The sequence below is a fragment of the Erpetoichthys calabaricus genome, chromosome 12, assembly GCF_900747795.2.
Source record: "Erpetoichthys calabaricus chromosome 12, fErpCal1.3, whole genome shotgun sequence".
Taxonomy (NCBI): domain Eukaryota; kingdom Metazoa; phylum Chordata; class Cladistia; order Polypteriformes; family Polypteridae; genus Erpetoichthys; species Erpetoichthys calabaricus.
In genome coordinates, this window is record NC_041405.2 from 6533639 (window position 1) to 6677817 (window position 144179).

The window sequence follows — 144179 nt, forward strand, 5'->3', positions numbered from 1 at the left end:
GTGGTAGTGCTGCTGCTTCACAGTAAGGAGACCGAGGTTCACATCCAGGGTCCTTGATGTGTGAAGTTTAAATGTTCTCCCCATATGTTTCCTGTCATTGCAGTGTGGGCAGAGTTACTTTTGCAAATAATGCTAAAACACTAGCGTGGACGGAAATTGTTTTCCCTTAAAAACACTGTTTATAAGTGAAAACCTAGTAGTGGGACTCTGGAAGATGAACAGAACTTCATTAATGGTGCGGAAGTTGTGGTGGCTAGTTTTAGTGTAACTGTAATTTTTTGAGGTGTTTCTCATGTGCCATAACTGTGATTCTTTTGGAATTATGCTCTGGTTGGGGATCATTCGTTGTTAAATAAACGTGTCCGTTTTACGACTTTATTATCTTTTGGTGTGTGTGTGTCAGTCCATCCACCTCAGGGTTTGTTACAAAATGATTCATGATGTTTCAAACAATTATGTTCACCTTAGCCCAATATCGTACCTTATGTTTTCCTTCTTCTTCTTCTATTATTATTATTATTATTATAAATCTTTGTAGTGAAGCCTCAACATTAGTATCAGAAATCTACAAAATGTTATCATGAGCGTTAATTTGCAGCCATGCATGCCCATAAAGCCATGACGTCATTCATTCCCAACTGGGAGTTGGTGTAGGATGCTTCATGATTGTTTCTCATGGCCTACACTTAGGTAGGACAAGTTCTTATCCTGGTCAGACTTTTAGTGCAATCTGTAGGAGTAATGAGATGAGATGCTTGATAAATACGGGCACTGAGCTCAATCCACCTGAGAATTTGTGGACGGACTTGACAAGGGCTGTTTATCTGACTATCATGGCTGCCATTTACTAAATGCTGACTTGAAAGGGGATGGATACTTGTGTGATTAACTATTTTGTATTTTGTATTTGTCATTAATTTAGACCACTTGGCAGTGATGGTGGTGCAGTGGTAGCACTGCTGCTTCACAGTAAGGAGAACAAGGTTCATGTCCAGGGTCCAGGGAGTTCAAATGTTCTCCCTGTGGCTTCATGGGTTTCCTCTAGCTGTTCAAAGATGTGCAGGTTTGGTGAATTAGCGACACTAAATTGGCCCTAGTGGGTGTTTCGTGTGTGTGTTCACCCTCTCCAGGGATTTTTCTCGCCCTGCACCCTATGCTAGATGGGATGGGCCCCAGCCCCCCTAACCACATGATGCTGGTCTGGATTAAGCTGAGAAAATGACTTAACTTTGCAGAGACTTGTTGTAATTTTTTCATTAAAGAGTCTGTTTTGTCCAAAAAAAGCCAAATTCAATCTGGTGGGATTCAATATTCTATAACAAATGGGAAAATGTCCAACGAGTGAATGCTTTTTATAGTCCCAGGAAATAGATGCACTGTTGTGGTCCCTTTGGAAGTGACCTCAATGCTTTTTGACCTCCCTGCGTTTACCTTTGTTGTTGTCCTCCATGACCGTCCTCCACGCTAATAAAATGAAATGGACTTTGATTTCCTTCCCTTTTATGTCTCAGCTGTCTTCCTCCTAACCCGTTCATTAAGATCTTAAGTGTAGCTTGGATAAAAGGCTCTGGGTGGGAGGGTGGGGGGGGGGAGAGGTTTGGGGGTAGGGTCAGGTCAAGAAATGGTTAACTCCCTTTTAGGCTCCACTGTTCCAAAGTCCTTTGAGCATACAGCTGTCGCAAAGTCAAAAAGTCACGAAGGTATCAAGAGAGGACGTCAAATACGACGTGGACATCAAGCCTTGCTGAGAGGGAGCCGAGGATTTACTTTTTGTATTTTTAAACCAGAATGCATTCAATGGCAGCGGCAATTAGTCAAGTTGAGGGCGTTCAGCTGCCGCCTGTAATTTGTGCCCGTCTCTGGCTTCAGACAGGTTTATTTATAATTTGAGTAACACCATGTGTCTGCTGGGTTCTCATTTCTCTGCGAAGAAAATGTAATTACATAGTTCTCTGTTTTGGCAGCACTTGTAAGAAGTCGAAGAGTCTTCTCAAAAGGTTCAATGGGGACAAGTGGAATTCATTTAAGTTGGAATGTTGTAAACTCTTGCTAAACAGTACAGTACATCCATGTTATAAGTACGTCTGACTTTATATTGTAGATGTAGGGTGTGGGTGGACATCCTGATAACCCTCAGTGGCCTATCAGGCTTCTAAAGTGGAAAAAACATCAATGTATACACTCAGGGAGCAAATTCCTCGGATCACCTCGCTAAAACTGGGTAGATCCTCCATATTGCCCTCAGAACTACCTCAGATCTGGCACGGATTCCACAAGATGTCTAAAACGTTCCATTGACGTTTTGGTACATGTTGATTGGATTGCACCACATTATTTCTGCAGTTTTGTCAGCTGCACTTCCGTGCTTCATATCTCCTGTTCTACCACTTCCCAACCAGTGAAGAGCATTGTCATGTTCATGCAATCAGTTTGTGAGAACCTCTGCTTTGTGACATGGTGCATTGTCACACTAGAAGTAGCCACCATTGTGGCCATGAAGGGATGTAAATAGTCAAACAAGTTTCAAGCAATAGGTCCGAAGTGTGCCATGAAAGCATCCCCTACACTGTTACACCACCATGACCACCAGTCCGGCATCATGGTATGCACCATAGACTGAGAATTCAAAAAAACGTTTTGTAACAGCGCTGACTTGTAGCAGTGGAGGAAGGTAGGAAACAAGCAGCGCTGAGTCAGCAAATGTAAACTAGCATTCAGTTATTTGAACGAAGAGCTTCACTTCCATCCAACTGGGGTGGTGACCCTACAGAAAAGATGAATATGCCCCAGCCATGCGGTTCATCTTCCTAAACCTAGTCCTTCTAAGAACAGCAAGCTGATTAAAATAAAACAATACAATGATCAAAAGTCCATTGGGTCATCGCCGTCTAGCATGCTAAATATGAACTTGAAACTAGAAGGCAACAAGATCAGGAAAATGTGGACCAGGACCTGAGAAGTCAACAAGAGCCTGGAAAGTTGGACTGGATACCTGAACAAAAGACCAAGGTGTGGATATGAGATGATAAGATGTTTTCCACAATAACAGTTTACTGATTTCCAAACAACAAGCCTGCACTTACAGAGAACCGAAAAAGTCCCCTCAATGAGAAGAAGAAAAAAAGAAGTCTGGTGCCAACAAGGGTCTAACACAGGGGTTCTTAACCTGAGGTCTGTGGACCCCTAGGAGATCCATGGATGGGTTTTAGGGGGCCAGATAAAAATGAACATTTATATTAACTATACAGCCTGGTATAGAGCTATACAGCTGCTACATATCTTTGTGAATCAGGGTTTTCAGCCCTTGTTTCTATCAAAATGAAAAGTCGAAATAGATTGGATATCAAAGATAATATGTTTGTGAATTTCCCCTTGGGATTAATAAAGTATCTATCTATCTATCTATCTATCTATCTATCTATCTATCTATCTATCTATCTATCTATCTATCTATCTATCTATCTATCTATCTATCTATCTATCTATCTATCTATCTATCTATCTATCTATCTATCTATCTATCTATCTATCTATCTATCTATCTATCTATATGCATGTCACCTTGTCAAAGTCCACTCCACAGTTTATATATTCTTATTTGAAGCAAACAAGAATAATCTTCTCAGTGAAATACAGTAGATAACGAGAGAGTAGATGTAGTAGTAGTAGTAGTAGTAATGATAGTAGAAAATGTAGTATTAGTAGATCTGTTTAAATTTGCTCAAGATTATTGTATTTCATAATAACTAGCTGTGTAAGCCCGTATTGTAAAAAGAAACCATGGATTTTGGCATTTCAATCAATCAATCACATTGGTTGTGCATTAGCAGCTAAGCGAGGTTCTGTTTACTCGGCGGTTTTGTTTTGACGACATGCTCGCCTCGCTTGTGTGTTAGCGGCTAAGCAAGTTTCTCTCTCCTCAGAGGTTTCATTTTGCCGATGTCGTCGCCTCGCTTTTGTGTTAGCGGCTAAGCAAGTTTCTCTCTCCTCGGAGGTTTTGTTTTGTCGACGTGCTCGCCTCGCTTGTGTGTTAGCGGCTAAGCAAGTTTCTCTCTCCTCGGAGGTTTCATTTTGCCAAAGTCGTCGCCTCGCTTGTGTGTTAGCGGCTAAGCAAGTTTCTCTCTCCTCGGAGATTTCGTTTTGCCGACGTGCTCGCCTCGCTTGTGTATTAGCGACTAAGCAAGTTTCTCTCTCCTCGGAGGTTTCATTTTGCCGATGTGGTTGCCTTGCTTGTGTGTTAGCGGCTAAGCAAGTTTCTCTCTCCTCAGCGGTTTTGTTTTGCCGACATGCTCGCCTCGCTTGTGTGTTAGTGGCTAAGCAAGTTTCTCTCTCCTCGGCGGTTTTGTTTTGCCGACATGCTCGCCTCGCTTGTGTGTTAGTGGCTAAGCAAGTTTCTCTCTCCTTGGAGGTTTCATTTTGCCGATGTGGTTGCCTTGCTTGTGTGTTAGCGGCTAAGCAAGTTTCTCTCTCCTCAGCGGTTTTGTTTTGCCGACATGCTCGCCTCGCTTGTGTGTTAGTGGCTAAGCAAGTTTCTCTCTCCTCGGCGGTTTTGTTTTGCCGACATGCTCGCCTCGCTTGTGTGTTAGTGGCTAAGCAAGTTTCTCTCTCCTCGGAGGTTTCATTTTGCCAAAGTCGTCGCCTCGCTTGTGTGTTAGTGGCTAAGCAAGTTTCTCTCTCCTCGGAGGTTTCGTTTTGCCGATGTGGTCGCCTCGCTTGTGTGTTAGCGGCTAAGCAAGTTTCTCTCTCCTCGGAGGTTTCGTTTTGCCGACATGCTCACCTCGCTTGTGTGTTAGCGGCTAAGCGAGTTTCTCTCTCCTCGGCGGTTTTGTTTTGCCGATGTGCTCGCCTCGCTTGTGTATCAGTGGCTGAGCAATAGTTTCTCTTTTCTCGGCGGTTTCACTTTGGCGGCAGAATTGCTTTCTTTGAGCTTCATGCTGTAGCCTCACACTTCCGGGCCAGACAGACAGACACAAACACTTCCACGTGCTGAAGTTTATATATAAGATAATGAGTGACCATTACTTTTTGCATAAAAAAGGAGTATTTCTTTAGATTTTTTACTTTAAAGTTTAATAATACTTTGTGTATGTCATATATGTATGAGACCAACAAATCTCGATAAATAAAGTACATTATATTCATTGCTTGCAAAGTTGTGCTTATGTGATTATTTCTGGGGAAGGAGGTCCATAGCTTTCATTAGATTCTTAAAGGGGTCTGTGACTTGAAAAAGGTTATGAATTACTGTTGTAAATGGAATACATCAAGTGCTGAAGGACAAAGCTGAGGTGAAGGGAAGAAAAATAGAAAACAAAACTCACTCAAAATAACACAATTGATGTTGGGAATGAACCGGGCGTCATTAGTGGACTCAAGCAACCCGCGGCTCTGGAATTAGAAGGAAATGTGAAGAAGGCTAATACCCTGAACTAATTTTTTAATAGATGTTTAGCTTCTTTCTCCACCACCTTCTACCAACAACCAGTCCCTCCACACCATCCCTACTAGATCAACAACTCCTACCACTTCAACTGGTATGGCCAGTGATGAGGCCACCTCAGATCATTAGTATTAGCTGTTCATTGCTGATGAGCAAATGAGGAGTCAACTGAGGAGGCCACACACAGGACAAGCTGTGAGACCAGATGGAGTCAGTACTCGAGTTCTTATGGCCCTGTGCGGACCAACCTGAGTGTCCTCTGTCACCTGTTTAGATTGCCACTAAGGCTGCACAAAGTGCCACTGCGGTGGAAACCATCTTGTATTGTTCCAAAGAAGATGGGAGCCCCTTCACCTAATCACTACAGACCAGTGCCACTTACGTCTCACATCATGGTGATCTTTGAGAGACTGGTCTTGGACTATATGAGTCCTCTTGTGATAGACCACCTGGACCCACTTCAGTTTTCAGATTGGACAAAGAGTGGAGTGGAGGATACAATTATCTGTCTGCTCCCACAAGCCCTGAGGATGATGTACGTTTTTCCTGATTTCTCCAGTGCCTTAAGTGCCATCCAGCCATCCATGTTAAGGGTTAGGTTTATAGGATGAGTCCTATGGTTTCTTGGATAATGGACTATCTGTCAGACAGACTCCAATCCATGAGGCTCAAAGACTGTGACTTTGATGTGGGCGTGAGGAACACTGGCGAACCACAAAGAACTGTCCTGTCTCACTTTCTGTTCATTCTGTACACCTCAGGCTATAAATATAACAGCATCTCATGTGACATGCAGAAATGCTCCAATGATTCTCCACTAATGGGTTGTATTGATGAAAGGTGGGGTGGTGGGACAGAGGAGAAAAGTCAGATAGAGATGTTTGAGAATTGCCTGTAACACAACATCAGCAAGATCAAGGAAGTGCCTGTTTAGTTTCACCACTTCAAAGAGCCATTGTGTTTGTTCATCAGTCAGTGTGTGGATGTAGAGGTGCTTGGGGGTCCACAGCTATGACAGACTGGACTGGTCTTGTAATTCAGAGGAACTACAGTAGAGAAGTAAGGGCTGAGCAGACTCTTATTTCTTAGGTGGCTGAGCTCATTTAATGTGGGTCATGACGTTCTTCATATGTTCTTTTCAGCTTGTCTTTCCTTGTAGTCATCCTGGTGTGTATTTCAGAGAACTGGCTTGTTTGTCAAAGTATAATAATATTTATGAATTGGGCTTCTATAAAAAAGACAAGATTCCTCTTCAGGTGGATTATAAGTTATCTTTCTATAAAAGAAGAAAAGAAAATTTGAGCTCAGGATAAAAAAAAGGGTGCCATGATGTTGACAGAAGACCGTACAAATGAAGAAACATGCTGTATCAATACATGAACCTAAAAAGGTGCGACAGGAAGCTCATCAGGGTGTGGGACATACAACAATCTCACAGAGAGTATCAGGGTGTTTATATAAAGAAGAAGAACATCAAGAGGACTTACCTCAGGGAGAACTCAAGGTGGCCAAACAGAATGAAGGCTGCAAATAAAAGAGCACACCAAGGTACGGCCGGAGTCCTGAAAACCCAAGAAACATATCGAGTTTGGAGTTGGAATTAGACAATAATTAGAGCATGGGGATTTGGACCAGGGTGCAAAAAAACCAGAAGAACATGGAAATATTGACTAGATACCCAAAAAGGGACCAGACTACAGATTTGAGAAGATACGAACAGTATCAGGGCATGTATTTGAAATTAGTCAGTCATAAGAAGATGTGGGTCTGCAGCTGGTTGAAAGAACACAAGACAAATATCAGACTATGCATCCATCCATCCATCCATCTTCCAACCCGCTGAATCCTAACTACAGGGTCACGGGGGTCTGCTGGAGCCAATCCCAGCCAACACAGGGTGCAAGGCATGAACCAATCCCGTGCAGGGTGCCAACCCACCGCAGGACACACACACGCATACCCACACACCAAGCACACACTAGGGACAATTTAGAATCGCCAGTCCACCTAACCTGCATGTCTTTGGACTGTGGGAGGAAACTGGAACACCTGGAGGAAACCCACGCAGACACGATTGAGAACATGCAAACTCCACGCAGGGAGGACCTGGGAAGCGAATCCGGGTCTCCATACTATGAGGCAGCAGCACTATCACTGCGCCACCGTGCCACCCCTTCAGAACATACAATACAATTTATTTTTATATAGCCCAAAATCACACAACGAGTGCCGCAATGGGCTTTAACAGACCCTGCTTTTTGACAGCCCCCCAGCTTTGACTCTCTAAGAAGAAAATCCTTGTAGGGAAAAAATGGAAGAAACCTTGGGAAAGGCAGTTCAAAGACAGACCTCCATCCAGGTAGGTTGGGCGTGCAGTTGGTGTCAATAAAAAGGAGTAAATATAATACAACACACCAAACAGAACGCGACAGGACAATAGTGCAATAGAAATATTACAAGTACGGAGCAGAATTCAGCAGTAGATCAAATCACATATTACGATTTGGATTTGTTCAGATATGTGGATATGGATATATATGGATTGGATATGATGAAGAGCACCACTGTGTGCATCGGGACCCGAGAAAACAAGAAGACAGGGGCTTAAAAAGTGTTGGTGAATTCATCAGAGTGTGTGGCAAGATACTAAAATGCAAGCAGAGTATTTTCTGGTGTGGAACTGAGATTCTATATGAAGATGTGAATCATACCAGGTAGAATTTGTAGTAATAGCAACCAAAATCATATTGTCATGTGGAGTACAGTGAAATTCTTACATGCTTCTACAAGGGTCAGAAGAAATCAAGGAGACTTCCAGAATATGGAATCAATACCATAAAGAGCACCACAGTACATGAGAACGCAATTTGTGCAAACTTAACATTAGAAGAGGTCAGAAAAAGACAAGAAGAGTATCAGAGAAATGACCAAATGTGAAAAAGGAGAGCGGACTTTGAAGAGTTTTGACTAGAAGTTCATAATTGTTTGCAGTAAGATACAACAATCTAAGGGGAACATTAAGGTAGGAACTTGAAATGAGAAGGTGATACAAGCATATGAGTTGACAACACATCTCTATGTACAGTATATCAAATCCAATTTCTATCTGTCTGTCTGTCCGCTTTTCACAACAGAACTACTTAATGGATTTAGATCGGGTTTTTTTTCTAGAATTTGCTTGAACATTCCGGTTAATTTTGCGACTTCTCTCATTGCGCTATGTATCATAATTCGCTTGCAGTGCCAATTTATTTGTGCAAATCTGAGAGACACGCAGTGGGTCATAGGGAGGGGGGCCGGGACCCTCCTCACTCACACTCCAGCCTCGGGGTGTGTACCTTACCTCCGCTTAGCGAGTGAACAAGAGAACTACTTAATGGATTTAAATCAGGTTTTTCCTATAATTTGCTTGAACATATCCCGGATAAATTTGCGACTTCTGTCATTGCGTATGTATCATAATTTGTTTGCGGTATTCATTTATTTGCGTGAATCTGAGAAACACGCTACGGGCCGAGGGGCAGGGCTGTCCTCACTCATGCGCCAGACTCGGGGTGTTCCTTACCTCTGCTTATCTACCAAACAAGAGAACTACTTAACGGATTTAGATCAGGTTTTTTCTATAATTTGCTTGAACATTCTGGTTGATTTTGGGACTTCTCTCATTGCATTAATAATCATAGTTCACTTGCAGGAGCGATATATTCGTGGTAATCTGAGACTGAGACTGCGAGCTGAGGTGAGAAGGAAACATGATTTCAGGAGTGAGGAGCTGGGCAGGGCCCTCCTCATTGTCCTTTTTCAATAATACGCGGGTGGAGCCGCATGGCACAGCTAGTACTGTATTTAATAATATTATTTGCACAAACATTAGGACGTTTCACACAAACATCACAAAGTTTTTCTTCACACAAAGTTCCATAGATACATGTAATAAGGGACCAAGTAGTGTTTAGGACTTTAAGGACCTGATGTTATTTTGGAGGAATTAAGTGGATAGGATTGGCGAGCTTTGCTGGGCACAATGAGCAGTTCTCATTCTGATTGTTTTAATATTCTAATATTGACGTAATATAGTATGAGAAAGTCCACATCCTGATGTTCTAAGACTTGGGAAAATAACAAAAATATCAACTATAGGCTGGAAATGAGAAGGTGATAAGACCGTGAGGACCATGAGAAGTTCATTAGAGTGTTAAGCAAGACATAAGAGAATGTCAGAGAGAAACATCAAGTGTTTGTGTAGATAAAGTCAGTAGAATGTGAACCAAGACATGGTAAGCCAAGAAGAGCAGAAAGGACTGGGACAAAGAACCTGGAAAGACAAACATCAGCATATGGACTAAAGAAATGCAAAGATGAGAAGTGCATCAGAGTCGTAACAAAGTGAAGAATGAACGCTGATCAATGGTAGTATGAATATGAGGTCATGAGTGTGACACGAGGTGATTAAAAGAGATTCTCTTCCCATGGTCTTCACATGAGCAAATGAGTAATAAATGAGGGTGTGGAACAAGAGTTATGACTACAAGAGACGTGATGGGGAGTTAGTCTAAAATGAACAGGTGTGAACCACACATGAGTAGAAGAGATGAATAATAAGGCTCGGGACCAAGATCTGAAAGGGCAAGATAAATATTAGAATATCGACTTCAAGTTAACCATTTGAAAAGTTCATACATTTCTGAAGGAGGACACGTGAGGAAGCCATGAAGAATTTCAGGTTCAGCAACAATGGCACCAGGTGATTTGGAGCAGGCATTAGAAGATATCTTAGAATATCAGGTCATGGCAGGATGAGGAGAGTGCCAGGATGTACAACAGGACATGGGTAAATATGAAAACATGGGGGTATGGAAGAGTATCAAACTGTACAACAAGAATAAAGGAGATAAGCAGAAGGTCAGAATCTAGTCTTGGATCGGAGTTGACCTAATGGAGAATTTCACAAAAAGGCATGAAAACCATCAAAGTGCAGAGCAAGTCATGACCTGATATGAAGGTGTGCCATGACTACACATGAGAAGTTGTCATGCCACAAAAGAACCAATAATATAGGAAGCATGAAATGTAACCTGACCATGGCATTAGAAAAGAGAAAGGAGAAGACAGAGCAGCCAGGTGGGACATAGTCTAGTTAGCAGAACGCAGAAGGAGAAGAGTGAGGAGTAGGTCTGTATACCATATACAGTGCATACAGTGCAGAGATGTCCTCTTCAAGAAAAGACTAAAGATGATGTAAAGAAAATGTTGCCTTCAGTGTTGATGGAGAAGACATGTGTTCAAGCTCCACGGCAGGGACTTTACCTAATTTTCAATGTCTTTCAAAGTGACACCTATGGAGGACAAGTGAATCATTTTGAAAGATGTGGATTTCAATTCAGCTGCCGAATCAGCAGGATAGTCGTAAGCAGGCATGCTGCATTTACCAACCCGCCTCCAGTCATGACCACACCGTCTCCTGCTACAGTCGTTTCGCCAGCAGCCTCCAACGCAGCGGGAAGAAGACAGCGATATTGACAGCAACAAAAAAACAATTTGTAGAATATGCTGCCATTTGAGAGCTGAGAGGTGGCCTGGAGGGACAGCAAAACACTTCTGCAGGGCCATGTAATCAAACTCCTACCAAAACCACATCATTCGTTTCGAAGTTGCGTCGGAACATCTATGAACACCTTCAGAGGATGTGACACACAACTGAGAGCATAACGCAAGAAATCTGGATCTCTATTAGACGTGATGAGGAAACAGTTTCTATCTATCTATCTATCTATCTATCTATCTATCTATCTATCTATCTATCTATCTATCTATCTATCTATCTATCTATCTATCTATCTGTCTGTCTGTCTGTCTGTCTGTCTGTCTGTCTGTCTGTCTGTCTGTCTGTCTGTCTGTCTGTCTGTCGTTGACCCCAACCCATTGTATCACAGAGGAAGTCCAAATAAAGTGAGTATTTAAGCAAAAGTGAATACACAGGGAGAGGTTAACACACAGGGGGAAGGAATAACAAGACACACAATATTGATATAATAAAAAAAATTCTAGAACTTCTCTGGACCTACCAAACACAGTACATAAGATACATAAGAAATTTGAAAAACACGAGAAGAGCATTCAGTCAGTCTGTCTCTTGTTTGTTGGGCTAAGAGCTACGCATTCCCAATATCTCATCCAGATTCTTCTTAAAGGTTGTTAAGGTTTCTGCTTCAACTCCATGTCTTATTTTTTCATATTCCCACAACGCATTGAGTAAAGAAATACTTTCTTGTGTCCTTCATGTACACCTTTGTCCTCGAAAACATGATGCACCATTAATCTGAAAGAATTCCATTGGATCTACTTCATCGATGCCTTTGAGAATTTTGAAGATCTGGATTAGGTACCCACACCATCTCCTCTGCTTGGAACTAAACAGGTTTAATTCTCTGAGCCTGTCACAGAAGAACATGTTCTTAAGTCCTGGGAAGCACCTGGTTGTTCTCCTCGATACAGAATCAAGTGCTGATATGTCTTTCTTGACATAGTCTGGTTATGAGATTAGTGACTACTGTGAGCAAACATGACCTACCCTGCAACTAGAAGTCGTGTAATTTAACATCGAGTTAATTTGACATACTCTGCCATTTCCTGTCATGTAATCCGACATACTCTGGTGAAGAGATCAGTAACTTAGGTCATCAAGTTTGACAAGCCCTCAAACTTGAAGTCACATAATATGACACCAGCTTAAGGACATACTTAAAACTATATCATATTAACTGATTTTTCCATTGATTTTTAGTGTCAGACTTCATTTACAGATTTTTGGCAAGATGGAGGCAGTAATGGTGGGCTCCTGTGACCATCAGTCATGTAGTCAGCATACCCAGTGACTCAGTCCAACCAGGCTTCTATCACTCTGACACGGCAGAGAACAACAATAAATAGATAGATATGAAAGGCACTATATGATAGATAAATAGATACATATGAAAGGCACTATATAAAAGATAGATAGACAGATAAAACAGACTAATTGTAGCGTAGTTGGCAGGATTACAAAAAAGTACTGTATTGTAGAAACATACCAACTAAATTTTAATGTAGTTGGCAGGCCTAGATAGATAGATAGATAGATAGATAGATAGATAGATAGATAGATAGATAGATAGATAGATAGATAGATAGATAGATAGATAGATAGATAGATAGATAGATAGATAGATAGATAGATAGATAGATAGATAGATGTGTATTTGGCAGGATTAGATTGGTAGAATTAGACAAAAGTCATTAAGCTGTTCCTTGGTTTTGCTGATGTCAAGTTACAGACAATGCTCTTTGCACCAACTAACAAACTTCTCCCTCTGACTCCTCCCCTCTGTCTCATCTCCTTCGTCAATGCACCCCATAAGTGCAGAATCATCTGAGAATTTCCAAAAGTGACTTGACCTTCTGTTAAACTTATAGTCAGAGGTATACGGACTGAACAGGACAGGAGACAGGACTCTTCCTTGTGGTGCTCCAGCATTGCTCACACCGTCCTTGAGCCTCATAAGCTGTGGTCCTTTATCCAGCACAACACAGGCTCATCCACATGCACATCTATGAGCTGACTCCTAATTGTGCTCATCAGTTATGATCTGAGGTGGACTCATCACTGGCCATACCAGTTAAAGTGGTAGGAGTTGTTAATATGGTAGGGATGGTGAAATCAAAAAAGCTGACAGTTCTGTCCAGTTTTGTGGAGCAAACTGACAACCACATCTTCCACTGTAATGTTTGACTGACAGGCAAACTGCAGTGAGTCTAGGTGGTCTATCAATCACAAGATGACCCCTATTATTAAAGGTCTTCATGATTTTAGTACCACTGGTCTGTAGTCAATAAAACGTGAAAACCACCAAGGGGTGAATATTATTTGAAGATCCTGGACAATGTGATTCACACACACACGCACGCACACAGAGAAATCCTCGGTGTTCAAAAGTGGATGTGTAGCTCCATTTCCAGTCAATCCTCAGTTATTTTGAACTCCTACGAGCGGCAGGTGCATTGCACCTCCATACCCTAAAACTGCTATGCATCTTAATAGTAATGCCTGCTTTTCGAAAATTGAACAAATTCATTAAAGAGACCCAATTTATTTTAAAATGCAGAGTAATGAGTTCTATGTCTCATTATTTGTGGCTGCATTCACAACTCACATATCATGTTAGATCGTCCTTCCAAGTAAGAACTTCTCTGCCCTCTGACATTAATGGCGCTACAGTTCTTATAAAACCCACTGCCCTCCGCTTTATTCTGATCAAAAAAACGTGGAGAGGCAAAGTGCAAGGTGTGAGACATTCCTGAAGGGGGCGCCACAGCTCTTCTGTCTACATTCGGGTCAGCGCCCATCGCCCAGTCAGCCGAGCACCACGGTAATAAGTGAGTATCAAAAGCTTCCCCTCTCAATTTAGAATGATTAGCATTTAAATGGACATTTTCTCTTGGATGATTGCCCCCTGAAGCAAATTAAATGTTTAAAAGATCTCAATTCGACACAATAGAGATAGGAAAAGCGGCGACATTCTCAACAAAAGAGGGTTTACTTTAAAGAATAAACCGTGGGGCTCACATCACCATTCGTCTAGTGGGTCTTTGTGCCCCCATATATGACGCCAAATAGTCTATTTCATTCTGCTTTGAATGCCCACCGGTTTCGACGACAGGTGTTTCTCTTTAAGTCCTGAGGAATGCCAGGTATGTTTGGAATGGCTGCGTGGGCAGAGACCCTCGTCTAATCCCCCTCATCCTCTGCTGTTCCCATTGGCACATCTCGCAGCTAAGCCTGTGATTGGCTGCCCTGGTCTCCTCAGGGGATGAGTCACCGCGAGTCTCCTTTTATTAACAACAAAGCTTTACTTAGAAAGTGACTCAGCCGAGTGGCGAACCTGAACCGCCGTCTGTGACACGTCGACGCTGCCATCCCCTTGGAAAAATCCTCAGCATGGGAGGAAAGCAAGCGAGAAACAAACCGACTCTGAATTAAATCGGGTTTTATTTAGGTCGCGCTGTTCATAGCAACCAGCGTTGTTAGGTAGTGAACTTCACAGTGATTTTTGTGATAAACGCCCCGTCCAGGAATTGTCCTTACCTTACCTTACGTCTATCTATCTATCTATCTATCTATCTATCTATCTATCTATCTATCTATCTATCTATCTATCTATCTATCTATCTATCTATCATATAGTGCCTTTCATCGTATCTATCTATCTATCTATCTATCTATCTATCTATCTATCTATCTATCTATCTATCTATCTATCTATCTATCTATCTATCTATCATATAGTGCCTTTCATCGTATCTATCTATCTATCTATCTATCTATCTATCTATCTATCTATCTATCTATCTATCTATCTATCTATCTATCTATCTATAGTGCCTTTCATCTTATATAATATCTATCTATCTATCTATCTATCTATCTATCTATCTATCTATCTATCTATCTATCTATCTATCTATCTATCTATAGTGCCTTTCATCTTATATAATATCTATCTATCTATCTATCTATCTATCTATCTATCTATCTATCTATCTATCTATCTATCTATCTATCTATCTATCTATCTATCTGTCATATAGTGCCTTTCATCTTATATAATATCTATCTATCTATCTATCTATCTATCTATCTATCTATCTATCTATCTATCTATCTATCTATCTATCTATCTATCTATCATATAGTGCCTTTCATCTTATAATATCTATCTATCTATCTATCTATCTATCTATCTATCTATCTATCTATCTATCTATCTATCTATCTATCTATCTATCTATCTGTTATATAGTGCCTTTCATCTTATATAATATCTATCTATCTATCTATCTATCTATCTATCTATCTATCTATCTATCTATCTATCTATCTATCTATCTATCTATCTATCATATAGTGCCTTTCATCTTATAATATCTATCTATCTATCTATCTATCTATCTATCTATCTATCTATCTATCTATCTATCTATCTATCTATCTATCTATCTATCTATCTATCACAAAATAAGGATGGATTTTTTTTATAATTTTTTCACTTCTGTCAACTAGACAATCCCAATGGCATTTTCTTAGCTTTAAATTTCTTGTTCATTCATTCATTCATTCATTCATTCTCTTGTAACAGTCAAGACATAATTTGTTAATATTTAATATGTGTAAACTCTTGACACCTGTTTGAAAATGCTGGCTCCTTAATGCCACTTTATGGTTCTTTACTGGGTTGTGTGGTTGTTAATTGAACTGTTACTTGACAAAGAACCCCCAGTGGAACTGTCCAATTGTGCGTGTGTGTGTGTGAGAGAGAGAGAGAGTGTGCCCTGTCATAAACTGGCACACAGTCTTGGGTTAGCTCCTCCATTTTTCCCCAGTGTTGACCGGATTGGCTTCAGCTCCCAGCCAGCCTGACTCATGTTAAATGGGGTTAATATATAAACATGTGCTTTTTAAAGTATTCTAATATTGATGGAGATTTACATTCAGATTGCTGTTTTTAATTACACAGTGGAAATATGTCTTCTTTGACAACAATGAACAACATCAATTAATTAATTGAAAAATGCTGTTTAGAAAAGAAAACTATCTCCAAGCACACTTGAGTTTTTTTATATCTTTTGTAAAAGTTTCTCTGCCCACAGTAAACTAATTGAAAACACATACAGTATGGTGTATACACTCATCTGCACTCAGTATGTGAGCACCAGCAGGAAAAATCCATGAAGGGACAGTGACGCCACCAGCCACGAGATCCATCACAAAGCTGTAGCCTCCTGAAAGTGATTTGCTTTTTGCACATACATTACATTACATGTTATTTTTTTGTGTAGCACTCTTCACTGACTGCAGGCGCTAGGAGAAAATCTCAGTTAAAATGCAAGTACAGGTTACACTAATTACTAAATACAGAACACATGTATGCAGCATTCCGACCGAGATAGTCATTTTAAAATGAGTTCATCAAGAACATGGGGACACAGTTGGAAACTTAAGGGTAAATTTCACACAAACATTGGGAAGTTTTTCTTCACACAGAGATCCCCAGATACTTGGAATGAGTAACCAAGTAGGACTTTAGGGACCTTCAGAACTCGAAGAAATAAGTGGAGAGGACTGGTGAGCTTTGATTGGCTGAATGGCCTGCTCTCGTCCAGAGTGTTCTAATGTCCAGAACACAATTTAGATTCATAACACAACGAGTGCCATGGAAAGCAACTCCTCTATATCTGCTGTGAACAGGGTGAAGGGTGACCAATCAGGGAATGAGAGGTTGTAAGAGTTACGTCATGAGCACCAATCAGAGTCTGCATTTTTAAAACTCTTTGTTTTCACCTGTCCACACTGCAACACTGAGCCGATGTTTTCAGAAGTATACGGCTCTGGAGATTAATTTCAAAAGTCTCTGTTTCTAGGGATTGTGTTTACAAAAGGCGAAAACGGAGGCTAATATTTACATTTTTAAATGAAAATGTAGTAGTGTGGGTGTAGAGGATCAAATAAACGTTCAAATAAAGAGAAACCCTCAGTGCAGAACGCAATGGAAATAGCCAGGAGTAAGTACATGCGTACATTATTAAATACACATTACAGAAGTGTATTTGGGCCACAACGAAAGAAAAATTAGGGACTGGTGAGGAGAAAAGGGTCTATTTCATGATTAAAAGTCGAAATTTAATCTTTAAAATTTCCACTTTAATCTTGTAGTTTATTTTATGATTAAAGATTAAATTTCGACTTTAATCTCGAAATTTCCACTTTAACCTTGTCGTTCATTTTGCCATTAAAAGTAGAAAACCATAATGTTCGCCGTAAAATAAATGTTTAAGTAAAAATTTGTAATTTCGGCGTTTAAGTGGAAATTTCGAGATTAAAGTCAAAAAGTAGAACATCGTAATCTTCATTTTAAAATCGATGATTAAGTGGAAATTTCGAGATTAAAGTCAAAATTTCATTTTTAAGGACAAAATAAACTACAAGATTAAAGTGGAAATATTTGGATTAAACTCAAAAGTTTGTCTTTAATCATGAAATAATCTACAGAAATTGAAGTGAAAATTTTGAGATTAAATTTCGACTTTAATCATGAAATAAACCTTTTTAGATAGATAGATAGATAGATAGATAGATAGATAGATAGATAGATAGATAGATAGATAGATAGATAGATAGATAGATAGATAGATAGATAGATAGATAGATAGATAGATAGATAGATAGATAGATAGATAGATAGATAGATAGATACTTTATTAATCCCAAGGGGAAATTCACTTACTCCAGCAGCACCTTACTGATACAAAAAAACAATATTAAATTAAAGATTGATAATAATGCAGGTAAAAACAGACAATAACTTTGTATAATGTTAAATGTTAACGTTTACCCCCCCGGGTGGAATTGAAGAGTCGCATAGTGTGGTGGAGGAACGATCTCCTCAGTCTGTCAGTGGAGCAGGACGGTGACAGCAGTCTGTCGCTGAAGCTGCTCCTCTGTCTGGAGATGATCCTGTTCAGTGGATTCTCCATGATTGACAGGAGTCTGCTCAGCGCCCGTCGCTCTGCCACGGATGTCAAACTGTCCAGCTCCGTGCCTACAATAGAGCCTGCCTTCCTCACCAGTTTGTTCGGGCGTGAGGCGTCTCTCTTCTTAATGCTGCCTCCCCAGCACACCACCGCGTAGAAGAGGGCGCTCGCCACAACCGTCTGATAGAACATCTGCAGCATCTTATTACAGATGTTGAAAGACGCCAGCCTTCTAAGGAAGTATAACCGGCTCTGTCCTTTCTTACACAGAGCATCAGTATTAGCAGTATTTTATTACTTCACTGTGTCCCTAATTTTTTTTGCTTTGTGGCCCTGATACTCTTCCTGACCTGACCTGACCTGTACAAATATTCATAATAAATAAATAAACAAACAAACAAATAAATAAATCATGCCACTTTTCATAACTTTGCTGTTGTTAATGTGTTTGGGGCAGGTCTTTACTTTAAGCGGCCCTCTCGTTTTTTCTCTGGTAAGTCGCTCGGAGCTGAATGCAGCCTGGCTGTCCCCTCATCTTTCTCACTGAGGTGAATCGTTAAGGGGCAGTTTTAACTGGTTTTTCGTTTGGATTGTGGTAAGGAAGCTTCCATTTTATTTTGCATTTTTGATGTCTGTCGATGCTGCCAGGTCCCCTTTGGTGCACTGCGCTGTAATTGTGTTCCAGTAAATACGGTTGTGAAATGAGCGTGTGAACTTGTGAATGCTCCATCAGTCTCCGCTGAAGTTTTGTTAGACCAAACTCCTTTTGCCCTGGAGAAACAGAATAAACAACACAGAATATCTCAGCACTAGACCATTAGAACAATGTGGTCTGCCCAAACCACAGAATTACTGGAGGCCCACTCAGCCTCAAAGCGGTAGGATTACAAACAGTGCGCGAGTGTAGGGTGTTTGCATTTGGTGAGTAATTCAATCGCTTGTCCGTTTTCTGAACCCGATTCTTCCTATTCAGGGTCAGGACTGCGGTAGCTGGAGTTTATCTTAGCTTCTTCATGATCAAAATAGGAGGCAGTCTACAGGGCATCAGAAGCCATTTCAGCATTAGGCACGATGGCTCAGTCCTGTGAGGTCAGTTTGTTGACAGGTATACTAACATGCACGTATTTGGGTTGTGGCTGGGACATACTGACCCAAAGAAAACCCTTATGGACAATGAGGGGATTTCCCATAGGCCAAATACGTTGTTATTATGATGGGAACAGAAGTCAAGTGTTTGGAGCAGGGAGGCAACCAAGCTAACCACTGCAGTAGTGTGGCACCACCGTTATAACGCTGAGTAACTAGACGGACATGCAGCCACTGAGCAAATTATTAAGAACACCTGCCAATCCATGCAAGAATCTAATCAGCCAATCGTGGGAGCAATGCAAAGTATCAAACCCTGCAGGTACGGGTCAGGGGCTTCAGACACCAGAATGTGATCTCAGAGCACATGATTTTTGATGCCAGATGGGCTGGTTTGGGTTTTTCTGTAACTGCTGATCTCCTGAGATTTTCACGCACAACAGTCTCTAGTGTTTACTCAGAATGGTGCAAAAAAACATAAAAACATCCTGTGGGCGGCAGTTCTGTGGATGGAAACGCCTTATTGACGAGAGAGGTCATAGAATGGCCAAAGACTGGTTGGAGCTGACAGAAGAGCTGTGGTAACTTCAGACAACCATTCAATAAAACTGTGGTGAGCAGAAAAGCATCTCAGAATGCACAACACGTCACACCTTGAGGCGGTTTGGGCTTCCACAGCAGAAGAACACGTCGGGTTCCACTCCCGTCAGCCAAGAACAGAAAGCTGGGGCTGCAGAGGGCACAGACTTAACAGAACTGGACAGCTGAAGATTAGAAAGGTGTGGCCTGGTCTGATGATGGATTTCCGATGGTCGGGTCATGGAAGGTAGCACCAACAGCATGAATCCATGCACTCTATCTGCCTTCTGTCAATTGTCTAGGCTGATGGTGGTGGTGGCGTAATGATGTGAGGAATGTTTTCTTGGCACACTTGGGCCCTGTTAATACCAATCAGTCATCCCTTGAATGCCACAGCCTATTGGAGTGTTGTTACTGACCAGGTGCATACCTTCATGTCCACACATTTACCCATCTAGTAATGGCTACTTTCAGCATGATAATGCACCATGTGACAAAGTGATCTGATTTCATTAACATGACCTGGAGTTCAATGTTCTTCAGTGGCCTTCCCAGTCACCAGATCTGAATCCAACAGAACATCTTCGGGATGTGGCAGAACCAGAGCCAGCACCTCCAATAAGGTAAAGGAGGCATTCTTCTAGGGCGCAGATGATAAGGGGGGAAAATCCAGCGTCATGTGTTAGCTAAGAAACATTTGGTAGGCGTACTAATAAGCTTAGATAGATAGATAGATAGATAGATAGATAGATAGATAGATAGATAGATAGATAGATAGATAGATAGATAGATAGATAGATAGATAGATAGATAGATAGATAGATAGATAGATAGATAGATAGATAGATAGATAGATAGATAGATACTTTATTAATCCCAAAGGGAAATTCCCATACTCCAGCAGCAACATATTGATAAAAAACAATATTAAATTAAAGAGTGATAACAATGCAGGTATAACAGACAATAACTTTGTGTAATGTTAACGTTTACCCCCCCCGGGTGGAATTGAAGAGTCACATAGTGTGGTGGAGGAACGATCTCCTCAGTCTGTGGAGCAGGATGGTGACAGCAGTCTGTCGCTGAAGCTGCTCCTCTGTCTGGAGATGATCCTGTTCAGTGGATGCAGTGGATTCTCCATGATTGACAGGAGTCTGCTCAGCGCCCGTCGCTCCACCACGGATGTCAAACTGTCCAGCTCCGTGCCTACAATAGAGCCTGCCTTCCTCACCAGTTTGTCCAGGCATGAGGCGTCCCTCTTCTTTATGCTGCCTCCCCAGCACACCACCGCATAGAAGAGGGCGCTCGTCACAACCGTCTGATAGAACATCTGCAGCATCTTATTGCAGATGTTGAAGGACGCCAGCCTTCTAAGGAAGTATAGTCGGCTCTTTCCTCTCTTGGCCTAAGGTGCAAAATAACCTAGCACTTGCACTGGGGGATTCACAATATAAATGTGTATTAGAAATTGTGCGATTTAGTCATGTCCATATGGACCAGAACCTCAAAGGAGTGTTTCCAACATCTTGTGGTATCCATGTCACAAAGAATTAAGGCTGTTTTGTGAGCAATATGGACTCCCCATCCAGTTTTAGTGTAGTAGTCTGAAGAATCTTCTGCGTGAGTGTAAACACACCTTCAGTGGCCACTCTGGTAAGTCCCCCTGCTCCTTAGCACAAGTGACATTCTCCTCCCAACAGTCAATGATGTAACTGTGGCTCAATCTATTCAGTCGTGGCCAAAAGTTTTGAGAATGACCCAAGTATTGGTTTTCAAAAAGTGTGCTGCTTCAGTGTTTTTAGATCTTTTTGACAGATGCTTCTATGGTATACTGAAGTAGAACTACAAGCATTTCATAAATTTAAAAGGCCTTTATTGAAAATGACATGAAGTTTATGCAATGAGTCCACATTTGCAGTGTTGGCCCTTCTTTCTTTTTCAAGACCTCTTCAATTCACCCTGGCAGGCTGTCTGTCAATCAACTTCTGGGGCCAATCCTGACTGATGCTTGGAGTTTGTCAGAATTGGTGGGTTTTTGGTTGTCCACCTGCCTCCTAAGGATTGACCACAAGTTCACAATGGGATAAAGGTCTAGGGACTTTCCTAGCTATGGACCCCTAATGTTGATATTTTGTTCCCTGACTCACTTAGTTCTCACTTTTACCTTATGGCCTGGCGCTCCATCATACTGAAAAAGGCATTGTTGGTCACCAAACTGTTCTTGGATGGTTAGGAGAAGTTGCTCTCAGAGGATGTATTGGTTCCATTCTTTATTCAGGGCTGTGTTCTTAGGCAAAATTGTGAGTGAGCCAACTGCCTTGGCTGGGAAGCAACCCTACGTGAATGGTCTCAGGATGCTTTACTGTTGGGATGACACAGGACTGATGGTAGCGCTCACCTTTTCTTCTGCCCCAAACAATTGGAGAGAGGATTCATCAGAGAAAATGATTCCTCCCCCAGCAGTCCTCAGCAGTCCAATCCCTGTACCTTTAGCAGAATATAAGTCTGTTCCTGATGTTTTTCTTGGCATCTCTGCTGCCCTTCGTGACACCCACCAGGCCATCCTCCAAAAGTCTTTGCCTCACACCTTTCTGCTGCCATTCCTGAGCAAGCTTTGCCCAGGTGATGCCCACAGCTGAATCCACTTTAGGAGACGGTCCTGGCACTTGCTGGACTTTCTTGTGCACCCTGAGGCCTTCTTCATAACAATTGAACCTCTCCATTGTAACTCAATCAGCACGACAGAGTGATCTCCAGCCTTGTTCTCGTCAAGGCTGGGGGGCTGTCAAGAGGCAGGGCCTGTTAAAGCCCATTGCGGCACTTCCTGTGTGATTTTGGGCTATACAAAAATAACCTTTATTGTATTGTATTCTCGTCGACCCTCTCACCCGTGTGAACGAGAGGATCACTGAAATGATGTCAGCAGGTCCTTTTGTGGCAGGGCTGACATGCAGTGGAAATAGTGTTTTTGGAATTAAGTTCATTTTCATGGCAAAGAGGGACTTTGCAATTAATTGTAATTCATCTGATCCCCCTTCAGAACATTCTAGAGTAGATGCAAGTAGCCATCATAAAAAGTGAAGCAGCAAACTTTTATTTGTGTCATTCTCAAAACTTTTGGCCATGACTGTACAGCATGCAGGTACGATCAAGAGTTTGTCCAAACATGTGGATGGGCAGGATGTGTGGCTTATGTGATTCTGAGTTTTGTGATTCCCTCTGTCCTCCTGTAATTATGGGGCATGCAGAGAATGGAGCAACAAACGACGAGCAACCAGTGAGTGACTTCTTTTAACAAAGCAGGTCAAAAGAGAATAACAAGTCCCATCCAAACTAACAGATAGGCCGCAAATCCTCAAATCACAGGTCTTTGCAACAGTTGGTGTACAGAAGGACATTTTTGAATGCACAATGTGTCACATCTTGAAGCAGATGGGCTACAGCATCACCACACCACACCAGGGTCCACTCCCGTCAAGGAGGGAACAGCGGCCACCTCATTACCAGAATTGGACGCCTGAAGTTTGGAATGAAGTTGCTTAGCATTATGGACTTTGATTTCTACAGTGACCTGCTGAACGTAGGGTTAGGATTTGGCTGAAATAACACAAATCATTGAATCCAAGTCAAAGGTCCAAGCTAGTGCTGCTGGCGGTGCAATGCGGAAATGTCTTTTCTTGGCACACATTCGGCTTCTTAATTCCAACATGAGGTCATCTGAATTCCTAAGAACGAGCATCCCATTATGGCCACAGTCTAGCTGTTCCAAATTTCACAAAGCTCGCATCGTCTCAACCTCATTTCATTAGCACGACAGTGGCGTCACATCTGCACAGCCCCTCCAGATCTCATTCCAGCCTTTGGGATGAGGCAGAAAGGGAATGTAAGGATGATAAATCTTCACCAGCTGTGTGATTTATTTTACGTTAATTTTATTGTCATCCTGCACTCATTGAGTGGATTTGGAAAGTATCCAAAACCCCTTCAGTTTCTCTGCACTTTATTATGTTGTACATTTAATACTTAATGAATAAATATGCCCATCAGACTACATTTAGTAACCCATAATGTCAAAATAAAAGGATGCCTTCAGGAAGGTTTGCAAATTTATTAAAAATCAAAGAACTGAAATCTCTCCTTCCTTGAAGTATTCAGACCCTTTGCCGTGGCCCTCTAAATTGTGGTCAGGGGCCTCCTGTTTCCTTTAATTCTCATTTAGATGAGTTGAGAACTTTATTGGAGTCCACCTGGTGGCAAACTGAATTGACCGGACATTGTTTAGAATGGCACACATGTAACTGTTGTATAGAAGGTCCCACAATTCACACTATGTGTTAGTGGAAAAATAAAGCCATGAAGTCTGTGGTACTCTCTGTAGATCTCCGCCTTCAAATTGTGGTGAGGCTCAGTTGAGGACAAGGGGATACAACCTTTTGTGAAGCTTTGAATGTTCTCAGGAGCTCGGAGTCCTCTGTAATTGTGAAATGGAAGACGTTTGGAACCACCAGGATCCTTCCTAGAGTTAACCAGGCGTGAAGGTCTTTGAGGATGGAGGTCACTCTAACAGAGCTTCAGAAGTCCTCAGCTGGGATGAAAGGACCTGTCAGAAGGGCAACCATCTCAGCTTCACTCTGCCAATCAGGCACTTAGAGAAGAGTGGCTAGACAGAAGCAGCTCTTAGAGTAAAAGGCTTTTGATTGGTCGCATGAGGAAAACGATTCTTTGGTCTGATGAGAGACAAAAATTGAACTCTGTGGAGAGACCTCCAAGAACTACAGTATGTCCGGCAAAGTCCAGGCACTGCTCATCACCTACCTAATACCATCTCCTTGGTAAAGCATGGCAGTGGTAAGGGGGTGTTTCCCACCAGAAGGGACATAGAGATTGGTCACTAAGTTAAGGATGAGTGAAGCCCACTACAGAGAAGTCCTTGAAGGAAACCTGCTCCGGGGTGAACATGACCTCAGACTGGGGTGACTTTTCACTTTTCAGCATGACAATGGTACAAGGCATATGACCTTGACAACATAAGAGTGACTTTGGTACAAGTCTCTGACTGTCCTTTAGTGGCCCAGCTAAACCCCACAGAATATCTGTGGAGAGACCTGAAGACAGCTTACAGACGCTTCCCATCCAGCCTAACACAGCCTGAGAGGGTCTTCCAGAAAGAGTGGGATAAACAGCCCCAAACCATATGTGCATAGCTTGTGGAAACTTATCATGAAAGTTGGAATTACTGCCAAAGGGGATTCTACAAGGGGTCTGAATACCCCTATGAGTGAGAGATTTTAGTTTTCAATTTTTAAAATGCAGGTTTTCACTTTGTCATTATGGGTCTTTGAGCGTAGATCTAGGGGATAAAATGGTAAATTGTCCATTTAAAAATAAATTTACAACACAATAACGTGTGCAGAATGTGAAGGGGTCTGCACACTTTCCAAACCTACTTTAGGTTACTCAATCTTTTCAGTTGTGCAGGAGAATAAGAAAGTTGTGTTCCTCCAAGGTTATAATGCACAATACACTTAAGGAACGATGGGTCAGGGGTCAGCAGAAGACAACCACACACACATAGCACAAAGTTATGGAGACAGTCAGCACAGCACTGGGGGTCAGTCCATGTATCATCTAGAATTCAGTAATCTAGCAGCCTGAGGGAAGAGGTCAACCCTGAACCCGTAGGACCTTCTGGAAGTTAAGAGTAGCCGTGAAAGTGTGACAGGGGTGCCTTTCTTTCCTGACACAGTGCTTGCAGTAGATGTGCTGGACTGTGGGTAGTGAATTGCTGATGATGAACCAGGCTGTCTTCAGCACATAATGCAGGGCTCCTCGGTCAGAAGGCAGTGCAGCTCCCATAGCAGATGGCATTAGCCTGACAGAATGGTCTTAATAGCACATGTATACAGCGGGGAAAATTCCACTTTATTACACATAATTTATGGACTTATTTGTTTTGATTTCTTTGTATGTGTGGATTACTTGGGTTGTTACTGACATCTGCTGAAAATTTCACGTCAATAGCCCCATTAGAAATATATTTACTGAGAAAAACGTTGACACGTTCAATACTTATTTTCCCCACTGTAGAAGAGAATGGTGGGCAGAAATTCAGACGTTCTAGTCTCCTTCAAAAGTGAGGTCGCTGAACTGTTTCATTGTCATTTACAGGATGCCATTTCATTGAGCCGGAATTCCTATGAAGAGTTCTAAGAATCTTGTTGAGTTGTCGCTTTAAATACTTTTGGATTTTCTAAAGACAAAGTGGGGCCTGGCCTGAGCCTAAAGTGACCACTGAATGCACATACATATATGCATATACACAATATACCGTTTTTACTCATGTACCACGTGCACTTATGTAAGACGCACACCCTAATATTTACAAAGAAAATTGCGAAACCATTTTGCCCCGTGTACGTGTGATGGTATAGGAAGCGTTTAGGACACGTTTTCCGCGAAATGCCCTTCTGTTTTTGTTGCATGACAAAAGGTTTTCTTTCTTCCGTCGCCAATCTCGAGCACATGACTCTGGAACACCGTACTTGCGACCTGTTGTCTGATTTCCTATCTTCTCTGCTTCCAAAATCAGTTTTAGTTTCTCTCCCGCCGTGAAGGAGTGTAAATGCTTGCTACTACCCATGCTGAATGACGACGCCAAACTGATTCAAAAACAAGAGCGAGAGAGCGAGTGAGAGAGAGAGAGAGCAAGCGAGAGAGCGAGAGAGAGAGCAAGCGAGAGAGAGAGAGAGAGAGAGCAAGCGAGAGAGCGAGTGTGAGAGAGAGCGAGAGAGAGAGCGACCGAGAGAGAGAGCGAGAGAGAGAGAGAGAGAGAGAGAGAGAAAGAGAGAGAGCGAGTGAGAGAGAGAGAGAGAGCGAGCAAGAGAGAGAGCGACCGAGAGAGAGAGAGAGAGAGTGACCAAGAGACAGAGCCAAGCAGAAGAAGTAAACATTACAGAAAAAAATCTGCTTGTGTATGATGCGCACCTGATTATCTAATGCTAATTTTCGGGAAAAAATGTGCGCGTGGTACACGCGTAAATACGGTACTTACTGCAGGTTGTGACAGGCTGACTCTGGACTGGAAAAAACACCAAATATTTATTAACTCTAAGTGTGACGGTTAAATGGAAAGAACATAAAGGAAGAGGAAACAATAAAAAGGCAAACAATTGCCTTTCTGCCTCTCTAAGTCTTACTCAGATTAGACTATCAAGCCCATCTACACAACTTCCTTCTCACCTCCTGACCTTCTTAGTTCTTATAAAACTGAAATGGCCACTTCCCCTTCCTCTTCCTCCTTCTTCTTCTTGTCAGGCAATCCCTTGCCACTGATCTACTCTCGACTTCAAACACTTCTGATTTACAGGGGTCTTTGCAGCCTACCTACAGATATCCTTACAGAAACTACAACTCCCAGGATTCTTTGTAGCGCAAAAAACTTAAGAGCTTATGCTGTGTTCACATGCAATTAGAGTTTTTGGAACTGGACTTTAACTGGGTAGGTAAAAAAGTATGTCCGGTACCTGCGCATACACAATCACATACTACATACACTCTTATGCTACCTTACTTCTTCTTGGTTTGCATTATACATTTTGAAGATAAGAACATGAAAAATATCACCAATGAGAGGAGACCATTCAGTCCATCAAGTCCGTTTGTTTAGCTAATAGATAAGCTGTCCCAATATCTCATCCACATTCTTCATAAAGCTTGTCAGGGTTTCTGCTTCAATTCCAAGTCTCAGTAGTTTGTTCCAGAGTGTTGTGGGAAAAGCTTTCCTCTGTTTTAAAAGGAGTTATTCGTGGAGGCCAGATGAGAATGCAGAACAATTTTTTTATCTGCACATGGATATGCACAACTGTATTGGTCCATGGAGTGAGCGGTCAATAATACAATTCATTTGCTTTTATGTTTCTATACTGCCATTACCTCATCTAATACACCACAACTTCTGACTCTTAATATTCATAGCTTTATAATTTCATCCAATCATCTAGGTCCACCAGTATTTTCTGACTCCTTTCAACAGTCCCATTTACCTGAATGCAGCCTCGTAAATAGGGGTGATCTGTGGGTTCTGTTATTAATCTTGCCACCCATTTATAGGAATGATTGTTTGGGCATTCCCATTGCTTTATCCTCACTTTCTAGAGGGGTGTTTGTTACTCATATACCTCACTCTAACCTTGGAAAATCAGGCTGGTGGTTTCTCTGAGATGAGGCAGACCTCACATGCTCAGGATTTAAGCCATGTTTAGTTAACGCTTTATGTACCTTCAGTTGTTTTCCTTATGTTTTAACCTCCTTAGCATTACATTTTTTCTCGATAAAGCATGTAAAAAGTTTGCAGTTTTTGGCTTGAATACTGACATATTTATTAAATCTCATCTTTCTGCTTTAAAACGTGCAAACCACTAAAAAGGACAAAGTCAGAAGTGCAGGAAGTATAATGATGATTAAAATAATAATATAAATGAATAATAATAAATAATGCTAACACCATATAATGATGATTAAAATAATAATATAAATGAATAATAATAAATAATGCTAACACCATATATAATGTCAAAATGTGTCATTTGTGTGGTATATCTCAATGCACGATGAAATACACAATTCAGCGTCACAGTTGGGTCAGTAGTGCCATGATTCCAGATTTTCTTTCCAGACTGATCAGCTTTTTGAACAACACACTGCACATATGCGATTGCCACGAGTGTCACTTTCGGATTCATCAGAATCTGTCCATTTCAATTTCACTGCCTGAAGACAGATTCAGTTCATCATCACTGCTTGTATCACTGTCAAGAGCGTGCAAGACCTGGGATGCTGAAAAACATTTCTTACGAGACGCCATTATGAGGCTAGGAGAAGATGTGTCTGCACCATTAATACTCGGGTCTGTCGCTTTTATTCAAGACACTCTTATATCATTTCCCGAGCAACGCTTGGCACTAACGCTTTTAGCACTGTTTTTATAGCCTGAGTGATGCTTGGGTCTAACGCTAAGAAGGTCAATAATTCATTGTTTCAACTTCATTTGCGAGGGACCTTCAAAAAGTTTCTGTACTTTTATGATTTTCCGCGGCAGGAGTAGTCTGAGTGTCATGTGACTGGGAAAATTCAATTGCAAAGGAAGGTGACTATATGGAAAAGTGATGTAATTTGTTTTTGAAATTCTTAATAAATAGTGGAAACTTTCTGAATGTCCCTCGTAAGTATATAGTGTAATAATTTGTAAATGATTATTTACATTAACTAAAAATTCCATAAGAGCCCCACAACTCATGGCGTAAAGAAGTGCTTCCAGGCTTCAGTCCTAAATGCGCCTCCCCTTGGTTTCCATTGATGCCCTCATCTACAAGATTCACCCCTAGGCTGAAAGCCTTCTGCTGGATCTACTTTATCAATATGCCTTTGAGGATTTGAAATATCTGAATTAGGTCCCCACACAGTCTTATCTTCTCGAGACTAAACAGGTTTAAGTCTCGGAGTCTGTCATGGTAGGCCGTGTCCTTAAGTCCTGGGATGCACTTGGTTGCTCTTCTCTGCACAGCTTCAAGTGCTGTTATGTCTTTCTTTTGGTGTAGTGACCAGAAGTGCACACGGGACTCCAGATGTGGCCTCGCTAGTGTGTTACATAGTTTGAGCATAATGTCCCTTGTCTTAAATTCAAGTTTTTATGATATAACATTTAATTTGCTTATGTACATTGCTTAATTGATGAAAATGTGTCAATAAAAATACCCTAGATCTTTTTCAAAGGTTGCTTCCTGCAGCTCAGTGTGTCCCATCTTGTATTTTGAATTAATGTTCCTTTTGCCCACATGTGGCACTTTGCACTTTTCTACATTAAACTCCAGGTGTTCGGCCAGTTATGAAGGTTGTCCAGATCTTCTTGAATTCTTTTTGCTACCTTCTCAGTGTCTGCAAATCCTCCAGTTTTAATGTTATCTGTGAATTTGTCAAGTTTACTAACTATACCAGAATCAATGTTATTAACATAAATCATAAAAGGTAGCTGAGGGTCCAAGGACAGACTCCTGATGGACTCCACTGATGACCTTGCCCCATGTGGAACATTCTCCTCTTATCTGTACTCTTTGTCTCCTGAGGGTTATTACTAAGTAGATATCCAGTTCTGTACGTTACCTCTGATGCCTAAAGCTTTACATTGTGCATCATGTCTCAGTGTGCAAATTCTTATCACCCGAGCTCCAGACAAGACAGGCATGCATTGAAGTAAACATCAGCATGGAAAAATAAAAATGGCTGCTGTCGGCAATGAGTGCAGCTCACAATAGTCACTCAGTAGTCAGATGTACTCACACTACAACTATAGATTTTGTAAGAAGTGATTGTTTTTAGCAAAATAACACCACTGCTAATTTGAATCCTGGGTGATTTTTTTGTAATTAGCTGATGCCTCTGCAATTCATGACTCTAGAATTAGCACACATTATGCATCCTAGTGGCCTTACTAGTTCTACAGTAATAAGGGAGCTGGCAAATTAGCCCAATGCAAGAACAAAAAGCTTAATTTTATCAAAAGCTACACAAATGTGCCACCCAGCATCAGGGGATTTTCTACCGACCCCTTCAAGCTGGGCTCATCCGTTTGTACCTGTCCGACCCAGAGACTCTTGGCAGCTTCTCACATTTCGCCGGCCCGCATGAGTTGTGACACAGATCTCCACTCGAAACATCGCCAAGTTTGTTTAGCTCATTCCTTGCAATGGATGACTCACAGTCTCTGACAAAGTTCATCTGACTCACAGGCTTTACTGTCAGAGGGGGTTGAGGGGGGTCTGGCGTGGCGCCCAGAGAGGAAGCAGACAAAGCAGATTTGCAGAAAGGCTCCAGTCGGCATTGTGAGTGCAAGGCGCAGCCCTGACCTGCGCTTCCATGTTTGTCATTGGGCAGCAGCTGCTACTGTGAAAGAAAGAAAGAAAGAAAGAAAGAAAGAAAGAAAGAAAGAAAGAAAGAAAGAAAGAAAGAAAGAAAGAAAGAAAGAAAGAAAGAAAGAAAGAAAGAAAGAAAGAAAGAAAGAAAGGCATTATATTATATAGTATATAAATAGATATGAAAGACACTATATGTGGACAGATTGATCAACTGACTGACTGACTGACTGAAAGAAAGAAAGAAAGAAAGAAAGAAAGAAAGAAAGAAAGAAAGAAAGAAAGAGGCATTATATTATATAGTATATAAATAGATATGAAAGACACTATATGTGGACAGATTGATCGACTGACTGACTGACTGACTGAAAGAAAGAAAGAAAGAAAGAAAGAAAGAAAGAAAGAAAGAAAGAATTTGAAAGGCACTATATAGTAGATAAATAGATATGAAAGACAGTATATATGGACAGAAAGAAAGAAAGAAAGAAAGAAAGAAAGAAAGAAAGAAAGAAAGAAAGAATATGAAAAGCATTATATAGTAGATAAATAGATATGAAAGGCACTGTATGTGGACAGATTGAAAGAAAGAAAGAAAGAAAGAAAGAAAGAAAGAAAGAAAGAAAGAAAGGCATTATATTATATAGTATATAAATAGATATGAAAGACACTATATGTGGACAGATTGATCGACTGACTGACTGACTGACTGAAAGAAAGAAAGAAAGAAAGAAAGAAAGAAAGAAAGAAAGAAAGAAAGAAAGAAAGAAAGAATTTGAAAGGCATTATATTATATAGTATATAAATAGATATGGAAGACACTATATGTGAACAGATTGATCGACTGACTGACTGAAAGAAAGAAAGAAAGAAAGAAAGAAAGAAAGAAAGAAAGAAAGAAAGAAAGAAAGAAAGAAAGAAAGAAAGAAAGAAAGAAAGAAAGAAAGAATTTGAAAGGCATTATATTATATAGTATATAAATAGATATGGAAGACACTATATGTGAACAGATTGATCGACTGACTGACTGAAAGAAAGAAAGAAAGAAAGAAAGAATATGAAATGAACTATATAGTAGATAAATAGATATGAAAGGCACTATATGTGGACAGATTGATAATGCCATTTTCAGTAACAAGGGTATTGGATGAAAACATACAAAGCTGTCCTCGGTGGTCCATATTTGACCTTTTTCTTCCAGTGCAGCAATATAAAGCAATAATACTTTTTTCATTTGTGGAGACCCTTGTGGTGTTGCAACACAATCCACAGCTAAACACAAGAAGATAATAATAATAATAATAATAATAATAATAATATGTTAAATAGACAGCATTTAGGATATGCAGGTGACAAGAAGCATTGCATCAGTAATCCGCTTTACTGAATTTGGATGATCTCAAACTGATTACCATCAAAGCATTAAGTGATGACATCAGGATGGAGTCTGACTTGGAAGCTTCAAAGGTGGAACACCTGTCAAAAGCAGAAACATCCAGTGAGGCCACAGAAAAGGCTTTCAGTGCCAGGACCAGCAAGACCCTTCCATCCTCACTATGTTCTACAGAGGCACCATTGAGAGTGTTCTGACCAGCTGCATCACTGTCTGGTATGGCAACTGCAACATATCCGACCACAAGCGCCTGCAAAGGATAGTGAAGACAGCAGAGAACATTATTGGGGTGCCTCTCCCTTCACTACAGGACATATTTTACAAATGCAGTGTCCGCAAGGCCTGCAGTATTGTGCAGGACATCTTAAACATCTCACGTGGACTTTTCACACTTCTGCCATCCAAGAGAAGATACTGCAGCATCAAAACCAGATCTGCCAGGCTGAAGGAGAGTTTTTACCCCCAAGCTGTTAGACTCCTTAACACCATGCTGCCCCCACACTACATCAACCACCTCTAATAACAGAACTTTTAAACATGCGAGCCCCTGTCCTGTAAAGACGAGTGTGCATGTAGAGAAGAACTGAAAATCTCATAGTGACCTTTAAGGATTTTGACACTCTTGATATCCTTCTGCTGTGAAACATTCTGACCTGTCATTGTCTACACATGTCTTAAACAACTATTATCATACACTGATCAGTTCTGTATTACCTATTATTCATTATTTATTTATTATATTACATATCTGTTGACTATATTTATGTATCCAGATTGCAAATACCATACATTGCATCAATGTTTATATTGCTAACTACACGTCAATATTGCTGCTACTTCTTCGTCTTGTCTTTGCACAATGTCTTGTTTCGTTTGTGTTTTAATTTTACATTTTAATTTTAATTCTATTTTCAATTTATTATTTGCATGTCATGTTGTTAAACTGTGGACCATGAGCTTTGCAATTTCGTCTATCTGTATACTTGTATATGGTTGAGATGACAATAAAGTTCACTTTGACTTGACGCTTCTAATTACTTGGGTGTAGAAGAAGGAATGGTATTTAGTACACTAAGATGAAGGTGAAGGTAGCAAATGACTACTACCAAGGACTGCTCCTGGTTCTCAAGTCTGAGCTCAACTCGAAGTATAAAATCTCATTCATCAAGAGCCTGGTGATTGCAGTCCTAAAATATTCATCTTTGGGATCATTGCCTGGAAGAGATCTCAGATTTGGAGGAAGACCAGTAATTTCCTGACCATCAGTTGTATCATGGTTTAGACAGACCATTTGTGGACAAATGTGTAAGCATGGCATGGCTGAACAGCCGCTGGGCCCAAAACAGAAACTGAAATCCTAATCGTTGCAGATTAGGACCAGGCAGTCAACATCAGATACCACCAGCGGAACATCTTTAAGCAGCAGGTTGACAGCAGACTGTGCAGCAAGGCTAACAAGATGTTCAGTCACCTCATCAATGGGTGTACAATGATATAAGATATACATACAATGATTCCAGTCCCCATCTATATGTTTGAGATTATTGCCTGGAAGATGTCTGAGTTTGAGAGAGTGGCCATCAAGACCAGAAAGCTCCTGGACATGCATAGACTTCACCATCCAAAAGCAGAACGTTGAATGCCTCGATATCAAGAAGCTGGATGGTGTCAAATGACTCCTTGAACTTATGTCTAATTACAACAGTGTTATTGTCGGCTTGAGATACAACATTGGCTTTGGCAGAGATAAGTTCACCAAACTCATGCAGATCCACAAGGGCAGCAGTGCAAAATACTCCCTCATTGCAATGACAATGGGAATCAATAGGAAGTACTGGTCAGCTCAGCATGTTGAGCAATCTATGATGTGATTCTGTGACTCAAGGTCAAGCCAGTTCCATCCTTGTTTTGAGAGACCATTTGAGGACAAAAGTGCAAGGGTAGCATGGTTGAGCAGCCCCAGGCTCAAGGCAAAGACTGATTATTGCAGCGCAGGACCAGACAGTCAACTGCAGGTACCATCAGCGAAACATCTTGAAGTAGCAGGTCTACAACAGAATGTGCAGCAAGGCCGACGAGATGACCAGCCATATCATCACCTAGTGTACAATGCTGTCTTCTATAGAATACAAAAACTGTCACAACAACGTTGTCAGCTATCTGCATTGGTGGAAAAATTCCTGAGAAATGGTACCAGCATAGGCTGTTGTCAGCATCAGAGACATTACCGTCATGTGGGACCTGGATGTTCAATGAGATTGTCCTTTTCCAGCTAATGATCCTAATATGGTGGTCCATCACAAGAAGCAGAAGCAATGCCTGTTGATTAAGTTAGTGGTGACAGATGACAACAACATCATTCTCAAAGAATCTGCAAGCAGAGCAAATGTGAAGATCTGGAGACAAAGATCAGCAGGGTGTGGGACACCAAGAGTAGAGTGGTGGCCTGGGCTTTAGCTACTATCAACAAAGGATTGAACAAGACAGTGCAGGAGCTGCTAGGACACCACACGATGAGAACTGCTCACATTCCCCGTAAAGGGCTGCATTGGATCACTGGTCAGGACGTGGACCCCTCAGCAGTCCCCCACAAATTATTGTAATAAACAAACCATAGTGACAAAGTGAACAAAACAATAGCAAAATGTCAGAAGACAATGCTCAGCACCTGCTACTGCAACTGGAAATGATGTTCGAAGCCTCCTTTGATGTCACACATTTCACGTTACTCTATTTTTGTTCGTGTTTCTTACTTGACACCTTCCCCACCACCGTTTGAACAGAATGAGTCATGTCTTAAAATACATACATTTTGTTTCCATATGACATTGCAAACAGTCAGCAAAAGAGGTGCACAGGACAACCCCAGAACTCTCAGGCAGTTTCAAGCTTCCATAGCTTTGCTCTCCTCTGGATTTCATTGGGGCGGCACGGTGGCACAGTGGGTAGCGCTGCTGCCTCGCAGTTGGGAGACCTGGGGACCCGGGTTCGCTTCCCGGGTCATCCCTGCGTGGAGTTTGCATGTTCTCCCCGTGTCTGCATGGGTTTCCTCCGGGTGCACGGGTTTTCTCCCACAGTCCAAAGACATGAAGGTTAGGTGGATTGGCGATTCTAAATTGGCCCTAGTGTGTGCTTGGTGTGTGGATGTGTTTGTGTGTGTCCTGCGGTGGGTTGGCACCCTGCCCGGGATTGGTTCCTGCCTTGTGCCCTGTGTTGGCTGGGATTGGCTCCAGCAGACCCCCGTGACCCTGTGTTCGGATTCAGCGGGTTGGAAAATGGATGGATGGATGGATTTCATTGTGAACGCCTCCTTAATGTTTATGGTATGGTTCAAGGGAGTGGGCCTGGACCTCTGAATCTTGTATCACCTCTCCATACAGAATCACCACCTTCACATCGAAGGGTTGTGATAAAACTCAGGGCGTCAGCAAGTCCCAAACTCCAACACGAACACACCTGCACAGTCCCAGGTTCAAATAATGGAAAGTTTTATTATAACCACCTCCAAAAGTAACAAAAGCACACATCCAAACACAGGTCTTCTTCTCCACAATACTTTCCTTCTCCCTACCGCACTACCCTCCTCCTCTCAAGTGTTGTCCCACTACCTCCCAGCTCCGACTCGCCTGGATAAGGGAGTGTGGTCCCTTTTATTACAGACTCGGGAGTACTTCTGGTGCCAGGGCAATTGCCCGATGAAAGCACTTCCAGGTCCATTACAATAGGTAGCTTGTCTCCCTGCAGCTCCTTCTCGTGGCACCAAGTGAACCCAGCAGGGCTGCTCTGCTGGACTACATCTCCCAGCATGCCCTGCTGGTTTCCTATTGTGCACAAGCATCCAGAGCTGCTGCCATCTAGCATGCTGGGGGAATAAAAAACCTCCAGCAACATCTTTATTTTCCAGTGGGCTCTCCATCCATCTCTTTTGGTTCTTCCTTCAGGGTCTGATTTCTTCCTCCTCCCCGGTCTAGCTGCCTATATGCCTGTTGGGAGCCTCCCGTCCAGGTAAGGAACCAACCCCTCTTCTGGCCAGGATGCCCATCCAGTCCATGTGGCATTTACAGGTGTTATAAAATAATCTTGGCTCATGTACAATGTTGGTAATATTAGATGACGAGGTAATCTACTAAAATATAAGCCAAGAGTATGCCGGCCACATCCATAATTGTCAAAGGTTGTCCCTGTGACTAGGAGAACTTTTACAATGGATTTGAGGTTTTCAAGACAGTTGAGTGTTAATTCCCCACAGCTCCGGAGTCTTGAGCTGTGGATTAGATGTCATCATGTGAAAAATTAAGTGCACCCTTGTAGCTGCTGGTGAGTAAGCCAAGATCAAGCACGGGTCCAAAGCATGCCGAAAGAACTCTCTCAGTCCAAAAGCTTGTTTTTAAAGATTTAGTGAAAAGTCAAAGCAAACAGTCCACACAAGAATAAAGAAAAAAGGTTGGAAAATAAAAATCTGGAAAAAATAATCTTCTCTAAACTTAGCTTTTCTTGTCAAATTTCAGTTGTTTCTATACTTAAAGATGCTTTACTTCGCCTTCAGTACGCTCTAAACGTATGGCGCTTCACGTTCAATAGAGCATGTTAACTTTCATGCTATAGGACACGTTAAGGCCTGGTTTAAAACTGTGTGCCCTCCATGGCTTACACACGGCAAGGCAGGTCACTAAGTGAGACTAATCTGTAGTCAGGGGGACAGAAACAGTTAGAAAATACCAATTCAAATCAGCTTGTGGGGGTTATAAGAACCTCCCATAGACTATGCACTTCTATATAGGGAAACATTTAATAAAACTTAAATAACTAGCAAATGACTCTTCTTCTTCCTCTTTCGGCTGCTCCTGTTAGGGGTTGCCACAGCGGATCATCTTCTTCCATATCTTTCTGTCCTCTGTACTTTGTTCTTTAAAACCCGTCACCTGCATGTCCTCTCTCACCACATCCATAAACCTTCTCTTAGGCATTCCTCTTTTCCTCTTCCCTGGCAGCTCTATCCTTAGCACCCTTCTCCCAATATACCCAGCATCTCTCCTCTGCACATGTCCAAACCAACGCAATCTCGCTTCTCTGACTTTGTCTCCCAATCGTCCAACTTGAGCTGACCCTCTAATGTTCTTATTTCTAATCCTGTCCATCCTCGTCACACCCAATGCAAATCTTAGCATCTTTAACTCTGCCACCTCCAGCTCTGTCTCCTGCGCCACCATCTCCAACCCATATAACATAGCTGGTCTCACTACCGTCCTGTAGACCTTCCCTTTCACTCTTGCTGATATCCGTCTGTCACAAATCACTCCTGACACTCCTCTCCACCCATTCCACCCTGCCTGAACTCTCTTCTTCACTTCTCTTCCACACTCCCCATTACTCTGTACTGTTGATCCCAAGTATTTAAGCTCATCCACCTTCGCCAACTCTACTCATTGCATCCTCACCATTCCACTGATCTCTCTCTCATTCACACACATGTACCGTATTTTTCGCACCATAAGACGCACTTTTTTTTCCCCAAAAGAAGGTTGGAAATGTCTGTGCGTCTTATGGAGCGAATATTGCGTCATAGACCATGATGTGTATTACCTGACAAAAGTCGACATCCAGGGGTAGAGGGCGACAAAACTCACTGTTACGTTACAGGCATTCCCTCTGTGCTTGGAGGAATATTAGACTCATTAACTCGGCATCTAATCCTTGCGTGTGTGTGAGTTGTGAAATGTAAACAAAGGCAAGATGGCATCGACATCTCACGAGGGAGCGAAGCGAGTGCAGAAAACAAAATACTCAGCAGACAATGTTTCGCGCATTATCACTGAGTCGGACTGATTTTGTTGAGAGTGATCAGGAGATCGAACAAGAGAGTGAGGAACTGGCATCAGCTGATCGGGACACCAGCCGATGCTGCCCCAGCTGAGCATATTCGTGCAGCTGATGCACCTATGGCAAAGTTTGTGTGGGAGGAATAGCTAGACATTGATCCGTGGGAGCCAAACTGGCTACCGGACTTCACAAGACAGTATGGCTTGCTGTTGGACTCGACAGATTACCAGCCGCTGGACTACTTCAGGCTGTTCTTTCCTGAAGCTGCCTTTCAGCTACTGTCAGACGAGACAAACAGGTATGCAGAGCAATTTATTGAATCGAGGGCTGTGCTTGCACCACATTCTCGTTTTTCAAACTGGAAACCCACAACAAAACACGAGATGAAGGGCTTTGTGGCATTACAAATATAGATGGGACTAGACTGGCGATATAACTTCAGGGAGCATTGGTCCAAATGTGCTTTGTCCCCTGGTGGCTTTGGACAGGTTATGCCATGTGATGATAGGTACGTGATTCTGCAAAGTGATTGTGAGCAACTGAGTCTCTCCTTATTTGTTAATGACAGTGATGATGTTTCTTAATACCGCTGTTGAATTTACATGGTTGAAATATCATTCTGCTATATTTTATTAAACATATTAGTACACCATTTGGTTCAGAACATTATTTTTCTCGTTTTCCTCCTCTAAACCTAGGTCAGGTGCGTCTTATGGTGCAAAAAATATGGTATTCTGTCTTGTTCCTACTGACCTTCATTCCTCTCCTATCCAGAGCAGATCTCCACCTCTCCAGAGTCTCCTAAACCTGCTCCCTACTATCGCTATAGATCACAATGTCATCAGCAACATCACAGTCCACGGGGTCTCCTGTCTCATCTTGTCTGTCAACCTGTCCATCACCATTGCAAATAAGAAGCCCAATTTCTGCCAGCACCCTGTTGGCTAACAGTACTGGTGGCAGTTGTTGTTAACCCGGGGCTGGACCAATCTGGTATGGAAATTTGTATTGTTGTCCGCATATTGATTTCAAAAATATTACACCAGACACCCTTCCTGACGTAACCATCCCCATTTATCCGGGCTTGGGACCGGCATGAAAAAACACACTGGTTTGTGCATCCCCTGTGGCTGGGATAGCAAATGGCTGTTACACCCTGTGAAATTTTTTTTTTGTGGATATTTCAAGATTTGAACTTCATTTAAGCAGAATCCACAGATAAAGGTGATATAATAAACTGCTCAAAGAAAAACTAAAGGAACACTCTGAAAACACATCAGATCTCAAAGGGGAAAAAAATCCTTCTGGCTATCTCTACTGCTATGGACTGATATGGTAGTGTGTCAGGAACAAAAGGATGGCAGCCACATTGTTTGATGGAAATGAAAATGATCAACCAACAGAGGGCTGAATTCAAAGACACCCTGAAAATCAAAGTGAAAACATGATGTGGTAGGCAGGCTGATCCATTTTGCCGAAATTTCATCGCAGCAACTCCAAATCGTACTCAGTAGTTTGTATAACGTGCTTGTATGCATGCCTGACAACATCTTAATGAGACGACGGATGTTGTCTTGGGTGATCTCCTCCCAGATCTGGACCAGGGCATCACTGAGCTCCTGGACAGTCTGAGGTGCAACCTGGTGGAGTCGGACGGACCAAAAAATAATGTCCCACCCAGAGGTGTTCTGTTGGATTGAGGTCAGGTGAGTTTTAGGGCCAGTCAATGATATCAATTCTTTCATCCTCTTACCACAAGAGGCCAGACACCAGGAGGAACCCAGGAGCACCAGGAGCCACAGCACCAGCATAGGGTCTGACAGTGGGTCCAAGGATTTCATCCCGATACCTAATGGCAGTCAAGGTGCTGTTGTCTAGCCTGTAGAGGTCTGTGTGTCCCTCCATGGATATGCCTCCAAGGACCATCACTGTCCCACCACCAAACCGGTCACGCTGAACGATGTTACAGGCAGCATATCATTCTCCACGGCTTCCCCAGACCCTTTCACGTGTGTCACATGTGCTCAGGGTGAACCTGCTCTCATCTGTGAAAAGCACAGGGCACCAGTGGTGGACCTGCCAATTCGGGTATTCTATGGCAAATGCCAATCGAACTCCATAGGACCGACTAGAGGATGTCGGACCCTCAAGCCAACCTCATGAAGTCTGCTTCTGATTGTTTAGTCAGAGACATTCACACCAGTGGCTATAATGGGTCTGTGGAGCAGGGAGGTACAGTGAATGGCAATCTCTACCTGGGAGGAGTAGGGGAACGATAGAATAACATTGAGGGGGTGGAGAACCCTGTAAAACATCGACCAGGTTTAAAATGGAGAACGGTCACCCAAGAAACTTCAAGTATCATGATACAATAACATTGGATCAAAGAGTGGGTGGGGGATCCCGTATAAATTTGAGCACCGCGGGTATAGTGATCCGTAACAGGTACAACAGGTATTGGTACTCTAAGAAAAAATTACAAGAGGTGAGTACTGGCCAACATCAAGCACTGGGTTAGGGGCTGAATGGGAAAAATAGAACTGGTGGTATTCCTTGTTGTGCGTGATGAATAATGGAGGCCTGGGAGGGTGGGCCCAGAGGGTGGGCCCACTGGATGTCTGAAGGTGCATGGAGGTTGTGAGGGTTTGAAAGTGCATTGATGTCCAGTAACCACACTGGGGAGGTTTCCCTTGGCATTGTGAATGCTGGGTGAAGTGTTATTGTGCACCAGTACACACCGGTACTCATAAGGCAAGAATGGGGATGAGTCGTTCCAGAGTACCAGTGTGTCCCTGGCCACTATAACGGTGATCCAAAACAGCCCTTTCTGTGTGTGTTAGAGGGTCCTGTCATACAGCTGTTGATGTCTTGTATTCAGTTCAGCTGAGGTGGGCTCCAGCTCCCTTCTAATGGTGGATCTGATGACACTATATTATGTAGTATATGGTATGTATCAACTTGACATGGACGCTATAAGGGCATTAAAGGAGAGCTTATATGTTTATTTCCTCCAACAGGATGGTGATGCAGACCTCCATTGTATACGTATCAAGGCAAAACAACCCAACTAACCACCAAAAAAGGAATAAAAAGACAGCAGAAGGTTTTGTCATAGCCAGATGTGCTTAAGGTGTTTATTCAGCTTAAGTAACACCCCATGGATGTTTACACATTCATATCCAATAACTATATACAGAAATCACACAACAATAAATTAGTTTATACAATTCTCAGTTAAAGTAGTCACCCGCCCCGCGGATTCCCCGTTGGCCTCCTCTCCCTGGCTCTGCCTGACTTCGTCTAAAGCCTGGAAGTACGGTGGTGTCCGCCAGCCCGATTGCTATCTCACGAGGTCTTTCCTCAAGCGAGTGCTGCTATGACCGTCTGCTAAATATTCTAATAAGTGCTCTTTGCTCTCTGCAAGGTCACGTAGTTTCCTTAAATAATTCAAGAAGAATAAACAGATCGGGGGATTGCATGTTGGGTGAAGTGAAATTACAGACTTTAAAATGAAGACATTGGATGAGTGAACGGCAAAGAACAGTGAGCAGATGTACAAGCAAGTCTGTACCAAAGAGCGTGTCTGGTTTGAGAAGAAACACACCAGTTCACGAAGACAGAGAAATGAAGTTAAGTTGGACATCAGATGGTAAGAAAGGAAGAAAATGGAGCTAAAGATGAACCAAAGTTGTGGCATTCCATATAATGATAATAGGGTACGTTAAGGTTACCCTATTACCGTTAAAGTACCCGGTATCGTTTAAGGGTTAAGGGATAAGAGGGTACGTTTAGGTTGGGTGTACTACGGGTACATCGATTTTTCTCCCACTGAAACATAAGCACTTGTGTTTACTTAATTGGCAGCACTATGGTGGCATCATGTAAGTGTGATGGAGAACGTGTGCCAGACTGCATCTGCGATGAATCAGTGTCCCATCCAGTGATACCAGAGTAGTCTCTAGTCCCCCTTGACCATTAATCTGATTCAGAGCGTCTTAAAATGTAAAGCTACTTAAAATATTGTAACGTAATGTGTGTGATAAGACCATTACTACTCAAGATTACTGCTAAAAATGTTCTGCAAATGGCTTATTTAATACATTCACCCTCCTCATGCCAGCCCACTGGTATTGTTACAAAGGACATCTGGCTTCTTCAACGATCCCTCCGCTATGCCACTCAGGTCTTGTGTGGTACCACGCACCTCATCCCCTAGGCCTACACACCCGTCCTAGCCAACTTCCCCTCATTCCCCTCCGCTCACCAGAAGTAACCTGACTGTCCTCCGAGGCCACCCTCACAGTCTCATAGGCCCCAGAAGCAGGGAGAAATGGAATTAAGTGCCCTCTTATAGTTCTGTATCTGCATCCCTTCCTCCCACTCTCACAGGAGTGGCTCTGGACATCGGTGCCCCTTCTGATAGTCCATGACCTCCTGGGGAGCATGTCTCTCTCGGGTTCGGACACAGGGACTCTATAGTACCAAAGTCATTTACCGCCATTCTCGTTCACTTTGAGAAAGCAGGTACACCATTATCTAAAACTGGTATGCAGCAGATCTCGTTGAAAGTCGTTCATTCACCAGTCAAATTTGGGGCCCAAAAAAATCAAAGCAGTGCACCAGTTAGTATATAATGTTAATTACTACTTCATAATAATGAGGCACATATTCAATTTTTAGTCCATTTTCCAGAGTCGTATTTTCACTTACAGCTTCTGAGAATATTGCCCAAAGCACCGTGGATGAAGGCACTGTTTGTCCCTGTCACAAAATCATGTGTACGTATGCACAAGCACAGGCGATCATACGCACTCACCCACAAAAATAAGGGGCACGATTGAATGCACGGTTATTCAAACACACACATGATCGGGATTTAATTAGCGAAAGATTTAAATAATAATTTCAACGCGCTATTTTATTGCGGTGCATGCGCATCAGACGATCACCTTCCTGGCCCATCAGAGGTACGTAATACCACTTTGGTACAAGAGGGGCCGTTGTTGTTAACAGTATGATCTCTTTTATCATTCAGAGCACTTAGAAGACCCCCAACAAGTGCAATTGACCCCGGCCCTCTTGGTCAGAGTACTATAAAACCCTGGTGTCCCCAGATGGAGGTGTCTGTTTTTGGACCAAGACAGAGCCCCCCAAAGACTGACCATGTCTATCGACCTGCACGATTTGGAGAAGTCGACCTGTTTGTTTATGTAATTTGTGCACCATCGTTCACCTGTGTCGTTGGTTATTTATCTCACCAAATTAAACGGGGCCTCCTGGCAGGCACCCCAGCAGTTCTCTGGACTCCCCCAGTGTCTTACGTCGTCCGTAATGTTTATGGTATAACAACGAGATGTCACATAATTATGTCACACTATTTTGAATGACAGGTGGTGCACCACTGATGTCTCATCAATCTACTACTCTTGAGTTCAAATCTCGAAGTCCTTCATTGTGTGTGTGGAGTTTTCATGGTGGGACTCCCCCTCACATACGTTCATGTTTGACTGGTGAATCTAAACTGGTCCAGTGTTTGGGTCCTGAAGAGACTGGCAGCCCCGCCAGGTTCAGTTTCTGCCTTGCACCATCCCTGCACAAACCTGAATTGGTTTTTAGCGGATTTCAGAATACTGTTATTTTAAAATTAAAAGGAAAAATCTTTTTTTATTAGAATTTCCATTTAGATGACATAAATGTTCTTTTATATGTCTTTCCATTTATACTTTTTAAAGCATCATACCCACACATTAGTGTTGTTACTAAACTGCAGACTTTCCCATAATCTCCCCTCTGTCAAAAAATCCCATTTCCTCAATTTTTATGGGATTGAGAACAAAAGTCCAAGCTTTTCCTAGACTTCCTTCTCCTTTTACACTTCCTTCAGGTAATCATTAACAACCACAGTGGCCGGGCTTTTCTAGTCCCACAGTGACAGGAAGGACGCTGAGACTCCAAACTCTTCATTTCACAAAATGTCCCCTCAGAAATGGCCACTTTTTGTAAATTTCCATCTGGGCTACCAGGATGAGTGCACTTTGGCACCCTTGTTAATTTTTTTGTGTCACATAGTTTTAAATAAAACACAATGAAAAGCCAGCATGACACCCCGACCTTTAATTTAAGAAGACTTAAAAACAAACAATAAAATAAAATCCTAAAATAAATTAATATAGATTATCTCAGCTATAATAATGCTTTGAGCAAACAAGTGCTCAGTGTGCTCAGCCCAGCTTCTGTTTTACAGTAGTGTTCCCTCAAGGAACGAGCAGTTCTTCTACGTGACATAAGTGTGTCACCGGATTGGATGACTCAGTCAGATCGTCGGTCCCATCGCCCGCCTCCGGCACTGAAACCCGTTTTCGAGTTGTTGCCTTTTGTAGGCGGAGAAGCCCAATCTGGGCAGGATGAAAGTAGACCAGACATCTTCTCGTGGAGAGCAAAACCGAAGTGTCAGCAGTAATGTGTTAGATAAGCGTGCCTCCTCATCCAGCAGCGTGGAGTGCATCGTGGCTTCTTCCACTACTAGCCTGGGCGGGCAGCTTCAACACTGCCATAATATTCATAAACGTCATCTTGATCGATTGATCCTGAGCTGAAAGGTCCAGGTTCTCCTAAGGGACTTCACCTGAGGAGGCAAAGCAGGCAGCAGAACCCAGGGCCTCGTTTGAGGGGAGCTGAAGAGTTGCCTTTAAAGGACAAGTTAGGGGTATTCTGGTGAGAAGAGGGAATAAATAAGCTTACAAGGAAGACTACGACATGTTGTATGGTCTTGAAGGTCCAAACAGAGAGGTGAAAACACCTCCACAAGGGACTAACTGAGCTCCATACACTCCACCAGGGAGGAGAGTCCCTATTACGTGCATGCCACATTTAAAAAATATATAGAGTGACAAAATGGAATTGGGGTGCCAACATCTTCTCCCAAATTGTCTCTAGTGCCTGCATTTCAGATCAATGATGTCTAGATTTACCTGATCTGAATGACGAACCTCAATCTAGTCAGGTCATTGCAGGATGGACGATATCAGATTAAAAGAAGTCCAAAATAATTCCACAATCAGATTGATCTGAGCCGACTGGTTGTAAATCCACTGATTTTACGATAGCTGTATTCATGGCCCTGATGTTCTGGAACTCTCTGTCACATCCGTCACGATTCCAAGTTGGATTTGGCAAGCATTGTCCTTTTTTCGAAACTGAATTATCCCACTGGATTCAGCTTCCAATGAGCTCATTCGGAAAAAGAAAATGGGCTTCAGATTGGATTCAGATGGGTTGTGTTTCAGGAAGGTCAAATTGTCTGTTTAAAAGATGAAACCCTTTACTACTATATTGTCCTGGATACATAAGAGGTCAGTCTGGATACCTGAGGACCTTTTGTGCCATGTCAGATGGATAAATCTGGAACTGTCTCATTTTCATCTGGATGACTCTTCTCCCCGTTGGGTGATTTGGAACATTCCAACTGCTGGCCGAATGGGATTGCAGGAAAGGTCTGCTGTAATGTAATGTGTACCTAGTCAAGGTGAGCACCATAGAAAGATTGGCTGACCATCTTCACGCTGGATTATCTCAATTCAGTGACAGTCGAAGCCCATTTGGAGCCCTAGGTGGGATGGACAGATGTTCCTCTCGGTGTCCAGAGCGTATACCACTTAACTTTCAAAAATGGCGCCCCCCATTGATGACAGCACCTTAGGAGGCCACCTCTGTCGCCAAAAGCCTCTGACTCCATCATGATTTTGTTGTTTCCTGTCATACAGTATATGTTGACGTTCAAGATGGTTTTACACTTTCAGCCACAGTTCAGATCACAGGCGGATAGTTTAAGCATGTCCCAAATTATTCTGAAGTTCCAAGGTTTTTGGTTTTTGGATCCAAAACGGCCCCAATACAATCAAAGGCAAGTAAAAAAAGTTGATTTTGTAAGGCAGGATGATGACAGGAGGTAGTCCATAAAGTAACAAAAAAACAAAAACAAACGTATTTTCCGCTGGATGTGGATCACCCATAGACATTCTCCTTTGGCCCATTTCAAGATGATCTGGGGGAGGGGGGGCCTGAAAAGAACTTAACGGGACATTTGCTTTTCACGACTCCTCTTACCTCAGCAACTTAAAACAGCTGCCGCAAGTGGCTCCTCGGCAAAACACTCAGTTCTGAACAACTTGTGGGAGGGCTGCTCCAGATTTGAGTCTCTTTAAATAGCTCAGTTTGACGCTTCTTACTCCATTTTCAGCAATATCTGCACCTTTTTTGTTCACATTCACGTGGTCCACCACTTGAAGGTAAGCGGATGCTGTTAGGGAGAAAGGAAAGCGAAAGTAAAGCCTGCTGTCAAAGTGGGAGAAACATTTAAAGGTGACGGCGGCCTAAATGTTAACCAGGTTACCCAAGGTATGAACAGATTCAATCAGCCATGGAAAGAATGAGCGGACACCATTTCTAAGTATAGAAATGAAGCACAACGGGCAGCAGAGGTGTGACTCAGCTTCTATGGGTAGTGATGAGCCAAACAGGCGAGTTTCAATTCCCATACTGTCTCACAAAACTGGCACCAACATTTGTTTTCAAGGTGTTTTCACAATTGCAAAATGCGAAAGTCACTTAAAAGAGTTTTGGGAAGTTTGTTGGGGTGGACATAAAGGAATGTTGCTCCCTAATGACTTGTTCACACTTTCTTGTTTAATTAACTGTGTTCCTTTCTGCAGTGACGTAATGCAGGTAAATGCTGGCACACCAGAAAAATCAGTTCTATTTATGCTTCTCGTTCATATTTGTGGCTTCTGTTCCACACCAAAAAGCTCCATTGTTCAGACTATTGTGTTTTTTTATGGGAAATACACTAAACTGGAAGCTGCTGCTGCTGCCGCCACCACCACTACTGCCTCTCAGAGGCTCGTTGTGCCTGCTATGCCAGTGAACTGACAAAATATTGGTGAAAATAGGGAGATAAACAGAAAAGGGTCAAAACCGGCAGATCAACAGCATGAGCGTTAAAGCCAAAACGAGACACAAAAATCGAGGTAAGAAATATCAGGAAAGAAGTGGAAGACTTAGCAAGAGATGGACAACAAAAAGGGTTTTGTTATCTGTGGCTTGAATAAATCTGTTGCCCTGTTACCTTAAAGTCATGACCTCTGAGGATACCTGACGACGGGAACCCAAAATTGTGCTGATCGTAAAACGGTCAAAAATAATGGATGTGTTTAAAGTAAACAGGGAGTTCAAAAATAAACTTTGGAATGAAATTTTGTGACCCTTACAACCACAAAAACAATTGTCACTTATCTGAAATTAATGGAGAAAATCACATAAATAAATAAAAAAAGAATCCTAATCATAACACCAGCTTAACCCAACAAGTGTTTCTGGAGTCTGGCAGAAGAGACTGACGACCTGCACACTCCAAGTGGCATAAAGCTTCAGGTTTCTTTTCTGTCTCCGGGGCATCTTTAGGATTGCAATCACCCAGACTGTTATTATAATTGGAAAAGTGGGCATTGTACTACTGGAACACATCAGGCAGTTTTAACAAAATGGCCACATGGGATAGGAAGTGAGTCTGATTTTGTTTAAATACTAAATGACAGGCGCAATTAATGCATCAAAATGCTACCAGACAGTTTCTTCGTGTGTCAAAGATACTAACATTGCTAGAAGCAAAGCACAATTTATTTCACTAATGTTTTTCTGAAGTGAAATGCTGAATTTCACTGTGCATTCAGTTTTACAGGTGGCACGGTGGCGCAGTGGGTAGCGCTGCTGCCTCGCAGTTGGGATACCTGGGGAACTGGGTTCGCTTCCTGGGTCCTCCCTGTGTGGAGTTTGCATGTTCTCCCCATGTCTGCGTGGGTTTGCTCCGGGCGCTCCAGTTTCCTCCCACAGTCCAAAGACATGCAGGTTAGGTGGATTGGTGATTCTAAATTGGCCCTAGTTTGTGTGTGTTCTGAGGTGGGTTGGCACCCTGCCTGGGATTGGTTCCTGCCTTGTGCCCTGTGTTGGCTGGGATTGGCTCTAGCAGACCCCTGTGTTCGGATTCAGCAGGTTGGACAATGGATGGATGGATTCAGTTTTACACAAAAAGATTTCGCTCAGCACTATCTGTCGGTGTAGTAATACAAATATACCGATAAGGGCTGTTCTGTGAACATTAGGGATTGGTTTTACTTTACCGACAGTGATGAGTGTGACACTGAATGCACAGTGAAGTTTGGTGTTTCACTTCGCATTCCAAATTGTGTTCTGATTCCAGAAAAATGTGTGCCTTTGACATAAGAAGAAAAACATGTTTGGCCTGTCTGGTAGCATTTACATGCATTAATTTCACGCGTGTCTACCTGACATTTAGTATTTAAATAGAGATCTTTAATTTAAAAAAAATGAATAAAAACCACTAGACTCAATTCCTATCTCTTGTAGGCATTTTGTTGAACTGCTCAACTTGTTCTAGTAGTCCGATGCACACTTTTCCCATTATAACTCTTCTTCTTCTTTTGGCTGCTCCCGTTAGGGGTTTCCACAGCGGATCATCTTCTTCCATATCTTTCTGTCCTCGTCATCTTGTTCTGTTACCCCCATCACCTGCTTGTCTTCTCTCACCACATCCATAAACCTCCTCTTAGGCCTTCCTCTTTTTCTCTTCCCTGGCAGCTCTATCCTTAGCACCCTTCTCCCAATATACCCCTCATCTCTCCTCTGCACATGTCCAAACCAACGCAATCTCGCCTCTCTGACTTTGTCTCCCAACCATCTCACATGAGTTGACCCTCTAATGTCCTCATTTCTATTCCTGTCCATCCTCGTCACACCCAATGCAAATCTTAGCATCTTTAACTGTGCCACCTCCAGCTCTGTCTCCAGTGCTACCGTCTCCAACCCATATGACATAGCTGTATGTCCTGTAGACCTTCCCTTTCACTCTTGCTGATACCTGTCTGTCTCAGATCACTCCTGACACTCTTCTCCACCCATTCCACCCTGCCTGTACTCTCTTCTTCACTTCTCTTCCACAATCCCTGTTACTCTGTACTGTTGATCCCAAGTATTTAAACTCCTCCACCTTCACCAACTCTACTCCCTGCATCCTCACCATTCCTCTGACCTCCATCTCATTCACACACTAATACTACTAATAATATGGAGATGGTACCTCCAGCTCTGTCTCCTGCTTTCTGGTCAGTGCCACCATCTCCATAAACCCATATAACATAGCTTTTCCCACTATAACACTCCTGGCAATTACAATCCTAAAGATGTATTGGAGACAAAAGAAGAATCCTGAAGCTCGACAGCACTGGGAGAGTACATGGACTCGATTTCTTCAATGGGAATCAGGAAACAGGAAAGGGCAGTTGTGGTTCATTCCATGTAGTGAAACTTTTCTATGTAGAAAACCCAGCAATTTGCAGGATGAAGTGCTTTAGTGTGTCTTTGTTGTTGAAAAGTTGCTGTATGTACACTGCACTCTTCTGCGGTGAAGCAAATGAGAGGCAAAAACAGAATTGATTTTACTGGTTTGTGACAGATTACACACACATATATATATATATATCCACATTTCACAACCAAAATTTACTGTCAACTTTTTCCAAAACTGTATGCATATTGAAACTTGACTGTATTGCTCATGACTAAGTGTGAGGTTGGAGGTGCGTAAATCAAGCCACTGAGGTTAAGGGTGGAGGAGCTCAAGATCTGATAGAAGAAGACCACCCGCCATAGGTTAAGGGCTACGTGATCTTAACGTCTGCCAGCATGAAGCATTTCAAGGTCCCTTGAGCCTACAATCGATGAGGCACTACGGGGTTAAATACATTTCCGAAGTTGAAGCTCTCAAAGTGTCAGACGTCATGAGATTAAAGGCAGCTGTTTAGGAAAGTCTGATAAACTCAGACACCCAGAGGCAAAAGGGCTACAAGAGTCTAAAAATCTGACAGGATCGGGACACCAAGAGGTTAAAGGCACACAGGTGCCTTCAATATGATGGGGCCAAACCCACAAGTGAGACATACCAGCAAAACAACAAAAGGGCTTAAATGAGTCAGAATGAGACGCCTCCGATGGACAATCTGAAGAAGGTGACGACACCCGGAAGGAATGCCAGGGCTGGCGTGTGCTCGCACTCTTTGAATCTGCCACACAAGTAGAAATCAGCCGGGTGGGAGGGTTTGGGCTTAGGAAATGCATTATTTGACACTTAAAAGAGTTCGAAGTGGCACTTTGAAGGGTTTATAACCAGGGGGAGACAGCATTCTCTACAAATACCCTCTTAATTTGCTGTTTCCGCATTGTCAGACCCTTCAACTTGGCAAGGGCTATTTGAGCTAATGCTTGCACAATAGGAACAAGAAAGGAGCGCCATAAAGGCCTTTTTTTTTCCACAGAGCTTTCCAATTCAAAATGCCTCCAGATTTCCCAGCCCTCACTCATTGGATTTGGACGCTCATCCAGCGTGCAAAATTCTGTCTCCCTCTCTCTGTTTCTTTCATATCATTTGAGGGTGGTGAAGAAAGAGCAAAAAAAAAAAGGGTCAAGATTTTTGGACTGATGGGAAAACTTTACCTCTCAGTGAACATCTATGCTCCTTGATAGAGCGGACCTGCTGTTTCTTCAATTGGCTCTGTAGGGAAATAAAGAAAAAGTGTCACACAGAGTGGATTGAACGTCACCATATTGACTGAGATTCAGTTACTCATTTTCTGAAAGCCACTTAATTTGACACAGAGCCACTGTTTTGGGTAGTTCCCTTGATAACAGCGGGTGTAAGGCATTATTGGACACCCTCAAATTCTTCATTTACCGTTACAAATTGTCTAACATTCATGCCTTATGGAGTAGAAGGAAGTCCACAGGAATCTCTCACGAACAAAAAGGGAACAAACAAACTCCACACAGGTTGCTTGTTCAAATTCCTTAACTGTTAGAAGGAATCCTACTCCATTGGGTCCTTGAGCAAAGGTCCTTAACCTGAAAATTGCTCCAGGAGCACTGTACCATGGTTAACCCTGCACTCTGACCCCCAAAGTTCATCCGAGCAATCAATTTTCCCTCGGGGATTAACAAAGTATATCAAATTAAATTAAAAAAAATATATATACACTGATAGAACCAGGACTGAAAACCATCCATCCATTTTCCAACCCGCTGAATCCGAACACAGGGTCAGGGAGGTCTGCCAGAGCCAATCCCAGCCAACACAGGGCACAGAACCAATCCCAGGCAGGGCACCAACCACCGCAGAACACACACCCGGGCCAATTTAGAATCACCAATCAACCTAACCTGCATGTCTTTGGACTGTGGGAGGAAACTGGAGCACCCAGAAGAAACCCACGCAGACACATGGAGAACATGCATTGAGCATTGATCCCAGGTCTCCTAACTGCGAGGCAGCAGCACTACCACTGCACCACCATGCCGCCTGGATTGAAAACCAGAAGTCTGAAAATATGAAGCATGAGTGATTTAATCAATACCAATGCTCTGCCCATTACCTGACATGCCATCCCACGTCAGTAGCATCAGCATCATTATCATTTGTATAATGCCCATATCCTGACTTTAACCAGCATGTCCGGTTGCCCCTCAGATCTTTTACCTTCCACCCTCTGGAGCCCTGGGCATACTTTGGGGTGAAACATATCCACCCATCCATTTTCCAAACCCCCTCTTTGGCCGAGGCGTTTTTCACAGTGAATTGGCTTTGTTCATCAGTGACCTTGTTTGCCAAAATTTTTCCCTGAAAATTTACAATGCGTCTGGCTTAGACGAGCATTTTTGTCCCAGCACCCCATGATGCTTTATGAAGGAAGCATGACATCACAATGTTGGAGGAGGATGTCGCCATACGATTTGTGTCTCACACGTACAGAACGTTCTCCAACAGTACTCCATCTCACACTTCACGACACTGCCCGATCTAGTTTGTGAATAATTTATGCTGTATAAATGTATGCACGATTTACTTCAGCTGGCTTTGCACCTCACATATGTTTAAAAAATAAAACTTGCTGCATTTTGGGGTACATTAGTTGGTCGTAATAAGGGATGTAATGTTGTTCTGCTTAGATTTGTTGTATGTTGTGTCTTCACTATAGGATTAAGCATGTTATGTTGCTTGCTATGTAGTGCAGATTGGGTAGTGACAGGGAAAGACCACCGAGTATAAAATGCTGATCCCTTCCATCACAGGTTTTGTGGGTGTTGGTTAGTCGTACTGATAGGAGCCTGGTAAATTAAGGAGTCGTTAATTTTATCTCATTTTTCAATGGTCTGGAATCAGATTAATATTATTGGATTTCACTGATAAGCATTCATTCTTAATTGTGCTTAGACAGACTGAACTGTTAAGATTTCAACGGCAAGGAATGTTTCCCAAAAAAGACTAATTCTGTTCTAGGAAACTAAATAATTTTTTTGGATTTTAATGCAAGCAGTCATTCTCATACAGACTGATCCTGTTAGATTGAAGTGGTAAATAATTACAATTTGAGTAGACTGAATCTGCTACATTTCTGTGAATAGCAATCAGAATGACCAAATTGGAATTTGACGTCTAGGAATGAGAGTAATCTTCCTGGAATTCAAGTCGAGGCGGAGTGGTGGCTCTGAGGCTAGGGATCTGCACTGGCAATCGGAAGGTTGCCGGTTTGAATCCCTTAAATACCAATATGGACTCTGCTCTGTTGGGCCCTTGAGCAAGGCCCTTAACCTGCAATTTATATAGTGAGAAAAGCGCTATATAAATGCAAAAAATTATTATTATTAAAATAAAGGAGTCATTCTGAAACAGACTGATCCTGCTAGATTTCCGTGGCAGTTGCAGAAATTTAAAAGTCCTGTTAAGTTTCATGGAGAAAGAAAAAGATTGATTCTCTTGGAATACTGTGGTAAGGAATTAATCTCAGAGAGAGCTACAGTGTTAGATTTTGGTGTCAAACAATATTGTTAAATATAGTCTGACAGTCTCATGTAGGACTGATCCTGTTAAATTTCAGTAGCAATTAATTACTTTCATGGAGACTGTGAACATCAGCTTACATGACCAGTCCCACAAATTGCATGAGAAGGAAATGAATCTCTTAGTAGTAGATTCTCTTGAATTACATCTATAGATACTCACGATACAAGATCCCAGATATAGATGAATACATGGATGCTACCAAACCTCTGAGGGTCAGAATTGTATTTTTTTATTGAGAATCCTGCTAATTTAGATGGGCAGATAATCTAACATGTGCCTTTGTGCCTGATCCTGTTACTTCTCAAAATACAAAAAATCGCTATATGAAGACAGGTCCATTCGTAGTTCAAGGACAGAGAATCAATTAACTAATCCAGTTAGAACACCAATGTAAAGAATTACTGCAATGAAAGCAGGTCTTGATAGGAATCTGACCCGGAGAATGGAGACAGATCCTGCACAGATGTCACCACCAGGCAGAGCACTGCTTTAATGAGACAATGTTAGCCACATTTGAGTGGTCCAGATTTAGTCTCGTGGAGCCTGCCTGACCTTTAAGAAGTTAAAGGATAAGTTCTGCATTTTTCAAGGTGAAGTTATTTCTTCGCCAATATGGCATATTTGCTGTAATGATTTTCTAAAGGTGTTTTCTATAAATGTTAGAAAATACATAGTCAGTTTTAGTGTTTTATAACGGAACCTTAGGGGAATGGGAGGCTCATAAAAGATAAGCTAAAACATTCACCAAATTACGTCCATTTTTCAAGCCAAGACAGTAGTTGAGCATTGATCCGCACCTTGTGATTACACACAAATCGTAACATACTTATACATGTCATTTTTGAACAAAAAAAATTATGGGACGTAGCCATTTTAAAAGAGTGCGTGATACATTAGTGCTTATCCTGTTCCGAAATGACCTTTCACCTTCCAGGGCATGGCAACCTCTCCAAAGACTAAATCACACTAAACTGTTTGTGTGACGTGCTTGGTGTCATGTTGATTTATTTCTGTATTCATGTGAGAGCGCCTCCCAGGAAAACTGACCCCTTCTATCACACAAGTGAATAGAAAACGTATCCTAACCTCAAAAAAAAAAATTGTCAGGAATATACGATAAAACTATTCTTTCCAGATTCCTTTTGTTGTCTCAAACATGCGTCGAGAACACAGAAGGCATGTTTCTTATATCAAAACATTTACCACTTCTTTTTCATATTTTATTTTCCAGTGGCACACTGTGCCACAGAGGTTTTGTTACTGAACGACAGGGCTGGCTATGTATTTTAAAAAAATTATAGAAAACGCTAAACTTTAAAACAAAATTTTGTGTTGCAAATGCATATACAACATGTTTGTGAGGAAATAACTTCAACTCGAAAAATTTCGAACTTAACTCAGTTAAAAGACGGAGAAAATATCGAAAAATATCAAAGTTATCCTTTAAATGCTCAGTTAAAAGACGGAGAAAATATCGAAAAATATCAAACTTATCCTTTAAATGCTCAGTTAAAAGACGGAGAAAAGCTCAGTTAAAAGAAGGAGAAAATATCGAAAAATATCAAACTTATCCTTTAAATGCTCAGTTAAAAAGAGAGAAAATATCGAAAAATATCAAATTTATCCTTTAAATACTCAATTAAAAAACGGAGAAAATATCGAAAAATATCAAACTTATCCTTTAAATACTCAGTTAAAAGACGGAGAAAATATCGAAAAATATCAAACTTATTCTTTAAATGCTCAATTTAAAGACAGAGAAAATATCAAAAAATATCAAACTTATCCTTTAAATGCTCAGTTAAAAAATGGAGAAAATATAGAAAAATATCAAACTTATTCTTTAAATGCTCAGTTAAAAAGAGAGAAAATATCGAAAAATATCAAACTTATCCTTTAAATACTCAGATAAAAGATGGAGAAATCGCGCAAAAAGAATCTTAAAGGATAACTTTGGTATTTTTCAAGTCAAAGTTGTCACACACATGATATAAATGAATTTGCCAAACTGAAATTATGTTCAAAAGTTCACCATTTTCTATACATTTTTTAAAATTGGCCCACACTGGTGCTTTCCAATTGAGGCAATAGGGCACCACCAGAAAAATGAAAGCCTAAAACCAATGGAATGCGTCCTCTTTGAGCTTCAATAAAAGAGAACATGCTTCGGACACATGTTTGTGACAACAAAAGGGATCTGATAATAAATATTTTATCACGTATTCCTGGTATTAGTTTTCTCGAGGTAAAGATACACTTTCTATTCACCAGGTTTAACGTAAATATGGAAATAAATCAAATCAAAACCAACCACATGATCTGAAAAGTTTGCTGCGATTTGGTCTTTCGAGAGGAAACCACGCCCCCCAAGAGGTGAAAGGTTATTGCGGAACACTACAAATGCTGAAGTAGCCAGCTTTAGCCTTGTCATAATATTAGTGTTTTTAATTCAAAAAATGACATACATCAGCTCTTTTACGATGTGTGTGTAATTGCAAGACGTGGATCAATACTCAACAACGGTCTTAGCTTGAAAAAATGACATATTCGGTAAATTTTAAGACTTTGTTTTCTGGCTATACTTGTGTCCCGTTAATTCCGAATGTAAAATATTTACAGAAAATGCTAGACTTTCTAACACAATTTTGTGCGGCAAATACACACATACCAAGTTTGTGAAGAAATAATTTCGACTTGAAAAACACTGAACTCATCTTTTAAATAAGCTTATGATAAAAGAGTCCTTACCCTTTAATCGGATCATATTAGACCTTGATAACTGGTGCTAACTTCACTAACTTCCAGGTGATATTCAGTTGATAACAATTTATTGTTGTGTGGTGCTCCTCACCAAGTACCGGATTGGAGTGCTTGCACAACTTTCCACCTATCATGTGATGACAAATAACTCAACCCTAAATTCTTCACAGTGGGGCAGCACGGTGGGTGGCATGACTGCTTCACGGGCCCAATGTCTGTTCCACCATTGTCCGCATGGAGTTTCTACATTCTACACGTGTGGAGTCTTTGGGTTTTCTTCACACATCCACAAAGACATGCAGGTTAGGCTAACCGGTGACTGTAAAGAGGCCCGGGTGTATGAGTGGCCTCTGTGATGGTCTGTCAGCCCCTCCTGGGTCGTTATTACCCTCCCTTTTGCCCAGGTGGGCTGGAGTAAGCTCCTGTCCCCTGTGACCCTAAATTTGAGGAGATGAGATAATTTACCTCCATGAATATTCAAGCTGAAAATACAGCAAAGTGAAATAATATCAACAAATCATGGCAATGTATGCCCATATGCTATGCTGGGTTTGCTCCTACAAATTCATCTGCAGGCCTTATTTCCAGTTAGACCCAGTTAGCCCGTCTCAGAGTTCTCCTCAGTACTTACCACTCAGTGTGGTGCTGCGACTCCTACTCCGAAAATAGTGCAGCCATACGCCAAAGGAGATGAGGACGACGAGGAAGGTGAGACAGAAGCTGCAGATAGCCACAGTCATCCAGACGTTGGGACTGAGGTCCTCTTGCCTGCCTGTGGATTGAAGTCACACAGAAGCTGGTGTGAAATTCTGGACTAGACATTTGATTAAATCTCTTAAGCGGTAACTGTGAAGGTATGAACATTACGACATAAGAACAAAAGAAATTTGACAACCAAGAGGAAACCACTTAGTCCATCAAGCTTGTTTGTTTGGCCAATAGCTAAGCTGTCACAATATCTCCTCCAGATCCTTCTAAAAAGTTGTCAAGGTTTTCTGCTTCAACTCCATGACTCGGTAGGTTGTTCCAGATTCCCATGACTCTTTGAGTAAGGAAGTACTTCCCAACTTCAGTCTGGAATAGACTTTCCCTCAAATTCCACTGGTGTTCCTGAATTCGTGATTCCCCGTTTAGTCAAAAGAAGTTGGACGGATCAGCTTTATGTATGGATCCCTTTCAGAAGTTTGAAGACCTGGATCAGATCCCCATGCAGCCTTCTCTGCTCGAGACTAAAAAGGTTTAATTCTCTGAGCCTGTCATGTCCTCAAGTCCTGAGATGCACAGTTTCAAGTGCCGCTATGTCTTTTTTTGTGGTGTGGTGATCAGAGTGGCACGCAGTCCTTCAGATGTGATCTCAGTAGTAGTCGGAACACAACGGTCCATTATATATATTCTATAATGCTGCCAAATTATTTGAGATTACATAGAAATTGGCTTTTGATGTGTCACTCATGGGAGACAGCTTAAGGGCTCTGGTGAATGTAATGTCCTGTTGAACCAGGGGTTGGCGCTGTTGCCTAATGCCTTCTCTCTTCCTCCTCCTCCCTCTGCAGAATGGAAGATTAATTGCCATTCCACCACTGACGTCACTTCCGTTGTCCGCCCTCCTGGCCCCTCCCCTTCCTGCCTGGAATCCATAGAATCCCGAGCACAGCCATTTCTGTGTCAGTTCTGTATTGGACTTGCATCTGAAAAGATGTTGCTAATATATTTGTTAAATATATATAGTTTATTTTGTTTTATTTTTTTTTTTGCCTTACATTATACAGGCTCATGGTTGTGTCCCGAACCTTTTTTCTGTGCTAGTCTCGTCTCTTACAAATGGTATAATAGAAAATTAAGAATTTACCAGCATATTTAATGCCTTGTGCTTACTTATGAGATTACAATATAAAAAGGAATGTGTGGACAAAAACAATTTAAATAAGGAAGCCTGGGCTGAACAGTGCCAAAATCGGAAAGAAGGAGGGTGGGGTGCAGAGAAAGGCTTCCTGTGTGGATCTGAAACACCAGCACAACCCTGTAGTGCTGACAGATGGCCGACGCGCCGCACTTTCTCAATACACAAAGGCGTTTCTACAGGGCTGATGAGCGCCATTATTTACAGGGTCTGATTAAAGATCAGCCGCAACTAATGCCCATCTTAGAGGAATGGCATGTGTGTCTGTGTGTGTGTGTGTGTGTGTGTGTGTGTGTGTGTGTGCGTGCGTGCAACTCCGGCTCTGAGCGTTCCCCCTGCTCCCAGCCACATTGGCAGGCAATCTTCACTGGAGCTTGGCAAGAGCTAAAAAGGATTGGGAGGTCTGACCGGGGTCGGCATGCAAATCGGTGGCAAAAGATTGAGGAAATGACTCGACTCCAGTATTTTTTTTTTCTCTTTTCTTCTCTGCCATTTGTTCTATCAGCCCAAGCATCAAAACGTCACCCAGTTAAAAAAGATTAGTCCCCTTTCTCAGGGTCGACGAGTGTTACTCACCAGCTTGTCTGTTCACTTTGCAATTGTGTCCATGTTGTAAGCAGATAGCATCTCGTCTGCTAAGGCAGTGGAGCTCAGACTTAAGAATAGGGCTGTCCACCATAACACATGATTCAAAAAATTGAAATGGTATTGCTGTTACCTTCAGTCAGACCTCCATGGTCTCCTCAGACCTTTATGGAATTCTGCAGAGAATTACTATATATACAGTAGTACTAGTTCCCCCTGCTCACTTCGCTCGCCCACCCCCACCGGCCTGTACTATGTGATAGCCACTTCACATCTTTGCAGCTCGTGTTGTGAAGAGGGGGGCTGAATGCACCCCAAGTAGATGCAGCCGCTCCTCCGAAACCCCCTCTTAAACGGTGATACAATGGGTAACAAATACAGTTTTCATTTTACCTCCTCTTTGCTCGATCAGCTGCTGCTGCTGCTGCTGCCGTGCCGTGTGATCTGCATCTCTTGCGGTGCTTCGAACATTTAAAAGCCTGTACAGCAGCTGTCCTACTCTTTGTCTTTTATTTCCGGCCCCGGACCTGGTTAAATCTCTTGGCACAAAGTCTCGTCTAGCGAGATGTGAGTTCTTGATATTTTTTTAGTTTATAATTTAAAAATGGAATGAGAATCTGAAAATCTAACAACATCACATTAAAGTTCGATAAATTCTGAAAAGAATGATATCAAACACATATATGTAGGTTTTAAAATAAGCCAGATTTAAAGCGTGACAAGAAACGTCACATAAAATCGTTGCACAAAATCATTGGACGTTTAGGCTTAGGATTTTATATATATAGAGTAGATATATAGTGTGTGTATATATATATATATATATATATATATATATATATATATAGTGATAGACAATGGGACCTTGCCCATTGGGATGCCCTTTCGAGGAGAGGACCGGGGGAGTGGACATATCACCAGCAGTACCTTCCCCGGGTTCATGAGAGGGTAGCCCCCTGGTTTACATCGGGACCACGGGACTGGAGCTTAGAATCTCAACACTGCAGGGTCCCGTGATGACCACCAGGGGATGCCTGGAAAGTTCCGGAGCCATGGTCTGCAGCACTTCCGCCACACCCGGAAGTGCTGCTGGAATCTTGATCATGGATCACCTGGATCACTTGTGGGTGCGGTATAAAAGAGGCCTCCTCAATCACTCACTCAAGGAGCCGGAGTCGGGTGGAAGAGGATGGAGCTTGCAAGAGAGGTGTGGCGGCGGCAGAAGAAAAGGACAAGAAAAAGAGATAAGGATGGAGCATTTGTGGGGTTTGTGCACTGTGTACGTTGAGGTGGTGCAAAACTTTAATAAACATGTGTGTTTTGGGACGTTCTCCGTCCGTGCCTGTCTGTGTCCAGGCTAAAGTTCACAATATATACATATATATATATATATATATATATATATATATATATATATATATATATATATATATATATATATATAGTATATAATTCTTTACATTTATATAGCACTTTTCTCACTACTCAAAGTGCTCTCCACACAGGGAGGACCCGGGTAGCGAATCCATGATCTCTTTACTGCAAGGCAGCAGTGTCAGTGTGCAGGAGAAAGGACGGGCATCCTGGCGAGGATGGAGGAAGATTTTTTTGCCCGGCAGGGGAACCACAATGGAAAGACACTACCTGGCCGGGACGTCTTTTAATTCCCATCTTGGCTGGAAGGATGAGTAGACTGGTGAGAGCTGTAAGCCGGGGGCAGTACATCCCCCAAATTGATAGGTGCCAGTGTTCCTCACTAATAGTCCCAGTTTGGACATTTGCAGGGCTGCATGGGAATTAAGTCCAGAATCGCAGCCCTGTAGTGGTCCTTTGGTGCTGCTGGAGGCAGGACCTCCCTGGTTTTCATATGAGTTGGAATAAATTTAACAACATTCCTAAAATCCCATTTTCTCTTTGTCATTCTGGGATGTTGAGTATTGTGTTCTGAGAGAAATAATGAATGGAAATGAATTTAGACATGAGTGCAACCTAAAAAAAATGTTGTAACAAGTGAAAGGGTCTGAATTCTTTTTTTAAGGCACTGTATGTAAGTTTGTAAATGCAAATCTTTGATTCTAACAGTGACGCTATCTCTCTTTCTTTACGTGATTTTGTCTCTAACGGCTTCTCGCTCCCCTGTCCTGAAACGCTGCGGTTTTGCTTTTCCCCGGCTGCTCATATTTCCCCCCGTTTGAAGTCGCTCAGCCGCCGTCTGATGAGTGGATCTCACGCCAGCTGTTTTCTACTTTGCGGTGTACGGCATGTGGCCCCCAATTGCTCTTTTACCGCTGCTGCTGCGTTTGAAGCCGTCTTCCCTCTCCTGTACATTCCTCAGACAAGCAGACTAAAAGCCAGCTGCTGAACTCTTGAGGTTTTATTTCCGGGGGTAAGAATGCACTCACATGTGTTTCAGGAGACAGAAGAAGAAAGAAAGAATGAAAGACTTGTTTGCTTTTGACTTACATCTGTTGCAGTTTGGGGTGTTGGGGTGTTTCTGGCATATGGTGCAGCTCTCGCAGTCACCCAGGTCCTCGCTGTAGAAGGAGTTTGGGTCACATTTGCCATCTGTAAGCACAAAGAAAATTATAGATCGTCACAAGTGCGGCCAAAGCTTCTATGGTTTCAGTGAACTAAGTAATTAATGGGAACGTTCAACTCTTCTAAACACGGAGACCGAAGATGACTGACTGGGCCACCCCAAAAATTAAATTAGAGAGTATGCAGTGATCTGAATACACTCAACACAGTAGATACGGATAAAAGCAAAGCTAATTACAGGAGAGTGGCAAAACTCGCTGAACACAAATGAGAAGAGTGTCGACCTTGTTGAGAGGTTTATTAACCTCGGCAGTGGCATTCATGTCTCTGGTGGCTCTTCCTATGAAGTCAGTTGGCAGATTGGGATTACATTGGGGGGTCATGAGGTCGCTGGAAAAGGGGTGTGTGGCGCTCCCAATATCTCTGCCGTTTTGTGAGACATGGACGCTATCCAGTGACCTGAGATGAAGACTGGACTCCTTCAGTACTGTGTCTCTTCAGAGAACCCTTGGGCACTGCTGGTTTGACTTTGTGTTGCTCACGGGGTCCCAAATGTGGCACATGACCTACATTGTGAGGGAGCGTCAGTTACGGCACTTCGGCAATGTGGTACAATTCCCCGAGGTTGATCCAGGTCACAAGATCCTCATTGTTGAGGACTCGAGTGGCTGGACCAGGCCAAGGGGATGTCCACGTTAACATCCTGGCTGTGGCAGATAGAGGGTCGTTTCCGGGAAGTGGGACTGGACTGCCTTTCTGACAACCAGGATCTCGAGTTGTTTCGTCGTGTGGTGGGTGCGGCAACATGCTGTACCAGTGCATGCTCCCCAGCCTGGCTTGACTTGACCTGACCGAATAAGGGTAAGAACCATGATGGCCTGTAGAGGGCAGTGTTGAGTGGCATAAAAATGTCGTGATTTCTTCATAGTGAAGACTTCAGAGCTGAATGGTTGGAGGAAAAAGTAGCCCATGGGAAGAAAATGGACGAGATTGGTCATCTAGGACAGCTCAGCCATCGCACGTCATAAAGGAAGCAGCCACCAACCATAATGTGAGGATAGGTGCTCTAGAAATTCAGAGAATAGCCACCCATAATGAGGTTTACAGTTTTAAACGTTTGTTTTTTTTTTCATGACAGGGTCCTAAGGTGACCCTCGTCCCCTTCATTCTCCTTATGAGGCAGACCTGAACAGAATGCCTCAAATCCCCTACTCTTACCACACGGTCAGGTACTACAGTTCAGCATTTCCCCTCTACTTTTACATCTGTGACCCCAAGCAATTACACCGAGTACATGAGCCGGAAGCAGAAAAGTTACACATTTATTCACATATCATCGACGGATATTATAAATAGTAGGCTTTAATCTTCAAATATTATAGCTAGTGCCATAAACAAATGCAATTAGAATGTGGCTTTGCAAACTATACAACCTGATAGTGCCAGATGTGTCGTTTCAGGCGGCACATAAACTTATTGTTACGCTCAATGCTCCTCTTAGCCAGCTCATCGTCCGCATAGGGCCAAGCACACAGGTGGACTTCGAGAGTGAGACTTGGCCTTCTCTTCCATGGCAGAGAGAGTCTGCACTCCTTTGCAAGTCTCCTCTTATTGTCTTAGTCTAGCTTTCTTGATGTACCTCGCAGATAAATTGGAAAACAGCAACTCTCTATTTCATATCAATCCTATTCAACTCAGCCCTCCAAGGACCAATGGGATGAGCCGACTCCCTCCTTCATACCAGTTCTTATTTAGATAGATAGAAGATTGATAGATACTTTATTAATCTCAAGGGGAAATTCACATTAGGGTTAGGGTTAGGGTTATTTCAACACGACACAGTCCTACTCCATCCCCAGTTACATTGCCCTTTCATCTCCTCCTGCCTGTATTCCCCCAGGCTAGCTGACCAGTCAGTTTCTGAGATTTTATAATTTATTGTATTAACCTGCAGTAAATACAACAGTGGGCTGTCAAGTATTCTTTTTTCACAAGTAAATATTTTTTTATAAGAATAGCATTATGTCTTTATCATGACAGGATGGCACAATATCGAAATAGAGAATTAAATGAGAGGTGCCATGACATGAGTGGGAGCCACAGGATGACTCCATTGTAATTGTGTTGTCAGTATGGCACAATCAAGCACGTGCCAAGCATATTCAAGAAACGATAATAATAACACATTTCATTCATATAGTGCCACCTTTATGGGCATCTAAAATGAACGTGCTGTGATAGAAACACAGACCAGACATTGTGAAAAAAGTTTGGGGCAGCCACCCGTATAATATCCCTGGCTGCCAAAGGCTTCTGAAAAGAACAGAGTTGTTCACAAGACGTGTCCAAAACAGAACTGATTCATTGGTGGTAAGATGGCGGCTTTAACCCTTAAACCGCCGCAACCGGCTATAGTCGTTTCCCAGTGCCATTTGCCAGCACGCAGGAGCCGAGTATATTATATTCGGCGATGTACATTCATTGAATGCCTCAGCCGGCTATAGTCGGTTCCCAGTGCAATTTACTGATCAGTCAGTGTCGTATATTCGTTGAGCAGCCAGCTCATGATCACTGGCGCCCCCTGCAGCACTGCAGCCTCACTGTCGCTGGGATTCAGCCGCTGCACTAGACTAGCCTGCCAGCATCAGTGTTTACCTCTGTGGGCTTGCGTGCAGCCAGTCCAAGCGCATTTGGCTCGATGATTTACTGAATTTCATCAATGGCGTCAGTTGCACCTTCTATATATTGTTCCAGTAGTTTTTATTTTTTATTGTTTTTACAGTCCAAAGACATGCAGGTTAGGTGGATTGGCGATTCTAAATTGGCCCTAGTGTGTGTTTGTGTGTGTCCTGTGGTGGGTTGGCACCCTGCCCGGGATTGGTTCCTGCCTTGTGCCCTGTGTTGGCTGGGATTGGCTCCAGCAGACCCCCGTGACCCTGTGTTCGGATTCAGCGGGTTGGAAAATGGATGGATGGATGGATGTTTTTACAGTTCATTGGCAGTGTGTAAAATGATGAGTGTTGCAGTAATTGTGATGCCCTTTGCATGAAAAAAAATGTGTTCCATTAAAATTTCATTTTTTCTTTGTGAATTGTGACGTTTACTTAAAAAGTGCAGCAAAAAAGTATTTTGGAGTCCGGGGGTACATTAACCCCCAAGTATGTGTCAGTTTAAGGGTTAAAAGCCCGTATAGGAAGTGACATCATCAAAGGGGCCTGAACCATAAGTGACGTTGTCTGAACCGGAAGTGATGTCATCAAAGGGGTGGAACCAGAAGTGAGGTCTTCAGAGGCGCCAGAACCTGGCAGGATTTCTCGGGAAAGGTCTGCAGGGAACTGAATAAGACAGTCAGCGCACCCCGCCGCCCCCTGGTCAGATGTGGTATTACCGTTACTTGAGCCCTTTAGCTGCCTCCTACTCGCACATGTGTGGCAGTGCGTATTTCAAATTGAGATTGCATTCTTATTTACTGAGTACACATTGATGGACAAGGCCACGATTGATGTGGGAAACAACTGTCCACCATACTGGGGTATCCAGCTTGAAAGGCAGGTATTGAAAAACAAGGCAACATACAAAGCTCTTATCTGATTTTCTCTGCCTTATGTGTATAGCCTGACATACTTTTGGACAGGGGTGCCCAATACGTCGATCGCGATCGACCGGTAGATCGGAAAGGTAGTGCAGGTAGATCGCGTTGCATTCAAGAAAATTTTTTTTTATATGTTAGTCTATCATATATCCTCCCTATTGCATTTGCCACTTGACTGACATACAGGCCGGCCAGTCTGAGATCTCTTTTCTTCTAACACACTGGTCATCCCGCACGCACGATCAAACGCACGAGCTACTGCAAAACTCTGGCTATCTAAGTGATCAAGTTAGCCTTCCAATTTATATCGACTAAAGAAAGGATTAAAAAAAAAAATTGTTGTTTTAGGGTGGGAGGGTATGGGCTGGATGTGGAATTGGAAGCGGATTTTTTTCTCTCACAATGTCACAATCGAAGTGCGTTTGTCTGATCTGTCAATCTATCATTGCTATTCCAAAGAAGGAAAATGTGGAAAGGTACTTTCGAACTGTTCGTAAAAACTACGAAACTGACTTCCTTCGGAAAAGCGATCTGAGAAAGAGAAAGGAGAGGGAACTAAAATCGCAGTTAATCGGACAGCAAGTCATTTTTCACTCGGTTGAATTCAAAAGCAAAGGCAGACACACCGAAGCATCATTCCGGGTGAGTCACTCGATCATTAAGCATAAGAAGTCCTTCCAAGATGGAGAGATGATAAAAGAGGCCTTCGTTGAGGCAGATGGGTAGGGAGAAATTCCTGCTGAGATTTCGAGACCCCTGGCCGGAGAAAAAGGAGTTTCTCCTTGTCATTAAACATGCGGAATACAAGCAACTTAATAACGATCAATGGCCGCTAGACTTGGCATTTTTTTTTTTGATCTGACCAACATGTTGAATGAGCTTAATTTACAGCTGCAAGGAAAAGAGAACTCCATGGTCAATATGATTAGCTCAGTTAATGCTTTCAAACGAAAAATGTAACATCTGTCCTCAGAGCTGCAGCGCCTTGATTTGGGGAACATCCAAAACCTCGCGTCAGAACTGCAGACGCAATGGAAGGCGTGTGGGCAACTTGACAGAATACGCTACACAGAGCAGATTGAAAACTGTCTGTCAGACTTTGACAGATGGTTTCAAGACTCAGCTTTACTTGAGCCAATCGTTACATTTAAGTGCTATCCATTTAGGGAAGATGTTGAGGGGGATTCACTCGCATCAGAAATTGCAACACTGCTTCACCTAAAACTCCTCTACAGTGGAGGACAAGATTTTGACACCACAGGATGACATTCAGCTGAAGTCTGGGGCTCATGGACAGTTTTGGAACTCACAGAGGAAACGTACCCAAACATGAGGAGAAGCGCTGTTGTCATTATTCAGCTCTACTTATTTATGCGAGTCAGCCTTTTCCCACATGAAGATTATTAAATCTAAATACTGTAGTGACCATAAATGTATTGAATTGTTATTGTGCCATAAAGGTTATTCAGTTATGCAAGGTATGACAACATATACTGTATCATACATACTCAGTATATATATATATCCATCCATCATCCAACCCACTATATCCTAACTACATGGTCACGGGGGTCTTCTGGAGCCAATTTCAGCATATATATATATATATATATATATATATATATATATAGATATAGGGCAGCACAGTGGCGCAGTGGGTAGCGCTGTTGCCTCGCAGTTAGGAGACTTGGGTTCGCTTCCTGGGTCCTCCCTGAGTGGAGTTTGCATGTTCTCCCCGTGTCTGAGTGGGTTTCCTCCCACAGTCCACAGACATGTAGGTTAGGTGGATTGGCGATTCTAAATTGTCCCTAGTGTGTGTGTGTGCCCTGCAGTGGGCTGGCACCCTGCCCAGGGTTTGTTTCCTGCCTTGCGCCCTGTGTTGGCTGGGTTTGGCTCCAGCAGACCCCCATGACCCTGTAGTTAGGATATAGTAGGTTGGATGATGGATGGATGGATATATATATAGCATTTTTAAATGTAGGTAGATCATTTCGACCTGGCCATTTTAAAAGTAGCTTGCAAGCCGAAAAAGTGTGGGAACCCCTGCTTTAGGACAAAGGCACTATAAAAGATTAAGTATAAATGGTATGGTTACCCAAGAGATTGTTGCACCCCCATCATGAATGGCGTACACGGAGTTTAGCTGACATTGTCACAGCTCATTTAGCAACACTGATGTGTCCTGCAAAAAGTGAGTTGCTAAGTGTCTTTCCGCCATCCTTGTACCTACAGTTGGAAAGGTGCTCTATAAAAAGGTGACATTTGCTGTTTTCATTTGTCACTTGCTTCCCGATATTCTCTATCTGAAGGACTACAGGTAAGAGTCACCACACTAGGCCATGCCAATGTGAACAGCAGTATATAACAATCTATATAAAATAACATTTTCATTTGTCACTTGCTTTTTGACATTCCTTACCATAAGGACGACAGGAATGAATCACTACCCTGTGGTCTACAATGTGAAAGGTGCTAAAAAACATACAAAAGATAACATCTGCAAATTACCAAAAGAGTTACTTCTCATCCTTGGGTCAACACCATAAAGGTGCTTTACAAAATAAAAATAACATTTGCACTTTCTGTTCACCCCATGCATGCTAATATTCTTTGCCCGCTATGTGACACTCACCAGAGTGAAAGGTGCTACAGTAAATGAAGATGACATCCGCATTTCTCATTTTCTGATGGCCCCCTAAAATTCTCTGTCCTAGGACTTGCAGGAAACTTCCACCCATTGCATCCAACAGAGTCTGGCTGCAGACCACCAGGGGCAGACCCCTCAGAGTGATGTCATTCAGGGGCTGGAGGTGGGAGGTGATGTAGATTTGGGAGGTCTGCCATTTGTCTGATGTGGAAGTGCTGGAGCAGCCACCGAGGAGTCTGTTGCTGGGTGGGGTGGGGGTCTGCAGCCAGACCTTTCTCATTTTATCAGAGCCTGCTGTCAGACATGTTGCACCTTGGGGACAGTTGAAAGGCTCTGGTGGTGGCAATTCCTTCCCAATCCACCAGGTGGCACTGCATTCTAATGCCTCTTCTCTTCCTCCCTCTGCAGACCTATTGATTGATAACCTCACCACCTCAGTCTGCCACTTTCTGCCTGGTCTACACTGAAAGTGTTGCCATCTTGGATAGTCTAATCTGGGATCCTTAGAGACATTGTGTTTTGCTAAAAAGTTTAATTATATTTTGCCTTTACAATACACGGGTCGTGATGTTGCCCCAAATCTTTATCTTGTCCTCTTTTACAGTGCATATAAAAGGCACTATACAGTCACTACCCTGGGACCTACAGTGTGAAGGGACGTCTCATCTGAAAGATGGCACCATTTTTACAGCCCTCTTCACCGGGGTCTGCATACAGACCACAGGATAAGTGCCCTCTGCTGGCTTCACCAACACCCCTTCCAGCAGCCACCCAAGCTTCTCCTAGATGGTTTCCCATCCAAGTACTGGCCGGGCTCATACATGCTTAGCGTCTGGTCGATGACACTGTTCTGAAGTGCAGGTGGAATGCCTGCATCAGAAAAGACAAAGGAAGAAGACTCTCATCATATAGTGATTTAGAGTATGAAAGGCACTATATGCAATACACCAACCACTCACTTAATAAAGGAAACAGATACTCATAATAACAAGGAGATAAATATGGAAGACTTTAAGCAAAAAACAATCCCACTTAATCTTTTCATTTGTTTCTTCATCGTCTTAGCCCTTCATATGGCGAGCGGCCCATCAATGGCTCTCATTTTTGGTAAAATGAACTCAAATCAATTATAAATTGCTGTGAAGAACCAGGATGAGCAGGCTTCACACATAACGTCACGTCAAGAGCCACATCCATAATTAATCCGACTTTCACAAGGAGCACAGAATTTTCCGGTGGAACACTCAGGATCTCGACACAAATGGCAAATGTGACTTCAGCCGAAACAAAATAGCCTCTCTGAGAAAAGACACAAAGCCTCAGTCAGCCATAGATGAGATCAGATACCAGATCCTGGCTAGGCCCCTAACTAGGGGCATTAATACCACAGATTCCCTGGATGCCACCGGCCTCCGTGCAGGTCTGGGCGAAGCCCCTTTTGCCGCTGCTGTCCAGTGGGAGCCACATTCCTGTGAGCTGTTGCTCGATTCTCATGAAGGACATGTCTGTAAGCCCTGAACGTTGCTGCTGGATTTACTGCACCAGACAGGGGAAATTGAATAGTGGGCACCGAATTCCTTCAATGAATTTTTTTTTTCGATGGCAGTGTGCCCAGTGTGAAACTATCCAGGCTTAAGAGATGGAGCAAGCGGTCAGTCTTTATTTATTTATTTTTTTACAGAACCATTAACTTGTGTCCCAGAGGGTTCCAAGAGGGCAAAGCTTGTAGAGACTTACCCAAGAAGACTCAAAGCTGGAATTGCTGCCAAGGGGGCTTCTGCAAAGTACCAAATTAAGGGTTATGAACACTTTTATGAATGACAGATTTCAGCTTTCTGAAAACGTGTCTACACTCGGTCATTATGGATTATTGAGTGCAAACTGATGGGCACAAATGGCAAGTTTATCTGTTTTAGTTTACATCTACAATACAACAAAGCGTGGAGAGCATGAAGGGGTCCGATTTTTGTTCTCAAATCACTATGAATGGAAAAACCTGATTCTGAAGACCAAATGTCCCCACTTTGTCAGACACATATTAAACACACTGTGATTCAAAACGCAGGATAATCATTTAATGTGGCATCCCACTGCCCAGCCACTAACCCAGGAGGCCACTAAGTGTAAAAACCATGACCTTCATGAGCGGCACACTCTCTTTGACGTGGAACTCCTAATGGAATGCATTTTGGATGCCTGCGGAGATCGTCATGGCCAACCAGAAAAGACATGCCACACTGGAAACACATCACTGAGCCCAATACCACAGGCCATGCCCGCCTTGGCACACCACACACCTCCAGTCTGGTCTTCACAATGTGAGGAGGAGGATTTGTGGATGTGTTCAGGCACTCAGTGGCCGCAGATGAACACCAGCATCTTACGCCCACAGACAGAGAGTGAGGCAGCTGGGGTTTGTACGGTAAAAACAAGTGGCACCTGCCCCTTCACGAGCAAACGTCGAGAGAAGCACACCTGCTGGCAGGGGCCACCCCACCGACTTGTTTGGGTGTCAGTTCAATGGCTCTCCCTTTTCTCTCACTGTGTTTTTCTGTTTACTCCGCTCTCCCTTTTCTCTCTTTCACTGTGTTTTTCTGTTTATTCAAGCTCTCCATTGTCTTTGTGTTTATTCTTTCCATTTTCGAGAGTGGTTAGTAAGCAGAGCCGGCAGAAGCTGCTGCAGATTTAAGTTGTCCAGTTACTTCTCTTTAATGTTTCCCGTCTTTAAAGTTGCTACGTGTTTTTGAGGAAAACCTGAGACTGGCCGTAAAGCCCTCATTGGCGAGACTGTCTCCTTCTTCAAAGGACATTTTCCGCATTTCATTGGTGGCAGGGGGTAGAAGTGGCCCCTTAAACCTATGAATAGAAATGGGACGATGATAGGAGGCAGGTGTACAATTTAAATGCTCATTCAAATCTGAGTGCTTTGCATTTAGTTCACAAGAGCGTTTTCAAGAAGTGACTTATCCACCTTAATAAAAGGAGTCTGTGTCTTCTGTATCTGTGTGTCTATCCGGTTGCTACGTCTTTGTCATTCCAACAGATGGCACCTCGTTAATGACTGAGATTGCTCTTTTAAGTTTAAAGCTTACAAAAATATTTTGGACAGGATGACAGGCAGTATTTGTTTAATTCAAATCAAAATAGTGTTGTATTGAAGAATATTTCAGAAATACAGAAAAAATATGCAAATAAATATATTGAGAAATGTGACAATAAATAAATAAAAACACAATGATATGGTGAACATCCACCTTAATAAAAGGATAAGTGTCTTTGTGTTTGTCTTTCTGGTTGCTATGCCTTTGTCATTCCAACAGATGGCGCATCACAAACATTAACACGACTTTTACAAATCCCATAACAAATGGCATGTAACATAGACATATGCATTGCATTTGTCATTCCAACAGATGGCGCATCACGCACATTATCACTGCTTTTATGAATTCCATACCAAATGGCTTAAAACAGCAGCTTATGCATTAAATTTGTCATTCCAACAGATGGCACATCACAAACATTATCACTGCTTTTACAGATCCCATACCAAATGGAATATAATAGAAACACATGAATTACATTCATCATTCCAGCAGATGGTGCATTACCAGAATTATCACTGCTTTTATGAATCCCATACCAAATGGCAAATAATAGAGTCTTGTGCATTGCATTTGTCATTCCAACAGATGACGCATTACAAACATTATCACTGCTTTTAAAGAATCCACACCAAATGGCACATAACGGAAACATGTGTATTGCATTTGTCATTCCAAAACATAACAAGTTACAAACATTAACGCTACTTTAATAGATCCCATACTAAATGGCATATAACAGAGACATATGTATTGCATTTTTCAGTCTAACAAATGGTGCATTACCGGCATTATCACTGCTTTTAATAAATCCCATACCAAATTTTATATAGGACAGAGATATACATTTATTACTACAAATGTTTGTGATTTGTCATCTGTTGGAATTACAAATGCAATGCATTTTATTACTACATGCATTACAAAATACATTCCAATAGATGGTGCATTACAAACTTCATTTCATATAGTGCCATTAACAACAAGAACCATCTTGGCGCTCTTTATGGTGCAAACACGACTGCAGTACATCTATTTAAAGCAAAGGTGGCCAGAATAGTTCTTCAGGGGGATACCAGTATTGGTTTGCAGACAGCAATCCAAATGAAGGTTCTAGAAAGAACCTTTATTGACTTATTTAGATCCATAACCTGGTCCATAAATGGATGTTAACAGATTTGTGAAATCCCAATGGGTTCCTGGTTTTAAAAGGACATTTGCTGCATATACGGTAATAACCCGGGCTCATTTCAGGTTTGCTTACTCTGTCGTATCCTGCCAGGCAGCCCACCAGACATTAAAAATTGCTGTTCTGTCCGCACATTAGGAACCTTTCTAGAGCCCAAAGACCCAATTTCATGTTCAAAGATCCCTAAACGGAACAAAATGTATCTTTGTCAAGCAATGAGGAGCCACACAGCCCAGTAAAGTGCCATTCCAGATTTGTTATTTTTAAGAGTGTGGCTTACCACCTGCACTCGGGTCGTTGCACTAACACACACAAAACACAAAACGTGCAGACCTAAAGGAGCCCACTTATAAAATCCAACATTACTTAAAAGGTAGCAGAAGCATCCAAAAAAAGGATAGAAATACAGTTTATAAATGATGGGTAGAGCTTATTAAGCAGATCTCTCAAATCATAATTCTTTGTCTTCGTCCATCTTTCTTTTTTCCCTTCTATTCTCTTTAATCCTGTCTTTATTTTTCTATCCCCTATCATTGCCATCCTTTCAGTTTCTTTCTCTTTGATTCCCAGTTCTCGTTAGTAGAATCCTTCTCTCCCTCTGTCTCTTGTTTGTCTGTTGCTCTCCTCTCACTTCTGTTCCTCTTTCTTTTTATTCCTTTTCTTGTTTCTTCCTCAGTTGTTCTCTTTTATTTGTAGCTCTTTTCTTTTTTCTTCTTCCTTTAAGACAGAACAGACCCGACACCCCACCCAGTCCTCCATTTGAATCGACTTTGTCAGCTTTCTTTAGGGTCCTGAGGAGTTCAGCCAATCAGAGAGCTCTGCACAGGAAACCACCAAGTCACCCTGCTGTGAGAAGTGGAGCTCAGGCGGTCGACACGCAGAAAGCCACAGGATCGCTCTGAGGGACTCGCTTCCGTGGCCTCGTGTGACCTCCGGACTCATTTTTAAGTGAGAGGCGACTCCACTCAGGTCCACACGTACACCAAATTGCTCCTTCAGAGCAATACCATTGGGGAGCCATTTTTGGGTCCACCCACAGTGCCGTCTTAACGTATGGGCACAATGGGCACTGGCTGGGGGTCCCAAGAGCATAGTGGCCCACGATGTTTCTGATGTTTCTGTTTTGCTTATCAAAACAGGGGTCCCAGCGCACTACTTTGTCCAGGGATCTATGATGCTGTTAAGATGGCCCAGTACATGAACATTTCAGATAAAAAGCTTTGTTCATGAACAGTAGGTCGATAACAGGGTCTTATAAATAACCACAAATACGTGACGACAGATTTGTGAAATCCCAAGGGCTTCCTGGTTTTTTTTTTCTGTATAGCGCTCTTCACTGAGTGCAGGCACAGAGAACTGTGAACTATTCTCAGTTAAAATACAAGTACAGATAACACTAATTACTAAATACAGAAGTGGTACAAATATAATTGCAGATGGAAAGGAAACCGCTATAATAACAGGTACACCCCCCCAACTCCCGCCCCTCTCCCCCAAAAAATTATCAGAGGGCAGAGCTCCCTGATTCTCATTCGCTCACAAGAGGCGATTTATGCTTATTACTGCGCCATGGAGCGTCTGCTCAATTTGTTTGCCAAGCGATTGAAAGGGGCGCCCCAACACTTCCTTCCACCCGTTCGCACTGCGCGTTAATTAATTGATGAACTATGGCCAGTTTGTAGCAGCGCTACTTAAAATTGACTACTACTCCTAGCAGCCCCGACAGAATTATGTAATCGGGCAGATGCAGAGGGAGCAGGGGTTGCTGGGAAGCAGGTCAATCAAGCGGGATCTTTAAAAAAGAGCCAAAATGACGCAGAGAGGATCGTGATCAATGGTTTGCATTTTGTCTCTACGCATAAATTCAACCACTGTGAATTACAGTTTCTGTCTTTGTGTACTGTGTGTGCTGTCCAGCGCCTGCTTGTCTGTGTGATTTTGTCTTGGTTGGATTCGTCTTTGAATCATGTGAAATCATGCATGCTACCATGAGAACCTGGTAGGACAAAACTTCACATTTCCTTCAGAGTGCTGTTCACAAGGGGGTTTCATTCCACTTTCCATTGTCACCTGCTTCTGCAGTAGTGGACTGTGTTGGACGTTATTAGTGTTAATTGTTTACCGTGCAGTATATGTAAATAATCAACTGGGGAGGGCTGTTGTGTATGCGTTTTGTGTAATATTTTTTTTTTATCATTCATTCATCGTTTTGTTCATTATTTGATTAATATTTACTCTATCATTGATTGAGTTGCTTATCAGTGTCTCTGGGTGTGTTCCCAGGGTCACCGCAATAAATTAAACAAATCGTCATCTTCAGATGGTGTCAATCGTAGTGTCTCTGTGACCGCTACAAGTTGACAATGGAGAAGATTAAAATCATATAAGAAAAAGTCAAAAACAAAGTTGCAGCTCAGGAGACATCTCGGCCAAGTAGGCCGCCTACTCGCTCCTGGGTTTTCTAAAGTATCTATCTATCTATCTATCTATCTATCTATCTATCTATCTATCTATCTATCTATCTATCTATCTATCTATCTATCTATCTATCTATCTATCTATCTATCTATCTATCTATAGAGGAGTCCATGCTGGCCACCCAATCAGACGAGAGAATCTTTACATCCCTCCTCCGTTATCTGAGATGACTTTTCCGTACGCCCGGCACAACAGCAGTGGTGCCAAGTGCCACATCCAGGTTTGAAAAGGACTCTCGCTGCATATACTCGCACGGGTGAAACACCGAGTTATACCTCAGCGTCGGGCCTACATGCCATGGAGATGTGTGTCGGCTATGCCGTCGAAAGCAGTTTATACTTTACGTGCCTGAACGCTGGTCGGCGGTATTTGTGGCACGCAAGAACAGCGAATGACCCATCCATTAAGATGCAGGCAGTTTTTGCCCTCCAGGATTGCTGCTTTTCTTCCGTGGGCGAATGTGTTTGTTCCACTTTTTCATATAATCGCTGACTTCCAAAGCGGGAGACGAATGGAAAACATGTTTGAGGAAATATGTAGTTCCAAAACTGGCCAATCAGAGTTGGAGGGTTGGCATCGACACGACACGACACGTAGTCACATTTTCGAGGAGGCGCGTGTAAAGCACTTTGAGCTACTTTTTGTATGAAAATGTGCTATATAAATAAATGTTGTTGTTGTTGTTGTCACACTATGCTGTTGATACGTTGTAGGCGACGCGGATTACAGTGTAGGCTCGATGCAGAAGTATAAATCGGCCCTAAGCTGATCCTGACCTGCTGTATCTTACTACGTCCTCTACTAGATTTTGCAGATTTCTGTTTCGTCAATCAGCTTCAAAGCTCAACTAACCAATCCCATATGCAAAGACCCCTTCCCGGAATGAAATAGTTCTTGGTCATTAATGGTTCCACCACGCAGGCCATGTTCATGTTAATGGTTCCTTTCCTGGTGCCCCAGCAACACCTGCCACTAAGTCAGGGCGACTTTCATTTTTACCGCCACCGTCTTGCTTTAATTCCTACGTGTTTTATTAGACGACTTTATTTTGTGTATTTCCTAAGTGAAAAGCCACATCCCCTCGACCAACCCCCCCACCCTACACCAACCAACATATGGCAATGCACAACTCTGCAATTTCCTTTCTTCTCAGAAATGGACCGTCGCCCACAAACCCCTCCAATAATTTCAGTCAGAATCAAACCCCACCGAGAAAAACCACAAGACCAAAAAAAAAAGTTTAGCTTTAATGTCGAGTTTGTTTCACGTCGGGTCGGGGCTATGCCCAGCTCCCACTTCTTTTGGTTGTACAGTTTCCTCTGTAAAGGGCAAGTACGATTCGCAGAACCAGCTGGTGCCCCCAACTGTATAACCTGCGGAAGAGGTAGGGGGCAGCCAGTTTACTCTGCCGTCAAGACTTACAATTCAGTTTTCTTCTTGCTTCATTTCCTTTCTTTTTTCTCTCTGACTCTCTATCATTAAAACCTTTTTTTTCTCGTTTTGTCCTGCACGCTAACAGTTTAACTGTTAATCACGCAGCTATGGGATGAACCTTTCCGGAAACTTCCAGGGAGTGTCTGTGAAACGTGAATTCGGCAATCAGGCAGGCCTGCTGAGTTCCCAATTCCTCTAAAGTCAGACAGTGAAACAAAACCCAACAGCTCAAATGACGTCTGAGGAGCGTAGACAAAACCTTGAGGCCGCAGAGTGAGCTGGGAGTGACACGGGCCGCAGAAATCAGAAAAAACACGCATGGGTGTGAGGGAGCCGAGTGAATCAGCGCACTGCTTCCAAATGCTGCGGCCTCCTCGACCTTTTCATGCCATTTGTTACTTCTGTTCTACATGGCGTTTGACATTTCTAGTGTGGCAGGAATTAGCAATGTGGCTTTTTTGGTTCTTCTGATCTTTACCTTTACACAATTTCTGGAAAGGGCAAAATGAAAGCATTCGAGTTTAGGCACGCTCTTTTCAGGTATCGACGTGGATGCCTCTCGTGGTCATCGTGATAGTCAACATGCTGGTATAGGGAAGTGTGGATAATGGGAAAATCAGGACCACCTGAACGTGTCCTGCAGCCCACAGTGCAACACTTGACTGGCATGAGTTTGGCTTTCAGGATTTCCGATTGATGAAGCCAAGTATGTGTCACGGCTGCAAAGCTCTGGTTGTTAATTCTCGATCTACAAGGCTTATGAATGTTTAATCACCCCAGAGGAAAAACTGAAATGTAGAAACTGTAAACATTTTCAGATCAATGTCAGAGATAAGCCAAAGAGACAATCAATACTGTAGATCTGGACCTGATGATGAGGATGTGGACCTGAGATGGACATGCTGCTCAGCACTCCTCGTGTAATCCACACAGCACAGTATTAATATTGTTATGGGAACATGTGTAGCCTCTTCATCTCGTTCATTCATCTTGGATGAAGATGTTAGCCAACTGTAATAATTGTTCTGCAATAATAGATATATATACATGCAGGTAGCTCAACTCACAAATGTGATACCATTCCAGGACTAGAGGCGGCGCTATGACATCACAACACCCTATAAATTGCTCACACATGCCTAAAACTTTCTGGAGAAGCCTTTTGTAAAGAGTGGCACTTTTGCAAACACACCCCTTAGAGGGCACTTTGGATGGCTACTAAAATCCATTGGCCCTGATGTGTACACACTGGCGAGTCTCAGTGAGTTGGCTCATGGAGAAGGAGGAAAGAGTGACATATGGGTTGCCTCGGATCCCAGATGAGCACAGAGCCAGATTAGGGTTAGGGTTATGAATGGGCAGAGGATCGAAGCAGGTGGGAAACAGATGGACCCCCAGAACACCTGAACAGCATGACGGATGTAGCAGTTGAAGAAGCCAACAGCCCTCTTTAGGCCTACACACCAGGCATATCTCATGCATCCAAGGGTTGTTCTTTGACTCATCAGCAACTTTAAAACTTACAAACATTCTAACCAATCAGTCCGTTTATAGTGCCAACTATAATAGCGAGGAGAATGTAAATAGTAAGGTGGAAAGATTTAATACTAAAGTGAGGGCTGCTGTTGACTTAGTTGCACCTGAAAAGACAGTTAAAAAATCTTCTAGCATTGTTATACCTTGGAAGACCCAAAGAGTGTCTGATTTAAAGAGAAGATGCCGTAGAGCTGAGCGTAAATGGAGGAAGACTAAACTAACTATTGACTATGAGATATTAAAAGTTAAAATAACAGAATACAATAACACAGTCCGTCTTGAGAGGCGCTGCTATTTCTCTAAGATTATAAATAACAATGCTAGTAATCCCAGAGTCTTATTTTCGACAATTGATCATCTGTTAAACCCAGGTAACTCAAAGGAATGCCTCCTAAGTACTTCCAGTAAAACCTGTGAGGCTATCGCTGTATTTTTCAATCAAAAAATTAATGATATTAGAAATAACATAGTATATCTCCCCAACACTAAGGATCCCCCGAAACCCCAGTACTCCATAATAAATAAATTAGAGTCTTTCACTAGGATAGATTTACCTGATTTACATAAAATAATTTCTCAAATGAAACCATCCACCTGTGCCCTTGACCCAATACCAACAAATTTTTTCAAAGAAGTATCGGGTGTGCTTATTGATAATGTTCTTGACATAGTAAATTCGTCATTAGATACGGGGGTCTTCCCAGACTGTCTTAAGACTGCGGTAGTTAAACCCCTACTTAAGAAAAATAATCTCGACCCCTCTTCTCTTGAAAATTATAGACCCATCTCTAACCTGCCTTTCTTAAGTAAAATTCTAGAGAAGGCAGTCATTATGCAGTTAAATGAGCACCTCAATAAACATGCTATTCTTGATAAATTTCAGTCAGGTTTTAGAACAAATCACAGCACAGAAACTGCACTCGTTAAAGTAGTAAATGACTTGCGGGTAAATGCAGACAGAGGCCATTTATCTGTTCTCATCCTCTTAGATTTGAGTGCCGCATTTGACACTATTGATCATAATATTCTTAAGAATCGCCTTAGTCAATGGGTGGGCCTCTCTGGCAGTGTCTTAAACTGGTTTGAATCCTACCTGGCAGGGAGAAAATTCTTTGTTAGTTGTGGTAATTATAACTCAAAGACACATGATATTCTATATGGTGTTCCACAAGGCTCTATCCTGGGTCCGCTGCTCTTCTCAATCTACATGCTTCCATTAGGTCAGATTATCTCGGGACATAACGTGAGCTACCACAGCTATGCTGATGACACACAGCTGTATTTATCAATAGCACCTGATGACCCCAAATCTCTTGATTCGCTAACACAATGTCTAACTTGTATCTCAGAATGGATGAATAGTAACTTTCTCAAATTAAATAAAGAAAAAACCGAAATCTTAGTGATTGGCAATAATGGATACAATGAGGCTATTAGAAATAAACTGGATGCATTAGGATTAAAAGTCAAATCGGAGGTAAAAAGCTTAGGGGTAACCGTTGATTGTAATCTGAATTTTAAATCGCATATTAATAAAATCACTAGGACAGCATTTTTTCACCTAAGGAACATAGCAAAAGTTAGACCTCTTATATCATCGAAAGATGCAGAGAAATTAGTTCATGCGTTTGTCTTTAGTCGGCTAGATTACTGTAACGCACTCCTCTCAGGACTACCCAAAAAAGACATCAATCGTTTGCAGTTAGTGCAGAATGCAGCTGCTAGAATCCTTACCAGGAACAGAAAATCCGAACACATTTCTCCAGTTTTGATGTCACTACACTGGTTACCTGTGTCATTCAGAATTGACTTTAAAATTCTGCTTATGGTTTATAAAGCTTTAAATAATCTCGCCCCGTCTTATATATCGGAATGTCTGACACCTTATATTCCAAATCGCAACCTCAGATCCTCAACTGAGTGTCTCCTTAGAATTCCAAGAGCAAAACTTAAAAGAGGTGGTGAGGCGGCCTTCTGCTGTTATGCACCTAAAATCTGGAATAGCCTGCCAGTAGGAATTCGCCAGGCTAATACAGTGGAGCACTTTAAAAAACTACTGAAAACACATTACTTTAACATGGCCTTCTCATAACTTCACTGTAATTTAATCCTGACACTCTGTATATCCAATTCATTATAATAACTATTCATTCAAAATTTGTACTAACCCCTACTCTCTCTTCTGTTTTCTTTTCCGGTGTCCTATTGGTGGTGGCTTGTGCCACCACCATCTACCCAAAGCACCATGATGTTCCAACAATGATGGATGGATTAAAAGCCAGAAGTCTGTATAACCATCAGCATCAAGTGACTCCGTGAGAACCCTAACTACAAAGAGGACTATTTCATTTATGTTAGGTAGAATGCCCAAAGGGGACTGGGTGGTCTCGTGGCCTGGAACCCCTACAGATTTTATTTTTTTGTCCAGCCTTCTGGAGTTTTTTTTTTGTTTTTTCTGTCCACCCTGGCCATCGGACCTTACTCCTTTCTATGTTAACTAATGTCTTATTTTAATTTCTTATTTGTCTTTTATTCTTCTTTTCTTCATTATGTAAAGCACTTTGAGCTACTTTTTGTATGAAAATGTGCTATATAAATAAATGTTGTTGTTGTTGTTGTTGTTACAATGATGGCATGGTCCGGTAGAAAAACCGACTAATGACCCAAAGACGGAGAACTTGTTTAACACTGAAGCTGGTGGACTACTGGATCACGCTCATGGTGGTTTGCTTCAGGCAAAGCAGATCAGGTCACCTCACACCCCTTGAATGTCCGCATCCATGTCAAGGATGAGGGTTGTAAGAAATGGGGGAGTGTAGTGACATACACAGCGGGTGGTCAAGACCCTGGCATAAAAGCAGCTCCACAAAAGCAATTTGGATGCAGAAGCAGCACTTAGACAGCTCTCCCATCAGCTAAAGCCCACTGGTTCTTGGCTGTGACCCCCAGTTTCGGGTCGGCTCATGGAGTCAGAGGAAAGGTTGGTGTATTAGCTGACTACCTAGCACAAGCCTGGTTAGCTTCAGCTGGATGACCTGTGCTGAAAGGCAGGTGGTGCAGCTGCTGGCAATCAGTTACACACAGTCGTCAAGCCAAAATTCGAAACCCTAAATCGTTGCCGAAAATACGCAGAGCAGAAGTCGTTTACCAGAAACTCTAACTAAACAAACACACACTAATCTTTAGATAGATAGATAGATAGATAGATAGATAGATAGATAGATAGATAGATAGATAGATAGATAGATAGATAGATAGATAGATAGATAGATAGATAGATAGATAGATAGATAGATAGATAGATAGAAACTTTATTAATCCCAAGGGGAAATTCACATTTTGTTATTTATCTGTGAACTCAAATGAATAGGAATTGTTTGTCATGACCTTAATACCCTCTGACCCTAGCAACAAAGTGACAACCGCTCCACAAATTGGCGATACCTTTGAAAAAGCAAATGGCATCGCAGAAAGGATGGTAAAATAATTACATTTGTAGTAATATTGGGATTAATAAAGTATCTATCTATCTATCTATCTATCTATCTATCTATCTATCTATCTATCTATCTATCTATCTATCTATCTATCTATCTATCTATCTAATAAGATGCAGCGCAATCGTAATTCCAACAGATGGTGCATCACAAACATTAACCCTGCTTTTGTAAATCCCATACCACATGGCATATATCAGAGACATACTGTATATGGCCAGCGTTTCTCAACCTTTAAGTATTTGCGACCCAAGTTTTCATAACAGTTTTAATCGCGCCCCCCTAACGTTTTCTTGAAACCCTAATAAAATGTATTTCTATATTTTTTGATGCCGATACACCGCTACAAGTTTAAAATTTCCCTACGAATAGTGAAATTACGCCACATATGGCAACATTCGCGCCCCCTTTTATGTTACAGTTTGAGAACCGCTGGTATATGCATTGTGTTTGTCACTCCAACATTAAAACTGCTTTTATGAATCCCAAACCAAGTGGCATATAACAGAGACATAAATTTTATTGCAAACTTTAATGCTGAGGCCTAAGTTGATTATTTAGAGGAGTAACACAGCTAGTAAATAATGAAATGTTACATGAAAAATGTTTTTGTTTTCTTACTTCATGAGTTTATTTATTTCTTCATTTATATAATTCAGCTACACCACATGCAACATCAAATATGCAGTGAAATGAGTACGGTCATTTTCACCTGTGAAAGCTGAGAAGGCGGGCTCTAGGAAATACTGTGTTTTGATTGGTGAACATCATTCGTATTCTTCCCATATCTGAAGGTGGCTCTCAGTGTTCCTCCTATGCCTTTCCTTGGTGTCTTTCTGCATGTCAGCCTCGCTTGCCGGACATTTCCGCTGTCAATCATGTCATTACAAACCAAACTGACCAATCACAGCAAAATACAGACTGACCAGTGCTCGGAGAGACAGTCCCCCGACCCCAAACCACACACACTCAGTAGGTTATTATTGTATAAAAGATGTGGTAATCCAGGCGCCATTTCCAACCCCTACTTCTGTTTCTCGGTGTGTTTCATTTACTAAAAGATGTTTAATCCATTCCTAGTCTTGTAGTTTCCAGTCTTACTCATCATGAAAGGCACGACGTAAGATGATTCCTGATTATCCAATGTGCCCTGAGGGCCAAAGATTTCAAACTTGAACCCATCCGGCTGCCTACACAAATCTGAACTCATTCACGTGCGGAATGTTAAAATTATGCAAACTGATTACTCAGAGACGATTTTCACCATGAAAGGCTCCATTTAGAAATAACTACTGATTTCTTGATAAGGATGAGTCAAAACCAACATTTTTTACAGTAAATTAAAATTTCTAAGAACGCGTGTGCTGTAGTACATCATGCCTTGTTGGGTAAAGCACGAAACATTCTGAAATCTCTTTAATTCAGTGAAGGGGAGAGGATATCCCAGCATGCTTCAGGCAAAGTACTAGAACCGGCCCTGGATGGGTCGCCATTCCACCGCGGAGTTCAGCAAGGCCCGTTATACTGAGGTACTCGTATAATTCGCGTGTATATCTGCCATGTGAGAGGGACAACTGGGAAACCAGAGAATTCTGGGTAAATATCATACCGTTGCGTTCTCGTGTCAGTCAGGGCTATCCTGGCAGCACTGGGCACACGCGGGATTTAATTCCAATGAAACGAGATGCTTTTATATCGGTGTGTTTTCTGACTAAATTAGGTAATGCCTGCAACAGCCAAGAAGACGAGTAATTAGCACATCAGGTAAAGTGATCTGTACTTTCTATTAATTAAAATCAGATTACACATTTTCATGCATTCTTGATCCTTATGGTGCTCAAGAGTGACAACACATCACCTGTTTGTCAGATGTGTACTCTGTACCCACGACTATATTAATAAAGATCTGTGTGGATTGTAAATGCAGCATAGAGGTGTATGGATCAGTAGAAGAAGCGTCATAATAAGGAAAAGGCAAAGCCGATAAATGGGCAGTGGGCGGAGAAAATGGATAATGAATAAAAAATAGAATGAACCAACGAATGAATAAATGGGACAGTGTAACGTTGTTTTGGATTTGGCTCCCTTTAGTTTCTCGTATTATTGACTTTGACATTTACTCTGCTTTATTACGACGCCACTTCTCCAGATCAGTAAACTTCTACTCTGCACGTGCAGTCCACACAGCACAGTATTAATATCGTTATGGGATTGTTTGCAGTCTCTTCATCTCATTCAGTCATCTTGGATGAAGATGTTAGCCAACTGTAATACTTGTTCTGCAGTAACAGACCCACAGGATTTGCGCGAATGTGGCTCAGTCATGTATTCGATACCAGTCCGCGACCAGAGGGGGCGCAATGACATCACACACGCTGTGAATTGTTCACGCATACATAACCAGAAGATGAAGAAGACTTCACTCCGACATCCTTCCTCAGAGATTCCCTGTCTCTTCCCATCCCAGCATTCCCAGAACGTGACGTCTCAGCTCCATAGTTCAGACCTTAGTGAAGAGCCACCAGTGGACGCTACTTATTGCTTTGTCTTGTGCTTGAACCATCAAGCGCCTATTTATTTTGTTAAGAAAATCCTTTTTTTTTTTTGGAGTTATTATTAAATGAAGGGGCCAAACAAACAAAAAACTTTATGAGCTGAAGTGTCATTAAAGATTGGGGTTTGAAATATTAAAAAATAGCATAAGTCTCCCTAATTGGGGCGTTCATAAGAAATGTAATGATTTACTTAATAAGTCAGAAGCACATAATTAACAAGCTGTGTCAGATATATGAAATATTAAAATGTGTGATTCAATTTAAATGTCTAAAGTCTAAATCTCCTCAAATCTTCTCAATGGTAATAGAAATTTGTCATTTTTCACCCTTTGATAGAGGTCCATAGAGGCTAGACCCCTAAAGGATCAAAACTGAAAAAATAACCCCAAATTCATAATCACTGACCCTGAAATAATCTAACATGATACCCAACATGCGTATGTTTGACGGCTGTCATTTTTAATTTTCTGGGTGTCTTTCATAGATGCCTAGGACCACCGGTAAAGAATTAGATAGATAGATAGATAGATAGATAGATAGATAGATAGATAGATAGATAGATAGATAGATAGATAGATAGATAGATAGATAGATAGATAGATAGATAGATAGATAGAATTTGGTATAGTAGGCAGGATTAGATAGATAGATAGATAGATAGATAGATAGATAGATAGATAGATAGATAGATAGATAGATAGATAGATAGATAGATAGATAGATAGATAGATAGATAGATAGATAGATAGAATTTGGTATAGTAGGCAGGATTAGATAGATAGATAGATAGATAGATAGATAGATAGATAGATAGATAGATAGATAGATAGATAGATAGATAGATAGATAGATAGATAGATAGAATTTGGTATAGTAGGCAGGATTAGATAGATAGATAGATAGATAGATAGATAGATAGATAGATAGATAGATAGATAGATAGATAGATAGATAGATAGATAGATAGATAGATAGATAGAGTGCATCCGGACAGTATTCCCAGCGCTTCATCACTCTTTCCACATTTTGTTATGTTACAGCCTTGTTCCAAAATGGATTAAATTCATTTTTTTTCCTCAGAATTCTACACACAACACCCCATAATGACAACGTGAAAAAAGTTTACTTGAGATTTTTGCAAATTTATTAAAAATAAAAAATTGAGAAAGCACATGTACATAAGTATTCACAGCCTTTGCCATGAAGCTCACAATTGAGCTCCGGTGCATCCTGTTTCCCCTGATCATCCTTGAGATGTTTCTGCAGCTTCATTGGAGTCCACCTGTGGTAAATTCAGTTGACTGGACCTGATTTGGAAAGGCACACACCTGTCTATAGAAGGTCCCACAGTTGACAGTTCATCTCAGAGCACAAACCAAGCATGAAGTCAAAGGAATTGTCTGTAGACCTCCGAGACAAGATTGTCTCAAGGCAAAAATCTGGGGAAGGTTACAGAAAAATTTCTTCTGCTTTGAAGGTCCTAATGAGCACAGTGGCCTCCATCATCCGTAAGTGAAAGAAGTTCGAAACCACCAGGACTCTTCCTAGAGCTGGCCGGCCATCTAAACTGAGCAATTGGGGGAGAAGGGCCTTAGTCAGGGAGGTGACCAAGAACCCAATGGTCACTCTGTCAGAGCTCCAGAGGTCCTCTGTGGAGTGAGGAGAACCTTCCAGAAGGACAACCATCTCTGCAGCAATCCCCCAATCAGGCCTGTATGGTAGAGTCGCCAGACAAAAGCCACTCCTTAGTAAAAGGTACATGGCAGCCAGCCTGGAGTTTGCCAAAAGGCACCTGAAGGACTCTCAGACCATGAGAAAGAAAATTCTCTGGTCTGATGAGACAAAGATTGAACTCTTTGGTGTGAATAGCAGGCATCACGTTTGGAGGAAACCAGGCACCGCTCATCACCAGGCCAATACCATCCCTACAGTGAAGCATGGTGGTGGCAGCATCATGCTGTGGGGAACTGGGAGACTAGTCAGGATAAAGGGAAAAATGACTGCAGTAATGTACAGAGACATCCTGGATGAAAACCTGCTCCAGAGCGCTCTTGACCTCAGACTGGGGCGACGGTTCATCTTTCAGCAGGACAACGACCCTAAGCACACAGCCAAGATATCAAAGGAGTGGCTTCAGGACAACTCTGTGAATGTCCTTGAGTGGCCCAGCCAGAGCCCAGACTTGAATCCAATTGAACATCTCTGGAGAGATCTTAAAATGGCTGTGCACCGACGCTTCCCATCCAACCTGATGGAGCTTGAGAGGTGCTGCAAAGAGGAATGGGCCAAACTGGCCAAGGATAGGTGTGCCAAGCTTGTGGCATCATATTCAACAAGACTTGAGGCTGGAATTGCTGCCAAAGGTGCATCGACAAAGTATTGAGCAAAGGCTGTGAATACTTATGGACATGGGATTTCTCAGTTTTTTTATTTTTAATAACTTTGCAAAAACCTCAAGTAAACTTTTTTCATGTTGTCATTATGGGGTGTTGTGTGCAGAATTCTGAGGAAAAAAATGAATTTAATCCATTTTGGAACAAGGCTGTAACATAACAAAATGTGGAAAGAGTGATGAAGCGCTGGGAATACTGTCCGGATGCACTGTATATCATTAATTAAAAAAGAACAAATTGGTATTAGTGGGCTCCTTTAAAAAAAACATTAAAACTGTTATGAAAACTCGGGTCACAAGTACTTAAAGGTTGAGAAACGCTGGACTAATGGATCACAACTTCTGCTTTTGGTTCATTAACTCCATTCAGCAGTTCCATTTCTCTGAAACGTGGCCCCTGTATGCAAAGCACCTTGAGAGTCCTGCCGTGTTTGCTGAGCGGTGGACGGTGCTCAGGTAATGAATCACCAGAGGACCCCTTCACGGCTTTTATTATTATTTTTTTTAACTCTTTCCAGACATGCTGATCACTTTTTTTTTTCAGGTGGCTTGCTTGGGGGTGAAAGGGTCCTCCTATTCTGAAAACCATTTGGCATTCGCGTTGTACATGTTGCGCAAGAAGGCTTTAACATCTGGTTAGTAACCCGCGGCTTTTCTGAGAGGAGGCTGACAAAAAAAAAAAAATCTACACTCTCATCGTTTCCCTTTTTTTTATGAATGGGAACATCTCGGCCGGTCAGACCACACATTAAGTCACCGCCCACGGACACGTGACCGCATTGCTTTAGGAAATTCTTTGGCTTTTCAGGCGGTTTCGTTTCTTGGAAGCCAGCCCGGCGTCCAGAACTTCATTCAGCGACGCGAGCCGTCAGATACGAGCGCACCTGGACCGGCTTTGACGGGACACCGCTCGGGAGCGCGCACGCACGCACTTTGACACGACACGTGAGCCGGCGAGCGGCTGTCTTAACTTTCTGAGAACCCACCTGTAAGTTTTCTTTCCTTTCGAAGTATGGTCCAATTCACACGTTACACAAGAAAATACTCTTTATTTAAGATCTCACCCGATATGCACCAGCGATGAAAGCAAACATCTGTTCCAGTCACACAGGCGAGCAATCTTAAGGAGAGCTATCTGTGTCAAATAAATGGTGAAGTGGCTAAACTCGTTCACTTTTGGAATTGACTTGGGACAATTCACAGCACATGAATGGCTCACACCGCCCACTCCCAGCCTCTTTTGTTTCTAGCCTCCGGCTTCAGTCTTAAATTCCCCATTTGAACTGCTGCTAAAACCTCATGCTGGCAACTAGACGACATCTCAAGACACCCCAGACTTTACCAGACAAACTCTGTCAGGCCTTCATGTCTTCCAGCCGACGTTACTGCAGTTAGATTTCCTATTTATTAGTCTGGATCAGCACACACACACATGATGCTTCTCGAGACTAGACTTGCACCCCGTGTCATGACCACATAATCGTTCAGCTGGCAGCCTTCCACTGGTTTCCTGTCTGGTGCTGAATAATTTTCTGGATCCGACGATTGACTTACAAAGCCTCAGCTTCTAACACCAGACAATCCTGTCTACATTTCTTATAAGCAGCGTGACAGCTTATCACCCCGAGAAAATCTGTTGTTTCTAATTTACTGACCGACCTCCTTGACCCTCAGTGCCTTTACATACGCTTAAAAACTTTGCTACAGTATTCACAAAATCCTGGTTTCTAAAATTCCATGTATACACTAATTCCATCTTTTGGTGCTGGATTAAGAGTCTTTGAGGAACCTGGTTAACATGTAAACCCTTACATGTGGTCATGGAAACTCTTAACCGGGTTGCAATTAAGGGTTGTGTTGTCCGTGCACTTTGCTCACCTGCTTAACATCACCCATGCATTCAGCAGTCACAGGTAGAAGATACATTTCCATAGACAAATGCTTGGGCGATTGCACTATTCTGTCTCCTAGTTGAAATAATCTGTCTCAATATTTCAGAAATCGCTAAATTTATGTTGATGAGCGACTCAGCGGCACAATTTTGCGAGCAGTACTGTAAAGGCTGATTTATACTTCTGCATGGACACTGTATCATAGCCTGTGGCATCTACGGTGTAACTAAGGCCCTTGCTGAAGCGCATCTTCTCAAAAATGTGGCAACGCGTCGCATCGACACAAACCCTTACGCAGAGCCCTATGGCTCGGTTCTATTCAATAAAGGCGTGCACAAAAAGGCGACCTTCAAAAGGGCGACCTCAATTGGGCGCGGAGAATAAAAGCGCACATAAATAAAAGCGATCTTCAAAAGGACGACCTCAATTGAGCGCCGAATAAAGGCGCACGCAAATAAAGGAGCGCTTCAAAAGGATGACCTTCGGAGTGAATTAAATTAATTGTCCTTGATTATGCTAATAGACCGCATCTCGAATATCTACGTGGCATTGCACATAATCTACAGCTTCAAGTGTAACTTGCTTTCACCTTTTTATACATTCAGTCATTACCTTAATCGAATTTTCTGTAATTTTGAAAACAACGAAATATAGAGAGCTTTAGAAATAGTTCGTTACAAGTTCATGCATTAATTAATTGGATGTTTTAATATTCTTGCTTTCACCTTTTTATACGTTCAATCATTGCCTTTATCTAATAAATTTTCTGTAATTTTGTTGCGTTTGCCTTTATTCGCTGCGCCCAATTGACGTCACCCTTTTGAAGCGCTCCTTTATTTGCGTGCGCCTTTATTCGGCGCTCAATTGAGGTCGCCCTTTTGAAAATCGCTTTTATTTATGTGCGCTTTTATTCGCCGCGCCCAATTGAGGTCGCCCTTTTGAAGGTCGCCTTTATGTGCGCACCCTTATTGACGGATACCCTATGGCTCTGATTGGCCAGTTTGGTAACTACGTATTTTCTGAAATGCAATTTCGTTAATCTTCTGGTTTGGAAGTCAACGAATGTATGAAAAAGAGAAACAATGTGAGGGACAAATACGTTCTTCTACGGAAGAAAATGTGTAGCAAGAGGAGCGGTGCCTTGTAATGGATCATTCGCTTTTCTGGCGTGCTACAAACATGGCCAACTAACGTAAACTGCTTTGCACGGTGTTGCCTACGCACACAGCTACAGCGTATTCTTGATGTAGAATCATAAATCAGCCTTTACACATAAAAAGTAATACGTTTTAAGTAGTCTGATTACTTTTTTAAGTAACGAGTAGTCTAAGGCAATACTTATTTTATTGAAATAAAATTACATGTGCTGTTATCATTGCACTGTGGGAAAGAGGCCAAAAGCACCGTATCGGTGTGCCACTCCTTTTGCACAGCCAATCAGAAGCGCGTGTTGCATGCAATCCGGTAATAAAAACCTGTAATTGAAGTGCCGATTTATTTTTAAACTAGTGTCACGTACGCACGCTCAGTCGAGGTATGTAATAACCTACTGAGATGAGAGGGGGCGCTGCAGCTAACGGTGTCATCTCCTTCTTTCCCACAGAAGCCTCCCGGTGAAGTAATTTAACCCTTCCCCTTCTGGGTGCCAATTTCTGGTCAGTGCTACCTGCCGGACGGAGCGCCACTAATGGGACTGCAGCCTTTTGTTTATTTTGAGATCCCCACTAAATGGACGCACGCCTACAATTGTTATTTTTGTTCATTTCCGTTTATTTTGTTGTCTCTGGACAAAGAAAGGGACGACCCGGTGGGCGCCCAAAATTTCCGCGTTGCATTCTGAGCTGTCATTCCCACACCCGGCCGTACTTGCTATTTGCTACAGATGTGTTGAAACTGTGTGATTGGATGATGCAGTGACCAGTGGAAATCAATAGGGGCTCAGGTCGAGGATCTAAAACTCAGGAGTGGTCTCCTCTAGACTTTTTTGCTCTAGACGGGATGGATATTTGAGGAGTAAACCACAAGACAATGATTATATTTTTATATTATGTACATTAAAGAACCATCAATAACAAATGAAATCAAATTAATAATATATTGAAGGAATTATTATTAAAGTAAAGTTGAATAAATCAGACTCTGCAGCTGCATGTATAAAAAAGTACCACTTCCGGTTAACGGAAATAGCCGAAATATTGATATAAATCTACGTATTGTACCTAATACTTGTATGCAAAATTTGGCTGACCGAAGTGAAAGCGTACTCAAGTTATTGTGTTTACACACACACTCATAAACACAGACAGACATAATTTCAAAAATGGTATTTTCGGACTCACGGAGGTCTAAAACATCGAGATTCATCAAAATCTCAACATCAAATTTTTGGACAATTCCAATACTTTCCCTACGAGAAAGTAAATCGGACTCTACTCAAGTCAAGTCAGGGAGCATGCACTAGTACACTGTGTTGCCACACCCACTACACAACGAAACAACTCGGGATCCCCTCATTCAGTCTCTCGAGTGCCCCGATCAGATCCTCCATTGACTCTGCGAAGATCACAGCATCATCAGCAAAGTCAAGATCCGTGAACCTTTCTTCACCAACAGATGCCCCACAGCTGCTGGACCACATGACCTTGCCCAACACCCAGTCCATACACGCATTGAACAGAGTAGGAGCAGAACACACCACTGATGAACCTCAGAATCAACTGGGAAAAACACAGAGGTTCTGCCTCCACTCTGCACAGCACTCACAGTACCAGTGTACAGGCAGGCCATGGTATCCAGCAACCTCGAGGGGATCCCGCGAACACTCAGGAAGTCCCGCAGGACTCAGGGAGGTCTAAAATGTCAAGATTCATCAAAATCTCGAAACCAAATTTTTGAATGATTCCAATACTTTCTCTACACTTCGTATACGAGAAAGTAAAAAGAGATGGACGTCATTCATTTCCCAAGTAGGACTAAATGCGTCTAATAAAACAGAAGAGAATTATTATGGGTTTTATGCTTGTTTTTGGAGTCATGGTGACTTATGATGACGTTTAACTCTTTTTTGTGCAGTTTAATGACGTCAGAGAGTTTTGCCAAAGGAGAACTCCAGACAGTTACTCGCACCTTATCCCCGTTTTGCGTGTGCATGTAAACACAATGACTGCGATTTGTTCAGCTCACTGGTTGCACACGTTCTATAACTTAATTAAAATTCTTTTGGCCTCCCCCTCTGAGTCCATATGATAAAGGAGTCAATGAAATGTCAGATACAGAATGAAGCTTTTCTATTGACATACATGACTGTCAGATCTGTGACGTTTATCAGATAAGGTGTCCCTACGAAGCTCTCGGTGAACATTTATTTAAGTTTTTATGGCTCTTGCTTCATTATCTCAGTGTGGAGGCCCCATCAGCAGGAATATTTAAAGCTGCACACCTGCCTCTTCTTGTTTCCTGTGTAACTGACATGGACTTTGGTGTTATTACTGGGCTCCAGTTGCTTTCATTTCTATTGAATCCTTTGTTTCCATGCTGTAGTCTCATTTCTAGATATTCCTTCTGCACTCTTCAAAAAATATGGTCTTATAATGACACTTGACTAGACTGTGGGTTATGTTGGAACTTAACTGTTATGTACTTTGATAATCATGTAAGTATTATTTCAGAGCTGTTTGTTTTAATAAATAGTATCCATCCATCCATGTTCTACCACTTTTCAGGGTCTTGGTTGTGTGGGAAGCTGTCTAAGAAAAAGATGTCCAGACATCTCTTTTTGATGCCCAGATGTCTTTACTTATAAACCTCATGACCACAGATGAGGACAGGAAAGTATATCGACCTGTAAATCGACAGCTTTGCTTTTTACCTCAGCTCTCTCTTCACCATGACCGACCATTACAACGTCTGCATCATGGTGGACGCTGCTCCAATCCACCTGTCAATCACCTGCTCCCTTCTTCCATCACTCATGAACGAGACCCTGAGATACTCAAACAGCACCTCATCTCTGACCTGGAGAGGGCACTCCACCCTTTTCCGGCTGAGGACCATGACCTCGGGCTTGGAGGTGCTGATACTCATCCCGACCACTCCACAATCTGCCACAAACCACCCCAGTGCATTTCTGAGGTCGCAGCCTGATGAAGCCAACAGAACCACAACATCTGCAAAAACCAGAGTTGCAATCCTGAGGTCACCGAACTGGATGCTCTCAACTCGTAAAAATGTTGTCCTTTAAAAATTATGAATAGAATCGGTGACAAAGAGGTAGCCCTGGTGGAGCACGCATTGCACCAAGAGTTTATTACATTAAATTATTAATCTGTAGTACATTGAGTTAAGGTGCTCTGATTTGGTTAATTAACGATTGCTGCATAATAAAAAATAAAGGAAACCTCTTTGTATTTGGGGTGAATGGTATAGTCCTGTCGGTGGAGATACAAGGATATTCAGGCCTGTGAGCAACTCAGTTTGTGAATCTAGAGAGACAGGGAAATAAAAAGATATGTAAGACTGAAGTGACAACATATTTCACCATTATTGTGAGTAGGAAGGACAGTGTGTGGGTCGGTACAGAAACATATCTGGATGTTTATTATTTATTTTATAAATGTCACTTGCACTAAACCACCATTGCAGTTGTGTCATCCTTTATAGGGACTAACACTGCTTCACATATGGTGGCAGCGGTGGGATTGACCAGCCATATAAGACTTACTGTATAAACAATGGAGAGAAGAACATGAACCTTGCTCACAGACATAGAAACAAGAAGTAGAGAAAGAAGGGGATGAGATATGGGACACAGTCGAAGAAGACGAGTTTGAAAGGTCAGGGCCGCCCCCCAACTACTAGTTTTCCACAATCTCAGTCAACGGTACTTGCACCTTTGCCAGTGTAAGAAACAGGGATGGTGGTGGTATTAATGAGAGGCTTTCTTCAGAGTCTTACATTGACAAAGAACAATTTCATTCTGGGAAGAGGCCTTTGGAAAGGTTCCTAATGTGTGAACAAAACAGAAACCTTTAATGTAGGCTCTCTAGCTGGATACTAACAGATCAAGAAAACTTGAACTTTGCCTGAGTTATTGTAGTCAGTAAGAGTCCTTTTAGAGTCAGAAACCCAGTGGGATTTCACAAATCTGTTATTGTCTGTTTTTGGCTATTTATGGGGTCTGTGGTGTATCTCAACAAATCCGAAACTCTTTCTGGAACCTTCATATGGACGGTTCTCGTGGCATCTGTGGAGTCGCTCTGAAGAACTACTTTGGCCTCTTTATTGTTAATAGTGTTATAGTGCCTGTGTTCTGAATTTTACTTGTATAGCATTATTAATTTTCTTCTACTCGCTGCTATTGTGATCACATACCACAACATGCCATCTTCTAACCCCTCTTAATCCTGAGCAGGGTCGCAGGGGGCTGCAGCCCATTTCTTGTGGTCACAGCTGGCCTGTCAAACACCTTTGGTGCATTCAGTTAATGGCAATATATTAAATTTATGAATCAGCGATTGAGTGGACGCTGCTTCTGTTATTGTCGTGAGCACCTTCTGAGTGTGGTCTGTGTGTTCTCCCAGTGGTCTTCAGGGTTAGTCGACAAGAGGACAGATTGATATACCTAAGTGTGTGTGTGTGTTATGTGTGTGTGTGTATTTGAAGGTGTCCTCCAGTGGGCTGCTGCCCCCATCTGTGCCTCCCTCTTGTTTTATTACTGGAAGTAGCAGGAAAAGCCCTGCCGTCAGTAATACTGGAAAACTTTCATCTGAAGCTCTTACTGTGACTTCTGTAATTCTGCAGTTATGTAAGACTAGAATTATAGTTTTTACTTCTTCATTCCCATGAACCAGCTGAGGCTACCCACTTCCAGTATTGTTGTGAACTTGAGGTTCCTTAACACAACAATTCCAAAAAAATGACTCAAAATGTCACACCCTGATTAGTAATGAAAATCATTATAAATAAAGGATCTATTACTATGAAAATGCTCAGTGGCACAAAAATAACCGCTGAAGAGCACAAAAGCAAAAGGAGTTGACTTGTAGAAATGTAGAAATCCCAAGAATGATCAAAAAACACAGCACAAAGGTAAAAAAAAAATCCAGAAAAATCAATGATCAAAAAAGAAGCAATAAACACCATAGAAGTCACCAGTGCCAGCACTTTCAATGAACCGCAGGGGACTGTGAGATTTCTTCAGCCTTTATGGAGTTAATTGATGGTGATAGGCAGGAGGCCCCACCCTTTTGAGGGACCACACACACAAAACACAAGGTACTTTGGAAAAGATACATAGACGCTGTCACACACGAGCGAGTAGGGAGCAGCTAAAAAACCCGACGGGCAGCGCAAAACCACAAGGCAGGGGGCGACGATGGTGTACTAACCGATCTCTCTTTTATTTTAACAGGAAAGATGAGAAGACACCACCGTAACTTGAAGTCCCTGCCGCTTCCTGGGTTCCCTTATTTTCTCCAGTCCTCCTTGATGACGTCACGTATCCCAAGATCCCCTGCACCTCCTTTCCCGGCTATCCCATTTCCGTTCCCACCTCAGAAACGCTCAGTGTTGTCTCCCATTCAATGTCTGTGTTGCACTTTTTGTGCACTGGCCGTGATTTCAATTCTTTTGATCTACATTATACGGGGATGGATTCCCCAACCCTTAATATTGTATTCTTCTGCTTCTTTTACAACGCATATGAAATAAAGCTTGCAGAGCAGTGGCCGGGTGTCTGAACATAACAAGTATAACTATGGCGCAAAAAACTGTGTTGCCTCATTCGGTTTTGACAGGTGGAATTGCATGGCTACTTCTACATCTCTTGGAGAAGACTGGGTCTAATTCTAATAAGGCTGCACCGGGCCTGTTACACTTACTCTTCAGTGTATGGATCTGGCGATTGATCGATCATCTAAATTTGCTTACATGGAGCTATAAACTCACAACAAGGAAGATGGACCAAGGCGTTACTTGCATGGAGTTGGCATGCTGTCCCCATGTGAGTGTGGGTTTCCTCCGGTTGCTCCCGGTTTCCTCCCATAGTCAAAAGACAAAGTCCATGTTGTAATATTGACAATATGTACTTCATATAGTGCATTGCACCAAGCTGATCGAAAGTCCATGTAGGTCAGCTGGATTGGTGATGCCAGATTGATGTGTGTGTGTGTGTTCAGTCCACAATAGGCTGTACCTATATAGTAGAAGCAGGCAGGCACAGGCACCCTTAGCCCCAGAAAAGGCACTCGGAGTCTCAGGACAGGCAGCAGAATCAAGATTTACTGTATGGCGCACATACAGGCCCACTACAGATGTAATAAGTGAGCAGCCATGGGAAGTTTTACATTTATTACAGTTCTTATCTCACAAGACATTATTCATCCTCATCTGACTCCTATCACTTCAATGCTCTAATCTTTCCTCCAATTAATTCTGCCAACATTTCTTAGCTTAGGGGGCGTCAAACCCCTCTCTGTCCATCATATCTGTCTGACAAGGCCTATCCTTACTCCTTACTAGCTCGGTGCTTCCTACCCTAATTTATAGCCCTTTTTAAAGCGAGGGGCTCATCCTTCTCCAGCTCTCCTGCATGTCTAACCTTTGTCTTAATGATTTATTAATGACTTAGTGGTTTGTAGCTCATACAGAATAATTCAAATATGTAGGTGTAAATCTTTTTTAATCCTAACTCTTACATCTTAATGCTTAGTAAAAATAGAGTGACTACTTTTCTCATGTGCTTATAAAACTTTTCCAATACGTAGAGATTACCAATTCTAAGAATCCACTTTTCTATACGCCCTGTCCAAGTGTCGTTCCTGCCTTGTGCCCGATGCTTCATGGGATTGACGGCAATCCCCCACGACCCTGCTCGGTAGGGTATATAGTAGGTTGGAAAAAAATGGATGGATAGAAGAATTGAGGCATTCAAGGGCTGAGTGGAAATCAAACCTGAGCGCTTTAACTGCAGTAGCAGTGGAAAAATTCTGTAGACGTCCATGAGTTCACAATTCATAAATTAGGCAAGTGTTCAGGAAGTGCTCACTGGCCTCGGTCCCTCAGCTTGAACACGTACTGCACATCACACACACACACACACACTCAACCTCAAACCTGATTAATCCAGTTCTGTGCCTATCCCAGCAGCACTGGGCACACAGCAGGAAAAAAGCCTACAGACTTCATCTTATTTCTCCAAAATGTAATATTATTGACGGATATGTTACTCTAATATTATTAATAGATAGATAGATAGATAGATAGATAGATAGATAGATAGATAGATAGATAGATAGATAGATAGATAGATAGATAGATAGATAGATAGATAGATACTTTATTAATCCCAAGGGGAAATTCACAAATAATACTAAATACTAAATAATACTAAAATGTACTTCATATGGTGCACTTCACAAGCAAGTCAAGCAGCGTTGTTAATTTATGTATTTCTGTTATTGGAGCACATGCAGGCTAAATGGCTTATCGGGGCTCCGTCTCCACATAAATGGGTGCCACACAACTGTCTGCTCTTAGCTTCAGGGGTCTGGGTTTTCAAATCCCAGCCTGTGTGGGACCTGCATGCTCTCCCATTGTCTTTGTAGGATTTTGCTCAACTCCTCTGTTTTTTCCACCAACATCCCGAAGCTGTGCTTGTTAAAGTGGCTGGTCAGGAATGAGTGAGCGTACCCTTTGTTGAACGTACGTCCCTTTCAGGCTCAGTGCCGACATGGGTGTACCCTGAGATGAACTGGCATCCCATACGGGGGAGTCCTTCTGTTGAGCACAGTGCTGACATGAGAGTGGATCATAATGAACTGCCGTCCAATCGGGGTATTGAGCTCAGTACCCCTTAATGAACTCATTTTGAGTCCTGATATGGAGCTCAGTACTGACATTATGTACCCCATAATGAACTGCCACCCCATACAGAGTAAGTTCTTGTATTGAGCTGAGTGCCGACATTAGTGTACCCTGTAATGGACTGGCGCCCCATCTGGGGTGGGTCCTGGTATGGAGCTCAGTGCTGACGTCTCTGTACCTTGTAATAAGCTGGCGTCCCGTCTACGGTGGGTCCTTGTATTGAGGTCAGTGCTGACTTGAGTGTACCCAAGAATGAACTGCCACCCCATATAGGGTGGGTCCTGGTATTGAGCTTAGTTCTGATATCTGTGTACCTCATAATGAGTTGGTGTTCCATTTACAGTGGGTCCTAGTACTGAGCATAGTGCTGACTTGAGTGTACCCCTTAAAGAACTGGCATCCAATTCATTTTGAGTGCCGGTATAGAGCTCAGTATTGATGTTAGTGTACTCCTTAATGAACTGCCATCCCATACTGGGTGGGTCCTGGTATTGAGCTCCATGAATGCACCCCATAATGGACTGGCACCCCATCTGGGGTGGGTCCTGATATTGATCTCCATGACTGTACCCCATAATGGACAAGCACCCTATCTTGGGTGGGTCCTGGTATTGAGCTCCATGACTGTGCCCTGTAATGGACTGGTGCCCTATCTGGGGTGGGTCCTGGTATTGATCTCCATGACTGTACCCCATAATGGACTAGCACCCTATCTTGGGTGGGTCCTGGTATTGAGCTCCATGACTGTACCCCGTAATGGACTGGCGCCCCATCTGGGGTGGGTCCTGGTATTGAGCTCCATGACTGTACCCCGTAATGGACTGGCGCCCCATCTGGGGTGGGTCCTGGTATTGAGCTCCATGACTGTACCCCATAATGGACTGGCACCCCATCTCAGCTGGGTCCTGGTATTGAGCTCAATGATTTTACCCCATAATAGACTGGTGCCCCATCTGGGGTGGGTCCTGGTATTGAGCTCCATGACTGTACCCTGTAATGGACTGGCGGCCCATCTGGGGTGGGTCCTGGTATTGAGCTCAATGACTGTACCCTGTAATGGACTGGCGCCCCATCTGGGGTGGGTCCTGGTATTGATCTCAATGATTTTACCCCATAATGGACTGGTGCCCCATCTGGGGTGTGTCCTGGTATTGAGCTCCATGACTGCACCCCGTAATGGACTGGCGGCCCATCTGGGGTGGGTCCTGGTATTGAGCTCCATGACTGTACCCTGTAATGAACTGGGGTCCCATCTATTGCCATGTGCTCAGTGCTGACTTGGGCCCCTTGAGACTTTTTGGTTGTGCTGTGCAGGTCATGGACTGACGTGTAATAATAATTGATTAACAGGGAAATGGAGCAATAAGTTCCAGGCAATTCCGGCAGATTTCCAGATGTTTCTCTGACATTTGTGAGTCATTGTTCGAAAGAATTTAATTTTCTTAAGTAGCTGAAGAAGTGAGAATCACGGAAGCTAACGAACAGCAGAACCAAAAGGCTGACACCTGAGCCCCATATGTGTTCTGATCTTATTATCTTATTATTAGTGAGGAGCACAAAGGCAGCCATTCATTAAAGAGAATAATCCTGTGGGTAAAGGAGACCTCTTGGAATTTCCAGTCAGATTAGTTCAAAAGTAGACATTTAGGTGTTGGCTGCCAGTCAGACAATGCAATCCTGGTAGCTTCAGCTTAAGCCACGAGACGTTTTGTGACAGCAGCTTCGGTGTTGTTCAGCGCTCAGAGTCGAGTGGAAGCTATAAATGTAATGGCTGGCATGCAGCTGTCCACATCAGTGGTGCTCATTTGGCTAAATGTCAGCTTGGCTTTTGTTAAGGTGTTGGATTAGCGATCGAGTAAAAAGAGAGTCCAGAAATATTATAGGAAACTGCAGAAAATCCGAATTTCTAGTTAAGAAGTGTAATGCTGTGTGTGGCTTCAGGGCCCCTGCATAGGCAGGCAGTGTGACGTAGTGGTTATGACTTTGGACCCCAAAACCTGAGGTTCTGGGTTCAAATCCCACTACTGACACTAAGTGACTTTTTCCTGCTTGCACTCCAACAAAAGGAATGTAACCAAATGTACCTCAGATGTCATAAGTTACCTTAGATAATGGTGTCAGCCTAATGGTATATCACTTAGATCTTAATTTTAAATGGTGCCCTTAACAGTGTGAGCCATCATAAATGCAATATAAACAGGATTGTAATACACAGTCAGTCAACACCAAAAACATGGAGAATTATGGTACCGATTACCCCCACTGGGGGTCATCTGATGTGAATGGCAACTTTTGACGCTGCAAACCTGCACCTGGGATGAAGAGTTTTGACCACACATGAAAATCTGAAAGGGTGGCATTGTCACCTCAGGGCTCTGAGGACTCCCAGCCTGGTCACTTGTGTTTGGCAGATTCAGAATGTTCTCTTCGTGTCCACGTTGGCTTTCTACAAGTGCATGGATATTTATGATAGTCTGCCTTAGGTGAATGGTGCGAGTGATTGTGGTTCTGCACTCCTAAAAATGAAGGTTCCTTACTGCCACTCTACTGGGTTGTGTGGTCCCATTTGCTTGACAAAGAGTCATTTCGTTCCAAGAAGGGTCCTTTGCCTATGAAGTTGTCCCTTTAGGCTTTGAAAAGTTTCAGTTCAGATGTTCTTGATCTGTTGGTCCTACTTGGTGGCCTACTAGACATTAAAGCTGTCTGTTTTCTCCACATATTAGGAACGTTTTGAAAAGCCCAAGGAGCCAACTTTATATGCAATCAACAGGTCTTGTTCAAAAAGCGGACGCCATCAGTATACACCAGGGTTCAACTTTAAGATTATGCACCCTTACACTATTTTTAGGATATATAGGAACCTAAAATAAATTTTAAGATTAGGGACCCTGGTGTACCTGGCCTTACCCCCATGAACCTTAAGTTCAGGGTTTGTAGTAGGGGCTTTTGGCGTCCACTTTTTGAACAAGACCCCAATAAACGTGTACCAAAATTAACCAATTATTTGTCAAACATTGAAAATGCTACTACAGAACCACCATTTGTAAGATTGTAGATCTTTAAAATGTTCTGCTCTTTTCTTTAGTTCTAACCCTAAGCCTAACCCTGAGCTCAGAAACTGTCATATTTCTGATATAAAGTCAAATGAAGGGATCGACATTTAGGCTTAAAGGTGTGGCACCGCAAGTTTAATTTGTGTTAGTTTAAGCTGTCATACTTTATCCACGTGTGAATTTATGTAGGACAGCTCCGCTGAAATTCCACTGTGCTGAGTAATGCCAGAGGTTAAGCAACCCACATAGCTCTGCCACTGCGATGCCATCCCGAACACTTAAGCCATTCACAAAATTTCAACACATTTAGATGGAGCCTGACACACGAGAGCCAAATCTCAACCCTTCTGATCGGAGAGGAGCCCCTCCAGTGTAAACTCTGGTGCGATCTTTCGTGGTCTTGCATCAGCTCTAAACCTGGCCGCGGTCGTCTCTCTGCACATAGAGAATGTGTTCCAAAAGCGGAGATCCCATTAACGTGATTTGTTTTGTTTCCTCCATCCGATCCACATATGTTGAGAACAGACAGTCGGAAGGCACACACGTTACAAGGTTTAAACTTTATTACCTACGTGTTCTGAAAGCAGCGGTGACCTAATTCAACATTCGGCTCAAACTCAAAGCTGCGTGTTTATCTGGATGGACCGCAAGTCTTCGCTGCGGCTACCGATTTAACTTTCAAATCCACGTGCATGCATCCCATCAGGAGACGGCATTTGTCGCACCTTTGGCTTTCCTTGCTTTCCTTTTATTGATTTAATTTTTGCCTTTGAAATTAGTAGAAGAAGAAGTTTGGTTAATATGGTCAGTGTGGTTACGCCAGCGAGTGCCCATCTGAACCCGAATCGGTTTGATGGAATCTCGACCGAGGTGTGGAGATCTTAGCGGTGAAGTTCTGAAGTGTCCATACAGAGCAGCGCCGGAGCGACTTGAGAATTATAATATAATATAATATAATATAATATAATATAATATAATATAATATAATATAATATAATATAATATAATATAATGCGGCTACAGGTAAAACAGCCGCGATTTCACTCGAAAGTTATCAGCAGCATTAAGTAGCGGGATACAAAAGTCCCCCCTCCCGCTTCATCCAAACTCCTTCAGATATCGAAAACGTGTGTATTTACCTGTGCTTGTGTCGGCCACAGTCATCCCAGTCAAAACCACCGAAAGTAGCAGGCAGCACACAAATCTGAGGTCCATCCCTGCCTTTGGCTTTCCAGCTCAGCTCTCTCGCGGCTCTCGGCTCTCCTCACAAAGGCACCCTTGTTCCTCCGGCGGGCTGTTTTGAGTTATTAAGTGACTCAGTTTTGGAGTCCGTCTTGTTTTAAAAACGCTCCACCCACAGCGCCGCGTGAGTCATTTAGGAAGCGGCGGATCCTGTACAGTAAACGATTGCATCTAAGCACGCTCTCATATACGCTGGCCGCGCGGACTCGGGCGCGCGCTCCCGCCGTCACACAAACACGCTGAGCGGCAAGCGAACCACAGGCTCATTCGCAAGTAATTCATGGTTTCCGCCCGCTTCATTATGAGTGCACGCTGCTTGCGATATTAATCTCGTTTCCTTTCTCTTGCGTTTCTAATGAATTATTATTCTATTTCTTCTACCTAGGTGATCAATTATTGTAAACAGGACATCCAGGAAAAAGTGTTAAAGAACAACAAAAAGGAAACTGGAAGAAACAAATTCATTAAGCCGCTGTGGAGTCCAGTAGATCGATGGAATGCGTCCGTTAAAAAATAATAAAATAATTAAAACAGAAGAAGGCTGAAGCATGCAGTCCGCCGTTCAGTCCAGAAATAAATCCTCGCTATCCAGGACCTGTAGCCAGGAAGTCAGAAACAGTCGATTGTGCCCATAAGTAAGGCTCAAGATCTTCCCGATTTGCTTCAGGAGGCAGCACTGAAAGTTCAGATGTGGGGTTCAACTTCATCCATAAGCCGAATCACGGCTCTCGTCAACGTTTCACCGGGCACGACTGAAGCTTTGGCGCTTTCTGTCGGTTTTCGGATGGCCGGTTTCGTTGCTTATTTGTTCTAGTGTCACGTTAAAGAAGGGTCAAATACACAGAAAGGGCATCAAGCAGAAGTGCAGTCTGACAAAAACATAACGAGGAAGTAAGTAATAGAGAATCTGAAAGAAACAGCAGTCACACCTTCATACACCACCTTTATAGTTAAAAACATTATTTCACAGAAGTTAAAACAGATACACTGCAAAATTCCCGTAAGTGTCACTAATAATGGGGTTAAACATTAAATTTCATCACCTATCCTTAACAAGCTTTAATTACACATAATTGATTTCAACAGCTTCTTGCTAGTTTTGATTGCAGTGACAGATTTTGATACTGTGAGTGCCACACAGGACAGCACAGGCATCCTGGTGACAGCATGACATTGGGACAAAATGGAAGGTGCCAGGGGATGGAGTTAAACCCGCAGGGGCTAATTGGGAATTAGAGTCCAGAAGTGGTGCCCTGTCAGGGTCTCTGAGTGTCCCAAGGGGGAGGCGCTGACGGGTGAGAACTACCCTGGTTCTCAAACAACTCCCCACAAGTCATGCCGGGTCACCAGAAACCACTCTAGAACTAGAATAAATAGGGGGGTGGCGGGCAACACTCAACTGGAGGTGGAAAGAGAGGACAATTGCTTTGTTTTTATGATTATTGGCTGTAGTTTGTTGCACAAAGTTCTTGGTAGATTAAAAATCAATTATTTGAACCCAAGACTGTGTTAGGTATTATTGGGTCTGGGGCCCAGTGGTGCCCCCTACTGGTTGCAACATTCACTGAAGATTTTGAGGAACACTTCTACACCTGCTTATTCATGCCATATCTATTCAACCAATCAGGTAGCAGCAACACAAAGCATCAAATCATGCAGCTACAGGTTAAGGAGCTTCAGTTCAAGTTCATGACCAGCATCAGAATGGAGACAAATGTGATCTCAGTGATGTGGGCCTTGGCATGACTGCTGGTGCCAGACAGACTAGTTTGAGTATTTCACACACATCAGTCTCTAGAGTTTACTCGGAATGGTGCAAAACCCAGTAACATCCAGTGAGCAGCAGTACTGTGGATTGAAATGCTTTGTTAATGAGAGAGGTCAGAGGAGAATTGCCAGACTGGTTCAAGCTGTCAGAAAAGCTACGGTAACTCTGATAACCACTTTGTACAACTGCTGTGAGCAGAAAAGCATCTTAGAATGCACACCACATTGAACCTTGAGGTGTATAACTTCAGATGGTCATGTCGGGTTACACTCAAAGCTGAGGCTGCAGTGGGCACAGACTCACCAAAATGGGACTGGAAAAACTTAGCCTGATCTCACGAATATCGATTTTAGCTGAGGCACACAGATGGTCGGGACAGAGTTTGGTGGACACCAGGAACACAAATCCTTTGTAGGATTTGTGAGGAATCTCTGTTTCACCTTCCAGCTGGTAAGATAAAAATATGAGTCTATAATAAGTAAGTCAGTTCCTCTGTTGTAATTCAGACTTTGCAATAAACAAATTTTCAATTATTAACTCAAATAATAAACCAAATAGTACTATTTACTTATAATATAAGGAGAACAGATGATGGGTATATGCAAGTATGTATATAGATACATAAATGAAGGACACTAACAAACAACACAAAACATACATTTGCGCTAGCTTAGTTGAACTGTTTTTCTCCTACAGAAAAAGGCACATAACTTATAAATTCTGATCTTTCAATTTAGTTGGGCAAGTTCTTTAGCTAGTTGTTAAGTTTCTATTGCTTGCACTATGAAAGAATGTTTCCAACATTTCATGGAATCCATGCCATATGGAATTAAGGCTGTTTTGAAGGGAAAAGGAGGCCCTGCATAGTACCGATGTAGTCTTCCTAATTATTTGCTCTGAGAATGTATAACAAAAGAAGCCCATATCACCTCATTGTTCCAGTCTGTTTGCTTCTCATTTTATATGAAAGGAACTGTGAAAGTAATTGATTGATAGAAAATATATTAAAATAGATAGATAGATAGATAGATAGATAGATAGATAGATAGATAGATAGATAGATAGATAGATAGATAGATAGATAGATAGATAGATAGATAGTGACTTTAGTGTAGTAGGCAGGATAGATAGATAGATAGATAGATAGATAGATAGATAGATAGATAGATAGATAGATAGATAGATAGATAGATAGATAGATAGATAGATAGATAGATAGATAGATAGATAGATAGATATTAATTTTAGTATAGTCGGCAAGATCATAAAATTACATAGATATTTATAACTGCTTCTGACAAGCTTGGTATAGACAGATTCAGACTCATACATTTTTTGCATTCATTCATTCTGATTAATTTTAGGTGGTGCTTTTAATGTATTAACAGGACATCTGTTTTTATTCTTTCTTAGCTCTTCTCTAGACTTTTAATTTCTTAGAAATTAAACAACCATATCTGTATATATTGGTCACCTTGGTGGCACAGTGGTCAGTGTTAAAGTCTCATGTGTCCAAGTTGATGTTCTCCCTGTGTCTGCATTGCTCTGACTATTCTCTAGGTCAACCGATAAATAGATGGTGAAAGACCAAGTTCTTTCCTTAATATAAATGTTTAGTAAAGTTCAATATTTTATATATTGTAAGTTGTTGCTTAATGCATTAAGTAAAGAACAGTATTTTCATTTTCTTGTTCCATTTTGTAAAATGTAGCAGTGATATTTTTTTATAGCACGCACCTTGAAGTCATCAAGCTTAACATTATTTTGACAGAAAAAGTCATTCTAATAATAGACTGACTAATCAATCGATCCCTATGACAAGTCACTAACAGATTTCAGACCCACTTTTCTATTAAATCTTGGTTAGATGATATTCCATATATCTGTCTCTTAAAACCTTTGTAGAGATAAATAGTAAAAGAAGTATTGGATCGATTTTTAAAATTTTACTTTATACTTTTACCAATCCATACTCTTTGGATATTTTAATATTTAATGTTAATGTTTCGAAGTTTCAATTTCATACAGGCCCCCCACTTCATCTTCACCTTGTTCTTCTTTTAGACACGAAGAGTTGTAACGGCCGACCCCCCGACAAGCCACTACACTACCAAGAATATTCCTTGGATCACCTGAGGCTTCCTGCTCTAATAACAAGCCGTACTCCTTACAAGTTGTCCTTTTTTTTTTCCTCACATGATGAAATAACCAGAAAACAATAGTCAGGAATGTAAAATCAAACACAGATATATTGTAAATGATAGATGTAAATATTCAATAACGTAGATATATGCGCACAAAACACCACTATCCCAAAAACACCAGTGACTAATTACTATATAAAATGCAAATACAGTAATCCCTCGTTACTTCGCGGTTCACTTTTCGCGGATTCACGACTTCGCGGATTTTATATGTAAGCATATCCAAATATATAACGCGGATTTTTCACTGCTTCGCGGGTTTCTGCGGACAATGGGTCTTTTTACTTGCTTCTTCAGTTGGTTTGCCCAGTTGATTTCATACAAGAGATGCTATTGGTGGATGGCTGAGAAGCTACCCAATCAGAGCACGCAGTTAAGTTCCTGTGTGCTGCTGATTGGCTCAGTGACAGAGCGTTGCATTAACCAGGAAGTCTCATCTCACTCATGCAGCATTAATGTGCTACTGCACAGAAGATGCAAATGATTGCAGAAAAGGTAAAAGTTTTGGATATGTTGAAGGAAGGGAACAGCTACACTGCTGGAGGACACCATTACAGCATAAATGAGTCCACGATTCTTTTTATTTAAAAAGGAGGAAAAGCATATAAGATCTACGGCCGCAGTGTCCTTTAGGCAGGGTGCAAAACGAGTTGCAAGTGGACGTGATAAGGCAGTAGTCTGGATGGAATCTGCTTTAGGAATCTTTGCAACAAGGTCGACGACATCATGACTGCCTACAAGCTGCTACGTGTACTTCGCCATACAGTAAGTGTAAACTTATCTACCGATTTCATATTGCTTAGCAGTCGTCCCTGTTATTAATAGAGTAAATGGTGGGTTGTAAACAATACAGGGAGGGTTTAAAAACGTCCAAATACACGTTAAATAATTAAATAAATATGGTGTCTCTACTTCGCGGAAATTCAGTTATCGCGGTCAGCCTTGGAACCTATCTCCCGTGATAACTGAGGGATTACTGTATACAAATATTTACATTGAACCCTCCCTTGCCCCTAAACAATGAACAAAAACATGTAACACAAATACAAACACAGATTAGGTAAACACAATGATTGAAATGTGATGAAAAATAAGTCCAAAATAAAGTCTGGCGGTATTGATACTGGCTGTAATGTTATTGTGATCCTTCCCGAAAACAAAACAACCTCGCCGTGAAAGTCCTGGCAATGGCTGGGATGAATTAGAACACCAGGGTTCCTCGGTGCTGGCTGTCGTGATGATGAATCAGATGTTGAAAAAGCAAGCAGTGGACTAAAGCAATGATTGGCAGAGATGAGTTGATAAATGCATGGTTAAATTGTCATCTTTTCGCTCCTCGATTTCTCTCTCTCCTCTCCTCTTTGTTCCCCTTTGTCTTTTGCTCCTCTTTTTTAAATACGCAATGTCCCAGATGTATCAGGTGAGTTTGACAGGCAATTTCCATCTCGGGGCTGCGGTCTCTCTCCATCATCCTTCCCCTTTTCATTTACGGGGACAACGTTCACTGACGCACATATAACGGACAGTAAACAGGACGATGAAACAAAACGCATTCAGCCCAAACATAGAACATACTATTTTAATGTAGCCCCCTTACAGAGTTAAGGTTAACATTGAAGTCCATCCATTTTCCAACCCGCTGAATCCGAACACAGGGTCACGGGGGTTTGCCGGAGCCAATCCCAGCCAACATAGGGCACAAGGCAGGAACCAATCCCGGACAGGGTGCCAACCCACCGCAGGACACACACAAACACACGCACACACCAAGCACACACTAGGGCCAATTTAGAATCGCCAATCCACCTAACCTGCATGTCTTTGGACTGTGGGAGGAAACCCACGCAGACACGGGGAGAACATGCAAACTCCATGCAGGGAGGACCCGGGAAGCGAACCCAGGTCTCCTAACTGCGAGGCAGCAGTGCTACCACTCCGCCACCGTGCCGCCCTAACATTGAAGTGCTCACTTAAATACAATAGAGTTCTTTGATAATATAAAAAATAAAATATTTTTCTTAGCACAACTGAAATACAGTTTAATTTGCTCAAATTGTATTAAGAGTCACACTTAATAATAATTTAAACCTTCTTCATTCAGTTATTTCTACAGTTTGGACATCCTGATGATTAATACAGAGACATCCAGTGAATAATTGAATGATGCCAGCGCTTCTTTTTGGCAGATGCCCATTTGGCAGGAGTCGTGCGTCTGTGGTCACAGTGACAAAACAAACAGGGAGAAACAAAGGAGGACGTCCATCAGGGCTAAATAGCTGACAGCAGATTGACTAAAGTGGTCTCTTTTACCATTTTGAGTCACACTTTCTCTACAAGAGGCCACTTGCAATAAGCCAATATGAAATCTAGCTTGTCACATTTGTTCACACGGGTAACTGTAAAGCTTTATTCTCTAGACAGTCAAATTTCTGTTTTTAAATAATAATAGCATCTTATTGTCACAAATTAAACATTCACTTTAAAACCAATGCAGAAACTGTGGCAGTTTCTTCTAAACAGCAGGAAAGTGTTCTGTCCCGATACTAACAGATTTAATTGTAAACTTTATTTTTTGTTAATTTTATGAACTACAGGGCAGCAAACTTCACCGTCTATATTATCTGCTATATGTCTAAAGTGGCACACTGCTGAACCAAGCCATGGATTTGAATCTCGTGTCCAATCTGTGTGAGGATGGCATGTTATCCCCATGTATGTGTAGTTTTTACCTCCAGGTATCAGCATGATATGATAATGGTGGCACCCACCCAGTGCTTGTTCCTGCTTTGTACCCAATGCTGCCTGGCGGTGGGGGGACTCCTGCTCTCTGTGGCCCTAATATTTAATGAAGTGGTTTCACATAATGGATGGACAGGTGGCACTTTTTATTTCTCAAGTTGTCTATAAATTTTACTACTACTACTACTACTATTATTATTATTATTATTATTATTATTATTAATAATAATAATAATAATAATAATTAGAAGAAGAAAATGCAGTGAACTTGCATCTATTCATAGTTTGATAAATACTACAATACTGCTACAACTACTACTACTACTACAACTACTACTACTACTACTAATAATAATAATAATAATAATAATAATAATAATAATGATGATGATAATGACGATGATGATAAAAAATCTGTAGCAAATTTATCTCTAATCATTCATGAAAGAGATGGCTGTAATAATACTAACATTAAAATTGTAACAACACTGACAGGTTCCATCAGCCAGGGTGAGTCACCCAAGTATGAGCTGGCATTGCATCACCAGTGGCAGGGGCGCCTATATAAATGGCAAGCCTACAAAGTCACCTGCTTTTCCATCTAGTGCGATAGATGAGGTGAGTAGTCCTTTTAAGGATAGTGAGCCACCTCAGACAGCCATTGCAATGATCGGCGCTGACTACAATACTAATACTATTATGAATGCTAATACTGGTACTACTACTTCTACCACTACTTCTACTAATAATAATAATTTCCGTATGTAGTTAGAATGCTCCTTTGGTGTCTACCTCTGAAAGTGTTCAAGGCATAGCCCAATAGGAGGAGAACCATGCCCAGCCCAGAAAACACTGGACTGATTGCCTCTCACCAGGTCATGTCTGATAATTTCCCAGGAAGTCCTAGAAGAAGATGCAGAGGGCAGTGTGGCCTGTAGAGCCCAGCACAGTGTTATGGAGCAGAGAGAAAATAATGATAGCAACATCAAATGCTAAGAATCCACGGTGGACTAGTATCAAAATCAAGTTCAATTCTTATCTTGTGCTTTGCTGACCAAATGTCACGTTCATTTGAAGGCCATACTAGCTGCTTGTGTAATATTTTTAGGTATGACTGGGAACATCCAGTGTTGCATCAGCTTGTACAGTTCAGCTTGTTATGTACTGTAATTTAATCATTATCAACTGTGAAAATCGTAATGGAGATCATTCTGTCGAGCCAGGTGATTCAATTACTGTATATAATCTTAACCTTTTTGTTTTCTCACTCAGTAGCTGACTGTAGTTCATGAGTGTCACGTTTGTGTCCTTCTGTGACAGGAGCTAATCTTATTTAGTTGAAAAGAGAGTAATGCAACATGTGAACTTAATTCAATTATCCATATTGAAGTTGTTTAATCCACTTCAGGGCTGTGTCACTGTTTTGTCTTTGTAGGTGACCCTGTTCTCCTGTTTATACTCCTTATTACATAGACCTCAGCAAAACACCCCACATGTCATACAAAAGCCATCGTATCTTACACCACCTTTCATATATGTGACCCCCAGGAAATCAAAGTACCACAAAGGGCAGGAGAAAAAGTTACACATTTATTTAATCACTGATTAAAACAAGATTTTCATTCATGACGAAATATAAGCAAAATTTAAAAAATGCGGAGGTTAGCAATAACACCAATACAAACCAAGTAGTATATCATCTTGTGTCCATATGCTTACTTCAAGGAGGCTGTCTGCCATATTAGTGTCTGGCCCACATTGGTCTTTGATCCAGCAAACCATCTGCATGGGGCCTGGAAGCATGGCCTGTCTAAATATGGCCACGGTGAGAGATGGAAAATGGCAGAGAGAGAGAGAGAGACAGAAAGAGAGGGAGAAAGAGTGAGGGAGAGAGAGAGAGAGAGAGAGAGAGAGAGAGAGAGAGAGAGAAAGAGAGAGAGAGAGAGAGAGGGAGAAAGAGTGAGAGAGAGATAGAGAGAGAGAGAGGGAGAGAGAGGGAGACAGAGAGAGAAAATTTCTTTGTTACCCTGTCTTTATGTTCGTTCGACTCCCAGACCAATGGTACAGGCTGACTTCCCTACTTCACTCCAGTCTTGTTCAGGTATTACTCAGCTCAGGTAGATTCTGCCCCCATTCTAGGACATGCTTATACTTCTAAAAACCTACCTCTCTTCCACACACTCATAAACTCGCCCTATCCCCTCCACTTCAGGCTAAGCTTGTAACTGGCCTATTAATGGTGTTAAATCTCAGCACGCCTGTATTCCCCCAGGTTAGCTGGCCAGTCAGTTCCTGCTTTTTAGCATTTAAGTACAATCATTGGTGTCTAAAATATTCACTTTTTTATAAGTTCATATTTTCATCATAATATTCCTACACCTTCCTCTTAACAATCTATCTATCTATCTACAGTATATAGACAAGTTTCTGAGGTCACCAGCTTGCGTGATCACAGGCGCCTCAATGCACAAAATCTTCAAGGACAGCTTAACAGTGGTCTAAAGTGTCAGTTTCTAACTTTGGAGAGGAGACTTTGTGTCTGAATATCTTTTCTCTGATTTCACTTTAAAATATTAAATTTGCCATTTTTGCATATGGGTCCACACTCAATAACCCATAATGACAAAGTGACAATATTATATAATACCTTTCACATCTATCTATCTATCTATCTATCTATCTATCTATCTATCTATCTATCTATCTATCTATCTATCTATCTATCTATCTATCTATCTATCTATCTATCTATCTATCTATCTATCTATCTATTATATAGTGCCTTTCACATCTATCTATCTATCTATCTATCTATCTATCTATCTATCTATCTATCTATCTATCTATCTATCTATCTATCTATCTATCTATCTATCTATCTATCTATCTATCTATCTATCTATCTATCTATCTATCCCAATACTGGCTCATAAGAATGTTTATTTACATTGCAACATGTCATCTTGTAGTGGACCTTCATGCTGCCCAGGGCTGGTTCCTTCCTGCATTTTGCCTAGTGATGGTGGTATATAACCCTGAAGTGGAGTAACGATATTTTATTGATGTTATGCTGTGTTATAAATGTCACTGAACTCCAGTAATTCTGTTCTCAAATCAGCATATGTAGATCAGTCACCAATCTAACTTCTCATTCTGACTGTGGCGTTTGTTCTTTTCTTAATTATCTCCTAATGGTGCCCCTTGTCAAAGTGCTGTATAGAAATTTTACTTGGTGGCTTTCATAGGCAGGGTGTCCCCAGTGGCCAGCACATTGAACTGTAATCCACAAGGTTTTTCTTTTAACCCTCTATTTGGACCGTGAGCTATTTCCATTGCTCACCTATGCTCCTTCTAAGAAGTCGAGATAAACTAATGTATTATATTCGTGACCATGTAATGGAATGGCTTTCAAGACAGAAGGGCACTGTGTTAAAGAAAGGCCTACAGTATTTTGATTAACACATTTTAAATGGTTCTTGTTCCGACTAAACAATCGACAGAGAGTCATTTATTTGTTCCTCTGTTTTTTGGACATGATAAACCTGGTTTCCACAGTGTCCTTTAAGTTCCCATAAATTGTTCAAATGTGCCAAGCGAGTTATTTTGAACAGAAAAGGAGGGCTAAACATTTCAGTAGAAGGCGTATGCGTTTACTTTGTAACATGTAGCACATTGCGTCACAGTAAAATCCCTCTGACCCTTGACTGCCCTCATGCAAACTGTGACAGCCGAACGCAGAGCTCTCCTCAGACGTCTCCTGAGGTGTGTAGTCATTTCTGCACCGCTGTGCTCTTGTGTGTCACATCCACCTGTTTCCATGGTTACTAGTCTGGTATCACATTGTAACCTTCTTTGTTTAGCGTTTTCTATGGTAAGGCAGGATGTCAGCGTCAAGACAAAAATGAAAATGAATTGATTGCCATCGTCAGGAGATGATCATCAGATTCCTTTAGTTGTTGTGAACCAGAGATTTTTGGTTTAACCCAGAAATTTCTTAGAGAACTGAGGTACCCATGAGTCCAATCTGCTGTTCTGAACAGAATGTAAGTAAGAACCTCATCATGTTGAGGACGCTTCAAAGTGAACGGGACTTGGCTTGTGCCTTAAAAACTTCCATTAGGCGTCCAGTCCTTTTAGAAGTGTTTTCAAGTCCTGTGATGACTAAACAGCTGATGATTTTGGTGACATTTAGTGTTCCTAAGAATTACCTGTGAACGCTTTGAAATCATTTCAGTTTTTTTATACAGTGCCCCTTGACTCACCAGTATGAGAAAGCCCCGACATATGATGTGATTTGACTTGTCTTGCTGTCTTGTTATGCAGGATTTGGGGTACCCCCCCATGTTTGTCTTTCTAATTTTCAGCCTATTTTGACCATATTGTGTGCAGAAAATTACACCCTAATGATAAAAAGTAAACCGATTGGTGTCTTCAGCAAGTCTGATCAGGGGGAACTGAAGTTCTGCAAGGAAACACAAGCCTACCTCAGGGGTTCATCCCTAATGGGATACGAGGGGTCAAAGTTTCTCCTTTTCTCAAAACTTTAAAAAAAAAAAAAAAAGGGGATCGGTCGTTTTATGCTATTTTGAGTTTGCTGATGATAAATATGACCAAATTGTTGGTATTTGATTTTTATTGGTGGTCCAAGCCCCTTTTCTAGCCACATGTGATGTGATTTGACTTGTCCTGCTGTCTTGTTATGCAGGACGTTGAGCTTTTTGGGGTCTCCCCCCATGTTTGTCTTTCTAAGTTTTAACCCTATTTGGCCATATTTGCTGATTGTAAATATGACCAAATTATTGGTGTTTGATTTTTGCTGGTGGTCCTAGCCCCTCTTATAGCCATTCCCAGAAGGTTTAAAATGACAGATTTCAAACATTAGCACGAGAGGTATCTTTTTAGACTATTTCAAGGTCAGTGATTATGAATTTGAGGTTATTTTTTAGTTTTGATCCTTTACTTGGGGTCTGGCCCTCTATGGACCTCTACCCGAGTGTGAAAAATGACAAATATCTATTAAAATCGAGAATATTTATATTTTAATCATATACACTGAATATTTGATGTGACTCTTCTTGTTTATTATGTACTTCTACCTCATGAAGTAAATCATTGCATTCCTTATGAACACCCCATAGCTTATGCTATGTCAGATGTTTTTCTTAAATATCTCACTGAGTGGGTCTGTGGTCCCACTTGGTTCTAAAAATCCACAATCATCCCTAAACCAAAACAAGTCTTACTCCAATAGATGCCACACCATAATTTGATCATGGAGGTCTAAAGAGGACTCCATGGCTTGGTTTTTGTTCCACCATGCTGTGTGAATTGTGGGGCCTCTTATAGAGTAAGAAGAACAAGAGCTGGGGCATCGTGAGAGGTCCCATATATTTTGATGGCAAAACATAAAAACGATTTCACAAGAACTTCTTTTCAGATGTGAGTCAACAGTCAGGCTGACTTAAGATGGCGGTGGAACCCCTGAAAAGGAAGCCAGAGTGAGGTCAGGGGTTCGTGACCCAGAAGTGACATCACCCGTGCTGCAGGTCATCAGATCTGTTAGGAAGAAAGGAGGAGAAGAATGAGGCAACAGCACCAGCCCTCGACAAAGGGTGGAATGACTACTTGATGAGCCCTGAAGTTGTCTCCCAAGTGCACGTGTGTGACAACATTCTGTCTTTCCAAACACACGAGGTCCGGTCAATTTAATATACCACAGGAGGACCCCAGTCAAGTTCTATACACATCCCATGGAGAATTAAAGCAAACAGGATACACCTGAGCACAATTTGGAGGGAAATGCAAAGGGTCTGAATAATCATATCACAGGTGCTGGTCATAAAATTAGAATATCATGACAAAGTTGATTTATTTCAGTAATTCCATTCACAAAGTGAAACTTGTATATTAGATTCATTCATTACACACAGACTGATGTATTTCAAATGTTTATTTCTTTTAATGTTGAAGATTATAACTGACAACTAATGAAAGTCCCAAATTCAGTATCTCGGAAAATTAGAATATTGTGAAAAGGTTCAATATTGAAGACACCTGGTGCCACACTCTAATCAGCTAATTAACTCCAAACACCTGCAAAAGCCTTTAAATGGTCTCTCAGTCGACTTCTGTAGGCTACACAATCACGGGGAAGACTGCTGACTTGACAGTTGTCCAAAAGACGACCATTGACACCTTGCACAAAGAGGGCAAGACACAAAAGGTCATTGCTAAAGAGGCTGGCTGTTCACAGAGCTCTGTGTCCAAGCACATTAATAGAGAGGCGAAGGGAAGGACAAGATGTGGTAGAAAAAAGTGGACAAGCAATAGGGATAACAGCACCCTGGAGAGGATTGTGAAACAAAACCCATTCAAAAATGTGTGGGAGATTCACAAAGAGTGGACTGCAGCTGGAGTCAGTGCTTCAAGAACCACCACACACAGACGTATGTCAAGCCACTCTTGAACAACAGACAGAGTCAAAAGCTTCTCGCCTTTGGACTGCTGCTGAGTGGTCCAAAGTTATGTTCTCTGATGAAAGTAAATTTAGCATTTCCTTTGGAAATCAAGGTCCCGGAGTCTGGAGGAAGAGAGGAGAGGCACAGAATCCACGTTGCGTGAGGTCCAGTGTAAAGTTTCCACAGTCAGTGATGGTTTGGGGTGCCATGTCATCTGCTGGTGTTGGTTCATTGTGTTTTCTGAGGTCCAAGGTCAACGCAGCCGTCTACCAGTCAGTTTTAGAGCACTTCATGCTTCCTGCTGCTGACGAACTTCATGGAGATGCAGATTTCATTTTCCAACAGGACCTGGGACCTGCACACAGTGCCAAAGCTACCAGTACCTGGTTTAAGGACCATGGTATCCCTGTTCTTGATTGGCCAGCAAACTCGCCTGACCTTAACCCCATAGAAAATCTATGGGTTATTGTGAAGAGGAAGATGCAATACGTCGGACCCAACAAATCAGAAGAGCTGAAGGCCACTATCAGAGCAACATGGGCTCTCATAACACCTGAGCAGTGCCACAGACTGATCTACTCCATGCCACGCCGCATTGCTGCAGTAATCCAGGCCAAAGGAGCCCCAACTAAATATTGAGTGCTGTACATGCTCATACTTCTCATGTTCATACCTTTCAGTTGGCCAACATTTCTAAAAATCCTTTTTTTGCATTGGTCTTAATTGATATTCTAATTTTCTGAGATACTGAATTTGGGACTTTCATTAGTTGTCAGTTATAATCATCAACATTAAAAGAAATAAACATTTGCAATACATCAGTCTGTGTGTAATGAATGAATCTAATGTACAAGTTTCACTTTTTGAATGGAATTACTGAAATAAATCAACTTTGTCATGATATTCTAATTTTATGACCAGCACCTGTATATGAGAGATTCCAATTTTTGATTTTAATGAATTTTCAAACATTTCTGAAAACATGTTTTCACTTTGTCATTATAGGTTATTGATTGTGGACCGATGGGAAAAAATGGGAAATTTAATATTTTAAAGTGAAATTTACACATCTGAAGACATTTGCAATCTGCTGTATATTTATCATCAGTTACCAATTAACGTTTTTTTATCATTTTTCACTGATTGCATCATTTAAACCTTTTTGGATAAACCAATGCACTGCCTTTGCTTTGAACTGTATGATGTAACTGGCCACTGCATACGTACTGCTTATATTTTTGACCTTTAGATATGTTCATTTCGCTGACACATTTGACTTTAAGGACGTATAACAGCTTACACTAAACAAAGGTTATGTCATTTGTACAAAGTCACACAGTGGTGTGATGTCTGACACCTCAGCCACTGCTTGCTGTCCACACTGCCAATGATCAGCATTGCTGGTTAACATCACAGTGTTCTTCTTGTGCTGCTGGGTAGCGAGCACCTGGGTCTTTCAGTCTCTCAATGGGTGTGCAGCGTTTCTAAATACGTCGTAATACGTCGGACTCATTTATTGAGACATAGTAGATTGAGTTTCATGAAGAGCTGACCGATTTTCCTTGGTGTTTCCTCCTTATCTTTTTTGAAACTTCAGTTTCAACTTTCAGCTTGATTACTAGTACTGCTGCTTAAGTTTACTGCCAGTTTCCCTCATTAAGAATACGGCTTTTGAGTGTTTCTTTCTTTTTATAGTGTATGGACTAGTAACAGGAGCAGTCAGTATAAACTTTATTAGGAGGTCTGAGAGAGAAGACTTGATCAAAATTTCTCGATGCATGCTCAATAATCCAGGTAAGGAGATTCTAGAAAGTTGATTCTGTTCATCTGGACATCTGTTTTTTTTTCTGATACGTTTCATCACTCACTCAAGTGACTTCCTCAAATCAATTCGGTTACATATAACATCTCAAAGCTCCTGGCCGCTGTCCTCAACCCATTGGTAGGCAGCTCAAAACACCATATTCAGAACACTTTGGATTTTGTGGAGAAGGTGAGAGATATCATTATGGAGGCAGATGAAACTATGGTCTCATATGATGTTACATCTCTAAATTCTAAATTGTCCCTAGTGTGTGCTTGGTGTGTGTGTGTGCCCTGCGGTGGGCTGGCGCCCTGCCCGGGGTTTGTTTCCTGCCTTGCGCCCTGGGATTGGCTCCAGCAGACCCTCGTGACCCTGTAGTTAGGATATAGCGGGTTGGATATAACTGTTTTAAGTCTAATTATTACTACAAAAAGTAGTTACTTGCTGGTTTCGTTCTTCTAATCCTCTGACTGTGTTTCACGTTGTAAGGCCCAACAGATGTCTGTTAACTAACTCAGAGTCGCACCACTTTCCGTTTCAGTGATGTCCTGGTGGATCCTCTCCACGGGAGGCCAAACTTTATCTTAAATACCAACTCTACAACCAAAATAAGGATGGTAGGCTTTTGTCACAATTGGTGTAATCGACTTTCACTGCACTAAGGTGAATTCCCACAACAGCAGCAAAAATGACACAGTTTGTTTGTGCATCATCTTTAACTCTGACAAAAGCATGAATTAAAAATTTAATTCCAAATGCAATTTTATGAAACTTTATGCAAAAAAAAAGTCAACCGTTCCGCTCATCACTGCTTAAAACCTTCACACACCTGCCGGCTGTTGTCCGTTATTGTCGACTGGAGCCCAAAACGAAATGTTGGGATGACCACCAGGCCACCCCCTGTTTACTTGAAAAAGACAGGGACAAAAATGACAGGAGCTCGATGGCGCTACGACTTACAAATGGTACAATTCACCATTGGCGAAGGCAATGTTCATGCAAGAAGCAATCAAGTTTTAGGGTCGGCGCTCTGCCTTGTGGGTTCCTCATCTTCTAAAGGAGACGCCTCCTTCTGCTTTTATAGCTCTGGGACCAGAAGAGGCGGAGTCAGCCATCCTCATTGGACATCTTCTAAGAGCTGTGGGTGAAAAAGGAGTGGAAGGTGGTTAACAATTTTGCCCTCCTGGTGTCCTGGGGTGGAAGTTCCTACCTTTGACTAGCCCAGGGAGATGGTTCTAACTGCAGCCTGCAACATCTATGACCTAGGTCAGGTAGTGCCCACCACATCAGTAGTCACAAAATGCCCTTTGAGTCAGATAACCCTCCCACAACCCTAATCCTAACCATAGTGTAATGGGGCCCTAATCTTAACCATTGTGTAATGTGATGGGCGTTTTGTGACTGACGTTGACAGCGCTTTGTGATGTTACGTGCATTACGTGACTTACCTCATAGGTACTGCGGTCTGCAATTACACTCTGTTGAGCCCAGGAGCGAAACCTCTGGCAAGTATGCATGACACCATATAAACATCTTTAACCTTTCAAAGTCAGAGCCTGTTGTTCCACTTTCTTGAATTACCATTTAATCATCAAAAGAAAATAGCATAAGCCCTCTCAATGACTGTTGCTACGAAGAACCCCCCTCCATGTTAATGAAATGCTTGTAAGGGCTGGTAATGGCACTTGTTAATGTGAACACCATTGCACTGCAGCTCTCATATCACCGTAACAAATCTCCAGAAGACGTCATCCCTCATACCTTTCATGCCTTTCTGACTCATCTAGACAATAAAAATATTGATGTCAGATTACTATTCCTTCGCACAGCATAATCCCTAGAAACTGCTGATCCAGCTCTTGGCCCCGGTTCTAAAGACGTCCCACTCTCTAATTAGAGTTTAGATGTTTGGACTGGCAGGCCTCAAGTTAGTAAAACTGGTGTTGTAGAGTCTCCTCCATGTTAAGCCTCAGCAAAGGAGGTCTCCATAACGGTGGGGTCAACTTCTGTTTTTGTCATTTCTTGTTCACACGTGACTGAGTGAGTGGGCACGGATCCAGCTGTGTGGCAGAATTCACCAGGTAAATCCTGGGCCTGCAAGAAGAGGCCAGAGCGCTAGGAATTAACATTAACCCTTCTACTCATGACAGCACCATTGACTCGTCTAATTGAGCTCTGAAAACAGAGGTTGCCATTTCTGAATAACATTTATTAACGGACCCTCCACCGAGTCAGCGGCTTAAGGTGACAGAATGGTTTGCGCGATCGATGATCCCCCCCGTGACGCCATCAGGGTTCGTGTACTCCTGGTAGGGCAACCCATGTTGATAAAGTCATGTGGTGGTGTGGGTCCTTCTCCAAGCTCCCTCTTCTTGGTTTGGGAGCCTCTTGAACCCAACACCATTGATAATGTAACCAGATGAACCGGGAGCAAGGAGAAGGTGTGAAGTGTGTACAGTGCTTTCATTAAAAACAAAAACAAACCAAAACAGTGTCCATAGTGCAGTACTTCACAGTTCAATAAATAAATAATCTGCAAAAATGAGGTGATAAAAGTGGAGGTTAAAATCCATAATAAATAATTCCTTTAAAATGAAAATCAACAGGTTTGGAAGCTATCCATTTGTAAAAGCTTGGTGCCTTCTTTCACCTGGCAGCTCCCCTGCGTCTCCCGTAGCAGATGCAGGTGCAACTAACCCTCCTCTTGGTCTGGTAGCCTTCCATCCCCTGGTTACGATCAGCTCCCGCCAGACTGAGATTCGGGTTCCCCAGCAACCAGGGCACTCATGCTGGGACTCACTCTCCCAAGTCTCTTTAACTCCCGCTGTCTATCACAACTGCACAATAAACCTGATGCATTAGGATTAAAAGTCAAGACGGAGGAAAAGAATTTAGGGGCAACTATTGACTCGGACCTGAATTTTAAATCACATATTCATCAGATTACTAGGATGGCATTTTTTCACTTAAGAAATATAACAAAAGTTAGACCTCTTATAACATTGCAAGATGCTGAAAAATTAGTTCACGCTTTTGTTTTTCAGTCCGCTAAATTACTGTAATGCACTCCTCTCAGGACCACCCAAAAAAGAACGGAGCTGCTAGAATCTTAACTACGAAAAGAAAATACGAGCACATCACCCCAGTTTTGATGTCACTACACTGGTTACCTGTGTCATTTAGAATTGACTTTAAAATACGGCTGACGGTTTACAAAGCCATCAATAATCTGCTCCATCTTATATATATATATATTTTTTTTTTGTTCTTTATTTCGCCTTATACAAGTTCTTGTATTAGGAATTTGTTAGTTTTCGCATACCCCTTGGGGTCAAAGTGCAGGGTCAGCCATTGTACAGCGCCCCTGGAGCAATTACAGGTTAAGGGTCTTGCTCAATATGCCTCAATATGCCAATATTTCAGAATGTCTTACACCTTACACTCCAAATCGTAACCTTAGATCTTCAAATGAGCGTCTGCTTAGAATTCCAAGAGCTAAACTTAACAAGAATTGGTGAGGTGGGTGGCCTTCTGCTGTTAGGCACCTAAAATCTGGAATAGCATGCCAATAAGTCATTTTGTTAATGTATTTTATAGATTCTTCTGTTTTTTTGTTTTTTTTTATTCTATTTTTACTCTGTAGCACTTTGGGATTGCTAAAATATAAAGTGCAATATAAATAAAATGTATTATTATTATTATTATTAATAGGAATTTGCCAGGCTAATATGGTGGAGCACTTTAAAAAACTTTAACACGGCTTTCTCATCGCTTCATTTTAGTCTAGTCCTGATGCTCTGTATATTCAATTAATTATCATTATTATTCATGGTGGCTCCGTACTAACCCCTACTTTCTCTTCTGTTCTTTTTCTGGTTTTCTGTGGTGCTGATCTGCGCAACCACCACCTGATCAAAGCGCCGTGATGTCCCTACACTGATGGAGTGAAGGCCAGAAGTCCACATGACCGTCATCATCAAATTCTTCCAGGAGAACCCTGAATACCATGAGGACTGACTGAGGTCATTTGTTTGGTAGAATGCCTACAGGAGGTTGGCTGGGTGGTCTCGTGGCCTTGGACCCCCTATAGATTTTGTTTTTTTTTTCTCCAGCCGTCTGGAGTTTTTTTTTTTTTTCTGTCCTCCCTGGCCATCGGACCTTACTTTTATTCTATGTTAATTAGTGTTCCCTAATTTTAATTCTTATTTATTTTGTCTTTTTACTCTTTCTTCGTCATGTAAAGCACTTTGAGCGACATCATTTGTATGAAAATGTGCGACAGAAATAAATGTTGTTGTTTCACTGTCTTACGTGGCGAGCCAACCATCTTCTTGGTCACTCCAGCTCCTTGAGATCACTGTAGTGGGGCGATCACTTCCTACTGCCCCCACCGAGTGTCGGCCAAACACTCCTCCTATGGGCTCTCCTCCCAGCTGCAGGCATTCCAGTGAGCCTACTCACTCACTCACTCACTCACTCACTCACTCACTCACTCACTCACTCACTCACTCACTCACTCACTCACTCACTCACTCACTCCTCCTCCCACCTTACTCTTTCTCTAACCTCTGCTCTGTGTTCTTCAATCTCTCCTTTTCTTCTCTGCTGGCCCATACCTAGCATCTCAATCATGCACCGCAGGAAGCCAATGAAGCAATTGGGAAAGATCGCACCTTCACGTGCAGGTACGTCTCACCCCAATTACCTCATCAACTCTCCACGGATGCGCAAGTGCGCCCACGGAGACTGACATGGCCAATGGATTATTTTACATACTTTCAGAGCCGTGGACCCGCTATACCACAAGCCAGCAGTGAGGTCCTGACTAAGTCTGACTCAACCACCAATCCTCCATCAAACCAAAGGTCCATCCAAAGTGGTACAACTTCCTGTGGAATCCCTACAGGAAGTGACGCGTGATTGAGGGCACCAATATCAACAACTGCGTTGTGCAGGCTCTTCCTACCTTAATGACAAATGGAAGGACACCATCTTTGCTGGATTGATGGACAGCTGGATAGTTAAATACAGCACTTATGGCCTCTATCGACAGGATTTCTTATGCAAAAACAGGGTGTGGTAGTGATGTTCAGATGAACTCTCCTTACCAGACTTCTAAAGTACGTAACTAAAGTAGAGTATATGAATTTCCCCTTGGGATTAATAAAGTATCTATCTATCTATCTATCTATTTATCTATCTATCTAGACACACCAGCATTCGGGATTCCAAGGAAATGTTAAATGTCTTCTCAGGTACTTAGGAGGTTCAAGAGCTGTGTAACTGAATGCCATCTTACACAAAGGTTCCACAGCAATTAATCAGAGCTCTGGTGTTAGAGAAGGCAAATAAAACAGCCTAGACCGTGCAATAAAGTCTTATTGTCACATGATACAACTTTTCCAGCGATTTTTCATTCAGGCACTTCATTTATTCTTAACGAGTCGGTGGCAGTGAAGCTCCCGTGAGGCCACTAGCATTGCATGGTGACGTTGCCAGTGACTCACTCCAGGCAGTCCGCTACTCGTTTCCGATGAAATCGTGATTCTTGTCTTCAGTCGTAGGGGTGGATATGAATGCTGACAACCAATGAATGTTCATTTGGAAGTACCAAGCATGTAGTGCAGCGATGAGGACTAAGGAATGAGTAAACTTCAGACCTCAGAAACAGAAGAGAAACTCGTCTGTCTGATGTCTCATGTTTTATGTACTACGACAGAATGGCTGAACTTGCAAACCCTTTATACAGCACTGGCTCTTTTAGACAGCATGTCATTGGTTGTCAGGAAAAGAGGCGAGCATGACTGTGCTGGAAAATCATCATACAGTCGGTAAATTTAGCATGCCCTGCGATTATCATTTCTGTAAACTGAGATGATCTGGCAACGAGATCAAGAAGCTGCAGTCCAAAAGCCTGACATACAGTACCCCACGACTAGACGTCACTTAATGTGACATCTGCTTTAGTCAAGCTCACTATTTCCATAGTATACTGCATACATGGTAGACTGCACGAAGGTAATCTTTGAATGTATTTTTTTTCTCTTTGCTTTAGAGTATCAGTTTACAAGTCAGCATCTCAAAGCTTAAAAGGCATTACTCGCAATGGACGTCATTTTCTGAGCATCTGTTTTTACTGTACACTACAAGGCTGAAAGTTTGTTTGCCACCTGACCATCACACCTATGTACTGTATATAAGCTTGTTGGATATCCAGTTAAAATGGAGTTGGATTCCCCCTTTACAGCTATGACAGCCTCTACTGTTCTGAGAAGGCTTTCCACAAGAGTAGCTTAAAGATCACTAGTGAGATTGCAACAAGAAGGCCCGGACCACATTCGGTGTTTCAAGTTGTCGCAAAGTTGTTCAGTAGGTTTGCGGTTAGGGCTCTGTGCAGGCCCCTCCAGTTCCTCCCATGCACCACAAGGGCACAGTCATTCTGCATGGATCACAAAGCGCCTTCAACAAACTGTTGGCAGAAAAGTTGGAAGCATGCAGGTGTCTAAAATCACCTTCTCTACCGTAGCATTAAAAGTATCTAGTGATGTGCCAAGCCCATTGCTGAAGACATCCACGCTAATGTCTGAAAGTCGCTAATCCACTTCATTTCCATTTGGTTGGGAGGCCGAGACCAATTTTTCCTTTTAAAAACTGCAAACAGACACAGAAACAATGAGGCAAACTGTGCACAGGCAGTAATGACCGGGTCGGGATTCAAGTGCAGGTTTATAGCTTTCAGAGGGTGAACACTGTGCCACCCTGATACCTTACTATTATTATTATCCATCCATCCATGCATTATCCAACCCGCTATATCCTAACTACAGGGTCACGGGGGTCTGCTGGAGCCAATCCCAGCCAACACAGGGCGCAAGGCAGGAAACAAACCCCGGGCAGGGCGCCAGCCCACTGCATGGCACACACACACCAAGCACACACTAGGGACCATTTAGGATCACCAATGCACCTAACCTGCATGTCTTTGGACTGTGGGAGGAAAACCCACGCAGAAACAGGGAGAACATGCAAACTCCACGCAGGGAGGACCCAGAAGCGAACAATGGTCTCCTAACTGTGAGGCAGTAGTACTACCCACTGCGCCAACGTGCCACCCATTATTATTATTATTATTATTATTATTATTATCCATCCATCCATTTTCCAACCCGCTGAATCCGAACACAGGGTCACGGGGGTCTGCTGGAGCCAATCCCAGCCAACACAGGGCACAAGGCAGGAACCAATCCCGGGCAGGGTGCCAACCCACCGCAGGACACACACAAACACACTCACACACCAAGCACACACTAGGGACCATTTAGGATCATCAATGCGCCTAACCTGCATGTCTTTGGACTGTGGGAGGAAACCCATGCAGACACGGGGAGAACATGCAAACTCCACGCAGGGAGGACCCAGAAGCGAACACTGGTCTCCTAACTGTGAGGCAGCAATGCTACCACTGCGCCAACGTGCCACCCGTTATTATTATTATTGTTATTATTATTATTATTTTCAAAGTTGTCAGTGTTATCTAGAACACGCTGCCTGATCTTATTTTAGCAGCACTGCCGGACATAGCCGGTACAAGTGAGGAGCCACACGCATGCGCATACGTCGAATAATTTCAAAGTCACCAGTCCCCATAACGTTTTTTTTTTTTTCCACTGGGTTGAGTGGGCGAAGCCAGTTTTTCCCTTTTAAAACTCCAAACAAAATCGGAAGAAACAAGCAGACTCCGCGCATATGATGATCGTATCGGGAGTTGAGCGCAGGTTCGTAGGTTTAAGATGCTGATTATTGCGCCACACTGCTGTCATATAATAATAATAATAATAATAATAATAATAATAATAATAATAAGAAGAAGAAGAAGAAGAAGAAGAAGAAGAAGAAGAAGAAGAAATGACAATGATAATAATATTAATAATAATAATAATAATAATAATAAAGTACAGGCCATACTAGATCTCCAGATGATGCCATCACCATACCGTAATTCCTAACACCAAAGGAATCCTGAACGCCCCCGGGTTGTGCCGGTAAACGATCACACCTGCGCGCTCAGAGCGTGAGAAGTTTCCCCTGACCCGAGCTCTGTGGCGTACCACCCTAATTACTGTAGGGTAGGAGTAAAGAACAAACAGCCTAACGTCGCTCTCTTTTCATCACATCAGAGGGACGCCACACGGGATGACTTTACAGCTGCGTGTGTTTAGACCAAGACCCGCTTTGAAATCGGCCACACGTGGTTGATTTTTCTTTCTCTCACTATCATTTTGAATTTTATTTCTGATTTCGTTATTCCGTCATTTACCTCTGCTGCGTGTATAATTTAAGGAGCAACAAATTAAAAGGTTGGGTAGTGTGAGTCTGCCCAGCGGGGTGGAAAAAAAAAATCAATTAATAAATACAAGCAGCCTAGCTGAAAGTCTGTCAGTGGCGGCTTTATTTTATTTGCCGGATGCAGTTCCCTGATAAGAAGCCTTTAATGAAATTCAAGGAAACAAAGTAAGGCCTTGTAGCAAAGGCGCCTTTAGTGCCAACGGGTCACGTGACTTCCGAAAGCAACGAACTCCGTGGAGCCCACCGGGCAGTGCCAAGTCGCTAATTATTAACCGGGGCGTCGTGGCGGGGGAGTCGAAAGTGAGGCTTAAATTTCAGTCCCCTGATGAATGCACAGAAACTACGTTTGAATGTTAATTTACGGTAAGGTTTAATCAGTAAGAAAGTAACGATTACTGCGATGTGTCACCCTAAAGCGTATTTTCTTAAGAAAGTGTTGTAATACAGGTAGGTTGCGCATTTAAGATTCTGAATCGTTTATTCTTCAGGTTGTACGGTTCACATCCATTCACAAAAAAAGACAAGCAAACCAATCAAGAGCTTGAAAAGACTGACAAATGGTCTTTAGTTAGTTATAATTTCTTAAGTGACACTTTCATCCATGGCGACTGTGGACGAAAAAGGCACACTGAAAAGCAGGCTTCTAAATTCTTCTGTTTATTTATTTGGAGTCACAGTAAGTAGAGATTCAAAAGAGTATAACTTATTGCCGCAAAGCTCAATTGAACCCCGATCAAAAGCCAGGAGGGGTTTTTTATACTTCAGCATCTCATGATTAATAAGACAGAAAGAACATCCTTATCAAAACAGTCAAGTTAAACAATATGTCTGTTGAGCTAAGCATTATCTGTGTTCTCAAAGCTAAGCACAGGAGAGACGCCTTAGCATAAACTACATGTACTTTCTGCAGCCTTGTGACCTTGTCCCTGAAACATTCACTCTGAGAAAGGGAAAACAAGAAACAGCTTAGATTTTATTCATGTGGACACTATTTCTCCTGAACCCTGGAATAACATATTTTTGTTAGTTCATAAGCCAAAGCGTCTCTCACTGGCAAGTTGGAAAAATAGTTATTATAAAAATTCTAATTTACTAAACACACAAAATACATGGTGCTGAGGAGAACATTCTTCTTCTACACGACTCACAACATTTGTGATACACAAACGGGCGGCACTCACTCCGGCCATGAGGAAGTGTTCTAAGAAGCTGGTTCTGGGACGTATTATACAGAATATTCCAGACAGTCTGAGCCCCCTCCAATCTGTATATTTTCACAACCATTTCACAGAAGCGCCTCATACCACCCTGTCCCATCTGGATAATAATTTATTGCTCTATCAGCACCTTCTTTATAGTCTACAGCTCAACATTTAACACTGGTCTACCATCAAAACTGATCTCCAGACTCCACAAATTTGAGACTTAATTCCACACACGGTGACCAGATTTTGTCTTTCATAACTTGCAGATCTCGGGACCCTCCGTGCTAATCTTCAAAACAGACATTTCACAGAGTAGTGTGCTGAGCCTCCTTCTGTTCTCCTTGTTCACCAGTTGACTATGCAGCCAGACACAGAGTCGACTCCATCTTTACATGTGACCACCGTCATAGGCCTGATCACCAACAAATGACAAAACATCTTAAAAAGAAGTTTACCTGGGCAATAATCCCATCTTTAATGTTAGCAAAACCAAGGAGCTGGTTATGAACTTCAGGAGGCATAACGGTGTGCATTACGTCCATTTATATTAGAGGGGGCACAGTGCAGAGGGTGAGCTGCATTAAAGTTGTTGAAGTGACTATGACAAATGAAATGATGTGGGCACGACTCTCCCCCTTTGCTTCTTCTAATGTCGGAGGGCAGATCAGGTATCTCCATTTGTTCTTACGAGTTTCTACAGGGCCACAGTAGGGTCCATCACCACGGGATACATCACATCCCATAACGCATTACAGGGGGCGGTGAAGGTGGCACAGAACATAACTGACACCCAGCTGTCTTTAGAACATATAGTAGGTTGGGAGCACGTGCTGATAGCTCATTGCTGCACCCAGCACACGATGAACCACCTGGATTGGGACCAGAGTGCACCCCACTGCAACAGTGGTAAGTTTTTGATGGTGGCTGGCCTGATCTAGCCACTCCGGCCCTCAGCCATTTCCATTTTTTTCATGTGAGTAGTTGTGTAGGTAGGGGCCCCAGAGCCCTGCTTGTCCCGGGGTCCTATAAATGCTGTTAAGACGGCCCAGACTTCATGACCCCCATGCTCTCCCCATCCGTCTACTAACTTCATAGGAAGAGTCGCCAGAGACATGAAAGTTGCTGTCGAGGTAAGTAAATCTCTCGATGAGGTCTCTGGTGTGCAAAGGGGATGCACTTGAACAAAATGTCAGGTGCCATTGAAACTGGTACTGAATAATTCCCAGATAGCAAACAATTCTTAGTCAAATGCAGTTTACTTTACACACCTAAGGTTCAGTTATGGCAATGGAGAATGTATTATGGCCCAGACGTAATAAGCCACAATAAGTGATTTTCACGGTATGTGGATTGTGGGCCAAACAAGGCCCATGTGCAATCAGTCGCATGTCAAGGATGTCTAACCTGAGAGTTATGGGCCGATTATGATCCACCTGTAACCAGTGTGGCCTGCAGGGGGCGCTCCAGCTCCACAAACCCAACACTTACAGACGCAGACACAAGTTTTGCACACATGCACAGCTTTTATCTGCCTGTGGCAAACTGTTTCCATTCGTTTCTCACCTGCACAGCACAGTACAGCAAAGCACCAACATGTAAATACAAGCAGCACTTGTTGTTGTTGTTGTTGTTGTTGTTGTTGTTGTTGTTGTTGTTGTTGTTGTTGTTCTTCTTCTTCTTCTTCTTCTTCTTCTTCTTCTTCTTCTTTATCATCAGTCTTTGTCGTGTCTTTCCTTCCACCTCCATTCCTCTTCCAGCTAAGCTTTGTCACCCACCTTTGGCTCCTGGAGCAGCGGCAGTGGGCTCCTTATATCTGGTGGAACGTTAGCGTGGTCTGGAAGCAATTCTGGGTGAGGCGGAAACCCGACAAAGTAGGGCTCCTCAATCCCTGCAGCAGCCCCTGGCGGCACCTATGGAACCCAACAGGGCTGTGCCGAACTCCAACTCCCATGGAGTCCTGTTGGAGTCCAAGGCACCGATGCAACCCGGGGGGAGCTGCCATCTAGCACTCCGGGGAAGACAATACTCTGTATATGTTGTCTCCCCAGGTCCTTCCATTAAACAGTCACCCCAACCAGGTAAGGTTCATGCCAATTGCATACTGGGCCAAATGTGGCACATTTGCAACCAAGAACATGTTATTTCATTTTCTATATAGGGGAAGTGGACATCTTCTGATTTCAAAGGACTATATCGATCATCTGCCACATGACATGGCTGATTGCTGTTTTTCTTGTCATCAGAATTTCTTCTTTGTGCTTCTGTAGAAGAACTTGGAAATCACACCTAGAGAAACCCCCGTCTACTAGGTTTGCACCTAGGACCTTCCCACTACAGGATGAGCACCACTGATTTTTTGCCATGGCGTAGGATGTGAACGTTAAGATCAATAAAATTGTTTAACAGTTGCTTAGTTTCTTTTTTGAAAATTTAGTCTTTTCAAGAAGTTTTGTTTTGGCTGTTCTCCGGCCCAAATCATGCCTCAAGTGAGGTGTTATGAAGGTTGAGTGCTCTGGTCCAAATCTTACCTCATTTGTGGTCTCATTATGGTTGATCTATAGCTGCACTCTGGCCCAGTTGTGCTTCACACATCTCAGTTGTGGCCCAGTTCTGGTCCATAGCATACCTGAGATACAGTTAAAGAAAAGTTCTGGAAGCCAGATATGGATGAGTTCATCGCTGTATGTGGGCCAAATGAAAAATGGTGAACGTGGGCCAGCACCGGGCCGTTACTCATTTGCTATCTGGGTTGTGACAATCGGATACATCCATTTTTTTTTTACTTTCAGTACATTAGCAAAATTTCCAAAAAACCCCGTTTTCGCTCGGTCATTCTGGACTATTGAGTGTTGCTTGATGTGTCGGAAAAGAATGAATTGAAATGATTTTAGTGTGAGGCTGCAACACAACAAAATATAAAGGAAAAGGACTATTGAAGACCTCATCCATCCTGCACAGCAGCTTTTGTCGCTCCTCCTTCTGGACAATTGGTACTCGCGGCAGTAGATTCAGAGGCCATTTCTGTTCTACTAAACAGCCAATCGTGATGAGGATCTTAGTGTGTGAGTGTCAGTCAGTCAGTATCCAACCCGCCATATCCTAACACAGGGTCACGGGGGGTCTGCTGGAGCCAATCCCAGCCAGCACAAGGTGCGAACAAATCCCAGGCAGGGCGCCAGCCCACCACAGGGCACACACACACCCACACACCAAGCACACACACTAGGGACAATGCACCTAACATGCATGTCTTTGGAGTGTGGGAGGAAACCCACGCAGACACGGGGAGAACATGCAAACTCCATGCAGGGAGGACCTGGGAAGCGAACACCCAGGTCTCCTTACTGCGAGGCAGCAGCGCTACCACTGCGCCAACGTGCCACCCCAGTGTGTGAGTGTGTTCCTGCATAAATATATAAAGCATAGACTTCTTTACATACAATATGTTGCACTCTTTGCGTATCCTGCAGTTTGTGTCTGTGTGGGTTTTTGTTGGCGTGCAGGTAAGGATTCCATTGTTCTGACTATGCATAACAATAGACTTGAACTCGATTTTGTCTCGCTGCCCTTCTGCCACAGCTGAGCACCGATTCTTCTGTGAGCAGAAGAGTCAGAATTCAAGTACACTCTCAGATGTTTGCTTGCTGCCTGCTAAGCAGGAGGGTCTATCCCTGAGACTGGAAGTCTCATTTAGATCCTACAGAATTTCAAGCATTGCACCACGCTCCAGACACATAGTTCTGCTGGGCTTTCCCAGTACCCCTTGTTTTGATCAGCCTCGTTTCTTTTTAATTGTAAGTCTGCGGACACTCCATCTTGTACTTCCCCAGACTGTCTTCTCACTCAAGCAGCAGCTTCTTCCTTCCTCTGAAAAGCTACTCGCGACAGTAAGCGTGACGTCACTCCAGTAATCAGTAAATGGCAACCGTCTGACTCCTCCCAGGGCGGATGACACCAAACTTTTAACCCCTTGGTGTAGACAGGCCGACGTTAAAAGAACAATTTCTGCATCAGTCTGTGGGAAAAACCCAGGTCTGTCGGTGATGTGTAATAAAAGTAATCCTTCCTACCGGAAAAATAGACACCTTCAACAACGAAGAAGGTTGTTTACACTGTGGGAAGAAGATCATAAATAAGATAAGACTGAAAAGAAACTGGTGGGTGCGAAAACGTGTTTCAGTTGCATTGTAAATCTTTGTAATTGTGGGTCCGACTTTTATGTAATTTCAGTAACCCGAATGTTGAGAGACAAAACAACGTGTCAGAGGATTATTGAGAAACAGCGATAGAAAAAAAAAAAGAAAGAGCCGAGGAGATGGTCAGGTGAAAACGAAATATAGTCAAGTGAAGCAAGGGGTCAAAACTGGCAGGAAACTGAACAAATACTGCTGGACGTTAATCAGAAGTGTGGCACAAAAAGAAGTTGAAAACTAGAAAAGGCTGACCTAGCACTGGGACTGACTGGAATTAAATGCAAACTAGAAAAACTCAGAATTAGCAAAAGCTGCTTTACTTCAGGGTGTTCGTTAAAAATGTAATGATTTACTTCACGAGATAGATGTTGACACACACGTGCGTTTAGGAGGCAGTCAACAAGCCCTGAGGTGACTGAAATATCGCAAGACAAGGGGTTGATCTGCGGCACTAACGCCTCTCTATCTCTTTTGTCAGACAAAAAGAAGAAAAGTAAAATGCCTTCCATACTTCCGGGTTGCAAAGATGGCCACCGATCTTCATTCCCACCTCCGGCTCCCTGTGATGTCATCATCTCCGGCTCCATCTTAATGATGTCTCTTCAAAGACGTCACATCCTGTCTCCAGAAGATGACGCCACTTCCACTACATCACTTCTGGTTCCTTCTCATGACGTTGCATCCATCAGCCAGTCACGATGTTATCTCCTGCCACATCGTTTCTGTCCGCCATTTTGTTAAGTCAAGTTCAAGTCAAGTTGGGGAGCATCCACTGTTTCAGCTGCATGATGAAACAACTCAGGATCCCGGTTGGCAACCCCCACAGGCAGACATGCGGTCCAGTCCCACCCACCAGAAATTACCCTATATCTACCGCAGCCAGGTGTTACGTGGGCGACCCTTTGCCTGGTTCAGCCACTCAGGTCCCCAACAATGAGGATCTTACGAGCTGAATTACCCTCAGGGAAACACGCCACATGGCCGTAGTGCCGTAACTGACGCTCCCTCACAATGCAGGTCACGTGCCTCATTCGTGACTCCGTGAGCAACACAAGGTCAAACCAATGGTACCCAAGGATTCTCTGAAGAGACACAGTAACAAAGGAGTCCAGTCTTCATCTCAGGTCACTGGATAGTGTCCATGTCTCGCAACCATATAGCAAGACAGGAAGCACCAGGACTCTAAAGACTTGGACCTTCGTCCTTTTGCAGAGATATCAGGAGTGCCTCACACCCCTTTCCAGGGACCTCATTACCCCCTCCATGCTCTCCAAATCCATCTACTGACTTCATAGGAAGTCACCAGAGACATGAATGTCACTGCCAAGGTAAGTAAACCTCTCAATGACGAGGTCGACACTATCTCCACAGACAGACACACTGCTGATGGCCGTGCCCAAGAGCTCATTAAAGGCCTGGCTCTTTGGTTTTTATCAGGACCCTCGAAAGCCCAGACACTCAGACTCCTCACTCAGTCTTTCAACCGCGCCGATCAGAGCCTCCATTGACTCTGCGAAGATCACAGCATCGTCAGCAAGTCAAGATCCATGAACTTTTCTTCACCAACAGATGCCCCACGGCCACTGGATCCCATGATCTTGCCCAACACCCAGTTCATAGAAGCATGGAACAGAGTAGGAGCAGAACACACCACCCCTGATGAACTCCACTCACAGTACCAGTGTACAGGCCGGCCATGATATCCAGCAACCTCGAGGGGATCCCGCGAAACAATCAGGATGTCCGACAGGGAAGCTCGATCAACTGAGTCGAACACTATATGAAAATCAACAAAGGCTGCAAAGAAACTCTTCCGATATTCGCGTTTCACTCCATGAGAACCCTCATTTTGTACAGTATAAAAAACGCCATCGTTGTAATCCACATTTGTCATCTGCTGTAAATAGTATTTGATCACCAACGTTTTGCCTTTTTGCCTCCTTTTTTTGTCTATTGGACATTATACAGGGACAGTCCCCAACTCCTTTTCCTTTGTGGAAGCGTTATTTTTCATATTACAACGTATATAATAAAGAAAAATAGGTGCATCAGATATTTGAAATATTAAAATGGATGATTCAGTTTAAATGTTTAAACTCCAAATATTCTTGACTGTAACAGAAATTTGTCATTTTTGCCCCCTCTGATGGAGGTCTATAGTGGGCTAGATCCCTAATGAAGGATCAAAAATCAAAAATAATCTCCAATTCATGATCACTGACCTTGAAATTGTCCAAAACGATACCCCACATGCTTATGTTTGAACACTGTCATTTCTAACCTTTTGAGAGTGACCCTTAAGGGGGTAGGATCCCCCCAGTAAAGAATATAAATATTACCATAGTCTTCATCACAAAACTTGAAATAGCATAAAATGACACTCCACATGTTTTCCTATATTGCTGATCGGGGTGCACAGACCATCAGGGAATTGTGGCTAAGCACCCAGGGGTCGTGACAGCAAGGGGCCTTTTCTACAATAATCCCCCCCTCCTCCCACTTGATGAAGCAATGGAGTATCCATATGGCAAAATGATCGGGGGGGCAAGGTCATGAAACAATTGAGTATCCGCAAGTCGAAATGACCAAAAGAGACCCCTGAGGCGATGAAGCAAACGAGTCTTGTGCTGATCGAAAAATATGGCGGCGCATTAAACTACCAGGTGTCCGTGTGCTGCATTGCCGAAAGGAGCATCGGCTCTCAGTTGAAGAGCTAAGTCGCCCAGGGGCTTGTGGGGGTCTCAATCTAGCCTTGATACCGATCCCCATTTTTTTTCAACGTCTCTCTGAAAATGAGCAACTTTGAACCCTCATATTCCATTAGGGGGTTTCGTGTGGCCTTCTGATCATTTTGGCTGAAGACACCCATTGCTTTACTTTTTATCATAAGGATGTAATTTCCTACACAAAATATGGCCCTAAAATGGTCTAACATTTATTTTTTTGTGCCTAGAGGTCCAAAAATATGGACCTCAAAAAGCTCAATTTCTTGCATAACTGGGCATCAAAAGGAGTTGAACGGTATATCATATGTGGGGTTCACTCAAAATGGTGACTTATGAGAAATCAGACAAAAACTGAAGTGATTTCAACATATAAAGAAGTAAATCTTATAAGCACAATGCTGAAGAGGTTTGGCACTAATTTCCTGCACCGAGGGACAATGTTCTGACTCGCAAAAGACAATAAGGAAACCATGAAAAGGTTCCAGAGAAATGCGTTAGTCAAAGAAATAAGCTCAGGTCAAAACTATGAGTCAACCTGGACTCTCGTCAAAGCCAGAAAGGGAAACCAAAATTACTCAGGTGCAGGTTTTCTGTTCCTATTTCTTCTTTCGTTTTTCAGTCTTCAAATCCCATCAGTCCTTTAGGCAAAAAGGAGTCCCAATATCCTCTGCACTCCCTTCCCACCCTCTTTCTAAAGTTTACTGCTTATTTTCTCCAAATGTTATGCCAGTATCATCCCAAAATGCAAGTCATCTGCTAGACCTCTACCCTTATTTTCAGTTTGGCAGGGTGACCTCCTTTCTTCTCCCCCATCTCGTGGAAAGTTATCCTTAACAATATCTTGGCATTCTCCAAAAAAAAAAAAAAAAAAAGATCGGCATACATAATTTCAATTTTGTACGTCCCTTGCACCTCAACCCTCGTAAACTTTATGCTGTGCATTTGGCTGCTGATCATATCTGTCCTTATGATGTCCTGGCTGCCAAAACCATTGGAACTTTGAAAGACATGACTGAGGATGGAAGGACAGCTCTATGTGTAAGTATCAGAGGTAACCTGCAAAACTAGATCTCTAGTTGGTTAACCGACAGGAGAGAAAATGTGCAGATACTGTAAGAGGAGAATTCTTCACATGGAGCGAGGTCATCAGTGGAGTCCCTCGGGGTCTGTCCTTGGACCCTCAGTTACTTTTTCTGATTTACATTAATGACATTGACTCTTGTTTATTTTGGAAACATGTCAAATTCAAGGATGACACTAAAATTGCAGACACTGAGGGGACAGCAAAAAGAATTTAAGAAGACCTGGACAACCTAACTGGGTGAACACCTGGAGTTTAATGTAAAAAAGTGCAAAGTCCTACATGCAGGCAATAAGATCATCAGTTATAAATACAAGGTGGGAGACACTGAGCTACAGGAGTGACCCTTAGGATTTAGGAGTGTATGTTGACACAACATTTTCATCAACTAAGCAATGCGTCGGGAGAAGTATTTAAGAGCTGTACAGGATATGTACGAAGGATGTGTGACTGTGGTGAGGTCTGCGTTAGGAGAGACGGATGCATTCAAGATGGAGGTGGGATTACATCAGGGATCGGCTCTGAGCCCTTTCTTATTTGCAATGGTGATGGACAGGTTGACAGGCTAGATTAGACAGGAGGCCCTGTGGACTGTGATGTTTGCTGATGACATTGTGATCTGTAGCAATAGTAAGGAGCAGGTTGAGGAGACCCTGGAGAGGTGGAGATATGCTCTGGAGAGGAGAGAGGAATGAAGGGCAAGTAGGGACACCAAGACAGAATACATGTGTGTGAGTGAGAGGGAGGTCAGTGGAATGGTGAGGATGCAGGGAGTAGAGTTGACGAAGGTGGAGGAGTTTAAATACCTGGGATCAACAGTACAGAGTAACGGGGATTGTGGAAGAGAAGTAAAGAAGAGAGTGCAGGCAGGGTGGAATGGGTGGAGAAGAGTGTCAGGAGTGATTTGTGACAGACGAATATCAGCAAGAGTGAAAGGTAAGGTCTACAGGACAGTAGTGAGACCAGCTGTGTTATATGGGTTGGAGACGGTGGCACTGACCAGAAAGCAGGAGACAGAGCTGGAGGTGGCAGAGTTAAAGATGCTAAGATTTGCACTGGGTGTGACAAGGATGGACAGGATTAGAAATGAGGACATTAGAGGGTCAGCTCAAGTTGGAAGGTTGGGAGACAAAGTCAGAGAGGCGAGATTGCATTGGTTTGCACATGTGCAGAGGAGAGATGAGGGGTATAATGAGAGAAGGGTGCTAAGGATAGAGCTGCCAGGGAAGAGGAGAAGAGGAAGGCCTAAGAGAAGGTTTATGGATGTGATGAGAGAGGACATGTAGGTGATCAGGGTGACAGAACAAGATGCAGAGGACAGAAAGATATCGAAGAAGATGATCAGCTGTGGCAACCCCTAACGGGAGTAGCCAAAAGAAGAAGAGGCTAGGGAATTTGCACTGGCAATTGGAAGGTTTCCAGTTTCAAATCCCGTAAATGCCAAAAAGGGACTCTGCTCTGTTGGGCCCTTAACCTTCAATTGCTAAGCGCTTTGAGTAGTGAGAAAAGCGGTATATAAATGCAAAGAATTATTATTATTAAGAAGAAGAAGATTTAACTCAAAGGATGCTATGCTCAAACTGTATAATGCACATCTGGAGTCGTGTGTGCAGTTCTGGTCACCACACTACAAGAAAAACAAACCAGCACTTGAAGCCCTGCAGAGGAGAACAACAATACAATAGATATACAGGACATATCAGACACTAAATGCTGTTACATGTAGAATGTAAACACTGTAGCAGCATATTTGTAGAAGTATAAGTTCCATGTAAAAATTTGGACACCCATGGCCAAATTACATGTTTTGTTGATGTAATACCTCTTCAGCAGCAAGCAAACCACAACAATGGCAAGTTTTTGAAAAAAATTACGAATAGGACCCAAATTATCCTTGTATTGTGTCCATATCACAGGAGTAGGGTGTAGTTCTCAAATATGCCACTAGGTGTCGTGTGTCTACAGTCTGGTTAATGGGTCCACTAGAAGGACTTGTGCTGAGTTGCTCGAGTGCATTTTTCTGGTGTTTACTCTACAATCGCTTCAGGTGACTTAATAATAATAATAATAATAATAATAATAATAATAATAATAATAATTCTTTAAATTTATATAGCACTTTTGTCACTACTTTCAGCGCTTTATACAATTCAACCACCACTAATTTGCAGCTTCCACCAGGATGATGTGATGGCATTCATTTTTGCACCAGTACGCTCAACACATTAGCTGTTAGGTGGTAAAGGAGTGAGAGGTAGTTAGACATTTAGAGACAGGGGATGATTAGGGAACCAGAATGACTAGGCCAGGACATTGGGGTACATCCTACTCTTCACGAAGGGTGCCCAGGGTTGTTTGATGACCACAGAGAGTCAGCACCCTGGTTTTACATCTGTATCATTACAAGCACATTGTCCACATCACTACACAGGGGCATTGGGATCCATATTCAGACCACAGAGTAAGCGCCACCTGCTGGCCATGCCAACACACTTAGATATTTGTTTTTCTCCAAGCCACCAGAGCAGATTTTCAAGAAAATACGATGATTGTGTTTTTCAACAATGACAGAGTTTGTTCCCTGTGGACAGAGAGTTAATCAGTGAAATTACACTGACATGCTGAAACATCTACAGAACAGCATTGAAATGAAATTGTCCAAGTAAAGTGGCCCACCCAAAATTGCATTTTGCAGTAGGGTTGCTGTCACTCAGTGGTAACCAAGAGGTCCCCCACATGGCTCTTGGTGACTCGATGACAGACAGTTGACTATACTTTACTTTAAGCAATGCCCATTTCAAAAAATTTTAGGACTTTCATTAGGGTGTCTCCCCTTGAATCCCCGATATCCCCCTTATGACACCACTGAGTCAAAGAATTAATTGACCAAAAAGTAATGTGCCTGTTGCTTTCCACCATGCATGGCCCCTGAATTCACCAGATTTTGCTCCTTATGACTTCTTTTTGTTCTAAAATTTAAAACTGAGACTGAAGGGATGAAGGTCTGATACCTTGGAAGGAATTCAGGAAAAAAAAATGCAAGAGGCTCCAGACACGGTAACAGAAGATGAGCACAGGAATAGTTTCCAGGAATGGGAGAAGTGGGGGGATACAAGTGAATTGTGTCTCGTGGAGAGTATTCAAAAGGTGACTGAAAGGGAATTGCTACAAGATGTATGATAAAGTTTCAGTAATTTTGGGTCCTCCTCATACAAATATGTTTTATTTGAGTTAAAGAAACATAATTAAAAATAAAAGAGTACGTATAAACATCTGGGCACCCTTTCAGCTGTGTGGTTTCAGGACTCGTTAGGTCATTAGTCTGGTCCTGCTGGTCTAAAGTTGTCATTAGGAGCTGTCAGTGTCAAATGCTCTGACTCTTCAAACGTTGTGCAACACTCAACAACCATGGGCTCTTCTAAGCCACCTTCTATGGATCTGCAGATTAATCTAATTGATGCCAACAAAGCTGTAGAAGGCTATAAAAAGACATCAAAGTTCTTCCAGCTAGCAATTTCCACAATCCAAAATGTTGTTAAGAAATGAGGAACCGTGGATGTCAAGACAAGCCAAGATATGGAGGACCGAGAAAACTGACAGAGAGAACTGCAAAAGCAAAACCCCCTTTGAATACAATGGATGAGCTAAGAAAGAAGTGGTGGTCAGCTGATCAGCAGGGTAGAGTTACTTACATGGACATGGCCCTCATGGAAGGGTTGGGGTTAGGCAAAGCCATTATGTCTACATAAGACCTTTGGGAACCAAGCACTGTGGACAGATGAAGTCTTCAGGCAGTTGTGGAGTGTTGAAGCAAGTGATTGAGGTGCTGTGTTGGGAGGATAGGACAGACATTAATTCTTTTACGGTGGATGTCAACGTTTCTTGACATATGGGGTTGAGGGCTGATGTCAACTAAAGTCAACATTCAGGTGCAGAGGGCGAAAAAAGCTGTAAATGTTGATAAAACTCACCATTGCGTTATACGTAGAACCCTCGTTGCTAGGAGGACTTTCAGACTCATTGACTTGAAGTCCCTCTGTGTGTGTGTGGGTACTGTAAGCAACCTCTAGAATGGCATCGACATCGGGCGAATGCGCAAAGGAAAATACTCCATGTGTATTATTTATTTATTCATTTTTTTGTGTATCGTTGCTGAATCAGACTCTGACTTATCGAACTGCAGTTTTGATGCAAGTGATCTGGTGATCAACAACAAAAGTCAGGTACCTGCATCGGCTGATCGATCTCCACGGCAATGTTCGGCTGGGAGGACTACACAGGCACTTATTGAACTTCGATTTGGATACAAACAATCTGGGAATCAAAGACGAAAGACAGGCACCTGCATCAGTTGATTGTAGTGCCGAACACGCTCGTGTAGCCGATGTGCCTACGGCAACATTCACTTGGGAGGACTACACAGACATTCATCCATCTGGCAGCTGGTGCTAGTGGACACTATGAACTATCACCTACCTGACTACTTCAAGCTGTTTTTTTTTCCAGAAAGTGATGAGACAAACAGGAACGTACAGTCATATGAAAAAGTTTGGGAACCCCTCTTAATTCTTTGGATTTTTTTTTCTCATTGGTTGAGCTTTCAAAGTAGCAACTTCCTTTTAATATCTGACATGCCTTATGGAAACAGTACGATTTCAGCAGTGACATTAAGTTTATTGGATTAGCAGAAAATATGCAATATGCATCATACCAAAATTAGACAGGTGTATAAATATGGGCACCCCAACAGAGATATGACATCAATACTTAGTTGAGCCTCCTTGTGGCCTCTAGACGCTGTCCTCCTATAGCCTCTGATGAGTGTCTGGATTCTGGATGGAGGTATTTCTGACCATTCTTCCATACAAAATCTCTCCAGTTCAGTTCAATTTGATGGACAGCCTGCTTCAAATCATCCCACAGATTTTCAATGATATTCAAGTCAGGGGACTGTGACGGCCATTCCAGAACATTGTACTTCTCCCTCTGCATGAATGCCTTTGTAGATTTCCAACTGTGTTTTAGGTCATTGTCTTGTTAGAATATCCAACCCCTGCGTCACTTTAACTTTGTGATTGATACTTGAACATTATCCTGAAGAATTTGTTGATATTGGGTTGAATTCATCTGACCCTCAACTTTAACAAGGGCCCCAGTCCCTGAACTAGCCACACAGCCCCATAGCATGATGGAACCTCCACCAAATTTGACAGTAGGTAGCAGGTGTTTTTCTTGGACTGCGGTGTTCTTCTTCTGCCATGCAAAGTGCTTTTTGTTCTGACCAAAGAACTCAATTGTTGTCTCATCAGTCCAAAGCACTTTGTTCCCAAATGAATCTGGCTTGTCTAAATTAGCATTGGCATACAACAAGCGACTCTGTTTGTGGCGCGAGTGCACAAAGGGCTTCTTTCTCATCACCCTGCCATACAGATGTTCTTTGTGCAAATTGTGCTGAATTGTAGAGCGATGTACAGATACACCATCTGCAGCCAGATGTTCTTGCAGATCTTTGGAGGTGATCTGTGGGTTGTCTGTCACCATTCTCACAATCCTGCCCATATGCCACTCCTGCATTTCTCTTGGCCTGCCAGACCTGCTGGGTTTCACTGCAACGGTGCCTGTGGCCTTCCATTTCCTGATTCCATTCCTTACAGTTGAAACTGACAGTTTAAACCTCTGAGATGTCTTTTTGTAGCCTTCCCCTAAACCAGGAGACTCAACAATCTTTGTTTTCAGATCTTTGGAGAGTTGCTTTGAGGATCCCATGCTGTCACTCTTCAGAGGAGAGTCAAAGGGAAGGAAGCACAACTTGTAATTGACCACCTTAAATACCTTTATATCTCATGATTGGACACACCTGTCTATGAAGGGTTAACAAGCTCATCCAACCAAGTAATCAGCATTGAGCAGTGACAGGCATTCAAATCAGCAAAACGACAAGGGGTCCCACATTTTTGCACAGTCAGTTTTTCACATTTGATTTAATTTCATACAACTAAATACTGCATCACTAAAAATCTTTGTTCGGAAAACACCTCAGTACTCAGATGTTCCTAGGAAATGAAAGACACACCACTGTTATCTTTATTGTTGAAAGGAGAGTCAATTATTATGCAGGCTGAGAGGGGGTCCCAAACTTTTTCATATGACTGTAATAAGTATGTGAATTTACATACCGTAGGGGTCCAAGGAACATAAACCAGAATGACATTTGTCATAAATAAGTATTATATGTTGATTTACGTGTGAAGCCATTGCTTTGTGTGCTCTTCAGAAAACTGAGTTTTTTGGAAAAAATATTCAGCCCTAACCCTAACCCTGGGACAAAAAAAAAGAAGTTGTAAGAGAGTTAAGGAGTTTGAAGAAGAGGAATGCGCTGGCACATGTCGCTGATGCATTACTTGTGCTGCAGGCTAAGTTGTGGTCAATTGTACTAAAGGTAACGGAGAAGTCATGGCTCACGAAAGGTTTGGCTCACGCACCGAGAAGTTCTGTCCCAGATCTTTGTGCATTGTGTACACAGCCTTTGGTACAGAACCATTCATTCTTTCTTTTCATCAAATCCCCTTCCTCCCAATTTAATTGCAGACTATTTATGGTGGTCCTGTTCTACGTGTGCACAGCACAATGTTTCCTTATGAGACCCTGGCAGCCTGCAGCACCGGAGCCTGCCATGCACAGTGGTGAGTTTGTTTCTGCCAAGCTTGTCTCCTTGTCATCCATGTTTGATATAAATATAGAAAGGGGAGCACACATGGGATGGGAAGATGGAAACATTTTCTCACACAAAGAGCCAAAGAGTTTTCCAGGAGGGAACACCCTGCCTCTTGTTTTTTCAGCTCCAAGCCTGCGTGTCTAACTCTGCAATTACACAAATGACCTTCTGTTCAGAGTAAAAGGCATCCAACCTCAAGAAATGGAAGGCTGTAGATCCATGAATGGCAGGGCTACAGATCTGGAAATACCTTCACACACTGGCTCCAGCACTGCTGCTGCTACAACACAGAAGCTCACGGGAGGTCAGGAGTCAGGGAGCACACTTTTATGAAGGGAAAAATTCATAGTCAAGGCTCCTCTCTTCATTTTGCTTCCCAGTCAACACTCAAACTCAAAATCGTCCATCCATGCCCATGATAAGGCGAAAGGTTTGGTGGACACCTGGCCATCGGACTTACCTGTATGCGGACTTTATTGTGGAGATGCTACCCTTCACACCCTCTCCAGTTCTAACATTTTCCACTCTCGCTCTTTACAGAATTCTAACAATAGTAAGAAATCTTCACGACGTCCTAAAGCAGGAGTGTTTGTCTTGGTAGAGTTCTCTATGACTCGACTTTCTCCTTTTGTATTCTTTATTGTGTAGCCTTTGTCAGAATACCTCAAATCCCGTAGACTTAACACTGTTTATAACATGTACTTTATTAACTTCTCCCCACCTTTCCTTCTACATCTATAACCTCAGGCAATTACATAGACTAAAAAACAATCAGGAGTTAAGTTACAACTTAATATAATATATATATTATATATTTATACAATAATGTATTATCGGTAACATTCATAAAATAATAACAATAAGCAAAGTAGAAGTGAATATTGGCAACCATACAACCTGATAAACGCTGATGTGTAGCTTCAGGTGGCACACAGACTTGTCTCTAGTTAAGGTATCATTTTCGGTCAGCTTTCTTCAGAACTGGCCGCATGGATGCCCAGTTGGTCGTCTTTTCAGTCCATGGTGTGTGAGATGCTCCTTCATCATGATGGTGTGTGTGTGAGAGAGAGAGGGAGGGAGGGGTAAAGCAATAAACATCCTTTGTCTAAATCCCTACATCAATATGGCGTTGTGCTAGAGAATAACCAATCCCAAACAGCCATACTCCAGACCAGAGGGGGCACACAATACTTTTCACACCTGCCACCAAAACTATTTGTTGAGCTGATGCTTGCCAGCTAGGTGGTCTGGCTTTCCTGTGGGGCTGTTGATTGAGAGAGTCCTGCAGAGCATCACTTGCCAGACTGGTTTTAGGCAATAAAATTACAATGACTCAGTCCTTAAAGGGGGGGTAGTTAAACATCGAACCATTGCTGTTCTATCAACGATATAACACTAATAGTACATTTGCTTTGTCTAAGTTACAAATAAAGACATACAAAATATTTATCAACTTACAGACAAATTTCACACCTCACCTGGTGTCCAAATCCAGCCCTGCCGGTTTTCATTCTAACCATCTTCTTAATTAGCGACTCGTTTTTGCTGCTAATTAACCCTTAACTACTTGCACCATTTCTCATCTCATAAGTACTCACGCGCTGTACTTTATGCACCAGTGTTAAAATGGCTATTTATATTCACGCTGTCAGGTTGTAATCTAAAATATTGCAATAAGTTTAAATTGGTACATGTCCATCCATCCTGTAATCCATCCATCCATTATCCAACCCGCTATATCCTAACTACAGGGTCACGGGGGTCTGCTGGAGCCAATCCTAGCCAACACAGGGCGTAAGGCAGGAAACAAACCCCGGGCAGGGTGCCAGTCCACCGCAGCCTTCCTGTAATTTCATACTATATTATAGAACTAACCATGTGCGCCCAACTACGTTGCGCATGTTAAAGTTGTCTGTGAAGGGCTCCCTGTTGAAATATGGCTGCCAGTCGTGAACTGGGCCCTTCGTCGCACAGCATTATGATTTTTTATAAGGGAAACAAAATTACAAAACGAAACCCTTGGACATTGATTCGATAGGAACGGCCTACTCGGAATCATTGTCCGAATAGTAATTATGTGGTGGTGGAGGAGCATTTCTGCTTCTCTCTGTTCACAGTCCATCTTGTTTTCACGACACTGTCGTTTCCTCTCACAATCTCTTCTCAACCTTTCTCCAATCTTGCAGGTTGCTTTGTGGCAATCCAAAGAGTAAGGAAAAACCAATGCTTCTTTCTTGAACTCCAAACGCCGACTGATGGAAAATCACAGAAGTGTGTCCGACTTATATACTTTGACTGCCGACTCCAAGAAGTGGGTGAACATTCGATTTAGACGAAGTGCTGCCAACGACGGTCGATAGAAACACAAAAAAACCACAGTCTCGACAACGAAGCAGGTGTCGACGCCAGATCTAAACACAAAGAGCAGTATCGGCAGTGTTTGTAAACAAAAGTAACAACCATGGTGTTGTGTATTTAGCCAGTACAAACAGCACGTAGTCTCCTTTAGTTCAATCCTCTTTAATCACCACACTCCAACCTCATCCAACGATCCTCCCCCTCACTTCCTCTCCTCCTCCATCACTACTGCCCTCTACTGAACACAGCACGAACACCACACAAGACAGTGAATTCACAGACAAACAAAGATCAAGATCCAAATGAAGATTATATATAAAGATAGTATGACACAGTCTAGGAATATCTGAAAATAAACCTGATCCGCTTCTCCAGTGCTCATTCATCTCTGGTCTCACTTTCATGCACTGCAGGATTTGCACACGGGTCACATGTCACTTCAGTTGTTGAATGCTCTTTGCAGACAAAGGCGTTGCAAGAAGAACATCTCATCGTTGTCATACATGCATAGGCACCATGTGGAACTTGCGACTGTGCATCCATTCCTAAAACCGACTAGGGGTACGCTGGAGGGTACCGACACGGTACTTGTAGTGAATCAAGCTGAGGAGAGATGGTGAAAGCTGCCGGCGGGTTCAAGTCAAAGGACTTTGGACAAAAATAACTGAGACTGGTGTACAAAATCCGCCAGTGCAAACTAGACTCAGACCCCTTTAGTTGTTTCATATTCCTTAATTGGCAGCCATAGAATAACGAGGCATGAGGCTACCTGTGCCCATCACACAAATATCTGAAAATGAAGAAAGAGGAAGGTCTCAGTAAGGTTGATCTTCTCAGGTCAACTAAACATTTTCACGGCGTTCTTAGAAAAAAGAAAATCAACAGTTTTGGAAAGGAGAGCAGCAGCTAGCCATGTAATTGAAGAAGAGGTTTAATTAACAACAAGAGATGGCATCTCATTAAGACAACTGGTTAGAGTTTGAAGCCCCAGTTTAGCTGGTCATCTGTTGGCTCGTCTCACATCTCATTTCTGTTTGGCTGCTATTTAATGAAGAAACAAATCAGTTCAGTGGACTGAATCCTTAAAAACAGGGCTATTAAAATGATTGGAAAAGGAGTTAATTAGCAGCGAAAACTGATTAGGAAAAGGGTTAGAATGAAAACCTGCAGCCACTGCGGCCCACCAGGACCGGAATTGAACACCGCGGTCTTAAAGGATACATTCCAGTCATGTCTACACAATACAACACCATTATCTTTGTGATTCAGTGATCTAATATTGACAGGAAGTTGGTGATCTTTAAGTTGTTTAAAGTAATGTAACATAACGTAACCCTAAGCCTAACCTCCTAGTAACATAATGTAACCTAACCTAACCTACCCTAAATTAACCTATTGTAATGTAACATAACCTTACCCAGCAGAAAATAATGCAACATAACATAACAGAACACCCCACCATGTTGTCGAGGGTATTTGTTAGTTTTTATACAGCTGCTTAAACACATGTTCTGTAATTAGATTACCTTTTCTCGAGACCCTAAATACAAATCTAAAAACTCTAACTATACTCTATAATAAGCGTCTCCCACAGGCTAGCTAACTGGAGGTATGTAATAACCCTCCGAGATGAGAGGGGGCGCTGCTGCCAGTTCTGTCATCTCTTTTCTTTCCCCCACAGCACTGTGAAGCACTTAACTCCGCCCCTTCCGGTCCAGCCACCATCAAACCCCAAGTGTCTTGGAAAGAGGTGCCATTTATGCAGATGGTTCGAAAGACTTAAGTGACGGGTCATACAGGGGCTTCAGTGTATGTTCTTATGTTGCAAATTAACATTAGGAAAAGAGCGACTGAAAACTTGTTAGTGTTCACTTCAGACATGATGGCAGTAATGACTGAGTTGGGGTGGGTGGGAGAGGTCCGTCCAGAACGTGTACTGATTTGTTGTAATTCATTATCTACACTATCAAGTATTAAATCAGTAAATTCAAATGTAAAGGCCAAAAATATCAAGAAAGATACAGCCACATTTGCGAAAAATGAAGATTCTGGGCGTAGCAGTTTACGTCTTAGGGGTTCCTACTCATCGTAGATATTCAGGGAAATGAGGTAGTGGATAACTTGGCTAAGCAGTCATTCAGTATTAAGAATATAAATATAACAGTGCAACTGCAATAAGGGGGAAGCCAAATTCTTAATAAAAACATCCAATAAATCAATTTGGCAAAAGAGCTGGGATAAAGATAAGAAAGAGAGGAGGCTTTTATATGAAATTCAGAAGGTGTTGGGAAAGAGCAAAGTAGGAGGCCGCAATTGGAGGGAGGACATCATAATCACACGGCAACATCCTGGGCACACAGGCTTAAATTAAAGAAACGTGACATAAAGGATGTGCAGAAAATGTATTTATCCTGAAACAGTCGAGCATCTGTTGCTGGTGTGTACTTCATATAAGGAGCAAAGAATCCATCTTTATATAAAAAAACAAATCTGTAGGACAGGAAGTTATTACAATAGAAAGTTTATTAGGAAAGACTTGCAGAATATAATGTGTCAAAAAACTTATTTGAATTTT

At 42.3% G+C, this 144179-nt stretch overlaps 1 protein-coding gene across 1 annotated transcript; it reads right to left on the minus strand.

The window, feature by feature from the left end:
• Nucleotides 1-43880: 43880 nt before the first annotated feature.
• Nucleotides 43881-100172, minus strand: LOC127529818 (uncharacterized). The gene is made up of 5 exons (XM_051934731.1): nucleotides 99905-100172; nucleotides 60460-60561; nucleotides 56143-56283; nucleotides 50351-50408; nucleotides 43881-46085 (listed from the first exon to the last, which is right to left on the minus strand). Exons 1-4 carry the CDS (start codon nucleotides 99978-99980, stop codon nucleotides 50365-50367), a joined length of 363 nt encoding a protein of 120 aa, XP_051790691.1. The 5' UTR covers nucleotides 99981-100172; the 3' UTR covers nucleotides 43881-46085; nucleotides 50351-50364.
• Between the last annotated feature and the right edge of the window lie 44007 nt (nucleotides 100173-144179).

Bases quoted from the DNA above. Each gene is read 5' to 3' on its own strand.
- LOC127529818 (XM_051934731.1), bottom strand. From the start codon at position 99,980: ATGGACCTCAGATTTGTGTGCTGCCTGCTACTTTCGGTGGTTTTGACT. The intron at 60,562-99,904 runs GTAAATACACAC...TTGTGCTTACAG, and splicing joins TGTGGCCGACACAAGCACAG to ATGGCAAATGTGACCCAAAC. The intron at 56,284-60,459 runs GTAAGTCAAAAG...TTCAATCCACAG, and splicing joins CACCCCAAACTGCAACAGAT to GCAGGCAAGAGGACCTCAGT.